At 41.1% G+C, this 144,179-nt stretch overlaps 5 protein-coding genes across 6 annotated transcripts; 3 read left to right on the forward strand and 2 right to left on the reverse strand.

The window, feature by feature from the left end:
• The first annotated feature begins 12,074 nt into the window (after positions 1–12,074).
• Positions 12,075–84,592, forward strand: cacna1ia (calcium voltage-gated channel subunit alpha1 Ia). The gene is made up of 36 exons (XM_046414841.1): positions 12,075–12,494; positions 13,003–13,148; positions 18,308–18,441; positions 23,139–23,236; positions 27,295–27,454; positions 32,119–32,467; positions 32,644–32,736; positions 35,774–36,098; positions 36,415–36,806; positions 41,659–41,810; positions 42,455–42,640; positions 44,386–44,503; positions 44,590–44,745; positions 45,702–45,792; positions 46,736–46,890; positions 46,981–47,721; positions 48,300–48,400; positions 49,471–49,594; positions 49,788–49,856; positions 51,183–51,361; positions 51,676–51,802; positions 52,183–52,308; positions 52,435–52,524; positions 52,703–52,895; positions 53,632–53,783; positions 55,162–55,271; positions 58,253–58,386; positions 58,814–58,884; positions 63,538–63,616; positions 64,909–65,030; positions 66,334–66,789; positions 70,557–70,706; positions 75,203–75,340; positions 78,070–78,286; positions 78,617–78,834; positions 79,174–84,592. Exons 2-36 carry the CDS (start codon positions 13,059–13,061, stop codon positions 79,894–79,896), a joined length of 6,819 nt encoding a protein of 2,272 aa, XP_046270797.1. The 5' UTR covers positions 12,075–12,494; positions 13,003–13,058; the 3' UTR covers positions 79,897–84,592.
• Positions 84,593–103,285: 18,693 nt separating this feature from the next.
• Positions 103,286–109,501, reverse strand: luc7l3 (LUC7-like 3 pre-mRNA splicing factor). 2 transcript variants are annotated; one of them, XM_046414839.1, is made up of 11 exons: positions 109,207–109,501; positions 108,553–108,619; positions 108,406–108,445; positions 108,178–108,322; positions 107,952–108,026; positions 107,618–107,722; positions 107,135–107,296; positions 106,511–106,902; positions 105,421–105,641; positions 105,034–105,257; positions 103,286–104,843 (listed from the first exon to the last, which is right to left on the reverse strand). In XM_046414839.1, the coding sequence occupies exons 1-10, from the start codon at positions 109,303–109,305 to the stop codon at positions 105,067–105,069; spliced, it is 1,497 nt and encodes a 498-aa protein (XP_046270795.1). In that variant the 5' UTR covers positions 109,306–109,501; the 3' UTR covers positions 103,286–104,843; positions 105,034–105,066. The 2 variants fall into 2 exon arrangements, with proteins under 2 accessions (XP_046270795.1, XP_046270793.1); XM_046414837.1 differs by having other exon boundaries at positions 103,286–103,363; positions 109,207–109,499.
• A 985-nt stretch (positions 109,502–110,486) lies between these two features.
• Positions 110,487–118,388, forward strand: ankrd40 (ankyrin repeat domain 40). The gene is made up of 5 exons (XM_046414840.1): positions 110,487–111,042; positions 111,848–111,996; positions 112,234–112,878; positions 114,037–114,218; positions 115,337–118,388. The coding sequence occupies exons 1-5, from the start codon at positions 110,909–110,911 to the stop codon at positions 115,478–115,480; spliced, it is 1,254 nt and encodes a 417-aa protein (XP_046270796.1). The 5' UTR covers positions 110,487–110,908; the 3' UTR covers positions 115,481–118,388.
• A 4,559-nt stretch (positions 118,389–122,947) lies between these two features.
• Positions 122,948–127,208, forward strand: wfikkn2a (info WAP, follistatin/kazal, immunoglobulin, kunitz and netrin domain containing 2a). The gene is made up of 3 exons (XM_046416473.1): positions 122,948–124,146; positions 124,563–124,879; positions 125,100–127,208. The coding sequence occupies exons 1-3, from the start codon at positions 123,934–123,936 to the stop codon at positions 126,298–126,300; spliced, it is 1,731 nt and encodes a 576-aa protein (XP_046272429.1). The 5' UTR covers positions 122,948–123,933; the 3' UTR covers positions 126,301–127,208.
• Positions 127,209–129,175: 1,967 nt separating this feature from the next.
• On the reverse strand, positions 129,176–133,537 carry LOC124073826. The gene is made up of 2 exons (XM_046416346.1): positions 130,394–133,537; positions 129,176–130,165 (listed from the first exon to the last, which is right to left on the reverse strand). The coding sequence occupies exons 1-2, from the start codon at positions 132,860–132,862 to the stop codon at positions 129,431–129,433; spliced, it is 3,204 nt and encodes a 1,067-aa protein (XP_046272302.1). The 5' UTR covers positions 132,863–133,537; the 3' UTR covers positions 129,176–129,430.
• Between the last annotated feature and the right edge of the window lie 10,642 nt (positions 133,538–144,179).

A 144,179-nucleotide genomic window follows, 5' to 3' on the forward strand; every position in this document is an offset into this window, starting at 1 on the left:
ACACCTGAAGGTAGCGACACAGAAAGGGTGCTATGCATTATTGAGTCCCATCTTCTACTTCATTTCGGTCTTGCAGCACATGTGGATTAATATTGTAGTAGTCTGATAAGGACAAAAATTGAAGGACTGAAGTAGAGACGGTGAGAGAATAAGGTGCTGTAGACTCAGAGTCACTTTGTTCACCCTCCGTGTCCTTCGCACAAAAAAGTTCTAAAGAAAGCTACCCTGCAGGGAAATAACAAAACCAGTTCAGGGCAAAACCACTTAGTGGAATGTGATCTTGATGTGAACTAACCACTGGACCAGCAGTGTTTGCCTCGCGCATGCTGCAACAGAAGCAATCAGAATTTTCTGAGTGAACCAAGTGAGAAAAATATAATACAAAATTCGGGTTCATGGTGATACAGGTGATGAGGAATTGTGCAGGTGTATTTGTGTGCAAGCACCTGCACATTGAAAGCAGCAATGTGCAGGTGCTCGCACTCAAATCCTCTGAAGTAATGAAATTTCAAATTAACAGGCTTTGTTGAAATTTACTATTCATAGTTTTATCTCTCTCTCTCTCTTGCTCTCTCTTTTTTTTTTTTTTTTTTTTGAAGAGTTAGGGGATAGTAAATCATTTTCTTTAAGGATTGTTTTCTTCTGATAAGACGAAACACAGGGTCAGTGCTGTTTTTGCTTTGCGTTTTAACTTTCCCAAGGTTTTCTCTCATTCTGAAATGAGATAAACAGCAGCAGTTTATAATATTTTTGTTCGTCATCAACTAGACAGAAAACAATTACAAACAGAATATAAGACAGAAGGCAGGATAACAAAGTCACCATTCCCATAACTTCAAAAAAGAAAGGAGGGAGGGATGGTGAGCAGAAAAGCAAGGTCAAGGAAAACAAGGACAGGGAGTGTGTGTGTGTGTGTCTGTGTGTGTGTGTGTGTGTGTGTGCAGGATTTTTTTTCCCCCTTCTGTCAGTCTCATTTTAGTTTTTGATGTTCAATTTGAATTCGGCAAGAACATTTTACAGTGGCTGTAGTCATTTTTAATAATAATGATGATGATGATGAAGGACAGTAAACTTCACACTGAGAAACTGATGTACAACACAGAATTTCAGCACAGCTTTATGGTTTGACTACTGCTGTTTCTCATAAGAACGTGTATAAGAACATGATAATAGTTCACTTCTGGAACTTGAAAGTAGAGAAATTTTATGTTCATTTTCCATGGATTTAGAAGGGGTTCAGTGTGTCATTCATGTTGCTGTCACTCACTGTGTATCCTTGAGCCAGTATGACTTGTGGCTTATACCAGAGGAGGTGGAACTGACTGCTTTGGTGTTTGGGGGCTGCTGGACAGACTATTGTGAGAGCAGGAGCTGAGTGGGAGCTGTCACAGCAGCTCTACTGAGCCTGGGGTAAAATTTAGGCCACAATAACACTTCTTTCCTTTGGCATGGGCTAAAGATCACAGTAGCCCCTGCTGATTTGGAAAAAAAAACATTAGTGGGACACAGAAAATACCACATAGAAGTTATGTGGTGTTATTACCATATTTAGTATTATACAGTACATATTTGGTAAAAAGGAAACAAAATTGTTGTTAAAATATCTAACTATGCTAGAGTCATGCCTTCAGTGATGGTAGTATCGATCTGTTGGTCAATCCCAACAACTATTAAATGGATTAAAATTCATACATTTATTCATTATGCCCAGAAGACGACTCCTAATTATTTTTGGCGATCCTCTGACTTTTCCTCTAGCACCACCAGCAGACTAAAATCTTCACTTAACCTTATGAAATATCTCAATTTCTACTGGACACATTGAGACAACATTTGGTGCAGACTAATGAATTTTAATGACTTTGGTGCTCCTCTCACTTTTTCACACTTATGCTGCAGCACCCAAATGTTTTTGTATGTATTTTCACTTGACTGACCAATTGACTGATTAATCAGATTAGTCATTAGTACAGACATGTCATGAAAAGGTCAAAATCAATCATGCTGTATTATGGACACAACTTGATTTCACACATAAAAATGCATCACTGCAGCTTAAATCAAGGCCAAATCTCACTCCTCACTTTGTACTGGGAAGCTATGTTATGAAATTTTTTCATGTGCCATTCCACTATCAGGGGATCAGAAGAGGATATTTAGGTCTGCTTCAGCACCATCAGCATACAATTGAGAATGAAGAACATTAAACAGGGAGAAAGACAGAGACACCTTCATCTTTCTGCTGGAAAATTAGCATCAGAAATGGCTGGATCACAGCCTATTAATAATTCTTTTTGTTCTTAGTGTCTCTCCCCCTCCGTCTCACTCACTCTCACCCTCACTCCCACTCTGTGACTTCCCATTCATCTAATGTGCTACTCTCGGCTTGTTTGTTCTGCTTTCATGAAACACCTGTGAAGCTCAGGGATCCGCTTGCCATGCCTGCAATTAGAAGTGTATATTCAGGGAGCTTAGCCGATAGCAAGGAAATCGATTGCCGGAAAGAAAAGATACACAAAATGTGTATTTTGTACACATTATTGTACATACATGGTTAGAAGAGCAGAAATTCCAACTTGTGTACCAATGAGAGCTCATTCACACTGGGTTGTGTATATACAATACAACACTCAATACACATAAATACAACAAGTTTATTTATGCTACCTGGTAAAAAGGGGTCCACATACGTTTTTGTGTTAATCCTCTGGGGAGTGACAAAGCTACTTTGAAAAGTTGTTGACATTAAAGGGATGGAAATGGTAAAGAAAAGAGCAAAGCTCAGATCGCAGTGGAATACTCCTTTAATCGCTGCCACAACCCAGCGCCTCTCTCTTGTTTCCTTCTCTTACGGAGCTCTCACTCATTTTTCTCCTTCTGTTTGTAACACAAGATCATGTCAGCCCATTAGACCCCTGTTGAAATATGGATGAAGAGATGAGAGAGATGAGGGCTTACAGTTCCCTTCTCAACCAGATCCTCTTCATCCCCATCTCCTCCCTCTGATCTCTGGTATCCTCTTTCTATCCATTCAGGGAGAAAGATGAGGGTGTTGTTTGTGCCCTGCTCAGAAAAAAACTTGATGTTAAATATAGTTCACATATCACATGCTTCCAAGGAATTTTCTGATCAGTCTGACAATGTGCCCAATCTGCATGCCTGTGTTGTCAGTTGTCTCCCATCAAACATTTCAACAACAAAATATAGTCCTGTCTTTCATCCCATGTTTAATCAAACTAAATTAAATTAAATAGTGCACACACTCTGATTGGGGTTTGTTTCATGCAAATTTTTGTTCTGGTTAGTCTCTCAACTTAAAACGCCTGCAGGCATTTACCGAAACAACAAAGATGGGTAAATTAATCAGAGTTTTGAAGACAGAACACAGATTATGAGACCATACGGACAGATTTCCACCTGACATTTGTCACATTACATAGCCCATCAAGAGCTCTGTAAGTTAAAAACCTTTAAATCAGATTCATCCAGAGTTGTAGACATTTTATGGTAGTTTATCATTTGACATGGTTGAATAATGTAGTGTAGGCTGTGAGGTATTTACCTCCAAATGTAGCTTTTTCATTGGTCTGGTTTATTGTGATTTACCAGTGACTGATGACCACCTGCACTGTAATATGTGATAAATGTGTTGCCATGTAATACTTCCCGTCACAAGAAGGCAGGTAACCCTGCTACTCCATGATGTATTTGGTGTGGAAATGCAGACTAAGGGAGATCCAGGCTCTTAACTGAGACACAGGCTTTGAGTTGATCTGTAAACTCCTTCTGTGTGCCAAGTGTTCCACACTCTGGGAACATACTAGTCTAGAACAGACCCACAGAGGAATGGGATGTGCATAATAGGTTCTGAAAGGATAGTTAAGTCATATTATAACAACAATTTGTACTTACCCACCGGAAAGACGCTTTCTGTTTGTCTTTGCTCTGATAGTGCGAAGGCAAACAGGTGCTTCTGATCTCTACAGATACCAGAGAGGAAGTGACAATGTCCCTCCTCTTCTGAGCATTTTTTGCTGTTGTAGTGGTTCTAAGGAAGTGAGAAGTTGGTGGAGAGATAGCAGAGCAGATGGTATCACCAAATGTGAATATTCAAGTTGCTACTAGACACTAAAGGGGTTCAAATAGTTCGGGTATTTTGAGGGATACAAGATCGTTGGAGGCATTTCTTGATAAGCAACCAGTATGTAATGACTGAGGTTTTCACATGCAAGGTTTTAAGTTGTGACAAGAGTAAGAATACATTACAGACAGAAAGATAGACAGATGGCTGGAGGGAGGTCGAGAGCTGGTGAGGATGGTCGCTTGTCACATCAGAGTCTGACTCGTCCCTGCAGATGTCAGCAGCAAAGTCGTCACCCCCCCCCCCACACACACACACACACACACACCCTCTCTCCCCGTACTCTGACCCCATGTCGAATTCAAACTAATAGCTTGTGAGTACACTCCATGAGCCACTATCCACTGACCCACCTAACTTTCCAGTCTTTATCCAGTTCCCCTTCTCTTCTTGACTTTATTTTGCATGCCTCTTTCAAATTCTTTTGCTTACTTTTTCACCCCAGCTTGCCTCTGTAGTCCCCCTTCATATCGGTCTCCTGTCTGTCTTTCAGTTTCCTCGTCTCCATCTCACTGCGTCATGTCGTTCTTCCTCTCTCTTTTTCTCTCTCTCTTTCTCTCCACCTCACACACACACACACACACACACACACACACACAGACAAGCACAGAAAGTATTGGCTTATATTTCCCATGGTGTCTGCAATACATTCAGCTTCACTAGCGGCAGCAATGTACTGGAGCAAGGCACCTGCTGTGCTGAGCTGATATGAGGAGAAAGACAGATACACAGTCTCACGCACACGCACACGCACACACACACACACACAGAGAGAGAGAGAGCAAGCTTTCAAATGCTTAAATATGGATAGAAAAGTAATCATCTGTCTGTAAATGCAGATGCTGCAGTAACTAAAAACTTGTACTTAATTACAGTAGGTTTTACATTTGCCCACAGACTAAGTGTGCATACAAACAGCATACAAAAAACGCATGCAGACACATGAATATTGACATGCACGCAGTTTGCAATCCGTCTGCTCCCGTTGCCTTGGTTACAGGCCATAGGCTTGTCTTGAGAGGTGCTCTGGGTCTCTGCTTGCCATGTCAGGCTGTGTGCTTGGCACTGTGTATCCGTCTGACTCTGTTTCTTTCTGTCCTCACCATATGTGTGTCTGTTTGTGCCTGTCTGTGACGGGGGGCTGCTGCATATGTGCGTGTCTGTGCATCTTGCAGCAGTCCTTGCAACAGCAGAGAGCACAAACAGTTTCACCAAACGACTCATGAGTGCAGCTATCAAATTATAATTCAGTTCCTTGGATTACGTAATGAGTCAATTCCTTCATGTTGCTGTTTTATAATTACCTACTTTCCTGCAAAAATGGCAGTCAAAGTGTTGTTGCTTATACACATTTGAATTAAGGCCTAAAGGTTTGCTAGTGTCCTATTTTGCTGCTTTTCCAACAGTCCAATCCCAATCTTCAATGAGACAGTCCATCACATTACAGTTGAGCAAAATTTAATGAAAAAAAGGCTTGACCTGATTAATCCCCTTCCTGTTCATCATTACTGTTTACTCTTTCATATCATTCATTGATATTTGCAAGATAATCGATGGATAATCACAGTTGACACATATCATTTTGTCTTCAACCTGGTTAACAAAGGACAGCATGGTCACTGACTGACTGGCAAGCCCTCCATTCGATTTTAACAGCATTATGGCAGAAACGAGTAACAAAACAAGCCTAATCAATTTTATCCAACCAAAATCCCAAGTTTGCAAAGAAATAACCGCTTGTTCTTTATCATGGGCTGTTTGCAAGAATCAAGTGAGTGATCATAGTCATGGGCTATTACTGATACATTGGCTAGAACATATGTGCCAGTGCAGAAAATAAATATACACTATGGCAAAAGGTGGGCTAAAAGCACAGAAGTGTGATGAACAATAAAGAGAACATGTGTGATTTTATCAAGTTATGTTTTAAGAGCAAGTCTTTGAATTCAGCCATTAATGTTATCTTTGTAAAAATAAAGAGTAATTTTGTTTGGCTATTATACATTAATAAATTATTTTATTTTATTTATTTATTTATGTATTTTTGTCCATATCTTCTTCTCATCCCTTCTCATGGCTTTTGGCGAAGAAATACTAAACATCAACCATGTTAGATCACCTACTTGACATGTTGTACCGAGTGTGTTTCATTGAATAAGGAAAGTCTGATGATATTAACTGCACTACAAGACACTCAAGGTATAAGCTTTTTTCAAAGTGCTGGAAGGCAAATCTGTGGTTCCAGGATCCAATTGTATTCACTGCGTGACACACACATTTCAAAAAGCTATTTTATTTTGAAGAAGGTCTTATCTTAAAGGCTGCTGACATTGTTATCGACCAAAGACAGTTTTGTGCAATATGCAAAAATATAATTCCTTAAATTTTGTGTAGTGTTTTGATTGGAAAGGGCAGAGAGTGTGCAAGGAACATTTTTCTGGGGCCAGGAAAGAGAAAGTTACATTTGCTGAGACAAGCACAGCAGTACCTAACACATATTGCAGTAAGCTTGAGGCTTTTAATATGGTGGTGGACTTGTTATTCTAGTCGCTCTGCTGTGTATATGCTTCTTTGGCTGGAGAGCTTTTGGCCCACTGGTATACAGAGGGTAGGGCTTTCTTGAGAACATAATGAATACTCTAGCTTAGTCTGTTGGCATCACTGAATGTTAAAGGTGGGTTTGTGCACAACTGGGAGCTGTACAGATTACAACTCTCTTGTCTCTGTATTTTAGGAAATGACTATTTCATGAAAAGGTGAATATCTGTGCATGCAAAGATAAAATTCAAGCAGAAATGAGAAGGAAATATTAAGGTACAAAAACAAAAGAGTTTGCAGATACTATAGAAGCGAATTGATGTAGACCAAAAGGCAAGAAGAAACGAGGCCAAGCAGCTGAAAGATGAGACCCAGAAAACCAGCTGGTGAGCCACCCTGACAGACACATAGATGGAATCATTGATCAATTTTCCCAAAAGATACTAAGAAATTAGGTGAAATAAAAAGAGGGATGAGAGCAGAGTGAGCTAGGTTTGGGACATACCTGGCAGTCTGCCTCACTACTTCATCACAGAGAGGCACACGGGCATAGAGAGGCAGAGATAACCAAGGGCACAATACAGCAATTACAGAGTCAACACAAACGTGCGACTGTCTGATGCCAAGGACAGTGGCCAGACACTTTTTATCAGCTTGAACACTGGTTGACCTGGACATCACTCTGCACTGGCCGATTCTTCCTCCAGCAGCTGAGACCTTCCTCGCTGTGTCACATACCGCAGCTGACACTGTGACACACCACAACTACGAACTGTTTTTAAGACAGGGAATTTTGAAAACATACCCAACTGAATGGGACAGTGGTTGTCACAAAAATCACAAAGGAGGAGGAAGTGTGTGTGTGTGTGTGTGTGTGTGTCAGCCAGTGACCTATCATGCTGTGTTCTCACTGGGAGAAGAGACAGGCTCAGGCTTCAGTGCCACAGTGAGAAGCAGAATGTCATTTTGATTCACTCTGAATGAGACTGATCCTAAGGGTTTTCACAGGAACACACACACACGCACATGCACGCACGCACACGTACATACGAGTACTCAGGGGGGAATCATGTCAGAAAACCTCATTGTAAATTACAGCGATCTCATTCAGACATGAGTCATCCTGTTCTTAACAAGTGTGCACACACACACAAACACAAACACACACACATCTGCAGCTGTTGATTTGCTGCATCCATTTAATAGAGTCATTCCAATATTTTTCATGGATTATAAATGCCCACACCAAAACATGCAGAGACACACAGTAGTTTTACTATTTTAAAGCAGGGAAAAGAATCCTACAGAAATAGACTTTGGTTCTTAAATTATTTACAACAATGGGAAGCCAAATTATTATCATGCTGCCAACTTGTGAAGGTCTTTTTCCTGCTAGTGGAACAGCAGGACTACTACACGTGACAGAAAAAAGAAATGTAACAAACTTGAGACTAAAAGGACACCAAAAGTCCACACTTGATAACTGGCAGACAGTCTGTGCTTAACTGGCACCTCAGTTCATGATCATTTCCAAAAGGATGTTGAGTTGCAACTAACAATGATGATATTTGCCATTTAACTATTGCTGCTTTATGCTGTCCCAATCTGCTTTTTATACCTATTCACCAGGGACAGCCGTAGCCAGAGGCATGATGTTTTTGGATTGTCCGTCCATCCATGCATTCATCTCATTCTTCTTGTGAGCACAGTATCTCAAGAACACCTGGAGGGAATTATATAACATCTGACACAAACCCTCATTTGGACTAAAGAATGAACTCATTAGTGGTCAAATGTCACTGTGATCTCAGGAATCATATTAAGGTAAAAAATAAAAAAAACACAAGAAAACAAAACTAAAAAAACTGTAACCTGTGAAAGGTAAGATTAAACATTCAGCATGTTATGGTTAATCTCAACATTAACACTGCTTCTATATAACGAAAGGTATAAAGAATTTGACAAAATTATAGTAATACAACAATAATTAGAAGAAATGTCATCCATTTTTACATTTTGACTATCAGAATAACAATTATTTTTTCTAAAGATGTTTTCCTGCTAAAAGTGTGAAAAACAAAGTCAAACTGGGGCTTCGTAGCTCTGCCTTTTTGATACTTGAATGCGTCACAAAGGCAGACGGAGAGACAAAAACAGAATTAGAGAGACAAAGTGAGGATCCTGAATTGTTTTGTCAAAAAGAGAGACAGAGACCTTGATAAAGTTAGAAAGCGCGAAACAGAAAATAAAAGGATGAGGTGGGGGTGGGAGGTGGAGGGGGGGTGCAAGTGGATGACGAAATCGGTATTGACACAGAGGGACAGGCATAAAAATAGGTAGAGACACAGAGAAGAAGAATCTGGAAAAGATGAGAGGAGAGTAAAGACAGAGAGGAGGCCCTGTCCGCATCCTAAGAAGATTAGACATACAGGAACAAATAAAGAAGGAGAGACGATGTGATGCTAAAGAGAGAGTGCAATTTGAACCTTCTTGCTCATACGTGGATGGTCTATTAGTGGATACTTGAACATTCTAAGGGCAAATATCCCACAAGTAATAGCTTTAAAAGAACAATCAAATTAAATGTTGAAGCTCAATAACAGCATGCCTCCTTTCTTTTCTCCTCAAAGCATCCTTGGTGTCAGACTCAGTTATTGCTTCCCAACATGATTAGGGAATGACATGACCAGCCATCAGCGAGTGCTCTGGAATTAGCTGGGTGTGAGTCAGCTGCCTGCTGCTTCATTTCCCTGGGGAGGGAAAAGTCTGGGGTTAGTATAACAGAAAAACTGAACTCAATCCAGAGCTGAGTCACTTCACAGGTCAGTGCAGAGGCTGTTGATACTGTCGGCTTTGATGGGTTGAAGGTGAGGAGCGCACTGGGGTTTCAGGGGTGGTGTTTTGTATGCAAGAAATGAGTGTTGACAAAGCCATGTGTCTGAGCGAGCAGGAGATGGGTAAGAAAATTCAAATCAGGCACTATGCATTACAGTTATAGCTTTTGTCCTTTGTCTCTTATCTTGTGTTTGTTCTTCTAGTCTTGGAAGTCTTCTCCCATGCATTTTGCATGTCTGTGTTTATTTATTTTCTCAGACAGTCTGCCTCACTGCTCCTTTCTCTGCAAGCTCATACCATGGCTCAGTTCTTGGCTCTTGCTTTGCTGGCGCAGAACCTCAGGGCAGGTTCTTTAGTTGTGCGCTGCACACATACATACATATACACACATTTATACACACGGAGGCCTGATTGATTTTTCATTGCCTGTCGAGGTATAATGTGTCCCAAAGTGTTTGTGTTTGTATTTGCTTGGAGGGCAAAATTGTCCATCATTTGCTCTGTCACACCTGGGAATTAATGAAAAGCTGAGAAAAAAGGAGAAGGACAAAAAATGGGGGAGAGGCGACAGCTGGGAAAATTGAAATGATATGAAGGCAGAGGAGTTATAGAAAGGAAAAGAAGAACTGCTGTAACCCAAAGGGGGTTAGGCCCTTATTGCCAAGAAGGGGTGGTGGTTGAGATGAGGAAACTAGGAAGAAAAGGCAGAGAGATTTTATAATAATTTTTCTTTCCACACATTGTTCGGATATTATTTCTCCCTATTTCACTGTGTTACCCCCGGAGAGCAGTGCTAAAGAGATAGCAGAGACAGCCGAGGAGAGCTAGCAGGATGGAGAGACATACAGATTAATAGACAGTGTGGCGTGTGTGTGTGTGAGTGTGAGTGTGAGTGAGCGCGCATGCGTGTATGTGTGCGTGCAGAAGAGAGACATATTACGAAAATGAATAACAAAGAAATTCTACACATAATCCCAGGATAAAAGGAAATAGTGTATCTACAGACTTTCTCAAAAGAGCACCTTAATTTCTTTAGAAAGTCCCTGAACTTCAAGTCGGTGGAGGGGTTGGGACATAAATATATTCAGATGTGTCTGTGTATATGAGAGATGCAGGGTGGAATTTTGCTATTAATCACACCTTTTATGTCACTCTATTATTACAAATGCATAAAGAGCAATATTTTTGCCTCATTTTTTTGTGGCAGAGGTCCTCAAAAAGATGTCTCCGTATCACAAATAACCCTTTAACTGTATGATGCCTTTTGCCTGCCTCTCTTACTTTGGTAGAAATCTTTAGTAAATACTCTTGTGTTGGAAATAAAGTAGAGTTTGCATTGGCTTGGATTAATGGGGCTAAATAATGTCATCAAAAGTTGTTTGTAAGATGTGTTAATAAGTTCTGTAAGTGCAAAGTTCATAGAACAAAAGACTTAAAGCACTTTGAATGAATACAATAAAAGCAAATACAAAAAAATAACGACTTAAGAGGATAGAGCATAGAACTAAAAGAACATAAGCCGACAGCTTAAGATATAATAACTTTTAAACTGCATGGCAGTGACTGAGACACACACACACACACAGCATATGGTGTATGGTGTAAATGAGGTGGTGGAGCTCTCTGCAGGTTGACTTTGTGAAATGAGGGGAGAAGAAAGTGAATAAGGGTATAGGTGATCAGCAATTTATATTGCTTTTTAATTTATATTGGTTCTGTTCTGAAATTCTTAATGACAAAAAAAAAATGCTGTATCTTTCATCATTTTAAATAAATATCACAAAAAGTGTCCTGTGCTTGGCGGGAAATAGTATTTACTCTGTCAGGTCTGATTTTGTGACTCATACTAGTCATGTAGTAAAAAAATTGGTTGGCTGGAATACTATTTCTCATTTTCATTTTCAGTGATGAATTGCTCACTGGCAGTGGAGGCTCTGTGACCTGTGTTGTGTACTGTGAATGAGTGAGTTATTCATATACTAAAATGTGTGATGGGAATATGTCTCTTTCTATACTTGTTCATTTGTTGACAAATAGAAGAAAAGGTACTGAGCCAAATATAATAATTATAAATTGTTGAAAATAGGGATGACATTGCAACGTTGTATTTTCTGGAGTCTCAGGTAGAGAATTTTGTTGATTGCAGGATTATGCAGCAATATTTCTCCAAAGACATTATTCAGAATAGTTGTATAACAAAACCCCACTAGAGCAAACTGTTCTGATGGTGAAAAATAAAATTTATTTATTTAATATTTAATTTAATAAAATTTATAATGTGACCATCTAAGAGAATTACATTGTATATTAAAATGGCCATCAGTTGTGCTGCTTATAAAATAATTTATAAAAAAAATTCAAACAAAGTACAAGGATGTTAATGCTAAAAGCTAATGATTGTACACGTTTATATACATTAGCATAATGATAATAGATAAATAAATTAAGTTGTCACCTGATGTCCGCTGTATCCTGTTAAGACTGAGATAACGCACCGCCCACTCGTTTTACACGGGATTTAAAACAAACGCACACCACACGCTAAAGCTAGCAGGTAGGAAGCTTTCATGAGGCAGAGAAGTGTGTCAAAGTTTGGATGATACAGACGCTTTGAAACTCTCTGTGTATGCTTAAATGTATTTTCTTACAATTTTAAACGGCTCTGTTTAACTGCTTCTTGACTGTAACTTTAGCTTGATATTACAGGTTAGCCTGAGCATAAGCTTCACAGCTTCTAACCTCATTAGACTTTGTGTATCAGGAACTTTGGTAAGAACCACTGCTTGGGTTTAAGGAAAGCTTAATATCAAGCCAGATTTTTAAAATAGGCTCTTCATTTGTACCGACAGTGAATGAAGGGACGAGGAGAGAGATGTAGATGTAGACAGATAAATAGATATTTTATTCATCCCAGTGGGGAAGTTGAGACGTGAAGGTGGACAACAGTGCTCAGCTGATTCAAGACTTAAAGATAAAACAGGTGATGGATACTTTTATACCAACTTAAAGTCAGATAATTTAACGCATAATATAAAGTAATTTATAAATGAAAAGTTGACGTATGCTATGAAATAACTGACTGGTTTTTCTAGAGGATGGACACTAAACAACAGTTAAAATATTTTAAAATATTTTTAAATAAATCTTGTTTGATTATACTGTTTAAGGGATATGGAAGGTAGCGCAATTGACAATTAGAATGAGTTATCACCAGGTGAGTGTGTTACACAAAATACAGATTTTTTTAAATCTAAAAATAAAGGCGCTTTCAAGATCTAATAGACATAATCCACCTTTCTTAGTTTCATAATTCAGTTATATCCCTCACATTGATTGTATAATGAAAAATATGCAGATTGTGTTTGATTTGAGACAGATTTGTCCATTTTTCCATCGCTCTTATGAGTCCATGACCCACCCTGTGCTTTACCACTACAGGCCACCTTGAAGCATATATATAACGTGTATGGATGTGTATTTCTCCTTAGCTGCTGTGCTCCTTAACCCCAGTCTTGTTAATACGTGGTTCGAGAGGATTAGCATCATGGTGATCCTGCTCAACTGTGTGACACTGGGCATGTACCAGCCCTGTGAGAACATCGACTGCACCTCGGACCGCTGCCAGATACTGCAGGTAAGGCAGACGTCTGTGTGTGTGTGTGTGTGTGTGTGTGTGGATCTGTGTGGGTGTGTGTGGGTGTGTGTGGGTGTATTTGGCCATGTTAGTAAGAATGTCAGCACGCTAATGAAGAGAGAGAACAAAACGATTAATTATTTGACATAAACTCAGAGCAGCTCCATCCTCCACTATTTCTTAAGCTGTGATGCAGACAACTCTGCAGTCAGAATATTTCCCTCTTGGAGGGTTTATATTTTCTCTTGTTCTCTGAGCAGGGAATTTGGGGCTTGGTTTGTTTTAATATAGTCTTGTGGAGCTGCATGTTATTTTGTCACTTTGTGATGGCAATACGCTTGTGGAGACAAGTACTACAGCAGTTCGAAATTGTGGTTGTGCATGACCACAAATGCCAGAGCCAACAAAACTTCACCCAGAGGCTTTAGTTCTATTTCTGTTGCAATTTATTGTTTAAATTACTGTCTGAATTTCAGCTGTTGATCTGCATAGAAATTTCTAACCCTTTCATTGTTCCTATACCACAGCTGTCCCCAGACATTTATGGCTGTGCTGTGTATACAGCCAACATCATGAGATCATTTTTCTCTTCATATAACTAGAAACAGTGCACCTTATTATCAAGATAACTTGTCATGAAGAAGTGTCATCATAGTGTGCAGATTATTTTATTATTTTTGCCAAATTGCCAATATTTTGCTTTTGTTGCTGTTTGTGAGCCGTGTAGGGCTGTTGTGGGTTATGTGCGACTACTGTAATTTGCCATTTGGCTGAAAACTCAGTGTGTGCCTCTGGGATTGTAATTGCTTTCTAGTGAGTGTTATTTGGCAGGCTCAATTTCAGGTGTGACAAGGATGGCCTAATTCTGCCTCAAATGCTTTTTGTTGGTTTTAATCTCCATTGACTCTACAGTAACCTGCACTGAGATGCTTGGTTTGTCCCATCTGCCGTTGCTATGTTGACCGATTGTACTCTTAGTTGCCTGCAGTACATTAGGGTGGATTATACATCAAATAAAGCCTCTCGGACCAAACTCTAATAGGTTTATTTATCTTCTTGGATTTTCTCTTGTTTGTGCAGAGATTTCAAGTAAACGCTCACTGCTGATTTTAACTGTGCGACACATCTTCCTCCTTCACTAACTCTCTTCCTCCTCCTACCTCTCCTTCTAGTACTATCTTTACTCCTCCCTTTCCCCATCCTACACCCTTGCTCTCTCTCCCTTCGTCGATCCTGTCTCTCTCTAACAGGCATATTGTCTCCCCAGGTGGTGTGATGGGTCATGTTGTGGTGGTTGATAATGGAAACAGGAGGGACTTTGCTGACAGAGCATAGGAGCATAGGTTGTTACAGTGGCCCTCACATGCTTTTCTGGCCCTCTGTCAAAACAAAAAAGAAGCAGTATCCACACCTCACTTCCTGGACGAAAGTGGCAAAATAACAGTCACAATGTTTACATCATTACAGGATTGGTTCAGATATCTGCATGCAACGAGGCAGACACCTGGACCTCAATGGTTCAAAGTCTCAGTGATGGGTGGAGTGGGTGGGAGACTTGGGATCTTTTTGGTACATCTTTAACAGCTTGCCTCCCTCTGTCCATTGGTAACAAATTCCGTTGATTATATTACCACCATGACGACAACAAGATTTTAAAAAGTCACTGCGTTGGGCCCAAAAAAAATATAGCCTTTAAAACCACAATGTTTTACCACTTTGGATTTGTAATGATCACACAGGCAAGATAGATTGTGTTAATTAGTTAGCTGTAAAGGTGCTGGCAGGTGAACAGAACCAGGTGAACTCTTTACTTAATTTTCCTGTCATTGCACTAGGATAAGCTAAATGGCTGCTGGCAATAGCATAATATTTGCCACACAGCCGTGAAAGTGGTATTAATTCATTCATTTAAATCTCAGCAAGAAAACATGTAACTGTATGTGAAACTATTTCCTTTAATTATCCATACTATACTTAGCCAGCAACTAGGCTCTGATTGATAACAAAGTTTAAATGAACCCAGTCAATACGTATGTCAGTCATCATACTGTAATTTCTGCACTGAAAAGCCCGGAAAACAATTAGGATTGCTGATTGTCACCAGAATGAGTGTAATTTGGGTGGTCTGACTGTTCACTACTAATTGTAGTGAAATATCAAAACCTGACAGCTTGTGAACAGCTAGTTGTATTCATCATAATCACAGTATTGCTTTAATTTCACACATTTTTTTAAATTTTTTTTTATGTGTATTTCCAATTTAATAAGGAGCCAAGAGGTTAGCAAACTCACAGCTAGAAGCTGCAGTTTAAGATTAAAACTTTCTATGAGTAGGTGAAGGTCCTCTCCAGCTGGCTCTGACCAAATTTAAGTAATTTCTGTATTTGCATAGTCATCTCCAGCAAATGGAAATTTGTTATGCTACCTAAAATGAATTTGGATGGGTCGGGACTCATTATACTGTCAAAGCAGCACCTGCTAAACCTTTTTAATGGATCTTCAAATGCTCAGAAAACATAGAGACATTTTGTGGAATGGTTGTGTCAGGTATTCCTTTTCCTGTCCTATTTGTCAGTGACAAATGAACTTTTGTCCTCACGGTGTCTTTGGATTTATTCACTGATTACTGTCATCATTCACTCATTCCACAAGTAATATAAGACACACATACATTTTTTAATTCAAATGGTCCCATATTACAATCCTGATGACCTATTTACCACGTCCGCTTCTCCTGCCAAATAAGCAGCACTATGACAGCATGTGAAGTAGCTTCTACACCGGCTCCTATTTCAAATCATGAAAGAGCCCATCACAAGACAGCCTTAACCTCTTAACAAATCATGTTAGCGATAAAACCTGATAGGCTGACTGAAGAGGAAGCTGGCGGTAGTGACAAATAACTATGATAAATTCATTCCCCTTTCACTCAGAGCGGAGCGCGACAGGGATCCTACTGGTGCAGCTGATGTCGGATTACATGTGAAGCGTGCAGGCTGCATTATTTATCAAAACATCATTTAAACAGCATGTGAGACTGATCTCATCTTTCCTGTTGCATGCTGCCAGCTCTGTATGCTGTGTGTGTGAGTGAATGAGTAGAGATGGAACACATGTTGACCATGATCACATAAAACCATGCTGGCATAAATGCAAAACAAAGCACCGATTTATGCACTTACGCTCTTGTGCACACGTGCATGCTTATGTTCACACACCCCAAGTGCTCAAAATTGCACAAACTCATTTCCTTCCTGACTTTGAGATATCTTGATCCCCATAAATAACAATTCATACAAACAATGTCCACACTTGCCGAAAAAGGTAATAGCTGTTTATCCCATCTCTTTGCTCGTGCTATATCTGACTCCGATAAAACAACATCCCCTTCTCCTGCCAGTGCTGCCACAAATAAATCCTCAAACCTTCACACACGATTTATCTCATTCATTGGGTTCTGCAGCTAGAAACACAGTCCTGCAATTGTTCATCACTGCTGAGTGAAAAATATTCTCTTTTGAATTGAATTGAAACATATTACTCCTGGTTGTACAAATGTACCACATATTGGGGTGTTCTTAACTGCCGTGGGTTATTGTTGAGGCTGTAGTTTGTCATTTCACTCCTCCCTGTATCCCAAAAAGGTAATAACCTTGTGGAAAACTCTGTTCCCAGTACAGCACTCTGTCCTCAGGGCAAGCTCCTGTATTTTAGCAGCTTAGAGCAACATTTATGTGGAAAATCTTTCAAAAATCTTTGAAAATTTGTGTGTTTCTAGCATTTCTTTTTTATATTTATTTATGGATAGCTATCAAGTTAAATTGGGTTGCTTCAGCCTGTCAGCTAAAGATTATATTTATAATTTGTCATTGCCCCATGGCTGCAGCCAGTTTAAGCTTCTGCTTTATCTGTAGATGTTTGAGGAGCATTTTATTTCATATATGGTAAGCAAAGCATGTATTTGCAGTGTCTTTAACTGTGAGGTTTAACAGTGGGGGCAAAAATGTTATCCAATTTGGAAAAGAGTATTGTGCTTTTGTGCAGAGTTTTGGGGTGGATTGTGGGCTGTGGCTTGTCATCATCTAAAATCCAAATTATGACCGATGACTTGCCAGCAAGCAGCCTGGCGTCCTCACTGCATATTTGGAATTGTCTATGTCAAAAGGTAGCATCTTGAGTTATATGTTGTAGGCTGACAAGGCTGAAGACACAGTCATCCAGCCTGGGGCAAAGCACTGGGAATGAATTTTGTTCTGAAAATACAATGGGGGGGGGTTTAGCTAGTGATCTGAACATAATAATGGAAGCAGGACATGGCAGAGATATGGCTCATCTGTCTCTCTCTCTCCATTTATCTCTCTTTATCCTTGTTTTCTCTGAGGTTTGACCTGGATCTCCCCCACTTTCCTTTTCTTGTTGTCTTCTTGCATCTCTCGAAATTCAGGTATTTCAGTTGGTGCCCATTGGGCACTGTTTGTTTTGTCTGGTATTGTATAAGTAGATCTAAATCACAGTGTTAATGGTAAACTTGCCTCATGCAATAGCAACCAGTGTTGTCACGGTCACTCCTAGAGAGCACACACGTCTTGAACATCACATTTACTGTCGGGCAGTGTGTGCAATTAGATCATAATTTCTAGCGTTTAAAAGGGCAGTTAGATGGAAAATATCTAAGCTGACAGGTCCTGTGAGCTTTGGGATGAGTCTGCTGTGTGAAGTGTGAGTGTGAACATGCCACACACAAGAAGTGTTAAAATTGCCTTTGAACGGTGGAAGATAGAAGGTCATGGAATGTTTTGAAGTACTGGAGTATATACAGGTCAAAACAAAAAATCGCTTCAGGCTTGGGATTTGTGCTATTTTGTTTTTATTTCGTATGGTGCCATCAAACTCAATCTCTTTACTCCTCCAGAAAGTCTGCTGTCTACAGCAAAACCCTTGTGATTTTCCTTCACCAGAGAATGACAAGTGCTCCTCGTTCACTTAAAAACTGAACTAGTAAAAAAATGAAAAGGTAGTTTTGGCAGCTGCTTGAGCCCACTGATTTCATGAATGCACCAGATGAAACAGATGCCAGGCTTATGTGATTAAAATAAAACGTATTGTATGTATCATTTTCCCACTTTTCTTCATCTTTTTCTCCCTCTGTGTTCCCGTAGGCATTCGATGCATTCATCTACATCTTCTTTGCATTGGAAATGGTGGTAAAGATGGTGGCTCTTGGGATCTTTGGCCGTCGCTGTTACCTTGGAGACACCTGGAACAGGCTTGACTTCTTCATCGTCATGGCTGGGTAGGCAAATATTTCATAATGTTAGCGTTGATTCCACTTCTGGCATGTCATGTGGGAAGATTGATATGATGAAAATGCTCCAGCAGCATTTGCTGTTGAAATCAAGGTGAAACAGAGTAAAAGAAGTCATCATCTTACTGTGTGCCATCATTTCAAGTTCATGACTGAATTAGTTCACTTGTACTTAAAGTCTGAGGTTTATAATGTCTTGACCATAGTGAGAGTTTAGCAAGTATGGATCTTTTCTGTGATGACTGTGGCTACTTACCCTCAAAACCCTTTGTGTTTTCGATGAAATGTAGTGAGGGTTAGGATTGGGGTTCCTTTTTTGTGTGGATTTGGCCTTCACTTGCTTCCGGTCGAATTCTGATGCATTTCATCTGCTGTGAGAAAGCAACGCAGACCACATTTGTATAAATTTAAAAGATTTCCCTGTGTCTTACAGTATAACTATTTGTTCATGCATTTTTAAGCTCGTTATTAAAGGCGTTATGTACAGCAAAAAAACCAACATATAACTTACATACAAAAGTAATTTCTATTGCTTAAGAGCCTGTAGAAGTGTGTGGTTGTTTCTGTATCTGCAGAGACTGTGACCCTCTATGTGTATTTTTTATTTTCTTAGCACTTTTCTGTGTTGGGATGTTTCTGGGTGTCAGCCTTTGCACAGAGCTGTGTAGACCCCAGCCAATAACAATGTGAGAACGGGATAACCAGGTTACAGCTGTCTCCGTTTCTCCACGGTCTCTGTCCCCTGCTGTCCCGATCCGACGTAAAGAGCTGCAGGTCCGTCTGTGTGAGCTGCACAGAGACAGGAAGGAGCAGAGAGGCAGGATGAACCCTGGGCTCTATTCACACAAAATACAGACAGTTGTGCAGAGGTTTGGTCGTGTTCATTTGTGTTTGAGAACACAGCTGCAGGAAAGCAACAACAATGATAATATATAATAATAATAATAATAATAATATATAATAATAATAATAATAATAAAAAAATTGTTGTATCTGATTCGCTGCTCTTTTCCCGCTATCCGCTGCTCCCGCTTTTCATTTACTGGGCAACTCCGTTGACCACCCCCACCAATTTATTCATCATCCATGAATTCATGTCAGTAAAGTTCATAAAGGACAAAGCCAGTATTTATTATTGAATAATATTCAAACAGTGAAGCTGGTCAAAACAATTTTGAATCTACCTTGCACAGTAAATCATTTAAACCAAGTGTCAAACCTATTTGGCCTTCATGCCAACATACAGATTTTAACATTACAGAAACAATCTAAAGAAGAATATTCTTTGTCAGAGACATTTCACCAGTGGACTCATTGCACATGCAATATTCTAACCTTAGACGTGTCACTTGTCCTTTGAGAATGAAACCGTAAGCCAACAGTCTTTGGTATGCTGCCACAGACACTACAGTTTAAGAGACGACTGGACATGCTGCAGTATGCTATAGTATGAGGTATTCAGTATGGGAAAGATGAAAACGTGGTGTAATTCTTAGGATCCTATCACATTGATAAAAAACAGAATACTTTGAAAATGGGGAGTATGTCACAAATGTTGTTTTGGTGTTTTGGACCAGCACAAATGTTTAGAATGGAAGTTAGGAGAGAGGAGAGAAATAAATTATTGGATGAAGGACAGAAACTGGGAATTCAAACACACACACTCTAGATGTGTGCATGTGCACAAAGGAAAAGCAAACACACCTGCTCAAACACCTGCTATGAAGAAAGTGAAACAAGAGGTTCAAGCATGGGGGATAAAGCAAGTGTGTGTGTGTGTGTGTGTGAGAGAGAGAGAGAGAGAGAGCTGGATAGGGAGAGCTGCTGGTATAACAGCAGACAAAAAAAGAGCAACAGACTTACCAGGGTAGGTGGAGGAACATCCATCTTCATTTGAAGATCCCCAGTGGATGCTCACAGTTTGTGTGTGTGTGTGTGTGTGTGTGTTTTTGGCACAGAAATACACGCAAAGATTACTGTCTGTCAGTTCATGCCTTTTGAGTTTGTTTAATCTCAGTGTGTCTGTATATGATTTCGCGTGAACGCCTCGGCTTCGTTTTCCTCTTGGCAGCATCCATTAGATTAGCGTGTAGGCTAATTGCAGAGGGCATTGCCAAACTTTCCAGGCCAAATCACAGCTGACAGTCTGCTATGAGCTCCGTGTCTGAAACCTACGGGCATCACCTCATCTCTCACACATCTCCCTCTATCTCTCTTTCTCTATCTTCTTTTTTCACATGCTTGGGTGAGCACCCTCCCTTGTCATACCCCCTTCAGACCCAATACAGACAGTACAGTCCACACAGGCTCTACAGTGTGTTGCATGTTTTTGCTCCATGACCCTGGCAAGTCCCTTCTTGAATTTCTTTTATTTTGTCTAGTATATATTTATTTATTTTTCTGGCATCAAAATGTATGTGTTGGTTCTGGAATGACAAGGAAATTCACTTTGACATTATTTTTGACCATAGAGGTTTGGACCTATGTATAAAAAACATTCAGGAGAGCGGGGTTTCAGTATAAAACAGGCTACAATTTAATAAAGCTGCAGTAAACAAAATCTTTACTTTTGTTATTTGGTGCATATTTTGGTTAAAAATTAAAATGTGATTATCGTTGCTTATATCAGGATGAACTTGATTATTGCTTGTCCCCACCTCTCATGATAAAGGTGCCTCTGAACTCTTTTCACTAGGTCTAGTCTAGGTTTCCTCTGAAACTCTGCCTCTCATATTGATATGAACACACACACACACATTTGTCACATAAAAGCATGAATGGGATGTAGGCATTATGAGCAAAAAAGGTATGTGAAAAATAGACAACAGTCATAAAAAAGACGCTTCCGGCAGTCCACTAATTATCCTCCCAAACACAGCGGCCTGATTGATGTGTACAGGAAGAGACACTTCTATGGAGCATACACACACACACCCACATATGCACGTATACACATTACATGTGCACACGCTTACAAAGACACACGTCTAAAGACCCACACACATGCAGGCACATCTGTGATCTTCTCTCTCTTTATTTGTTGCTCTGTTGTCCAGATACAATAGGATTACTCATAAAACAATAAATGTGCTTATGCATGCAGTTGTTTATGCTTTTGTGTGTGTCATCTATTTAATAGTTTATTACTCACCCTTTAACCTTCTCAAATAACTTGATAAAAAACTGTTTTTGTGCCTTTGAGCTGACTAAGGGTGGGACATTATGTTTTAATTGTTTCAGTACTCTCTTTTGACATTTTATCCTTCTGCTCAGTCTCTCAGCTGCCCACATCAGATCATTAGAGCTGCCACAGATACTATAATGTTTGAGGCAGGTTGTAATAACACCACTGTGCCCAGACTGAAAAGCCTGGCCCCAAAACAACTGTTACGCTCTTCTCTATGCTGTGACATTTTCATCAAGCTGCTGTGTGGCATTTCTGTACTTTCAAGCAAGAAAATTGGTCTGCGATGTGCCTCAACGTTCTTACAAAGATGCTTTCTTTCTAGTGTGAGGCTCATGAGCTTTACGATAAGAACAAAAGATTTAGACTGTTTCCACAAGCCTCAAAGGGTCCAGCATTTCACCTCAAAGTGTAGTCTAGCTTCCACACTTGTCTCTGCAAATTTGGTTTTAGATACTTCAGTACTGTATGAAAAAAAAAAAAAAGTTAGTTATTAGGGCAACTGCCAGTCAGCTGTTCTGCAGTTCAAATCTTTGCAAGTAATCCTCCTGAAGTGTGAGTTGGGGTTTTACTCTGTTAGTGACTCTGCACTGTGGCGAAGGGCAAATGGAAAGAGCTTGCCTGTGGGATTAATAAAGTATTGCATTATTCTAAATGACATGGTTGATAAGTCTATCTATGTGAGAGACAGTGAGCTTGGCTTGTTTTGTCAAAGCCAGTGGATGTGCTTTGGGTGTCATTAGCTTGTGGTGGTGGTGCTGCTGCTGGTGTCATGCTGTCCCACCAGAGTAGCCCCGGGCACATCAGTTCTGTGCACAGACAGGATCAACTGCTATTACAAAATATGCGCCATTTTCAAACGTCTACGTGCTCGCAGTGGCATTTCTCCTCTCGTTTAAAACACATACTGTATACCACAAAACTGATTCGCCCACTTGAACTATCACTGTGTTAATGAATCATGTAGTGTAAGTGTGGTACATTCAAACATACACACACTGCGTTCGCGTACATATACACACATGGCAAACCACAGCCATTCTCCTGTGAAAGTGGTTTGGGTTTGGGGGCACAAACAGCTTAACCATGCTGTGGAAATGACTTGCTAACAGATGCCAAGCTCTGACTGAGCCACAACATCCTGCAGGCAACACTTAGAATAGAATGAATCCCTCTTTTCCCGCTCTCTTATTCTCTTCCTCACCTCTCTTTCATGTTATTCTCCCCTTTTGATGCTTTGTCACTTTATCCCCCCACCACTTTCCCTGGAGTGCTGCGACGCTTTTCACATTACGTCCCCCGTACTCTTGAGGCTCACACAGCTCGGTGAGGTGACAGGTGAGACTAGATCAAAGAATGACCACTGAATAATGAGCAGGGATCTCTAGTCCAGCTGGAGCCATGGTAATCTTTTTCTGTCTTATTTTGAGCCAGTAGCTCACCCAGGTAATTACAGAAAGGTTAAATTCTCATTCTCTGTTTTCTCTGTTTATTTATCCAGGATGGTAGAGTACTCACTGGACCTGCAGAACATCAACCTGTCGGCTATTCGGACGGTGCGGGTTCTTCGGCCCCTGAAAGCCATCAACCGCGTGCCAAGTGAGAATACTTTAAGTTTGTGTGTGTATTGGTTTGTGCAAAAGCATGTGTAGCATAAAATGTGAAAGTGCTTTGAGGTATTTTTTGTGTGTTTGTGCTAGTAGTCTCTCTTTGTGCTTATGTTTGTCTGTCAGTCTACATAAAGCACAAATCCATCTCCATGAAAATTCATGTATATGTATTACATCTCTCTCTTTTCTCTGCACTCGTATGCCACCTGTTCCCCACGGGGATCATTAAACATTCATCTTATGCTTAATCACACAGCCCGCTCGAGCCCTGAGTCACAGCTTTATCAGATTTACAAACCATCCATTAATGCTGCTTCACTGATCAGTCCGTGACCATAACCCTGTTCCTCTCATCTAAAACTCAGTTCTTGGCCAAACTTTTAAACTCCTATTGATTTCTTTGTCCCGCTGCCCTAACAGGCAGCCTTTAATCATTGTGAACACCAATTAGCCTGCCTGAGCTAAGTTCAGACTGGTCTCATCACTTAGTTCCGGCACTTTAGCAGTTAGCCAAACATTAGTGGCTAATACTAATTGTGGTTAATGAAGTTTCTGATAAGTTGTCAGAAATCCTTTTTATTGTTTTTTTTTTTGTTAATAAATGTTCAATTTTTTCCATTGACACCATCAACAAGGAATGCCATATGTGATTATAAAAAATGTGAAGCATATGTTTTCTTAAAAGGAAGTTACTAATGTTTTGAGCAAGATGTCTTTTTCATTCTGAAACTCAAGACTGACCAAAACTCTGAGGTTTAGTACTTGCCAAGTGGCCCAGAACGCCCCCCCCCCCTTCCTGCAGAAAATTTTGGCTAAACAAGAAATATGAACTTATAAAATGAACTTTTCTTTATATCTTAAAGTCACTTGGAAAGACTTTCACATATTCTACATCCACTTTTAGATAATCATGAAATGAGTCCATAGCAGATGGAGCTGATTGCATTAAAGTCCTGTAGACTAATTCGGTTTGGACCTTGAGGACAGATATTGTACTGTGGAAAAAGAAACCTTTCTCATGACTGAACAGGAAATTTTGTGTGTGTGTGTGTGTGTGTTTAATCTTTTTTTTTACATTTTTTTTTATCTCTTTTTTCAACTTAATAACCTTTTCAGCTTATATCCCCTTGTTTTGCTTCCATGCTGTTTTCAACAGACCTCTGAGACAGATACTTACGTACAAATCCAAAATTATAGCCTTTCCTCTACCTAGAACAAATTTATACCGATTTTTGCTCAATACTTAAGTGTCCAATCATGGCAGATTCTTCTTACTTAGTGTAATTACTTGAAAAGCAGTTACCTTTCAGGTGGAGCCATCAGCAAGGAAGCTGCTCAGCCCAATATTTCAGACAGACACAGCATTCAGAAAGTATGGATGTAAACTGCTTTACGCTTCAAGTGGTTTGATTAGAAGATATTGTGTGCAGTAGAGTGTTGCAGGGACAAGCGTACAGAGTGGAAACAAATCTTTTCTGGAGATGAGTATGCATCATAACATGAATCTTCAGACACATGGGTTTGTTAGCATAAGCATAGCAGTTGCACGGATGCATGTTGTATATGTGAGTGTGTATTATAGATTTGCGTGCACAAAACCACACTTAATATGTCTTGTTTATATTCACGCTGCAGTTGTCTTTGTGTGTGATGTGTGCATACTGTTATTGTTTATGTTGTTATCAGTAAGCTGCAGGAGTATGTCTCAGCCTGATTTTGTCCCTATCTGTGACCCCATTAGGGGTGAGGAAGCATGGGGATAAAGCTATTTGTTCCTGGTTTTGTTGGATCATTACTTTGCCCACAGATACACGGGGAGCATGAACACAACCTGACCCCTCACACACCTCAATTTGTAACCCTCCAACAAAATGGCAGATAATAGTCCCGTGCCATGTGTGTGTGTACTGTTATGTTAAGCTTCTTGTTTGATTCAAATGGTGAGTGAGAGGAGAAGGCGAGACAGAACAGGAGAACAAACGCTGCAGAAACTGGTGTTAGAAGGAAGAGATGAGATGAGATGAGAAGAGAGCTCCCCTGGTCTTAAGAGAATAGTTCAGGCAGATAGTTGTAAATATGTTTCCATTGTGGTGCAAGGGGAGGCATCCATCTTTATCTGGAAACAGCAGGAGCTGGCAAACTAGTACAGTCACCAGGAGGGGAAAGAGAGAGAGAGAGAGAGAGGCAGACAGAGAAGGAGGGGCAAAAAAGCTGAGAAAAGAATGATTTATACTGTTTCTTTTCTGCCAGGTTTCTTTTATTTGCTTTCCTTTCTTACAATATTTGTGTTTTGTTTGTATGCCCCTTTTTCTCTTTCGTTCTTTCCTGCTTGCTTTCTTATTTTTGGCGCTCCCTATTTTTCGGCACACCCTCGGGCCGTTTCTCAGTCTCGTTCTCCCTCACCCTGACTCCATTCGTTTCTCCCTCTCTCCGCCCAATTAGACCTAATGGAACAGTGGCCTAATGACAAGGACCCTGGGGAACAAACACATTTAGACTCGCCTCCAGCCGCCATCAGAGACACGTACACACCAGCAATGCTACTGCTCTCCATTTAATACCAGTTGATGAGACAAATTAGCCACAGGAGAGACAAAAAAAATAGCCAGAGGAAAAGATGGCTGTATACTCACCTCAACAATTCCTTCTTCTGTGCTCTTAAGATAAAGTTTCCACAAATTCTCAAATTTTCGTGTCATTGATTTGTGTCACTCCAAATCCAGAAATGATAAATTAATCAAGTCATGTCAGTCTGTCATTCACAAATTGTTTCCCTACAGAGATCTTAACAAGCAGGAGCAGGACTGAGCTTCACCTCAACTGAATAATCAATAAACAGTTTTTTTCTGTTTACATGGTTTTGTGTTTGTCTGGAATGCATGAACTACTGGTGTAAATATTTTTGTACATGTATGTACATCATCGTCGTTGCTCTCTCTTCCTCTTTGTTAGTATCTTTCTGTCTCAGCTTCTCTCCTGTCATTCAGCCTGTTGGCAGTTTAGATGCACTGTTCTGTTTATGACACATTAACCTACTGTTGAGTTGTTATTCGCAAATCCCAGTATGCCACTGAAACACACACACTCACTCGCTCACATATCAGATTAGTGGAGACATACACACATATTGTCAAACTCATAGTCTGACACCAAAACAGACACCTCTCTCTCAGGTGTTAGTATGGTGTCGCTGTGATCTCATCAGTGGATCTCGCATCTCTCTGCCTTCTTAGTCCAATCAGCTGTCATTATCTTCCACAATTTACATCTCAATATGTCATCACTGCAGGCCGCGTGAGGTCATCATTGTTTGACAGGGGACACGCTTGTATTTTTTGCAGTTAGGTTTCATCTAATCATGAATGTGACCTCATGTCGCCTGATTGCACTTCTTTGTTCATGTGGTGGACTGTGTACTAACTAGTAGTATTTGTGTTTTCATATCATTTTGTTCACATCAACAGAATCTGTTACAAGCTGCTGCTGTGGATTTCTCACAAAAATTCCCAAAAATGCTTTCAAACAACTCCTCCATCCTCCTCCAGATCCATATTACTGTTAAATTGCTGGAGCAAATACATTTTAAAGGGGATGTTGAAAACATTTTTAATAAATGCATCTATAATAATAGATAATGTTTTATAATGTCCTCAAACTAATTTACAAAAAATTTACTATGTTTCAGCTAATCGAAGAACTTTGGCTGCATTCAGACAGAGTCGGGCACTGCAGTAATTATTGCAGGGAAACAATCAAGGAGGCTGGTTCCTTCAAAATGTATTTGGTGAAACAATTTAGTAGTACACAATCAGCAATGTGTTTCATGTCATATTATTATTAGTAAGTATTCATGAGACAAAATAAATTAGCGCATTAAATTACTACAACTGTCACTGTAGTGTGAATACAAATGCTACTTGTGGCACCATTTTGGTCCACATACCCAAGATAAGTTGTGCAACAAAGCAATCTATATGCAAATGTTTCATGAATGGAGTATGACTGTGATAATTGATTATGGATTGATTGACTTGCTGAAACACACAGGTATGCGCATCCTGGTAAACCTGCTGCTGGACACTCTACCCATGCTAGGCAACGTGCTGCTGCTGTGCTTCTTTGTCTTCTTCATCTTCGGCATCATTGGTGTGCAGCTGTGGGCAGGGCTGCTGAGGAATCGCTGCTACCTCGAAGAGAACTTCACCCTGTGAGTTAAACACTGTAGATCAGAGTGTACACTATGTTGTGTTTATGTGTGTCTGTAAATCTATCTATCTACCTATATAATACTCTGTGTACTGTATATGCTTATGCAGCTTTGACATAGGTTTCATACAATACTGCATGATTTGCATAACTGTCTTCCAGCACTTCTAGCTAATTCTCTTCCAAACCTAACAGCAAGCAGCAAAAGTAAAATTTTCCCACTGCAACTAAGACGGTGATTAGATTCCAGCTGCATGCCTCCATAATCATGAACCAACATGATAGCATCACCTACTGAGTGTGAGTGACATTCACCAGTATTCAGGAGTGTTTGATTTCTTGGCATCCTCTCTGTTTCCTTTTTTTGTGCTAGCATCAGCTCGCAAGATAGGCACACACCCCTAATGTGTGTGCTCTAATATGTATATAAGCCATGTATACCGCTCTGTACCTCTGTGCACTGTCTCTGCTGATGCTGACACAGCGTATGCTAATGACAGATCTTATAGCCAGATGAAAGGAGACCCGTGTCCGCTAGCTAGCGCGGTCCTGCCCGAAACAACCCCCTCGTAATCACTTCATTGGGTTACTGTAACTGATGGGCTCTAAATTTCTCTTGACTGAGGTAAAGGTCGATAGAGTGTTTAGCAGGACCAATTGAGGACACCACTTTTACTTTTTTACACTGGTTAAAGCAGCACAGACAAATTTTGATCTAGGGGATCAGTAGATAACTACAATGGCCAAGTCCTGCTTTAGTGAGCATATTTCTTCCAGTAGACTGTCAGCAGAGTTTTAGCAGTCATGTCACACTGAACTGTGCTGAGTGCTGCTTATTCCTTAATCAAAGTATCATTTTTGCCTTTTATTTTTAAAGCATTGTACTAACATATTATGCAGGTTTGTCAGGGTGCTTGCATGCTTAATTAGAAAGGTGGTTATGAGTTAACGCTCGAGGACTGTTATGCTAAATAAAGGGCTAACATTGGCTCTCTGAGTGGTTATAATGGAGTCGGCTAAGTGTTGGAGTCAAGTGTAGCATTTACTTTGCCATTTTACACCCTCCCTCTTTTGATCTCTACCTTTTCCTTCTCATGCCTTATTCTGCATTATTATTGCCTCCATGCCTTATTATTTTATTTCTTGCCAAGTACCCAATTAGCCTGCCCGTTTCCCTTCTCCGTGTATTTGATTATATGTGGCCACTTTTCATTGCATCTAATCCTTATTTATTTCTGCAAAATGAATAAAATACACACAGAGCTTGGATGATTTGTAGTGAAGATACCTTACTCTAACCTGACCTACCCTAAAACATCTTGCACTAATGGCCTCAGAGAGCACATCAACGGTACTCGAAAAAACAAAATTTTTGTTGTAAAGGGGAGCTTGTCCCTTGCACTTCCAAAACAAGATCAAACATGTTGGTCTCTGTTTCTTCTCCTTAACCTCCTTTACTATATCTGTTCTTATATGCTATGTCTTCTTTTCTGACATACTTTTTCTAAACAATCTTTCCTTCCCACCGTCCCAGGCTTTCACTTATTGTGAATGCTGGAAACTGTCTCATTTCTCTGCAACTCTGTAGCCTTGTCTCGCCTTCCATTGGCAGGTGTGTTCTCAGTGTGATGCCAGGTTTTGCTGTGCCATGCTGTGCGATGCCAAGTCTCAGGCAGGGGGGCAACAGGCTTCATTCATGCTCCACTACTCTGACAGCGGCCCTCTCTCTGACTTTATCTTTCTTTTTTCCTTTCGAAGTCTTTTATCCTTTCCACCACTTTAGCAGCATTAGTAAATTACCAATTTGAATGCTCATGTCAAGTTCCTCTGTGTTGTCAGTTCTCTTCGCTTGCATTGGACTGCATAATGAAACTCGACTGTGCTTTAAGTCAACCTAAGCTCACTGACTTGTGTCTCAGTGCATATTTGCAAACTTTATTGTGCCATCAAATCAATGCATGATTTCTGTCCTGATATGGTCACTACTATTAGTCCTGGAAGTAGTGTGCACGCATGTAAGTTATGTGTGCACGGTATGGCAGTTGAGGCAAAAGGATTAGCAGCAGTATTTGATATTCATCATAAACGAAATACAGGATGGCAAGGGGTGAAAAGCGCTGCAAAGGAGAGCAAAGGAGAGACACAAAGACAACATAAGCTGAAAAAGAAGAGATAAACATGAGAGAATAAAAAGGGAGTGAAAAGGAGTTCAGGTGTTAAATGTGATAAAAGGCATGGTTGTACATGAGTATATCAGGGCAAACAGCAGGGTAAAGCAACTGTGGTGTGCAGGTATGTGCATATGGTGTGCCTATTCCTGATAAGTCTCTGTCCATGCAGAAAAAAAAAAGATGATGAGAGATGATGCTGATGCAGAGAACGGGATTAGAGAGAAAAGGCGGCTGAGACACAGCAAAAGGGCAGCTGAAATGACAGACAGGGACAGTGCAATGTGTAAATACTGACGGTCAAGTGACCCTGAGTGTGTGTGTTCAGTAATGGGCCTACTGACGGAGAGGATCTATTTTTGTCTTTTCTAGACCCAGACCTTGGTATGAGCACCCACACCCTGCCCTAATTTACTCCACAGTCATGTCAGATCACAAACCCAGCAGTGTCTTTATTCCCTTCCCTAAGACACTTCCCATTGTTTTCCTTAAATTTGCATTGTCTAACTCATTTCAGCATTAGTTTTCTGTTTCCTTCCATTCTTTTCTTTGCACTTCCACCTGTGAAAAGGAACACATTTTGTTTTCAAGGAAGGCATAACTGTACTGTATTGACGTTTATATTTATACTCTAAAACTTCATCAGTGGATAAACATGTACCACTGGCAGATAACTTTTCCTTTAGATCAATACACAGATGAAAATAGGGCTCAGTTACCAGGTGCACATGAGGTGAAAGACAGACTCTTTGGCATGCTTCCATTAAAACTGAGATGTATGAGAGACATCTCAGGAAATGATGAGGTGTTTTAGATGGTAGCAGTTACACAGATCCAGAATTTAGAGAGGGGCGTGCTATTAATGGTGACTCACTGCCTCACAAGGGGCACTCACAGGGATTGAATGGGTTCATTTATGGTGTGTAATAGTTGTCAGCGCATGATATTGTAATCTGTTTTCCCACTGATTTCACACTAAGGCACACACGCATGGCGTCGCATACACTTTTCAGATGACTGTGTTTTTGACAGTAGTAGTCTGGTGATGAACATACTCTTCTCCAAAATGTGCTTATTATTTTTAAGCTCACCTAGTAAATACCATGATTAATTTGCTTTGCCTGTATATTAGACTACAAATTATACAGCTGCTTCAGTATCAGGACATCCCACAAATATCTAGATTCACTGAGGGAGAACGGCTTCATCCACCCAATGACCTTTTGGCACTTGTTAAAACCCTACACTTGTGATGATTATGCCCATGTATGACAGTCCCAGTCAAATTACATCCATGTACTGAGCAGGGTAATCGGGGCAGCAGTTCAGACCTGTCTTTCTTTTAAATGGCAGAACTAATTTGTTAATTGTGCTTTTTTCTATCATTTGCTTGCAAAATTACATTTATTCATTTTTCAGTTTTGATGAAGAATTGAGCATCCTGTTATAATGAACCGGTTATTTGCTAAAATGGCTACAAAGGAATGAGGTTCTTTATGCCTTGAGAGCACATTTTAAAGCAACAACGGTTTGAATATATGTTAAAAGATGCAAAATAAATCTCATGATGCATTGATTGTTGTTTGAAATGCTGTCACCAGAGCTCCTTTGGGTCTTCTCAGTGAATGCTTTGGTTCCAGTGTTTCCAGCCGGGAGAAAACAAAACAAAAATATGAGAAAGAAGACAGTGTGCTGCTGTAGGATTCAGTGACCCACCTCACAAAGTAGCTGCAAAAAAGCAGAACATACAAAATTGATTCTAATTTTTTGGTTTAACACAATAGTGTACAAACCCAGAGTAATTAGGTCTGCTGTAAAAAATGTTGGTGGTCTATTTAGAGTCCACCCGCTTCTCTTCAAACAAGTAAATAAAGGAGTATGTGTAACTGAATGTGACGTCTTAGGTGTTGCTTGATTTCTCCTCAAGCCACCCATTTTATAATGTCCTGACCATGGCATGACCCCACCCTTATTTACTTCACCCACCAGCATGCTCCTGGTTGCTGCAGTAGCTTTAGGCAGTGTTCAATCAATGCTGGAAAAGGTTTTTTCTCTTACACACACATCCTGTAGCACTTACAGTTCTGAACTGATCCATTTGTTAGTATAGGAAGGTCAGCAACTCTTGGCTCTCTGTTGGTCTAACTGTGTATGTGCATCTGCATTTACTGTATATATCCTGTATACTGTAAGGATATACTGTACTGTATGTCTATATGTGCAAGTGAGCAATGTAGAAAAAGAGAATACTTCCTATTCATGCTTGGTTGAGCACTTCTGGCTATTTACTTCAGTTATTATGCTATATAACATCTTTGGTTTCCTATTCTCCCCTATTGCTCTCTCTCAACTCTCTCCCTCTCTTTGAAATCCTTGTAAAACTCTCCAAATGAAGTACTGAAACAGTATTGAAAAAAATCCATAATGTGCTACACTGTCTGTACAGATTTTATTCCGTAACCAACTAACTTAGTTTCTTACCTTGTCCCTACCCCAGCTCTTCAGGTATGACCCTGCCTCCTCCGTACTACCAGCCAGAGGAGGATGATGAACGTCCCTTCATCTGCTCCCTGGCATCTGATAATGGCATAATGTCATGTTCCGATGTGCCGGCGAGGCGCGAAGGAGGACGCACATGCTGCCTGGACAAGGAGGATGCACTCCACAGACAGGCTTTAGGCCTGAGTCCTGAACCACTGAACAATGGTAGTGGTGCTGGTGAAGCAGTGGGTCTGTGCATCAACTGGAACCAATATTACACTCGATGCCACACAGGAAGTAGTAATCCCCATAAAGGCGCCATCAACTTTGACAATATTGTCTATGCCTGGATCGTAATTTTTCAGGTAAGTCCCACATTGGCTGGTAAGGTCAAGGTGAGGTTGAGCAACCCATTGCATTTAAGTGTGATGTGAACTATGCTGCACTCATGGCTAAATGTTTGGTCAAGTTTTTTTTTTTTTTTACAGTTATATCTGCTGAGCTTTACACTGTAAATGTGACGAAGACTTTTTCCTCCTAGGTGATCACTCTGGAGGGCTGGGTGGAGATCATGTATTATGTAATGGATGCCCATTCGTTCTACAACTTCATCTACTTCATTTTACTCATCATTGTAAGTAAAATTCAGTACTCCACTTGATAGTGTATTTTTACTCTACATCCCTACAGACTGACACATCTAGTGGACAGTGGGTTCGGATGATCAAAATATGAATAAATAAATAATGAAGTGCAACTGTAGTTAGACACTCTGGACATAAAAGATAAAAATCCTTCATGACATGTTCTCATAACATTTCCAATATATGTGGACATCACTGGTCTCCTGCTATCAATAAATTGAATGAGGATATATCCCGAATAATGGACTGAAGTGTTAATAGACTTGTGGAAGTCGATAGTAGCATAAAGGACTGTCTAATCAATATGAAAGGGAGGGAGGGAGGTTGATGTTGCCCACATTTATCTTTGGAAGTGAGCAGAATGAAAGGAGACAAAAGGACACAGGGCAGTTGAAACAGGCAAAAAAATGTTGATCTAAAAGTAAAAAGTACTATACTGGCACACAGTGCAAAAACTTGATCAGCTCTTTGCACACTGATGGTGGCATGAAATTCCCAGAACAGAACACATAAAATTGATAGAACCAGCTGTTGTGAAGTGAAATTTAATGTTCTACTAGAATAACACAATTAGGCTTTGAGAAGTGACCAACCAAAAGAAGCTCATTTGCTTTAAAGTTCAGTGTGGCTGAACAGTGTGGCTTACACAACACCTAACAGCCAGGCTACAGACTACACACACAAATGTGCTGCTCCTCTTGGGCTTGCTTGCAAGGCTTGAGCCTGTTTGGCAACTTGTAGTTTAAAGTCCTGAGGGATGCCCTAGAAGTGTTGTGATGAGAGGTTTTCAATTGGGCATTTCCATGGGCCACGGAGGTGTTGTTTGCACAGTGAGGGTCACCTTAACTCTCATTCTTTCACTTTGGATTCCTTTCCCTTGTGCTCTTTTACTTGTCCACTTCTTTTCTGTGTGTATTTGTTGTGTTATTATGAAGTTGCAGTACCTCATACTTTAAAGCTTGTTAGTTGATCCTGCAAGTCCCAGCCCTCAAATAGGAGTTTGACCGCCACAGTCAAACTGAGTCTCATCTCAATCTGCTCAATACTTGCTATACAATCAAGTATGCAGCCTAAATGTCTAAATTGGTGTCACATTGAAGAGTATGAATAAATGGATTAAAGTGACTTAGAACTAAGTGGCAATTACTAGTTGTAAGTTCTGTGTTACAGCTGCATAGAAGCACATAGACTAAATGCAATCAGTTGTAAGCTAAGCCTCCCATCCTAATTTATATGTGTGTGTGTGATAGCACGCTTTTGTTTATGTAAACAGTTTTTTGTGCATTCATGTGTGTGTGTGTTTGTATGCGTGTTCCTGTAGTTGTGAGGACAACAGTCTGTTTACAGTCCCATTGTGAGGACCTGCCTTACTTATGAGGACAAAAAGCAAGTGCCCAAAATGTAAATCATTAAATTTTAGCATGAAGACTTGCTTGAAGGTTAGGTTGAGGTTAGGTTTGGGTTAAGTTAAGGGTTAGGATTAGACAATGTTTATTTTTATAGTTGTGTGGTTAAACCTCCAGGAAATGAATGTAAGTCTATGTAATGTCCCCAGAAGTGATGGAAACACAATTCTGTGTGTGTGTGTTTGCATGTGTGCATAATGCAGTGATCATCTGAATGCATGATATTGGACTGCCCTCCCTGATTATGCGCAAAGCTGTCTACTGATCAGAATCACAGAATAGATGCACACACACAAACGCAGATGCAAGCCTGGAGGGAAATCAAAGCCCCACACACCTGCAAACCTGTTTTGACCCGCAGGCCACAGATGTGCATCTCTCCACCCTCTCTCCAGACATGCACACTCACTCACACACCCCCAGCACACACGGGCGTACACACACGCACACACACACCACCGTTCTATGTTTCTTTCTCTCTCTCTCTCTGAATATCTTTGGAGTTTCTTCTTTTCCAATCTTTCCATCACCTTCCTCTGCATCTTTGATCACTGGGGATGAAACTCTATAAGTGGAAGGTCATAAAGTTTGGATTTTCTGGATTTCATCTGTGCATGTTTTATCTAGCGTTCCTGCTTCAAATGTTTTGGCCTTGTAGCTGTGTGTGTCTGAGAAGGGGAAACAAGAAAACATGTTCAGCTTTGCAATGAACAAAATTGACACTGCTGCAAGCTGCCATGTCCATCCAGCAGTCTGGTTTTTGAGTTGTTCAACATCAGCTTATATTGATCTAATCATTGTTCCGTAACCAGCTTGGAGTAGTCCAATAAGAGCCATTTCAGCAGCCTTGTAGTGATTCCCATTACCGCCACTAAAAGGGTCAGCGAACATGTACTATTCACATCGCACCTCATCTTCTCTCTGCAGCTATTGCTCCAGCCCTTGCTTTGACTCGTGAGAAGAAAATGAAAGCTCTTTTGTGTAAAGAAACTGGGTAAAGAATTGTTCGTGAGAAGGGTTGTCTAGCATGAGAAAAGAAAGAAAGTTGGGGGTGGGAGGGAAAGTTATGTCAAATCAGAGTCAGAGAATAAGATGAGAGAGGGGGAAAGATAGCCAGACGCTGAACTGTGCTTTGGGCATGTGTTGGCTCTGTCTGTCTGCTCCAGCCTGCATCAGTTTGGAAGAAAGCCAACCCTCAGAGACCTTTAGCATGTGTGCTAACATTTCTAAAGGAGAACTGGCACACATTATTAGAATCAGAAAGTGTGTGAGAATGATTTAAAAACAAGTCTGCATTTACCATTGGAAGATTCCAATTCATAACATATTCTGTGTTTCTTAAATGAGCAACATCTGCTATACCCATGGGCTGCTTATTTAAATAACACACTGCACTGGTTCTTACTGTCTAAGCTGCTTCTTTGTTAGGTCTGCATTAACTGTTTACCCCCTTTCTTTTCTACAGACCATTTCATTATTTGGACTAGATATTAGCTCATATTTCCTACTGTTATTTTCCATTGTTTGCTTTAATTCACTGCATCTACTGTACATCTCAGTGCACCCAATTCCACATTCATACATGGCCTAACTTTCTATTTGTTGTTCCACATCCACCCAGATTGGATCATTCTTCATGATCAACCTGTGCCTGGTGGTTATCGCCACCCAGTTCTCAGAGACCAAACAGCGGGAACACCAGCTGATGCAGGAGCAAAGGGCGCAGTGCTTGTCCTCCTCCACACTGGCCAGCATGGCTGAGCCGGGAGATTGTTATGAGGAGATCTTCCAGCTGGTGTGCCATGTCCTTCGCAAGGCTAAGAGGAGATCGGCAGCTCTCTACTACACGCTGAGGGGCAAACCCCCACCAGCTGGTGGAGGCAGAGGTAACAGGCGTGGTGGAGGGAATGTGAACGGAGAGCGGCATCAGTCCAGGCACCCAAGATGTGAGTAGGAGGGTGTCAGCAATGACATCTGAGTATGTCTTATGTAACATTTTTACACTTGAATTGCAATATGGTCAGGCAACCAAGAATGTTTTCCCACAAATCTGACTGCATTTTATGATGTAATTTTGTGGGTCATGTACTGTTTACTTTGGACGGGGTCAAGCTTATTCTGTTCTGTTCAGAATAACTTTTTGAAACTTTGCAACAGTCCTGTATGTGGTAAACCTGCATATTTTGCATAGCAAAATTCTGAATCTGAAATTAAGGTCCATAGTCATATATTCTGTCTATTCCTGTCTCTGCATCTACCCAGCATTCCACTGTCCACACCAGAGCAAGCAAGACCACAGCTCTCAGCCACTAGCCAATTCCATCAGTCTGACTGTCCCTCAGAATCCTGAGGCCTGCCCTATATGTGCACTATCACTGAAAAGTGAGGGGGCGAGAGCTGTGGGAGACCCTGCCAACGAGGAGGAAGATGAGGAGGATGCAGTGAAAGAGACAGGCAAGGAGGAGAATCACCTAGAGGAGAGGGGAGATGGAGATAGGAAGAGGAAGAGAACATGCTTTGGACATTGTAAAGACACATGGAATGATATGAGGAGGAAACTCTGGGGCATTGTGGAGAGCAAATATTTCAGCAGGGGCATCATGATCGCGATTCTCATCAACACTATCAGTATGGGCATCGAGCATCATAACCAGGTATGACGATTTAGCCAATGTTGTCACATAAATCTTGATACTGTTTAAGTGGTGATAATTCAGGATGCAATAACTAACCAACCGGCTAATAATTTTCATTATCAGTTAATGTACAAATTATTTTCACAATTAATCAATTAATTTTTAGTTTATTAAATGTCAAAAAATTAAGATTAATTCTTTTCAGAATTTCCTAGAGCCAAAAGTGACATCTTCAAATCATTATCGTCTTTCTCTTTGTTCACTATATAAAAAGAAAAGCAGCAAATCCTTATATTTAAGCAAACGTTTGATGTTTTTGCTGAAATGATCAATCAGTTATCAACATAGATGGCAGTTAAATTTCTTTTGATCAACTTCTTTTTTATTTTATTATTTTCATTTTTTTATATAAGCCTCCCAGTTTTCCCTCTTTTAGTGTTCATTTGCTTTTGTTGCTGTGTGTTACAAAATCAGCTCGCCCTCCTTATGTTTCACATTGAAAGCCTTGTGATTCAGGCGTCACAATCTTTTTTCTTTCATTGTCAGAATTCTGGAGCGTTGTGCTGCATTTGTCAGCAGGCTAATATCAAGAAAGAAATGGAAATTAGAATTGATTGGTATCAGCTAATCAAGTAGTAAGAGCAGTGTTTTTGTTCAAAACAAGAACCCCTTGTTCTTCAGTACTTTAAAACTTTGTGTTTCAGAGGCCTGTGTTGTGAAGCCGGACTTGTAGCTATCAAGAATTCTCAGTTTTTACAGTGGATCACTTCTTACTTGAGTACATCAGCATGGTAACTGATGCTGCACACCTGACCTGCTCTGGAGCAGGTTATGTGCGAGTTAACAGATCTGCACACATAAAAGCGCTGCCTACTGACCAATGAATTCTCTTGAGAATGTCTTAATTATTCATGGAAGATCGTGGAGCTCGGTGCGTGGATTGTGATCGGTGTACTGAACGTCTTTTTCATTTAATTTTTTTACCTGCTGGCTGCAAACGATGTTAAAGTTCATTGTTGTTTGAACTTAAACATTGTTCATTTCACTGTGCTTCTGTATACCTTTACCTATGATATGATTGTGTCACTTTGAATTAAGTGTTTTTATGTTCTATTTTTTGTTTTTTTTTTGGGGGGGGGGGGGGGGGCGTTGCAGCTGAAAGAATGAGACCAAAACTGTAAAACACAGACCAGAAGAATACATCTAAGCAATGCATAAATTTAATGGAATATAGACATGTAATTATAGTGTGATCCACTCGTGCCCTGATGATGTGGCAGTGATATTATAAGCCTGTTCATTTACACATTCACACAGTTGGCGTTTTTTTTGCTAGCTGTCCTTCCTGCATTTGGCAGCTGCGACTATGTTGCTTATAGGCTGGGTTATGTGTTTGACTTTGTATTTGTGCATTATTATAGTTTTCTTGGAAAATATGCCACACTGCCTTTAATAGACTTGTCCATGTTTGAGATTGGTCATATGCAGCAAACATAGCCTGGGGAATCCTGGCCTGATTTACAAATTGATAACCACCAGAGTCTAGTTGTTGGGCTTAGTGAAGCTGGATAACGAAAAGATATCCTGGACATGTTGAACTTTCTCTGTATTACAAGCCTCAGGTCTTTATTGGGGACTCGCTTTTACTTTATATTTAGATTACCTTACTTATTTTAAATACCTGCAATTTAGCAACAAAGACAGTCAGTATTCTGGAAATTGGTAAATATGCTGGTCCTTGACTTTGTTGTAGGAACATGCATTGCCCTTTTATCCTTTACACTAACTGCCTATAGTGTCAATAATGTGTGTTAGCGTCATGAGTTCTTGCTCCATCTCACACCCACAAATCACCAAAGTCTCAGCAGATAAAGCTCTAATCACTGCTGATGAAGCATTGGTGCTAGAAATATCATAATAGCAGCTGACACTCAGAAGCATGAGTGTGGGAGTGGAGCATCACTGCCATGCAGCTTCCTGACAGAGGTGTAAACATTTAGCCTAGCAGCAGACAAAACTGAGCTGTCTTTTAACATTGGCCAGGCTCCTCAGAGGCAGACAAGTCAGGTGTTTGAGCGAGAGAGTGGGAGAAGCCTGCCAAGAGCACACACACACACAATTATACACATACACACATTTAAGGGCACACACATGCAATACACGTCCATTTGTGTGTGTGTACGTCCAGCGTGTGCATGCACATAAACAAATATCTTTCTCATCAGAGACACAAATACATAGACTCACTAGCAGTTACATAAAACAACTTTTTTCCCTCTATTTTTCTCTCAACTCGCGCCAACCTGTTTTATCTTTTCATTTTTTGGTTTTCTCTCCTACTCCCTCTTTTGTTAGTATACTTATATACTTCCACCTCTCTCTCTTCTTACTTCTCTTCCCTTATTTTCTCCATCAGTGCCTCTGTGCACCCTCACTTTGCACCTTCCTTCTTCCACTCGTCCTTTGTTCTTTGCAGTCTTCCTTCCTTCCGTCCTTATCCCAAGTGTCTCATCTACTCACTGACTCTTTTACCTCCCTCAGTTTCACTCTCCATCTCCCCACTGTCTCTCTAACTCTCTCTTTCTCTCTCTCACTCTCTCTCTCTCTCTCTATCATCCACCCACTCACTCTTTGACAGTGTACAGAGTAGTTGCTTTCTCTCATCTCTGAAGACTCTAAAAATAAACGAGGGTTGTGGGGGGAAGGAAGAGAAGGAGACGAGTGAGAGGGGAAGAAGGATGCAGACGCTGGTTACACAGCAGTTTTCAGCTCAGTTCCCTGTGTGATTCTGTGTGCGAGTGTTTGTGCGTGTCAGAGCAGGCATGTATGCAGAAAGACACGTACACATTTCGTGCATACACTCACAGATGCTTTGTCTGTCTGTCTCTAGAGTCTTTCCCCCACCACACTTTCCACAGGCTGGCAGAGAAGCAGTAATACAAGTGCATGTTTGTGCTCTGCAGTAGAAAAGTCTTATCTCATGCAGTTTTTTTCTAAAACAAGAAGTATGAAATTTTTGTGCTTCTCTCCAACAATGGCTTACCAACAGGCTGCCTTACCTGCACAACTCCTTGCTTCAGAGAAATGCTCACATCAAGTGAGTGGTTTCAAATAAAAAATGCACGTTGCTCCTTATAGTTGTGATCTTAGATCGTCAGAAATTATTTTCTATTTATGTTGAATTGTTTCTGATTCATCAAATGTTGCTGCACGTTAGCAAAAGATGAACTGCGTATTTGCAGTCGTGTTATCTGTTCTTGTGTGGACATATCTGTGTGAAAAGGAAACTGGCACACTGAAACTCAGGCTTGGAAGCTGTAGCTTTTTCATTCATATTCATGGCAGCATTCGTACGCTGACTGAGCGAACATTTCGAGAGAGAAACAGGGAGAAGATATTTGTATGGAAGGATTAAATTACGAAACATTATTCTGGAGATGGAAAATGGTCGAAAGTAACAGGAGAGTACATAGGTACAAGGATGTGAGAAGAAACATGGTTAGGGAATGGAAAGTGCTGTGACAAGAAGAGGAAAAGCAGAGGAGGGGAGGGAAGGAGAAGGAGGAATGATGGCATTTTGTCTGCTTTAAACTGTGGTGTCAAGGGCTGTGATGGTTCTGTCAATAGCAATAAATCTCATATCCTGTATTTGTACTTTGCTAGAGAGATAGTTCCGGACAAAGGTCAAGGTTAGAGCTAACTGCTTTTGAGTAAAACATGACTGTGCCTCTGCTTCCTCAAATATTTATAACTATAATCCCTATCTCTTACTGTGACTCTCTCATGACATCTCATGGCATTTTAATTTTTTAGAGATGTGTCCATACGTAAACAATCCCTCTGCTTGCTCCTCTTTTCCCCTCTCCTTCAGCCCACTTCCTCCTTTACTGTTCTCCTCTGCTCTGATCGACAGGAGGATATTGATTTGGAAGAGATGGGTCGGCCTGATAATGAGACTCGGAAAGAAAAAGGGGATGGAGAACTATGGGGATGGAGATAGATTGGGAGAAAAAGCGGATTAGAGGAGAGGGAGGGCTGAATGTGTTTTTCTCCGACATGGTGTGGTAACTTTGGCAGGGCGAGCTGGCTATTTCTCCACTGGCTTTGAAACAGAAAATTCACAGGGGGTATCAGAGAAAGCATCTGATCCATATCGTGCATAACCCACACTGATTCACACACACTCAGAATATGCTTGCATGAAGCAATTCTGCTTCTACACATGCCCGTTAAATGGAAATAAATCTGGGATTGACTGACGTGTGTGTTTGCTGTGTGTACATTTTGTGTATGTTATTTGTTCCTTTGCCAATTCCAGATAACCCGCTCTCCTATTTAGCCAGTGTTGAGACCATGTGCTACACAGACAAAACACACTCTCAGTTCCCTTCTTGTTTTTTCTGTGTGCTATTGCTGATGTTACCTGAGATTTCCTTTACAGTTTCCTATCCTTGACATTTTTTTCCCTCTGATTAAAAAACAGTTTGTTCTATAGCCTGTCTTAGGTGTATGTGTTAATTTTATTTGTCAGGTAAGGGAGGATTCTCTTTTCAAGTGACTGACATTTTGAGTGACAGCCTTTTCAGCATGGTAGGAGAAATGTGAAGCGTACACAGTTTTTTCTTCACAGCGGCTCCTGCATCTTTTGTTGCAGCAGTAGTGATTGCAAAGCAGTGGTTTAGTATCAGCATATGTTTTTATCTCTTTGTACCTGCCTCTCTATGCTCTATGTCACTGCTCTTGAAATGATTGTAATGCAAATCATTTTATCTTTTGCTTACCACTATATCTACTTACACATCTTACTTGCTGTTTTCATTATGTATTTCTGTTTTCGTCACCCTCCACCCCCTTGACGGTCTCCGTGCAGCCCGATGAGCTGACCAATGTCCTGGAAATCTGCAACATTGTCTTCACCAGCATGTTCACCCTGGAGATGATCCTAAAGCTCACTGCTTTTGGCTTCTTTGAGTACCTGAGAAACCCTTATAACATCTTTGACGGCATCATTGTCATCATCAGGTTGGCAGTCTACAAAATGATTAGCTGATTGTTAAGTTAACCTGGTTGGCACTTGCTCGATAAAACCTTACATTCCAGAGGCTGATTTGCAATTTCAAATCACTGCATTGGAAAATAATGAAAACTCGACACAATGTGTAGTGATGTCTATATACTGCACATTTAATTGTGTGTTTTAAAACATATCTTCAGCACCAGAAAACAGAACCCACTGTTCCAGTCAGGTTTTTCTTCATTTTTGGTGTATTCCCCATCAAGCTTTGCATTTAACTAGTTCAGCTGTCTGCTTGTTTCATATGAAAATGTTTTATATAGGAGCTGTCTAGCAGCATGAGGATAAAATATGTTAAATACAGCAGCATTTCTTATCACGTTAGTATGGATTATATATCTTCATAGACTCAGAACTTCTACAGTAGTGTTTTTAATTGGTATGAAAATCTGACTTATCCTCTTATCTGATCTATCTAACCTGGTGTTTCCCTCCTTTCTATTGCTTTCTATTTATTTTTTCTCTGCCCACATTACCAGATTATGAAAATTTTGTATTTTCATTTCTCCAAATATTCCAACTTCCCACTGTATCTCTGTCTCTCTCTGTTAAATACACACGCTCATCCATTGGATGCAACTTCATACCCCAGTGTGTGTGAGATTATTGGTCAGGCAGACGGCGGTCTGTCAGTGCTGAGGACCTTCAGGCTGCTGAGGGTCATTAAGCTGGTGAGGTTCATGCCTGCGCTCAGACGGCAGCTGGTGGTGCTGATGAAGACTATGGACAATGTGGCCACTTTCTGTATGCTGCTAATGCTCTTCATCTTCATCTTCAGGTAATAGATTGGCACAGGAGTATGTGGAATATGGCTCAGAGAAAAGGAATTAACAAGACACAGGGAGTGCAAGAAAGTGTGGATTAGGAAAGCAGAGATTCTGTATATGGCCTTGTGTATACCTGTAATATGTGTACACACACAGGCTATCCTCAGACAGTGGATCTAGATATGAACCCCTTAAGACATGCATGTTGTGAGTCAACAATATACATGTAATTTTAGGTTTTGATGAATGCACAGCACTCTGTCTAACAGTTGAACAGCCTAAGACAGGTTTTTTTGCCACTCAAAATCTTTGAATACAAAAAGCTGTGATAGAATATCAACAGATTAAGACAAGATATAATAGTTGAGTACAGTGAAGACTGCCATGGCCAAAGTCCAGCCCACAGTTCATGCACAGTAATAGGATTAAAGCTTCCAATTATTGAAGTTCCACTCCATTTTTACCCAAACTGTGTATTTGTTGTGTCAAGGCTTTATTTATTTGACCTGCTTTCTTCTCTGGCATTAAATCTGCCTGAAATGTATGAATATCTTAACTTGTCTGTCTGTCAACAGTGTGTTCGACATTCATCTTTTGAATTTTCACTCAATTAGACAGATAGGCCCCAGGCCAAAGAACCATAGCAATTAAATTGACAGCCAGAGACTTATCTCAGATTCCAAGAAAGGTGTGTTGTTAATATTTTACTAGTTTAAGTAACAAAAGGGTGAGTTTTCAAAATATTCTCTAAATTGCATGTAGCAATTAAAGACAGAATTTACTCTGTACCAAAATGAATATTGTAACTCAGATGCTGAAAACTGTAATTTACAGTAACATAAACATTCAGCTGAATCTCTCATCTTATCAGCCTCCCCCAGGAAACAAAGACACACTCACTCCCTACCCTTCTGTCCAATTCCACCTCCGAAAATGAAGATGGTATTTACAGAATTATTGTTTGAATAATTTATCATTACTATTGCGAGTGCAGTCATTTTTACATGATGGTTCCACAGAAGCGTAATTATATTAACCCAACCCTGCTTGTCTCTTTATGTGTGCATGTGTATTTGCAACTTCACATGTGTGTATGTGTATCTGTCAACGAGCTTCTTTACCCCCGCAGTACATCCATCAAATGTAGTATGCCAAGACAGATGGTATCAGAGCTTTTAGCCAGCTAATGCTAGCCTGAGCGAGTGGCATTTGGCCTATGCATATTGCCACTGTAGCTTTTAGTGAGCAGTAATGTACAGTACCACTCAGCTAAAACATCAACTTTTAAAACCTCTCCACAAATTGCTCTAAAGAAAGCAGCAGTGAATAAGAATATAAACGGCGTTGTGTGGGGCTTTTGACAACAGCAAACACATGGGTGCAGGTAGAAGGAAAAAGACAAAAAAGCGATTTGAATGAAGCAAATAGCAACTGTAATGCATGTGTATATATAGTATGCATATGTATTTTATGTCTAAAATTTAAAACATAGTTGTGTCCAAGAGCAAACATACTGAATAGCTTCTTTTGTTCTGTTCTTTTGTACTAATCACAATGATTCTCCTGTTTTATATATTGTGATTTTAAGTACATGTGCCTCACCATAACATATAATTCTTCACAGAGTCCATAAATGCTTAAATTCACAACATACTTCTTTAATGTACAATTCAACAAAAAAAAACCAAAAAAACTAGAGTATATTATTATTTTGTGACAGCCTGAATTATTTGAGACACCACTTCTTGCATTGCAGTATTCTGGGGATGCATATCTTTGGGTGTAAGTTCAGCCTGAAGACAGAGGCAGGAGACACAGTGCCCGACAGGAAGAACTTTGACTCCCTGCTCTGGGCTATCGTCACTGTCTTTCAGGTAGTTTCAACTTTGAACATTTGAACACTGGTTTCACAGCCTATGTAAATGTGCTGTTGAACGTGCATATTTTATTTTTTCTTTAGATTCTGACTCAAGAGGACTGGAACATGGTGTTGTACAATGGCATGGCATCCACCTCGCCCTGTGCTGCTCTCTACTTCGTAGCTCTTATGACGTTTGGAAACTATGTGCTCTTCAATTTACTGGTTGCTATCTTGGTTGAGGGTTTCCAAGCTGAGGTGAGACATCTTGGTTCAGGGCACTAATATGTAAGGATGAGTGACGCGTCTTTACTCCATGCCACTGCTCAAAAGTGAAGCCAAAATATCCTAGATGCTAACAATGTCATGGAAAGGGTCCGAGTTCTGTCAATCATAATCTCAAAAAATATAAAACAATAATGTTTCAGAAAAATGAAGACACCGATAAGTACTATTCAACTGACAGAAATCGTCTTTGAAGATAAATATGTTTGATGATTTATTTGAAGTTTTTAGTTTGGCTCATGTCTCCATCTGCCAACATGGACTTAGAGGGATTTATGACCTATAATGGAGCCAACCACCGGGGGGGCGAAGATGTTTTGACTCCACTTTTGCTCTTATGCTGTCCATCTTTATTTACAGTCAAGTAATCACTTGTCAAAAGACGCACCAACTGTGATAGTCAATCATGTTCTGTGTTTTTTTTTATTTTTTGTTGTTGTTTTATTTTTGTTTAATTCAGAATGTGACATAATCAGTCACATGTTGTTTTCGGTTGAAGCATAATTTTGCACAGTTTAAAGAAATACATGAGAAGTATCTTTGTCCTGGTTAAGAAAAAAAACTTTCTGAATATACTGTAAGGATTTGTTCAACCACAGCAATAACGAAGGCATAAAATGGATTGAATATTTCACCTCAGTACTTTGTGAGCACTGACCTGTGTCAGAGTTACTTCCAAACTTCAAGTATGTTTTTCAGATCTGGCTTTGAAGAGTGAAAGTAAACCATGTGGGCTTTGGAGCTGACTGCCTTTTAGATATTTGGTTAATACATATAGGGCAAAAGATTGGAAGTTCCTTTTTAAAAGAGCTTGTGATTAATCATTATTTCTACACGTTTCGTTATTCTCTCTTCCCTCATCTACTCACGTCTCCTTTTTCTCGACGTCCCATCCATGTGTTCTCACGCCACCACTTTCCTTGATACAGGGTGATGCAAACCGCTCTTACTCGGACGATGACAGGTCTTCCTGTAATTTTGAGGAGAATGATAAGCAGAAAGACTCTCTGCATCTCTCAGGTATTACGTGCCTCCAGGAGCTTTACAGAAGTTATTTGTTGAATAATGGTTGATCTTCTGTTTACCCTGAAATGTGTCATGTTGCGCAGAAATTATTAATATTGTTAATTGTGTTTTCAGAGATGAAAACATTAACCTCTTTAAATGATTATCCTGGATTTTTTTGTCTGAATTAGAACAAAACTGCAAACATGCAAAACTGCTCCCAGAATCATTATCTCACACTGTTGCCTGCTTCAATCTGATTGGCAAAAGGCTCACCATTGTAGATGTGTTCGAAGGTCACAGTGTGACTAAGACTATTAACACTTCAGAAAACTATTAGCTGTTTCACTGAACCTTAGGCATCAAAAACGTCTTCTGATTTCCACAACAAACAGTGTAAAGCATCTTTTTTTCCAGTCTGTGGTGTAATCTACGCACACTTTAAATAATGCATGTCTGATGCCACTTCTCCATCCGCTCCTCTCCCCTCTTCTCCCTGTGGGCATAACAAAACCAGGAACCAACCAAATGCAATATAGAGTAGCATTTAGCAGCGCATTAGGGAGGCCTTTGATGATGTCTGATCACACTTCTCCTGAGCCCAAATGTGCCTTTTAAATGTCAGCTTACCTGAAAAAAGAACACATTTTGGAATGTTAATAGTTCCTTGAGACCTATTCCACTAAATGTATCTATAGGAATGGACAAGCCACTGGCAGATATTCCTGTAATTTCTGGCTTCCCTGCCTGAGAGTGAGTCATAACATCATTTCAAGACATTTATGTTGAAAAGAGTTGGAGAGTAGCAAGTTCTGTTTGCATGGCATCAACAGAGAAGAAGCGAGGGAAGGAGGGAAGTGCTCGTTAAATGCCGTACTGTTTTTTGTGTTTCTCATTTCTTTTTGTCCCACTTGTTCCTTTCCTCCATCTTCTTCTCTCCACTCCTTCTTTTCTACAGACCCCAAGATCTGTACTCTAACCCCTAATGGGCACCTGGACCTGTCCCCACTCCCCCCTGGTCTGATTCCAGGAGAGAGATTGACTTTTGCGCTAGGCTCCAGGAAGAACAGTGTTATTTCTCTTGGCAGGGCCAACCTGGAACAGAGAGCTGTGGTAAGTAGAATAGTTTTTTTTTTTTTTTTTTTGTTAATGTGGTTCAGAAAGACAGAAGATGCTAGAAACCTCTCTCACTCTCTGTCTTAGTATCCAGGCCGAGGTTACCACAACTGGGGTCGCCCACTGCCTCCCCATGCCCAGGCCTTGTGGGCTCGTCGTTCCAGTTGGAACAGCCCGGGAAGATGCCGCCCTTGCGCCTCCTCATCTCCCTCCGCTAGTCCGATCTTCACCCCCACCTCTGCAAGACCTTTTTATGGCTACGGCCTGGGGGGTCTTGGCGGAGTGGTTGGAGGAAGCCTTCGTATCCGGGGTCCCCGTGCCTCTTCATCCCCACACCGCCATCTTCACCATGTCAACCCAGATGAGGAGGAGTCTCTCCTCTCTCCTCCTGCTGTTGCACCCCAGTCTCTTCACCTTCCTCATCCTATGCTCCCAGGCCACTTTGTACCCAGGAGGGACCGCAGAGCTCTATCACTAGAACTGCCCCACCTGCTGCAGGTTCCAGGAACCACACACCCTTCACTGCCACCATGCCACCTGTTGCCCCCTATGACATTCCATGCTCATCAGAGGAAGAGGAGCTTCTCTGGGGGAATGGTAATCAGTGGAGGTGGTGGCAGTGGACTCGATGCTCTGGGTGGCTTAGGAGGAGCGCACCAAGACTGTAACGGGAAGACTCCTCTGTCTCAGCTTCTCCAGCCCACTCCTAGACACTTGACTGAACAGGCGGCTGGTGCAAACCCTCAGAGCCAGCTGATGGCCGATGTCTTCCCACAGGTTAACACTCGCAGCAAAGACCGGGAGGACCTGGATGATGATATTGACTATGTAAGTTACAGTTAAGTGCGTGTGGGAGGGAGGGAATTAAATGGTAATAGCATTAGGAAAATCCTGGTGAGTAAGTGAAGTAAGCTTATGCAGTTCCAAGAAACACACACCCTTAATTGCCTTCACTAGGACTTTTCTATGATACAAAGTCCAATTCCACAAATGAAGATAAGCACACGCAAGGTGGTATGAAACAGAACAAAGAAACAATCTGGTCTTGTGATTATCAATGACCAAACCATTAGCTTTTTGTGTTAACAAATACAAGATGTTACACATGCAATAATCCCCTTGTCTTGTGTAGGATTTTCAAGTACTTTGTATAAAGCCTGCACTCCCTATCACCTGGGCCCCATGGGAGCCCCATTGTTTTCATTGTAAACAAGTCTGTGTACAACAGAAACAAGGTTAATTAGAAAGGACTATTTAGACAGCGGGGAGAGAGCTATACAGATGGTAATGTTGGAAGATTCTCCGAGCTGTTGCTATAGAAGTGTTTTCACTTTCAGAAATAATTGAAATAGGGCTCTGCGTCTGTGTGTGTGTGTATGTGTGTGTCTGTGTGTTCTTTGCTGCAGAGCTTGTGCTTCCGCATCCAGAAGATGTTAGAGGTATACAGACCAGACTGGTGTGAGACCAGAGAGGACTGGTCGGTCTTCCTGTTCTCCCCGCAGAACAAGTGAGTCACCTTTATACCTCACTCCTCTTTTTCTTCTTTTTCCATCATATCTGTTGTATGCAGTGCATTTAGTGATGGAGTGATTGCATCAATGTGGGCTGTTTTGTCATCTGAGCAGCCCCTCACGCAAGCATTATTGGCTGGCCGCAGGACGTATCTCATCAGAACAATACCAAGGATAGGTGGGCAGATTGTGTTTCCCCACCTCATCAATAGGAAGGACAGGTTGCTGAGCTTCTTCAGAGAAGGACTACATTAGAGTATTGATTGCCACCTTCCAAATAACAAAGGGATATTTTCTACCCACTCCCCTCCTGTTAGAGGGCCAGAAACAGGCCTTGGGGGGCAGGGGGGTAAATGTAATACCATAGGAAATTTATTAAATTCTGCATTAACTTGAAGAGGTGTTGTGTTACAGTCTGCAGAGGAAGGGTTTGAATAGACACAGTTGGGTTTTTTAATAAAAAGGCATTTAAATGTCTCCACACTTGTTCCAAAATACTTTAGAATAAATACAGCCTCTCCTGTTCAATCTGTTTCTTTTCATCTGTTCCAATAAACACTGCAGCAAAGATATTTAATTGCTTTTTGGCAGCACACAGTGTCACATGCTAAGTTTTGACATGCATATTCAGTATTTATATGTCCCATCCCTTTCTAACTCCCTCTCTCTCTTTCTTGCTCTCTCTCTTCTGTTTTGCTCGTATCTCTCTATTCTCTTCTCCCTGCAGAGCACTGTACTCAGGAGTCTGGTGCTTCTGAGAGTGTTGTTAATGTAATTTGTTTTGAATTAGGACTGATGTAAACAAGGGCTGAATGAGCCTATTTATTTACCCACCAAGATGTGAAGGAGCTCCCATGCACTGTCAGGGAACTTGGCTTTCATTCTGATTTGATGGAAGGGGTTTGTAAATTGTGCTTGGCCCAGTGTGTGACATTACCTCTATGTATTAATTCCCCAATTTTGGCAGCCTGTTTGTGCCTTATTAGCAATTGAAATACCTATTTGAACTCATCTTTTTGCTTTCTTCCTTTCTTCATCTTCTTTATCTCCTCTCTTCCTGTTCCAGGTTCAGACAAATGTGCCAGTCCATCATAGCCCATAAGCTGTTTGACTATGTGGTGTTGGCCTTCATCTTCTCCAACTGCATTACAGTTGCTCTGGAAAGGCCCAAGATACTGCAGGGCAGCTTGGTAAATCCATCTGAAATAAGTATATGTGCATGTGTGTATACACCACATCTCCTGTCTGTAGCCTTAGTGTGGGAGCTTTGATTATTCGAGGATAATTTCAGTTCTGTTATCTATAGGGAGCAGTAAGTAATGTGTTTTTACTGCCCCTAATTGCCTTTCCTCTTTCTCACCCTCTTCCTGTTTGTCTTTCCAGGAAAGAGTCTTCCTCACCATCTCCAACTACATCTTTACTGCCATCTTTGTGGGCGAGATGACTCTCAAGGTAACATTTTACAACCTGTCCCTCTATTACTGCCACTGAGTCCTGAATGCAGTGTACAAGCACTACACGCAGGCATCTTTTGTGTCTGTCTCCTCCCATGTGTCCCTGTTTGTCTCTTTCACTGAATTGACTTCGCCTCAATGCTCCACCAGCCCAACCGCTCCCCTGCCCTTCTTTCTTGGCAATTCCCATGTTCCTTTGGAGAATAGAGCAATTAAGCAATGTCATTAATTAGTGGCTAGTCTGCTCTTATGGATGTGGTCCATTTCCAGCACTCCCCCACATTCTCTCTTTCCTCTTGTCCTCTGTGATGTCGACTGTTTCTTTTTTTAAGTTGTTAAGTGTTTACACTTCCTAGCAAAGCCTCTGTTCTCATCAGACTGTTTTTTCGGACTTGGTCTTTCCCCGTACCTCCTTTGTTTTATTTTCTCTCCCTCCCCTTATTTGCCACTGTCTCTGTATTCTCTGCGAAAGGCTTTGGCTCAAGTGGGCCATCAATTATGCACTCCCGCAATCAATTATTAACCAATCACAGCCCATCAAGTAGTCACAGACTTGTCAGCCCCCTTGAGCCCCCCCGAGCCATACATGTCTCCCCTCATGTTTCTGTCTGTCTGAGCCTCATGTAGCTCTGTAATGTTTGTTGATGTATGTTTGTTTGTGTAGCATTAATCTCTCTGTAGGACCTCACCACATGTGTTTAGTGCTGTCTTCAAGCTGCAGCCACAGTAAAAGCACATGACAGCAGTTTTGAGCAATTGGTCAGCATTTTGCAGAACTTTTAGAGAATTGTGAAGCCTATACGTACATTTTATTTACTTTTGGCATTGCAAGCACTTTACATTTTGGCATTTAGACCCTAAGGTGTTTTCCAAGGTCTGATCTTTCAACCATCTTGATATGTTTGCATGCCAACCCTCACAGTCCCTCTGAAGCTTTACTGGATACTTTGCAAACACCTTCAAATGTCACTTGCAGATTTTCACTCAAGCAGACGTGATGCTCCCACTGCTGCTCAGCAAAGCATCAAATCTAGCTGTGTGCATAGGTATTAGAATTTCTGTACAACATCCAACCCTCAAACTTGAAGTCACAGAGGAATTGAGTACCATCATATGTCAAATGGCTTCACAATAAACAGGCAGCGATACAGGCACTGGGACACTGTTATTGCACCAATGGAGATTACACTTAACACAGTGTGGAGATTACACTTAACACAGTGTGGAGATTACACTTAACACAGTGTAACACAGGCATTATTTATTGAGTGTGTACATACATTTTTTGTGCTACAACTTTGTATTTTTTCTCTCTTATCTTCAGGTGGTTTCCATGGGTCTGTATGTTGGTGAACAGGCATATCTGCGGAGCAGTTGGAACATTTTGGATGGCTTCCTGGTTTTTGTGTCTTTAATTGACATTGTCGTGTCGATGGCGGGTGGGGCCAAGATCCTAGGTGTGCTTAGAGTACTCAGGCTGCTCAGAACATTGCGTCCCCTCAGGTATTGACAATGTTTTAAAAAATGTTTTTACTGTTAATGTTTTTCTTGGTTATTTGTGGCTTCTCTTTCGCATATTATGTAAAGCAGCTGTGCGCTTTGTCTGTATAGTTTTCTTTTCGTAAGTTCATAAAGTTGCTCTTAATAGATTAATAAGTTACATCCTGTACAATAAATATGTCTGAGATGAGATGTGTCATTGTAAAAAAAAAACTACATATTATACAAAATATACTTGTATAAACTTTGTGTCTTTCCACTCCCTCTATCTCCCTTTCACTTAATCTGTCGTTCTTATATCCCTCTGCCCTCTTCAGGGTGATTAGCAGAGCTCCAGGTCTGAAGCTGGTGGTGGAGACCCTCATCACATCTCTCAAACCCATCGGCAACATTGTTCTCATCTGTTGTGCATTCTTCATAATCTTTGGCATTCTTGGGGTCCAGGTAGGTGAAAGGGAACAGATATTTAAATGATGCATACTGCATGCGTTATATGCAAGACGGTTAACTAATCCCTTGTATTTGTGTGTGTGTGATAGTTTCCAGGCTGTGACTTTTTTTTTTTAAATGTTCTCTTCCTCACTTTCTCTTTTAATAGCTTTGAAGCACACTTACATTTCTTTCTTCAGTAAACTCTCATTGTCTTCATGCTTCTTTCATCTCTGCACACTGTTTTCATTTGGTGGGGTCTTTGACCCGCTCATTATTTCACTCACGAGCAGCCTTTGGTCTCATAGGAAGGCACTACAAAAGCTTATTTCTCTGCATTATATAAGCAGTCAGGTGTCATCAAAAACTAAATCTCATTGTTCTTCTGCTGACAGCTTTTTAAAGGCAAGTTCTTCTACTGCCTTGGCCCTGATGTCAAAAACATCACAAATAAGTCTGACTGTCTGCAAGCCAACTACAAGTGGGTCCACCATAAGTACAACTTTGACAACCTAGGACAGGTTAGTAACATGTGCACGTCTGGTGAGCCTTATGTTTATTGTAGGAATGTGTAAAAGAATCCTTTTTTCTACATATAAAGCATAATATGTAGTGCTCTTTTCTGTTCTATGCACACTGTTATGCAGGCCTTGATGTCCCTGTTTGTACTCGCCTCCAAAGATGGATGGGTCAACATTATGTATCATGGCCTGGATGCTGTGGGTGTGGACCAACAGGTACCCGCATGCAACAAAAATTCTCCATAGTAAAAATAAAAAAGGTACAATCTGGCTGAAGCTGGCTCATGTTTTTCTCCTTCCTCTTCGTCTCTGTTTTTTTTCTTTCTTTACCTTCTTCTTTCACATCATTTTATATCAAATCATATCTTGAACGAACGTGCCACTACAACCTCAGCCGGTGACCAACAACAACCCATGGATGCTGCTGTATTTCATTTCCTTCCTCCTCATCGTGAGCTTCTTTGTCCTGAACATGTTTGTTGGCGTGGTGGTGGAGAATTTTCACAAGTGTCGCCAGCACCAGGAGGTGGAGGAGGCCAAAAGGCGGGAGGAGAAACGTCAGCGGCGCATGGAAAAGAAGAGAAGAAGTAAGAGAGAAGGATGACAGAGAGCACAGGAGTATGGTATAGGTGAAATACCTGGAAGAGAAATGAAAAAACAAAAGCACAGTTGGGGGTAAAACGGATGAGTAGAGTAAGAAAGAAGATGCAGAAAGAGATTTATGGAATAACAATGGACACAATTAGGTGAAAAGTGATTACAAACACTTAGAAAACAAGCAGATATAATGATAAATAACACAGTGTCTGATAACATGGGCTTGAATAGCTCACTGATCTGCTATTGTTACAATGACACGTTATAAGAATCACTTTCTGTTAGCATGTAGAGCTCTGATCAACACTGATCAAAATGTGTGCTGTATGGAGAAACAGAGAAGGACATAGAGACAGGCATAACAACAACAGCAGAGACAGCTAGTGTCACAACTGCTAATGTGCTCTGCAACTTGAGATTTTCTTTTTTCTTTACGTTGATAGTTATTCCAGCTTGATCAAAACTTTTAAATTTTGTTATGCAGGTCTTCCCTTAAAGATGATCTCTTGTATGTTTTAAGTAGTGGCAAAAGCAGTTTGTTTGAATTTGGCTTCTGAATTTAGTTCTGTTTTAATGGCTTAAATGTTTGAATGATCACTGTTAAATATCTTGTTAAATATCACTTCAGAGAACACTTTTTTCTTTAACCAGGAACAATTCCTTTCATTGGATACAAATACAAATCTAATGTGTTAAAGCTTTATTGATATGTTTTTCTACCAACAGAGGCCCAAAAGCTGCCCTACTATGCCAGCTATGGCCAAATACGCCTGATGATCCACACACTGTGCACAAACCACTACCTGGACCTCATCATCACCTTCATCATCTGCATCAACGTCATCACCATGTCCTTAGAGCACTACAATCAGCCTCATGTAAGAAAGAACAAGTTTACCTGTCTGTGCATAGATGTACACTGGGTGGCTGTATAGGAGTGTATGAACAAATTGGTGCATTCTGTTAAGATTTTTTGGGGAGTGCAGCAGGAACAGGTCCAGTTGTGTATGCACATTAGATGATAAATGGGGGATGCACCTTGCATTCTTCCAATTATGTAAATAATCAGAAATGTTTGCAACTTAGCTTTGGCTTCCCAGAAATATGGACGCAAACAGACAGATTCCTCCATCTCAGTAGGAAGAACATATATGCTGAGACTTCATATTAATGTCTGATAAATCTTATTGCTGCTCTCCTACACGTGACTACAACTCTTCTACAGCACATAAAAAACTTTCCTTGTCACAGTGAAACCACTGACCGGTCAACCACCATGAAACTGTATTCAGGCTCTGTAGCATGTGTTGTGATTCGCGACAGCCCACACAAAGGGGCTGTGATTGCACTGCTGATTCGATGTGGGCTGCTGTCAAAGTGGGGTTAGCTGTATAGTACATATATCTGTTCATTCATGTGTGGTGAATGGAGGTTCAGAAACCTGAAGGCATTTTTGTGAAGGACAGAAAAGTGATTATCCTTGAGATAAGATGCTCGTTTGACCTTTAAAATGGAGCAAGCTTTCTCAAACTGACCAAGCATCAGATAAATATCACAGGTCTTGGCTGTATTTGTCAGCTGTTGGATCTGACATTTGGCAGCCTCCCACTTGTTAGAAGCTACAGCTCTATATTGATGAAAGGAGACAACAGCCAAGGAAAATAATCTCTAGTCTCTGCACTAACATGAAGATGGACTGGATGTTTAAGACAATGAAAATATGCTTGTCTCTGACACATTTGAATACTCCACAAGCACAATTTTGCTCAAAGAGTGTGTGTGTGTGTGTGTGTGTGTGTTTGTGGATGCGTGTTGCTGTACTTGGACAGAAATCTGTTGATACAGTCACGTTATGAGGACCTGCCTTACTTATGGGGACAAAATGCAAGTCCTCACAACATAAATCTTAAAATTATTAAGAGGTTGAGGTTAGGTTTAGGATGAGGAAAGTAATGTCTATTGTTATGGTTTGTTGGTGGTTAAGCCACCAGGAAATGAATGTAATTCTATGTAATGTCCCCAAAAGCGATGGGGTGTGTGTGCGCGCGCGTGCATGTGTTCGTGCGTGTGTGTATATTGTGCTGTGAATGGAAGATGCTCTGCTTGTGCCCCCGGCATGCTAGATTTTACTCTACAAACAATGGGAATAACTCCAGGTCTATATTTTCTCTCTGCTGATTCCACTGATTCTCCACACTTCTGCACCGTTGTGCACCTTGCACACATACACGCCACTTTTTTACTCTCTCCTTCCAGTCTCTGGATCTTGCCCTGAAGTACTGCAACTATTTCTTCACCTCCACTTTTGTGCTGGAGGCAGTACTCAAACTCATCGCCTTTGGCTTTCGCCGCTTCTTCAAAGACAGGTACAGTGTGTGTTCATAGCTTGTGTGTTGGCATGGCCATTGCGTATTAGGGTGTTTTCCTTTCTGCCTGCATGTGAATCTGTGTTCGTATTTGTGTCATCATGTGTACAACAGCTTTGTGTCTTTGATAAACCTCATCCATCCACTATGGGATTTGTTAATTCGCTGTCCAGAGTTAAACTGTGCAGTACCTGGTGCGAAGTGACGTGATGATCATCAGTCAGCTTTTCTTATGGTCTTTTTAGAGGCTAACCTGAAAACACAAGGGCCTTTGGATTGGAAAATCAGCTTTACATTTCAAAACAGCTGTAGATTTAATGTCACTGAGAATTACAGTTTTTGCTCAGCTCCTTCCCTTATCACACATTTAATGTCAAAAGTAAACATTAAAGCCACTATCGGAGGCGCTATGCACATGCCATAATCTCTTGAAATAACGTATATTATAAATAGTGCCACAATAAGCATAATTATTTAGTTCAGAGTGTAATGGCTGTACAAATCCCCTTTTTGCTTTGATCATTATAAATGGAATAGCTTACAGCTTTGACGATATGGAGGATTAAGAAATACACTGAAATATGTGTGCTGGCTCTGACGCGTTCAGTTATTGAGTTGACTAAACCATATTGTGTTATAAATGCGCATTTCCTGACAGTTATCACTCATGATCAGGTCTGTCGAAGACAACATGCTGAAATCACTCATTATAATAGTAAGAAGCAAGAATTTACAGTTTTCTTTATGGCATTTAAGTTCGGCTCCCTTATTTCATCCTTGTGTTTATTTAGTCCTAATCTTGTGTCAGATGACCTTGTGTGGGCAAACTTCAACTATTTTAATATAGTTTTAGTCAGTGAAAGCTCTTGATGTTTTTGTCATCAGATTATTTTGAACATTTCGGTCAATCCAGTCTAGTCATAGCCAATATTTTTTGTAATTGTAGTCACACGTATTTCACACAAGATTAACATTTTTTCATTCCCTGTGAAGTTATTCCTTAATGTAGAACTGTCATTCATTTTCAATTAATAAAGCTTTTATTTTTTTAATGAATATGACAGTTCTTTTATGAGGGGAGCTTTTCGTTGTAATCATCATTTGTTGAGTGAAATAACATGGTCTTAAATCGCAGCACCATTCTGCTTAACAAAACTCAACTGTCAATTAACTCTCTGCTCGCTGCTACACTGCTGCGCTTTCCAATTCCCCAACTCACTCTACTCACCTTTGGTTGACCTCTGTGGGAAACACACCTCAACACTGGTTCACCCCCACATTCATTCACTCAGAGCCCAGACTAATTGATTTGTCACTCACCCAAATGTGCACGGTGATGAGACTGATGTCTTATTCTTTTCAGGGATATGTGATAACTAATTAAAGGCAGAAACAGATTTGGGAGCTTATATTACACTGATGGTACTTTAATGTCATTGACCTATTTTAGTTAGTGAAGAGGGAGAGGAGAACGAGAGGGAGAGAGAGAGTACAAAGAGAAATGCTTAAGAGGTGACAGAGGAAGAGAGAGATGAGGAAGAGACCAATAATATATAGGAGGGGAAGTTGGACGGATCAAAGACAAAAAAGGAGGAGGATAAATGAGTGATGAAATGAGAAAGAGATAGGCGGATATAGAGAGAATTTATCACACAGTTACCAGCTGGCACTTTGTCTCTTTTTATGTAGTGTCAGCAACAACCGTGAGCAGTCATTGTGCATAGTGTGATTTATAGACTGTGGTGACTCTCAGGCCAGCTTAAGAACTGGGTCAGTGGAGTAGCAGGTAACGCACAAACAGACTGCCACATGCGCCACCGTGCACAACAGGTTTGCATGTATGTTTGTTTGTGTGAGTATGTATACTGTGGAGGAGATATGAAAGACCATCACACATTAAATTCAGCTTTTTGATAAGTAACAGGTACATTTTTACCTGGTGAGCTAGTTTATTTCCATGTTCTTTCATGTATTTAAATGATCAAAGAATACTATCTTTTAAATATGAACAAAAGCAGCTGCTGTCCTCAGTCTTAAGGACCTGAATGGCAATGACCATAGAGGTTGATGCACCTTCTTTTGGCAAGGCGGGTGAGACTAGAACAAAAATGTGAAGAAAGAAGTAGACTGACACTGACAGCAGAAAGAAACATGTGCATGATAATGCTGAGCCACAGCGGTGGATGATGCACTCCTGTCGTTAGCATTTTAAATGAGAGAGTTTGGAAAGCACTCTGACAAATGAATTGTCAGTGGCAAATGTTTTAGCACTCTGGATGCCTTGCTTTGTGATCTCAGATTAGATCTGCACCTGTTTTATCATTTTCCATAAAACTCACAAAGACGTAAGCCAGCGCTGATGTTTCCACAAAAGATGCGTAGGCCTGTTCATTTACTATCTTCCAAAAAGTCAGAGGATAAACGATGAGTACAATATCTCCTGAAGCGGTTGCATGAAGCAATAAAGAATTAACAAAAGCACGGTGTGGTGGTTTAATTACATCAGGTCAGCACAGTTGCCCTTAAGTCAGATTCCTCAGGGACTATGGTACCTTCAAGCTCTTTGATTCTCTTCCATATTCATCTGATTTGGCAACATCTGTTTCCCATCTGTCCCCAGGGCAGAAAAAAATGTCTGTAAACATTTTGTTGCACATGATGGATTTATTAAGGGATTTTGGGGACTGAGGCGCTGCAGCATCACTGGTAGAAATGTGTCGCTCTAAGAACAGTGTAATGTATTGAAAGTTGACTGATAACATGCTTACTTTTATAGGAGGGTTTAGTACAACACTGAGTATCGGACTTACAGTAGGAACCACTACAGGAACTGTGATTTCAGCTTTTACTAAACATGTTTGCCAACAAACTAATAATATCCCAAAAAAATATTTTTTTTTCTTAATATTTGTTGTTGGTGCATGTGTGGTGCAATGCATTTGTACATCTTTCTCCATCACATAAGTGTGTGTTTGTGCTAGGTGGAACCAGTTGGACCTGGCCATTGTGCTTCTGTCGGTGATGGGCATCACTCTGGAGGAGATTGAGATCAGTGCAGCCCTGCCCATCAACCCCACTATCATCAGGATCATGAGAGTACTGAGAATAGCTCGAGGTACCTATACTACACGTGTGTACATTGCACACACACACACACACAGTCTTACAAGTTCTATCCCAGCCAGACTTCCTGTAAATCCTCTCAGTGAAGAATATTGACTGGATCTTACTGCTGTATAAAATGTAACAGTTAAAACTGTAAACAACTTTTACAGGTCGCTTAGCTGTAGCATAGTAGCTAAAGTCTAAAGAGATGTTTTATGTGTACATGCATGTGTGTGTGTGCATGTGTGTATTACACAGAGTGTAAATTAAGAACCGACCTTTCCACAGTTTAACGTTTCCCATTTAGTCTGTAATTGAACCTGAGGGATTTCGTTCTAAATGCCCACACTTAAAATCCCTTTCTCTCTCTCTCTCTCTCTCTCTCTCTCTCTCTCTCTCTCTCTCTCTCTCTCACACACACACACACACACACGCAGTGCTGAAGCTACTGAAGATGGCGACAGGAATGAGAGCCCTGTTGGATACAGTGGTCCAAGCCCTGCCTCAGGTACACACATGTTCACACACTGTAGATCTCTCTCTTTTTTTTCTTCTCAGACACACTACAGGCTCTCAGAGAGAGAGAGAGAGAGAGAGTTGGCACGTTTCAGTCAATAGCCATGGTGGTACATTCCCCCCATTCTTTTTCTCTGTTGGCCTGTAGGCAACTCTAATAGATGACTCATTCATGTCACAGACTGGGGGACTGCTATTACACACATGCACACGTACACACATAAGCTTTGCCTTGTTTTCACTTTCACCACCATGGAGAGTACTGAGACTCCCACTGCGACCACAGTGAGCCAGAAACAGTGGGAACTTCTTAAACCAGTCTGTAGTTCACTTGGTGGTGAAATGTCCACAGAGTCAGACAGTTTCTAGGTCGTCTCAGTGCAGTGCACTGAAAGTTTAACTCCCTTGAATATTTCCAGAATGCATTTTTGCTCACTATTCTTACTGACTGGAAGTAGTGTATGTTTGTTTTGTAGCACTGTCTTAAGAACTGATAATAAAATAAGAGACAGTAGTGCCCCAGTGTTTCTTAATAAATAACCTAAAGTTGCATTCGTGGTATTCTCATTGCTGATGGTAATGAGATGGACCTGTAGCAGCCAGTAGCTGATTTGCTTTGCTTACCATCAAGACTCAAAGGGGGGGAATAGCTAGCCTGGCTCTGCCCCAAGGTAACAAAACCTGCCTACTGACACTTCTAAAGCTCACTTAACATGTTATATCTTGCCAATTTAATCTATAGAAGTAGGAGGCTACTGGAGGCTCCTGCTTCATATTTACCGTAAAAAAGCGAGAATAGTATCAATCTTGTCATGTAACTCTTGGCAAGAAAGCAAATGGGCATATTTCCCAAAATGTTGAACTATTCTTTAAAAAGAAAGGCTGCTGTCTAGACCGACGGTATGCTGCAAAGACTGGTGTACAGCCTCATTTATGGACACGCAGGCACAGAGTCACACACATACAGTAAGATGAAGCAAACAGAGGAAAACAGGTGGTGTGGTGAAAGGAGGGCAAGCAGAGGTGGGGGAGAACAGATTCCTTGTCTTTCTTTTCTATTGATCCCCCTCTCATTAACACTGAGCCCTTTGCTCTATCCCAAGGGTACCAGGGGAGGTAATTAAAACTAAGGCTAATTAAACTATTCCAGGAGGTCTCTGTCTATGTATGGGTGTGTGTGCATACTGAGGTACTGAAAGAGAGACTGGAAGTGTTACACCTGGTGAGAGATTAACCTGAAGTGCTATTACGCTATACTTGACAGTGAAAATGAAATGGCAAGCTGCCAACATTTCTTCATTACATCACATAGGATATTGAGGACAGTATTGACATTTCAACAAAGGCTTCATGATAAAGCTGAAAAAAGGATCAGGCAAATACACTGCTATTGGTATCGGAAGGCAAGGGATATGAATAATGTCATGAGGGCACACGGGGACAGATGTCTGCTAGAATAATAATTTGTGAGATTAAACATGATGAGAAGCACTATATATATTTAATAGGCCATGACAGGACATAGAGATGTAATGAGGGTTCCATGCACTTACACTAAATGGGTGAATAAACTTAATAGCTCATTGACATGTTAAGAGAAATGCATTTTTATGGCTTGCCTTTAACAAAGACACAGTAAGACAAAGTCATTGTAGCCACAATCATCATCCATTATCCTCTCCTCCCCAGCAGATGCGAAATGGCTGCAACACACTGTTCACTAACACTAATAGCCTGTATCATGTTGGCACTAAAGTCAAGCCAGTTGTTTTATCTGTTCTCTGGGAGTGTCTGAGAAACCTCCAGAATAGATATAGGCAGATGTGGGCGCCACATGGTATGCCATTTGTGCTTTGGGAAGCCTCTTCCCTGTGAAACAGTTTGTATTTAGCTTAAATAATTGATGCTGAGGATGTTGATTTCTGTCTTTGTTTCCAAATTAAATCATTAAAATATAAAGGAGAACAAAATCTTTGGACATTTGTGCAAAGCTAGTTTAAACAAATAGTAAAGCTCACGCTTATTTTCATCCAGTAAGGGTGTCCACACTCTAAACAGAATGCACCTCCTAAAATCTCTTAGTAAAGCTTTCTCAGAAGTGCATTCATCCTTATCCTGCATTCGACATAGGCACAGGCCATTATAAAGCACAGGCTGTGCAAGGCATACATAAAATTTCTGTCTGACCACATTAAAATCCTTCAATTTGCACATATTCCTTCTCCCTTATTAAAAATTGCAGAATGTATGAATAAGCAAATATGTTAAATTTCACAAGTTCAGCTGTTGCACGCAAGATGTCTCCTTCTTTACTGTGAAGTACAGTCTTCAAATTTCCACATCATACCTGTTGTATGTTGAAATTTAAAATCAGATTTTTACTTCAACATCGAGTGTGAAAACAGCCTTATATTGACTCTGCTCATCCATCATTCTGCACAGTGAAGTGCAAAAAATTCAGCTGTAGGAAAAGAGGAAGAAGAGTTGAGTACACCCGACAGGAAAGCACTGACTTCTGGCAAATCCCAGAAGAGTCACATGTACAGTTATTACAGCACTCCAAATGAAAGCTTGCACAGCAATTACCTTCAGTCCACAGGGACTCATCAGGCTCTTCTGCATGTAATGGGGTGTATTTGTCTACATCAAAAGTAAACTTAAACTACATATTTTTAGAATGTAAATGCTGTTAAACAATTCTATTGTGTTATATGGATGCGGATTTGATGTGGATTTTATTCTTTTTTCACCATCTTGTGCAGCTCTTTAACTAAATTTAGAATTGACCTGCTTGCACTAACCAGGTGAATCTTATCAGTTGTCATTGTGGTGAATTTCAAAGGACAGGACAATACACGGTAAGATATTTAAACCTTAAGTAAAAGAGAGAGATTCTAATGAATGCAGTTTTAATAAATGCAGTCTCCTGTTAGAAATGGCATTGATCTGAAATCTCATTGTAGTTCATTTTAATCTACTTATAGAGCAAGGAATCTGTCCGTCTGTTGGTCTACATTTCCTCTAAATAATGAGGGAACTAATGGAAGGAAGAGCAGTGTTGAGTGTAAAGAAGTTTGGGCAACTGCTAAATAATTGGAAATTAGTACATTTTGACTCTGCGACTGAGGTGCAGATTTTCTACCCTTAACAACAGGAAACCTACACTAGTTGCATGCGCTGTAAATCTTCCCACATGATGCTGCTCAGCCACTCAAATCTTTGTGCGTTCTGATAACAAAGATGGCTGTGCCTGGTCAGAGAACGAATAAGCTGCAACTTAAAAACGTGAGTATTTTCAACTGGGATCCAACAATGTGCTGCTTTGTAAGCTCCGCAAATTGGAAATGACTTATCACAGCATTTCAACTGCTCCGCTCAGAAACTTCAAGGCAAACGCATCCTTGAACATCCTGGATTATTAATATGTTAAACATGTTTCTTGCAGTAGTAGGCACGTAAAATTTTCCAAATTCATGCTCATCACCCCCATTGGTACCTTCACCTCGCACATGTCTTTTCGGCCAGTTTTTATTTCTGTTTAAGTGAGAAAATTGCTTATAGTTGTTGTCACGGTCTGTAAATTGTTTCAGTTATTTCCAGTGCCCCACACTGATACAAAAATACATTTGCCAGTGACTGTGTATTACTCTAATGATGAAATAAATCCATGTCATAACCAAGTACTTAAAATACTGATTTTCCAGTTCAAGGCAAGGGTTGCTATGACATACAGTGATTAAATTATCACAGCAATCCTCTAGAATTTTAGGTCCAATATTTTTATGATCAGGCATTGGACGTTGGAAATAGGGTCTATTATTAAAATCATAACACAGCAGTGATGTGGAAATTAGATTTGGCTCTTATTTACCGAGACCTTTCGCTCAAAACAAAGCATTATTATCAAAACACTCATTTTCAGCGTGATTTTTTTTTTCCCTACAGTTGAGCCTGTTATAGTCACTCCACACCCTGCTTTGAACAGAGAACAACCACAAAGCTTCTGCTACAATAACCTAATGATTGTAGCCTGTCATTAGAACATATGGCGTGTGATGGTAGTAACTGTCTGTAAGTGCATTTTCTCATTCATGATGGAGCAGTGTTGTTAGTAGAGTGTTAAAAACAGTGAATAGGTTTTGTATTCCTGTAATGGGATCAGATTTTGCCCTGAGTGTTTACTGTGCAACGTCCTCATCATCACCATTAAGTTGTTGTAGCAGAGGGATGATTTGAGGGGGAACCCAGCCAAATCCCAAACTCGAAAATTCACAAAAGCATCAGGGGTTCAGTTGTATCAGGGTCGCAAAGAAAGATGTGTGACAATGTACAGAAGTATCCACAGAAAGGAAACAGCGTGCCAGAGACAAGTCAAAGTCACATGTAACGTTTTTTAGCACACACCCATTTCCTGCTAATTTGTTGCAGTAGCAGTGAATGTGAATATGAACTCTGCTTTTATGCAAATTTTCATCCTGAAATGATAAAATGGTACTTGAATAGTTTTTTGAATTACATTTAAGCAAGTCTATAGCTGATTTTAGGATTTTTATTATTATTTTTTTTTGTACTGATTTGTTGTTGTAGATGTTGGAATGCTGTCACATGGTTTATAAGATGTTGTTGTGTGTGTGTTGTATTGCAGGTGGGTAACCTGGGTCTGCTCTTCATGCTGCTGTTTTTCATCTACGCCGCCTTAGGAGTAGAGCTTTTTGGAGAACTTGGTGAGCACACAAGTCATGATACCACAAAGTAGGTAGTGGTACACTTTAAATATCAACAATGCTAAGAATATTAGACATTTCAACTACAAATCTTGAAGGAGAATCTATATTAACAATCTTCAGCAATTTACAAATAAGAATCTTCCAAAGACTCATTAGAAACCAAGGCTGTGATATGTGATTGTATTAAGTGGCACTGGTACCATTGGTCAAGACAGGATGACATGCACTGACATGTGATAGTGTATCAATCATTTCATCATACGTAGATATTTTAGATTAAAGATTAAGATTAATTAAAATTAAAATTTTAGGCCAATACAATGAGATAAATGATAAAAAGGGGCCCTGTGAAGCCATACCTTCTGCTTCCTGTGGTCTTTCAAAAAGGAATTGCATGCAGGAGAATCTCAGAGTTAATTCAAGGATTCAAGGAGTTTTAGACAGATTTTCTTTATACAGTGGATGGATTACCCTTTGATCTCAACTCATTACTTCAAACTTTTTGGTATGTAACACTGTCTGCATCATCATTTATCTGGTAATGTACATAAACGATTCTACTGGTCGCATTTATCCTTTGTGGTAATGTTGAGATTAAAGGATTGTTCCAAATCTTTGAAGAACGCACCACATATTATTAATATCGGTGTGAGGCGATTAAAAAAATATGGAAATGTGTGTCCTGTGTACGTAAAAGGCTTCAAGCTTTCATGCGCTAATTAGTGTAGATTGTGTAGTTTACATTATAGTAAATTATAGTAAACTATAGTAAGATAGCCATTAGGGAATCAACCCTCTCTCCTGTACACTGACACATAAGTACCGTCCTAGAATATCCACACTGAAGTTGGAGGATATATCTTCCAAACGCTCATATTTCCTTTGTGTATTGCAGCTGTAACCAGTGGCAGTATTGCCTCCTCTTGAAGCTTGGCAGGAGAAAGGATTAGTGGCAAATGCAAGTGTCTTTTCTTAAGGCCATCCAGAGATTATCTTGGGATGTAAACTCAAAGACAAATAGAGTGTTTGGTCACATTGCTACTGATTTGATAACAGACTGTGTCTACACTTAGCTGGCTTCTTTGGACAGTCATCCAGGCAGCTTAGCAACAGAAATGATGCATGTTATTGTTGATTTTCTCAAACCTTAATCTCTTCTTCTTTTGTTATCCCTGCTCTTCTTCTGTTTCATTTTCTCTTTCCTTTTATCCCCTCACCTCTTTGTTATCTATGACCCGATAACTTTTATTCTTCCTTCATCCACCCACCCACCTTACTCTCAACCTCAGTTTGCAATGCAGACTACCCATGTGAGGGTATGAGTCGTCACGCTACCTTTGAGAACTTTGGCATGGCCTTCCTTACTTTGTTTCAAGTCTCCACGGGCGACAACTGGAATGGCATCATGAAGGTACAAGGTTGAATTCAAAAGACAGAGTACAATACCTTACCCTGCAGTACACAGGACATAGGAAAGACGTCATACAATTTATTTTGCATATGTGTTTCAAAAGAAGAAAAACAGAGGAGAGATGAGAGACAGACAAACTCCTCCCCTAGTGCTCTCATCTGTCCTATCTTCCACTGTAGTGACTTTAGCCATGCTTACTGATTGAAAGGAAATGTGCTTGCTCAGCACCAGGGGCACAGATTTCCTTACTGAGGGGCAGGGGAGTGACTTTGCCTCATAGCACACACACGCACACAAAATGCCAGTTTTCCCAGAACACACATCTACTACCATCAGTGGCTATGAATGCTCCTCTGCACACCTAGGCTTCAAGGGAAATAGAGATTATACCAGAGCATGTCGGGCGTGGACCATTAAACACACAGTGGATACAGGCAGTGTGGATCATAGCAGGCCATGAAGCAAAGCAACAGGCCACAGATGTTACAATTTCTGTCATTTTAGCTGTCAAATTATTACCTGGGCTATGAGAGCGCTAGAACTGCGTTGGTTTAGTAAGAAGGAGGCGAGGCAGATTGGTAATTAGTCATGCAGTGATGACTGGGAAAAGAGAAGAGGGAGAGGAAGGCAGGTTGGAGAGCAGTAGGGAGAGGGGGAGGCACCAGCAAACGTAATAAGAAGGAGAATGGGACTTAAAAGAACTGACCAGTTATTAGGCTTTCTCCCCTCTAGAGGCATCAAAAACCAAAAAGGGGGAGGTAGAGTGCCACACAAGAGTGAGCGCAAATGGGGATTTGGAAGAAGAAAGAACAACAAAAATGCAAAGAAATGAGATGGAAAGCGAGTGAAGACAGAAAAAGGAGATGTTGTGTGAAGGAGCACAGTGTGTAAATGTCATGCCAAATTAGACAGAAAAGACCAGCTTCAGCTCAGAGGGTAAAATTGTTATGTGTGGTCACAGCCTGGGTGAGATATGTGTACCTCCTCCAGAAAACACTTGTCACTTTGGTTCTGCTCTGACTGAATTTCACTGTGCACATGTTAACCAGAGTAGAAAACCACTAGCCTAATGCAGAAGAAGAAAGAACCCTGCTGTTTTGCATAGAAGCAAAACAGTTAAGTGTATAATGATTATACAAGTTGTCATGAATACTAAGAGCCTTGTTAACATGAGCTAGATGCATTCTATTATTACCTAAAATGTACTTAATGTGGATTTTTTTTTTCTCACTGCCCTTCTTCCTCTACTTCTAACCAACCCTTTCCTGACCTTCTTCCTCATCTTCTGCCCTTATGACACCAGGACACATTGCGGGAGTGCCCACCAGACCACAACACTGATGTGGACTATGCCTGCAATCCTAGCCTTCAGTTTATCTCGCCCATGTACTTTGTCTCCTTTGTGCTCACCGCCCAGTTCGTGCTCATCAATGTGGTGGTGGCCGTGCTGATGAAGCACCTGGACGACTCCAACAAGGAGGCCCAAGAGGAGGCGGAGATGGATGCAGAAATTGAGCTGGAGTTGGCCCAGGGCACCCTCTGTTGCATGGGCGCCCCCAGCTGTGGGGGTGCAAGGATGGACAAGGGAACTATTGCTGCTGGATCAGGGCCTGGAGCCACAGCAGGTGGAAAGGAGAGAGGAGGTGCCAGAGGAGAGAAGGGAGAAGGAGTTAGGAAGATGCGACTTGCAGCTGCCACTGCACACCCTGGGGCATCTGACTCCTGTGACTCCAGCAGGACGCTGTACTCACCAGCACAAGTGAGTGTGTGTATTTCTGTGTGTGTTTGTGTGTGTTTGTGTGTGTGTGTGAGAGAGAGAGAGAGAGAGACACTGCAAGTATCCTTATGGTCCTGATAGTGTGAAAGGCCTATTCTGTATGTGAGGTGTTTGCGTGGGTGTGGGTGCGTGTTTGTGTCTGCAAGCAGGGACGTCTCAAGCAATTCTGCATGATCAGGATAAGACAAAACACATTTTTTTTTTTTTTTAAATCACAGGTCTGTTTCACCTTTACAAAAATCTGATCCTTAATAATCTTTTCATTCCTTATCCTTGTAATGCTTCACTGCAATCTTTGGAAAGAGTGAAACGACTGCAAAATGCAGCGCATCATAGAGAAAGTGCAGACCAAATTCAGCTGTGGTCAGCAATCTCTGCTCAAACAAAAGTTTGTACCAGTAAGGTACTGAAGATGCTTTTTGACCAAATTAAAAATAAATAAATAAATGTTTGCCTTCCTTGTTACCTTCAAGTTGCCTGAATACTATCAGAACATTTTTGACACTCTTTTCTCCAAGGACATTATACAAAACACTATTGGAGAACAGACACTATATTGTAAGAACTTATGGAACTTTTTTTTAATGATTCAGTTTTCAAATATATATATAAACATATTTAAATCTCTGTAACAACTGCTCTGCCGACTTTAATGTAGGCGTAGTGTGCACTATGCAGCTGTGTTATGTCAGGAAAATACACTTGCAGTCTGTGATCTGAAAAATGAATTTGAGATCACAGACATTCTCAGCAGATATTGTATCTTAAACAATTTGGATCAGTATCTGGGGCAAATAACGTAAAAAATGAGACATCCCTACTTTTAAAAATCCTTTATTTTTCCTCTGGCTGCCTATCAATTCACACTATGAGTGCATTAGTCTGTGCAGAGAAAATTACAAATTCAGTTCACAAGCTGGAAGAATACAAAAGAGGCAAACAGTCTGGCTCTAATTTCTGTATAGTGGTGGTATGGTACTGACACGCTAAAGAGTAATTGCTCCGTTTCTTTTTTTGGAATTGACTGACAGCCACATTGCCTGATTATACTTGGTCATTTTTACCAATCACAATGTACAATTCCTTTGTACTTTTGTTCTATGTTTTTTACGGATTTTGTTGGAAGGAAGGGAGTACAAGAAAGGTTAAACTTTTACACAAAGAGAGGGAATAAAAAGAAGAGGCAGGTGTAAGGAAAGGAAGAAAGAGACTTTAGGCTTTGCCTGAGTGGTGACACATGATTAATGTAGGGCATTTTTCAAAATTAAACCAAGCTACTATATTGAAAAAAAATAATAAATTCGGTAAGTCAAAGTCAAGACTAGACCTTATATTTTCAGTTTACCTTTCAAAAATGTGTACATCCTTCACTGAAGTCATAACAGCCCACATTGTCAGGAAGGAGAGATGAGCTATTTTAATTGTTTTCTAATTTTTTTAAGCTTTATTAACCTTTCACTACTCACATGAGCCAGCATGCAGATGTGCACTCACGTGTTATCTTTCTGTTACGTGATAATATTGCTGCCTGCGTCTGTGTGTGAGAGTAGATGGTCTCTCATTTGTACCCAGAGTCTGACAGCAGAGACACATACTTCCATTATAAAATCGCTAATGATAGTCAGAGATATCCGCACAGAAATACACATAAAAATGACTCATCGGCTGCCATGAATTGTCTCACCTTTGTAGAGCTAAAGTTGGCTGCTTGGAGCCATTTTTAGCTTAGTGTTGGCTGACAAAGGAACTTAATGCAGACCATGGAGAACGAGCTGGCAGCATCCTCTCGCTTTCTGTCCCTCCTTCTCTCTCTCTGCCTTGATCTCCTCATCTCTCATTCTCTGTCTCTCAGGTGATGCAATAAGGGACCTGGCAGTGCGATTCAATTTGTTCAATGTACAGATACAGGGTGAAATGTGTGTGTTTGTGAGTGTGTCCAGTTGACAAAAAGCTCATGCGAGGAAGGGTGTAAGCCTAAATGATGTAAGTCTGTAAATTTAATGCTGGGTTGCTTCGAAATTTTGTGAATCTCTACATGTTGTGACATTATCGGTAGCTTCTCCAGCAAAACAAGTCATTTTATAAACAGTAATATGAGCTTCATGATGTCAGATTACTTTAGTGATCCATAAAATTGAGTAGCAGATAAGTGCAGAGCAGATAAGATTTGATCATAAACATAGATATCAAGAGCCCGAGAAAGATTGTAGCTACATGTAGTGTTTTCCATAATGTGCTGTAACGTACCGTGAAAAGTTTATTTTTGGTGAAACACTAATAATATATTGCATGGGGATTGGAGGGGACTTGGTAGGAAGTCGACACACACACAGGGAGAGAAAGTAAGGGAATAAGAGAGGAGTGATAATAGCTAAGCCAGTGACAGTCAGATAGACGCAGTAATTAATTTCAGCTCTCTCCTGTCTCTCTCTCAACCTCCGTTCCCTGTAGACGGGCCCTATTGTTGCCCACTAATACAGTTATTAATGGAGGCCAGCACATAGGCCACCACAGTCAATCAAACATTATTTTTATATCAAGCTCTGCACCTACACAAAAATGGACTATCTTGGGACTTTCTGTGAGAGAGAGAGAGGAGCTGGGTATGGCAGAGTCAGGTTTGCAGCCAAAAATGTGTCACTGCAACACTGTTTCATAAACCAGCATGATTTAGGTATATTTATATTGCTGGGAGTACAGTTAACATGTCTCTTGAATTCTTAACCCCCTCATTTTCAAAACATAAGCCATGAGTGATGGTAATATAACAGTATGAGTCAGAAATGTGTGTTTGCATAACGGATCTAAGTATAGTCCTTTAAGTGGTGTTGTAGAAATGTGTTATGAAAATAGGCTTGTGTGGGGATTGAAGAGGAGTGACCTTGTTTCGCAGCATCTTTTGGGATGTATCTGCTGATGTAATACAGTTATTTTGGCTGTTATGAATGTGCTACAGGCACAATGCATACAGTTCATTGTGAAAATACAGTGTCCTGCCAAGAGACACAGAAATTATTTTTAAAGTAGTTTCCTTTTTCTGTCAGTAGTTTTCCTTTTTCTGCCAGATTGGTCTTTGGGAAAACCAATCTGGCAGATGAGATTCAAGCAAGGAGGGATCATTTAAGTCAGAGAAAAAAACCTGACTGATTCAGTCTAAATTGCTTTAAACCTAATAATACCCAGAGCACAAAGCAAATGCTTAAATCTCAATTTTTTTCAACAAGGTATTGAACAACCTAATTGAGGTGATATATCAAATGTAATTGCACCGCTCTCAGTGCTCAAGGCTTTGATAGTAAAATTATGTGTTAGTTGGCTAATTAGGCTTTGGAGTCATATTATTGGGGAGCTTTTTTTCCAAAAGACTGTTTAGCCCTAAAGGCTGACAAAGTATGAGAGGGGGGTTTGTTCTGGTTTATTTGTACATGATATGTGACAGAGAGAAAGTGTTGGAGTTGCTTTTTGTTTTTTTTTTAGTTTTATGGAGGAATTGAACTTGTGTGTGAGTGAATTATCCACATATGTGACTGTGTGTATTTGTGTGTGACACTACATAAGAATTATAAAAGCATACCTGCGTGTGCGCTCCAGCATTTTTATAACGCTTACGATGGTGTATGCATTTCCCTGCGTGTTCTTTGTCCTCGCATGTCCGCATGTGCACATGTTTGCGCCTGCGTGCAATACTGGTCTGCCGGCCTGCGTCCCGTGTGTATGTGTCCGTGTGCGTATGTGTGTATGTGTTCCAGGAGAGCCAGTGGCTGGACAGCGTGTCTCTCCTGATCAAGGATACATTGGAGGGGGAGATGCTGATGATCGACAACCTCTCCGGTTCTGTCTTCCACCACTACTCCTCTCCTCCGCCCATCTGCAAAGACTGCAAGGGCCACCTGCAAGAGGTACCACCCTGAACAGACATGAATACATGCATAACATGCAATACACGCAGGGCAACAACCCCGGATGTTAAATTCATTGTTTAACTGTACAAGAAAAACAGAATCACGGGCATCAGTTTTTTAAAACATCTGGGTGCTATTGACTATTGACAGCACCGCACAGTCTCATGAGTACATTTCTTCAACATGAGATTTGTTAGTGACGTCCTCTACCCACTGAGGATAAATATTAAAGCCCATATATACGTCAGAATATTCCCAGCTCACACTAGTAAATCTGGTTATAAAGAAGTACTTCTGTGTTGTCAGTTTAGCAAACGTCTTGCTTTGGCGTGTAACAAAATGCAGTGATCTGTATATACCCCCCCTCCAGGGCGAAATACAGTTTTGCAGCCACTGCCACCTTTGAAAGTGCTGACTACCTAATCTCTATACAGACCTGCAGTGACAAGATGGCGAAGGCAAATGTGCACTGTTTTACTCGGAAGTGCAATGTGTGACTTATTCAAAAACCTTCGCTTTCGCCTCCATTGTGTGAAATTCCGCCATCACCACCTATGACTTTCAGGCATTTGCAGTGGTGTAACTGAGAAACTGGGCATGCTTGTCATCATTGGGTTCATTGCAACTTCAGAAATATCTGCTCTCACAGAGCAGTTCTAGTCTCTCTTTGCCTGACAAGCACAGTAGCCTTCAGTGTTGATAGGCTGTTATCAACCAGCCAATCAGATGTACTGTGGGCGGTTCCACCGGGTGAGACTACAGAGTGGTGACCGTGGATGTATCATAACGTTGCAGTTTAACATTATAGCAGGATTATAGCAGATTATAGCATTCAACTTTAAATTTTTCCCTTTTGTGATCTGATAAATAATCCAATCTGTGAATCAAAACCGTCATCTGACATGCAAATTTTGTGGTCCATTGCACCCCTAATGACCCTCTGAGTTGCTTGCTAAAAATGGTCCTGGTTTGAAATAAATTGACACTATATGCAAGCCCCAAAGAGTTGTGCAGGTAGAAATAAAAGGCCGGAAAACATTCTTAGCAAACGTATGTATACACATGTACAGAAACATACAGGTAACAAACAATATGGCAATGTATACACACAGATACGCACAATGAGGGTTTAGTAATTCTATGTCTCATCTATGTTACAAAAGACTTTCACATATACAAGACACACACATCTTCATGCAGACACACACACACAACTTTTTCATTTGGGATGAGATTGCATGAATGCAGATTTGCAGCAGGGTCACACAGGAACACACATTTGCATGTACTTTCTCAGGGCTTCATTCATCAGACAAAGCACTTTGAAGTGGGAAGTGCTGTTAAATCCTGTCACAGACTGTGTATGTCATTTTGTTATGTTAGTGTTATGTAGTATGTCAGGGAATTTCTGCCTTTCGTTTAACACAGGATTAACGCAAGATAATATCAACTTTCCAAATGTGCACAAATGTGGATTAATGGAGCCCAGTGCGTGCATGCAGTATATACAAGCAACCATTCATGATATGCACGCATGCATGCCCACAACATCACTCTCCTTGTGACTTGTGCTTGCATTTTGGAGTATTTTGTACACAGGAGATCTTGTATAAGACCCACACTCACAAACATATTGTCCTGTGTTGTCCATCACAACGGCAAAGTGCAGCGGGTCATCTCACAAGAAGCAATAACTGGGCTCTACAACTTTCCACCTGTCAGTACTGCTTTCTGCCTGTCTGCAGATGCTGTCAAACCATCAATCTTTCCTCTCTCTTTTATATGCTTCTTTTTTCTCTCTGACCCCCACTCCACTGTATCAATCTCTTATTTACTGTAGCTGATCCTGTACTGTTTTTTTTTCTCTGTATCCCGTGTTCTTTAACTATCAAACTTGCATATTTTTTGTTTGTGTGTTAAAATGTGTGTGGGTGTGTGTGGCATTTTCAGACAGATGAGTCTTTCACTGCTGAGAGTTATGCATGATGTTATTGTGTTTTAGCGGACAGGAAGGCACAGCGGGACTCCTGAGGGCAGTGTGTGTGACAGTGGAAATATTCATCAAGTAACTGCCTAATAAGTCTCAATCCGTAGCTTGAGACTGACTAGCGTTGAGTCTGCAGAGAACAGTTCAGTGGAGCAGTGAAGGCCTTTGCCATTTATTCAGCTGTCAGCATTAAGAGGCCTTTCTCAAGTGTATATGGCCATTCCACATTCCACGTTTTTGGAAGGGCGCCATCTTGAAAGGCAGCAGAGTTTCTGGAGCTATTTTACATAGAGTTCAGTTTAGTATGTATAGTTCTGAATGCTACCTTATAAGACAGAGAATAAACCATGCCAAATTTATGCTCAGCGGTTTTTTATCAACAGTATAGCTCAGTGTTTGTGTTAGTTAGTTAGTTAGTTAGTTAGTTTGTGTCCTATGGTTAAAAATGTCATTATTTGGGCCATAAACAACCCATGATGATACTGCATGATGTGAATGGATTCTACTTTGGCAAATTTCAACAAATAAGTAGTTCTAAAAACCCCAAGAGAAGCAATAAGTAGTAGCATTAGATTGCTGTGCTGTGCAGATGTTGTATGCTGTGCTTGCACTTTTGACAGAAATGCAACAATTATTGCTACGACACTGTGACACAAAAAGTGGTTGTGAAAAACAAAAGACTTGTGGACAGCAGGTTGTTGTTGTGAAAATTATCATCTGAGTCCTCTTGTTTCATATGTTTAGCGTAAATGATGTGCACATGCTTACCAGGTCCTGATCAACATGAGTCATGCGATGTGGCCATGAGATATATTTTGCTCAGTCACACAAGAATGTAAGCATGGCTAATATCTCCTCTCATTGCCTTGCAGCGGCACTGAATAAAACAATGCCTTGCCTCACTGCTTATAGGCTGTGGTGTATACTTTCAGTTGGCTCTTACCTGAGTTCCTGATCTTTCTGGTTCTTTTGCCTAAGCCTTTGACATATCTGCACTTACCTTGGAATCAACTGTGTATCCATTACTGTGGATTTTTTCATTGTCCCTGGAAACCAAGACTACAGGAAGAAAAAGGCTGACGTTTCCATTACCTGCCAATAACTGTACCAACTGATGACTCACAGGGACCTTTTTTGAAGCTATTTACATCCCATAGAGCAAGTCAGCAGATATGGTATTCTCACATGGTAGTGCTACTGAGGGCTGATATGAAGATAGTACAAAAAGAAAACAGTGGTCCTTTGAATTAATGAGTAACATTGCTCTGCCCCCCTCCCATCTCTCACTCTCCTTGGGGGCTTGAGCTGTGGTAATTTACTGATGCATATCACCCATGATGAATCTTTCTCTATGAATCTTTTTGCCTTCCTTACAGGCATGTGTTAAAATATCGCTAACAGGCCTCACTCCATTGGATTTCACTCGGCCATTTCTAAGAATCTTTTTTTCAGTGCTTCTCTCTCTCTCTCTCTCCCACTATTTATTGCTTTGTCTCTTTAAAGAAACACTGCTTGAGCACATCACAGCACTCCCAGAACCCTGAAATTCCACTCCAGCTCACTGCTTGCAGTATGTTTTGAAACTGTGCACATAAAGTTCTGCGAGGGTAGGAGTGTCAGCAGAGAAGCTTCAGCTCACGGGAGGCTCGTGCAGCGACAATTTAAAACCAATTCAGTATCCAAATGGGCTGAGTTACCTGCAGTCCTAATGAAACAAACTTAGCTGGAGTCATTGTTGGATCAAATGAGCACAAGAGGCTGTAAGACTTGGAATAATTGTTGTCACTTGCCTGTTACTGTCTCTTCAGTATTGCCATACGTATGTGAGACTATGACAAGCACTATGAGACAGTCATTACCACACGCACAGTAACAAAGTTTTAATGTACACTCGTGTTTGAAAACATACTCGGTTAGCTGTAGGGGCAGAATTATGAGGTTCTGGTGCCGCTACATGCAGATACTGGAGGTGCACATGCATACGAAAAGTATTGTACACGCACTGCTTGGATATCAGCTTCTCGCCTCTCATTCAGCCTCTTACAATTTCGTGGCACTGGGAGAACTTTGTTTAAATGTTGATGACAAAGCAATGTTATTACTTCTTGAAATCTCTCACCCTGCTCTCTTTACAGACAGGTGCCATGGCATTTTGGACTTTGCACTTTGAATTGTCAACATCTGGTGAAGCATATCGAAATGGAGGTTTTACCGATCGTGTCTGTGCAACAGCTCATAATGGCCTATGAGAGATACTGTATAAATAAAGGAATCACGAGAGACATTTTAAAACATTGTTGCTGATCGTTTAGAAATTTAATATCTGTGTACGCAAAGATGTAAGATACTGAAGTCATGGTTTTTTGTGAACCCTAGATTAAATCACAGAGTATTTTGAACTCTGATGAGATCATGCTCTGTTAATTCAATGAGGATGACTGAAACTGTTCCTGTTTTCTATCTCTTCCCATTTTGAGCCATGAATAACAGAGGAAAATTTTTGCAGCAGATCAGGATGGCAGAGATTGAGCAAGCATCGCTGAAGTCAGAGCAACTGTCGGACAAGTCCTCATCACCTGCCCTGCCAGATGACCTCAGCCTGGACGAGCATACTGCATACCAGCTGCTGGCACGAGAGCGCAAGGTGTGTATGAGCAGATTGAGGTTGGAAGAGGGGATCAAAGACATAAGCAGAATATTTCAGTTGATGCTTGTAAACACACAATTCAAAGTTTTCTCTTCTGCAGCTTAACAGTTAAAAGAGAGAGAGCAGCAGTGGTTGAGTGAGCTATGCAATGACTCTAGAAAGACAGCAGGGATGAATGTGAACAGGGCAGTATGTTTTGATTGTTTCACAGAGGCCGTGTCCTAAAAGACAAATAAACACACCCAAACCTCGCCACAAGCTTCTGGATTTTGCATGAACACAAGTGCAGGCTTCATCCTGTCTGTCTGCTCCTGCCCGTCTCTGTGCAGCCCACACAGACAGACCTGCAACTCTTAATAACAGACTGAGAGAGAGGGAGAGACCATGCAGAAACAGAAACATAACCTTGTTGTTATGTTTTTATGGAGTTCTGCGACCTCTCGCTGTTATTGGCTGGGTGCTGCACAGTGCTACACAAAGGCTGATGCCCAGAAACCTTCCAACAAGCGCAGAAAATAAGGAACGAGCAGGGTATCTGCAGCTACAGATCGCACATTTCTAAATGATGGATGGAAGAAATTACTTTTGTATGAGTTTTACTTTGGGGGTGGTTACTTTTAAGATCTAAGCTTAAAAAAACATCTCTTCAACACCTTGAAATATAAAACACAAATGTGCAGTAATAATATGAATATGACCTGTCCCTAAGAAGACAATGTGTAATTAAAAATTTGCCGTCATTTTATTTGTAATTTGCGGAGTAAATCTGGTAATCATTTCTTTCAAGGATACTGCAGATTTGCATGATAATATTTCAGTTTTTTTACAATATGAATACAGATTATACTGATAAAGGTATTTGAATCTGAGCTTTGTGGTAAGTGGCAATAATGTGCAGTTTACGCAAATGTTCTTCTGCATAACTTTTACCCAGATTTTGCTCAGGTGATCATCCCAGTAATAACTAGAATATAGTAAAAAGGTAAGTAACTGCAAAAAAAATGTGACAGATAGGGAATGAGCACCTGCTTTAATGTCAGTACCAGGATCACTAATTGGCTGTACACTTTAAAGCCAATCAGCATCCAGCTTCATGCCAGTATGACCTCATCTGTGCTTTAGATATGCAGTGACCACTAGAATACCAACTGCACAACAAATTCACTGCAGTTAACTTATGTAGTATGCTCATTACTTTGTACCTGGCATGCTTAGTGTACCAGCACTTTGTCATTCATCCCCCAGAGGCCAAGCACAAACAATGGGAGAGGCTCATAATGTTTTTGTTTTTTTTATATATTAATTCCAGAAAGCACAAAGGAATGACCACCATAAAATTTTATTCATGGTGATGCTGTAGGCTCTCTTGTGAATATCAGATATAAACCCTAGACTCCAAAGGCCTCTTTATCTCTTTCTCTCTGTATATCTCTGTAACTATCTTGTCTTTAAAGAATCCATAGTCTTCATTCACCACAGACCTTCTCATGAATAAAACTACATTCTCCCTAGTTGGCCCTCATACCTCCCTCTTTTGCACCCACTCTCCCCCCTTTCAATTTCATCCTTCTTACTGTACTTCTCCTTTCTCAGTGTTACCCCACTGGTAATTGAGCACCTTCCCTGCAACTCCCTCAAGCTCCTTTATCACCATCCTTTATCATCCGTCCTTCCTAGATATCCTCCTCTATAATGGGGTAATGCTCCTTGGTTCTGGATAGCCTGATAAGCCTGCAACCACCACGCATGACTGTGAACCACTGCTCATTAGAGGAGGGAGAAAAGAGAGTGAAAAAGAAAAAGAAAGAGGGGAAGACAGAAGGCGAGAAAGGATCTAAGGTTAGGGATTTTATTTGTCAAGCATTGTTTGGTAAAAAAAAATGCTTAGAAAAAGCTAATGTGTGTGTGTGTGAGTGATATTACAAATATATGCCAAGGCTGTTGCAGGTTTGTATGGGTGTGGGTGGCTGCCAGTTTGAAAGGGGGTTGTTCAGGGGCTAGGACTGAATGATGCAGAGGTACAATACACTAATGGAAACAGAAAAGCACCCCCCCACACCCCCCCACACACACACACACACACACACACACACACACGAACGAAGAACACATCCAAATGATTCCCCACATGATGGTAATTAAAACACACACGCTCAAAAAGCTGAACTACTGCTTTAATATGCTTCCAACTGTCAGAGCCATTGCACACTTTCACAAATTTAAAACCAAACATTTGTTGTTACAGTTTACAACCTTAACATGACAATGACGAGCTTTCGGCTCATAATCAGTTCTCACTTCAAGCATATAAATGAAAAGCCTGAGGAATGGTGTGAATTAAAGGCTGTGTTTGATATCTACAGAGTGCCAGAGGAGCTGCCTTTTTCTGTGCCCATTTTCTATCCGGCTGGGTCAAGGGATTGTCCCTTAAATATAATGTCCCTTTACAAAATATAATGCCAGTCCTAAACTCACATTGTCTGTTTGCAGAAGAAATAAGAGGTTAAGGCTGAGTTTAATCTATGTTAATACATAGATTAAGCTTTTCAGCACACAAGTTCCAGCAAATTTCAGCACATTATTTATCTTTGTCATATATTTAACCTCTACCCTACATGTCAAATTTATCTTCTTTTATAGATGAAGTTTACACATAATCGATTCTGTCCTGCAGATTTATTGGCAAAGACTTGCTCTTCAATGTCAGATTATCTGTTCTCTTCCAGGGAAGGTGCAGCAGTGACTCCCACAGCTCTGAAGAGACTGGAGTTGGAGGGAGTCGTGCGGGAGGCCACAAGACTCTGACTGTGGTGCAGAGCCAGGTTCAGGGGTTGGGCCAACCTTGCAGAGTCCTCAGCACTGGCATTGAGATAGAGTCTGCACTACAGGAGATGGAGATACAAACACACCAGCCACATATGTGCTCACCACACTGTAGCCCTGGTGAGTAAAAACAGATAAATAGCGTATTTGCTATAATATCAGGCTGATTTTCAAAGGAATTTATCAATAATTACTAAATTTACGTTTGACACATTTGGTGCTTCTACACTCTGCCCTGCACACCAACAACAGAAGGAAATATTTTAGAGCATCTGTGTAGATAAAATATCCAATGCACACATGCATTTAAATTAAATATCCATCATCTTTAGCTTGATTACATTGTTGAGATTAAAAAATCCTTCTGCTACAAGGGATATTCACTAGGAAACTGGAAATACATAAATTGAAACTATGATAAAAATGTAAAGAGTGTATTCCCTCCTCAAGGTGGTGTTCCCAGCAGCAGCAACAATGGAAGAAACAAAGGAGTAGAGGGAGGAGCCACTGGCATTTCTCCTCTCTTCCAAACACCTGCAGGAGCAACCATTACAGCGCCTCCCCGTAGTAGGAGCCTACGATTGTCAAGGGACCTTAGATTGACCTCTCCAACTTCCTGGGCTTCTCTACGCTCACCAGGAGCCCATAGCAAGATGCTCTGTACACAGGTAGAGGAGGAGCAAAGCAACACACAGAAAAATACGTCAGATAACTAACACACTAAAATTCGACATATATAGCTGTGAGGCTTGAGTAAGATTTATTTTTGTGCTTAAGTGAGAAATGGCATCACATTTGGACACCTACGACAGGTGATGACCTGAAATTATTTTTATTTTGAAAACCGGTTTGTAATCAGCATTTAAGATGTACGAAAGGTGTGCGTGCAATTAAAATAACAGCAATTACAAAACATTACATGTTACTTTCTGGAAGAACCAAAGAATTGGATTCATGTGCTCCACATTGTTTCTCCACTCCACTTTCTCCCTTGTTTGTATCTTCAGTACCCATCGCACAGCGACTCATCCCTCGCTACAGGTAGCTCTGAGGGCAGTCTCCAGACCACCCTGGAAGAAGGACTGAGCTTCAGCATCTCTCCACCACAGAACTTGGAGTTGCCAACAGCCCCCTTACCACTCGCGTGCCCTCTTCAGCTGCCTGAAGACAGCACGGCCATTTCCTCCCCAGTCCGGACCCTGAGACCAAGACCGAGCCCTTCATCAGCCCTCACTCTCCAGGCCACCAGGGGCCACCAGCGGAGCCAGAGCAGTGGCCGAGGTAGCACCAGCCCAGGTTACACCCGTGATGACTCAATTGACCCTTCAGATGAGGACCTGGGCATAGGCATTGGATCATCAATTGGTGGTTGTGGCTCCAGCCAAGCAGGCAACAGTGAACACTTGTCAGAGACACTGAGCAGCTTGTCGCTGACATCACTGCTGTTGCCCAGCTCGCTGGTATACCCAGGAGGAGCAGTGAAGAAGTGCAACAGCACGGGCAGCCTTGAACAAGGGGGGATGCTGCTGTCATCTCGGGGCAGGGAGGGCCGCAGGGAGATTCTGGGTCTGGAACTTAGAGACCCCCAAGGCTTCTTGGCCAACCCCTGGACAGGGGTACTAGTTGATACAAGAAGAGGTGAAGGAACAAGGGAAATAGGAGATGGCGAGCAAGGGTGGGGCAAGAGCTCAAGCCAGACAACAGTAGGGCCTTGTCGGAAAAACAGATGAAACCTGTTCGCTCTTTCTGTATCTCTCCATTCCTTGGATCTAAACCCATTGTTGTCCCGCTCAGTCTCTCTACTCACATCAGTGAGAGAGAGGCTTGATGACACATGATGCCCTGTATTCCAAAACCAAGCCCTCATCTTGCCCCACCAACCCCTTTCTATACGTTTGCGACAAGCCCATGTCCTATTTTGTACTGTCTGGGGGAGTGGTCTTAGTCGTGGAAGTGGCCTGCAGAGCTAAGGATCAAGGGCTGTACAAGTAGGGCCTCTTGGGGGCTGTACAAGTAGAGGAGGCCAATCTATGATTCTGCTCGTATTAGAAGACCAGGAGATCCATCCATATCAGGGAGTTAATTGGAGCAGAGACAAAGGAGCTTAAACTCAAATAAAGAGTCTTGCTGTTGCTCATCTGTAGTTTCCTTTTCTCCCTGTCAGTTCATTGCGGTTGAAAATGCAAAAATCGATGTACCCAAACTGAATTAGCTATACATGCAAACAGAGACAGTTTTGAGTCCTCTATGTCTCAGTGGCAGTAAGTAAGAGGAAGGATACTCAGACACGGTGGAATGTATTAAGGTGGAAGGAAGGCTGGATAGATGAGAAGGCAGGCCTTTTTTTGTTTATTTGTTGTTTTTTGGCTGGGCAAGCAGAAAAGAGGATCTTATGTCCATCTGTTCTGGCAGACGGAAACTACAGGTCCTACTCACGCTGGCACAGGACCTTCTGCTGGGTTCAGAGTAAAAGGCAAGCTGGAGAAGAGTTTGAAAGGGTGCTCACTGTATGTGAGGGCACTGCCTCCAGCATCCAAGGCATGAATTAAATTATTCTCATCACTTCACCATACCTCTGTATTTTTGAAACAGATGATAGGTATCGACTGTTCAAAGCTTTGTGCCTCTGTCACCTTATTCTTGAGTGGCAGCGGAAAATGAAAAGAAATTGACAGATTGCAGAGGCATAACCGTGCATGGAATGATTCGCCGAATTGGTTATTTTTCTTTCTATCTCCAGCATCTCGCACTCACTCCAAAGTGAAGAAATGAGTATGAAAGAGAATAGGTTGGAGGGTGCTTTACAAAGCCCATCAGAAGAAACAATAATGCCTGCTTGGGTCAGCCTTGTGTGCACCAAAAATCGGTTCACAGCTACTTAATAAAGTGAGACTTCAAGCACACACTTTTGACATCACCTCCTCTCACCATGCTGAAGGATTTGAGATGAATGGAAAAACTCACCAGAGTTGCGAGGGACCTTGACTGCATGATGGAATTGCATCTAATCAAGATTTTTATGTGTATACAGAAGTGTATCAAGATGTCAATGTCGAGTGATAACGATGTGATTTCTATTCCACTATTTTTGTAGAAAAGAGAATAGGCACGTGTAAGTGTTGCCGTTACTTTGTCCCCATCTAATTTAATCCATATGATTTCATTGACGTGTCTAGGACCTTTTTTGTCGGCCAGTGGCTTCCAGTTTTATAACATTTTTTAAGGTGTGGACAGTGTATAAAACAACAAAGCAAAAAATTTCAAAACTTTGTTCGCTGAAGTGATTGTTCCCTCCAGCACATTTCTCTTTGGGAGCACTGGTTCCTCATGGATTATTTTTTTTTTCTTTTGTTTTTTTTTTTCTCCCTCAACTGTTGGAGTCCCAGGGGACGACCACACATGGGAACAGCCATATTCACTCAGCACATGAGGATCGTTCTAGCTCACAGACATTCCGGTCTGCACACGGGGAACTTTGTTTGCTTTTTCGCCTCCTATGCTAAAACCCATGAATAGCGCAAACCATCTCTGTGAAAGCTTTAATTTGAAAGTTACGCCACAACATATCGATTATGATTGCATTCCTTAAGCATGGTTCTGGGATTGCAATACAGTATGCTTATTCTTGAAATGGCACCCTGATGCACTCATCTTCTCTTCATCATCTCTTCACACATACAGTATGTTGTAGCAACCCTTTCACTCACCATAGTTTGATATAAAAAAGCTGACACTGTAACAATGAACATAACTTTGCATCTTTCAATGCAAGCTTATTTTAGCTTCTCCACTTGATTAATTACTCCATCCAAAAAGGAGACGCTTGCTCATCTTTAAGCCTGATTTCTAGAGGTAGACTGTTGTATCCCCTAGTGTTTTGATCATTACCTTGCTTTTTTTAGTTTTTCAAAAAGAATGAGGTGATGTGAGAAAATCTGAGGGTTTGACCTTTTTTAATCATGCAAAATCATTTGATGACTATGTTTAATCACATGTTGTTGGGTCTTAATGTATGATAGTAAAGACAGTTGTGTGTTTGTGTGTGTGTGCATGAGAGAGAGAGTGTGTGTTTGTGACTTCAGGTGAAGTGATTGCCTTTTCCTGAAGTGTCCTGTCTGTGTGTGAGGATACCTGAGATTAAAGGTTGAGGAGGGAAAACATGAAGCAACCAAGGGCTGTTTTAGCTTCAAAGATATATCCTGCTATCTTTCTGAGACAAATCCTTGTGTCAGTGAACATGGCATCAAAGGTTAAAGCCTGACTACGCAGCAATAAATGTTCTATGTGTATGCCCTGAGTAAATGATGTCAATGTGATTTTTATCTCCTCGAATACAACAGTATTCATTACTGTCTGTTTTTGCTTCTACTTACAACTGAACTTACAACCGATCAGTTAGCACCTCTGCCCTCTCGGAGACCAATCAGTAGAGAGACGGGCTGCAATTGGACGACATGAACAAATGAGGCTATTGAACTCAGGTCAGGGGGTAAAAACCACTAGTACAAATTTAAAGATAGCTGTAAAGGTGTGCTCAGACTGAACTCAGAGTGTATTTTCACCTTGCTTCATTCGCACAAAATGGACTGCTGGAGTTTTTATACATTACAAACACTACAAATGCTCCCACAGTCCCAATGTTACCTGTAGCTACCTAAAAATGCATCAGCTGTGTGTGTTAGCACAGTGTGCCTTTGTACAGTATGTGTGTGCTACAGCTCTGACTCAGACTGGTTTCAAAACTTATCTCAGTTTCTTTGTTGTTTTCCTCCAGGCTCTTTTTTTATTCTTTCTTCCTGTATCTGTATGTTCTTGAGGTGGAGGACAATACCTCGGGAGAAGCACTTTTTTTTTTTTTTTGTTCAGCATTTTCAACTTGTGCGGACACGTTTTTGCTTAAATTCATGCTGCCTTGAGCAAACCTGTGCCAGCCTCTACATTGAATTTGTATGCAATCACACCGCCTATAATATTTGCTTGGCATTCAGTCTGAACACACCTTAAGAGTGTACAATTCATATTTGTACATATCTTTGTATTTTGATCTGCATGTGTGCATTACTGCCAATGACCATTATTATATCATTTAGTATGCATTTCATAAAATTGTACCAAGGGAATGCCCCACTGTTTTTTGACTGCTGCTATGACTACTAAAGAATAATCAGTGCGAGCCTCAAAAAAAACTTTTCTTTCAGCACATCATTCATATGATGATATGATACAAAACATTTTTGGCTAAGTAAACACTCCTGCTCGATCTTCATCTTTATGTCTGCTTGCCTTTGGATGACTATCTAATGTGAGAGGATAGGAAAAGAGGTCAGGACAGTTTAAAGCAGAGAAGACAAAGACACTGACAGGACAGGGACACAAAAGCAGGAAGTGTCGTGGACAGCTGGACAGAGTAAAGCTTAAGAAACAGTGCAAGAGACTGAGGTAGTGAGATGCTCCTAGAACAGTAGACTTCTCCAGACAGCTTGTCATCGACAGCCTTGCCCAGTGGAGCCACCAGTGCGAGAGAGCACATTAGGCATGCACGCTGAACTCCGAGGTGTTGTTTACCTCACACCCCCAACCAGCCAGCCATCCACCTCATCTAACCTCTCAAAACCAGCTCTCCCTGCAGGCCCCTGCCCTTCAAATGTCAGTGCAGGAGGGTGGAGGTGTGTGTGTGTGTGCGTGTGTTTGGTGAGCAGTAAGTGTGCATCTGTCTCTGCCTGTGTGCACCTGTGTGTGATGGTGATGTTAGCACAAATGTGTGTGTGCGTGGTTACGTCATTGCTTCGGTTATCTGCAAAGTCTTTAAAAGATGTGTCCTGTCATCTAAGATTTTGGAGCATTGACTCTGAAGAGAACAAGTGACCTCTCGTAACATAAATTCCAAAGGTCAGTATCCAATAAGCCTGTTGGGGCTTGTGTGCTGATTTGATTGATTTCTTTATGTGTCAACACACAAAGTACCCTGAGACATCAAGGCCCCCTGGGCACAAGATAATCTTTTCACCTTACCTGGTAACACACTGGTTTTGTTTCAGCTTTAACCATTTTAGTGCTTCTTCTATAGTGTGTGACAAAGGCTGATGTTGTACAGCTGCAAGGGGAGATTTCAGGCTGTTAAATCTCACATTTTATACATGTGAAATTGGAAACAAATGCTCCAAAATTGAATTAAATTAAAAGTAGGTTAAGGCAGGTTCCTTTTCAAAGAAGGGAAAAAAAAGTCTTCATTTCTAGGACAAAAGGTTGTTAGAATATCAAGAGAATTACTGTGCTGTCAAAGTTTTGTCAAACATAAGTGTGATAAACAAGGTGCAAACACATTGTGTCTCATTAATGTGTTGTGCACAAGAGGGAGGAGCTGGAAACTTCTGACAACATCCAACTTGTTTTCATAGATGTGTTCCTGTTTTTGCTTTTTTTCCTGGGGGAAGCGTGAAGCTTTTTTATTCAAAAAGCGAGTAAATTAGGAGTTTGTTTTTAGTGCTCTGTCACCTAATGAGTCACTTAAGCCTGCGTCTTTGATGTGTAGTGATGTGACCCGATTGCTGCTTCAAGCGGGGAACATGGACCGTGAAAGAGTGGTATCAAGCTGGCATCATCTCGAATATAACACACTCAGAGAGGACACACTGAAGGGCTAGTGGCCATGCTACTTAGAAATGTGGCTGTGAGATGTTTACTTCACCTTGAAAGGTAGGAAAATGGAAATAAATGAGTGGTGTGTTTTCTCGTGCAGTTTTATGGGCATATTATTGAAAGAATTAATCTTTTAATGTCTCTGCCTCAGAACAGTTGTCCCGCACGCTCTCTCTTCCTTTCCTTTATTTAATTACATCAGCCTGCAAACCCACAGCTGAGAGTTTGCTGACACACACACACACACATACATCAAGGCCGTGTATGGGAACCGGCTCCCGTCAACCATCAAGGCTAACTGCCCAGGGAGCAGACCAGACCCATCGATTGTATCACGGGCTCCGGGGAGAGAGCCGGATAAAGCCAGGTTGTGAAGGTGGCACAACAAAAGGATGAATGAGGTCCTGCTGAAATGAGCTGACTGTTTAAAATCAAGGAAAATGGCTGTCAATCTCCAGATGATATTTAAGCTCTGAAATCTAAACTACATCTAAAGATTTTTCACATTTGAGTGTCTCTTTGTTGTTAGTGACCCCATCTGTCTGTCTCTCTTTTCTTTCCCTTTATCATCCATTTTCACCCTCCCCTTTAAACATGCAGACTGCTGGTCTCAGTTCTCCTGTCACCACCTGAACTCCACTTTCTTTGACTTCAGAGGATGATTCTCCCTAGCTGCACTAATTCCACTGAGAAGCTCACAAAATTTACATATCATTGCTGTTGGGCAGACATAAATAAATGTGTAGACATGTACATACACCCACCCAGGCACTCCATCTTCTTCTTCAAACATACTCAAACTGGAGAGATCAATTGGCTTGTAGCACCCAACAGGAGACTTCCTGGGAGTGTGCTTGTCTGAGGATCTGCTAATGGCTGAAGCTTATCCCTTCACAAACTGCCAGACACACATGCACACACACTTCTTTTCTCCCTGTTTCTTCTTTACCTCTGCAACGTAAAGCCATTAGTAGAAAAAAGAGAAGCTGTGACAGCTGAATCCATGAGATTGGGAACACTGCTGACACTGCCAGTTTGAGCCTCACTGTGCTTTCATCCCAGTGGATGATTGACTGGTTTTCTTAACACCTGGCTTGCTGTTTTGTAAGATAATAGTGAAAAAATAATACAGTAACAATGTTGAGTGACTGGTTTATGATTTGAAAGATTTATTCAAAGAGAGCGCCAATGTTGCAGTCACACTGGGCCATGTTTTTTAGACACATCCCACTTTAAGTTGCCAGATCCCTGCCTTTCCTGACTTTAGAATGCTGCAGTTTCCTTCAGCATGAAGGCAATTTTGATGGTTGGCCAGACTTTCAAAGAAAGTCAAAAGAATCCACATATCACATATTCTGCTAAGTTGTGACTGAGAGCATCATCAGCAAACAAATTTTGCAGAATTATTGCACTTGCAAAACCTCCAAAATAATAATGATAAATAATGCTGTCATCAGTATTTTATAATGTAGATTCTTATAGCAAGTTTCAGCTCATTGTTCAGCTGAATTTACTGTTTGGATTCACTCTCAACCTGCTCAAAATGTCATTTTAGCTACATTTCTTTTGAGCTCTAAAAATCCCCTGCACACTGTATCCATTTTGCACCAAAAGCAGACAGTTTTAGCTATGACTTAGTGAGCATAGTGGACTTTTGAGGGGCTGAAGAGTCACATATTTCCTTCAGGAGTTGGTAGAGTATGAATGAATGAATGAAATTTCTCCTCTGGCCAGTTGACTGTAACATTATTCTTTTCTTTCTTAAATATGTTAACTGCAGGTTGCAACAACAGAAGATTGAATTATCCAGCCACAGCATGCAAGCAAAGGAACATGGTACCTCCAAATCTTCACTAGAGTTGTTTACAAACCAGAGAAGCAAGTATTACCAGCAACAAATAAATCATGCCCTCAGGAGAAAAGGTACATGAGGTTACCAGATATGCAACTTTGCTTAATTTGTAATAAAGTTTGCTCTGCTGTAAAATTACAGCATACAAGACAAAGTTTATCTTTTGTTCTCCGAATCAGGGTGCATCCAGAGCAACAAAGACAGTTTTGTTTTTTTTTTTATTCATGCTATTTATTTATTTGATATTTAGTTGGACTTTTAATGATTGTAACCTTGTAAAATCTCCATGCACTTCAAAGCAACAGTACATGAAAGTTAATTCATAGTCATGTGGTGCACAAACAGGGAGCTCGTGATTTTCGCTTTGATGAATTTCTACTTATCTCAGCAATTCATGGTTTTGTAATACAAGACTTAAGAGTATTTATACTGAATTTGGTTCCATCAGTATGCACTCAGTGTCTGTCACTGGTTGAAGAGATGCATCTGAGTTGAAATATTCGAAAACTGTCAAAGGTCCTGTGTAGATTTAATGGTGAAGTGTTTAGGTTTGGTGCCTGATGCATCTTTAAAAGCTCTGTTTCTTGGAACTGAGTCTCGGCGTTAAGAGCTTTTGGCTGTAGCCTCTCATGCATGCTGTGCTATGAACCCGGTGAGAGTTGGAATTAGAGACAGAACATCAGCTTGAACTCAGAAACACACTATTTCGCATTATGCATGACACGAGCCAAGGTTGTACAGAAGGGCGAACTATAAGGACACTCATGAATTTCAAAGACCTTAAATTTGGCTGAATATATTTTCATATGTCTGAAATTTAATCAGAATCAGAACTGCATTTCAAAAACATGAACTTAGTCCTGCCCTCAGATCCTTTTAAGACAGCAGAGAGTGTCCATGAAGATATTAATGAAGCATGAAACAAAATATTGGCATTTTGAACTATCACCATCATTCACTGCAATTCAACACTCTCTACCTGGCCATAAATGAATGTATTTTATTACAGTACCGGTTCCAGGAAGCTGGTGTCACACATCAAATGCATAATATTAAATGCATAGCATCAGCTTGCCACCACCCTCCATCCACTTGCCTAATTATACACATGCTGCCATGAGGATGAGGTCAAAAAACAGTGCCATTCACAGCTCTTGTCCTCTTCTCTGGGCACCAAAATCCAGTTAGAACCAGTTTCCAAGAAGGATATCTCCAAAAACTGAGACACCTGAAGATCTAATCTTCTAATCTTTGTAGCTTCTCTCAGGTCAAATGTTGACCGTTTTGATTTATTTGACAGATGGACAGTGATTCTGCAAATTTCACACATTTGCCTACATTTCTACCACAGCAAAAGATAAAAATAATGAAAGAGAAGAAAGCAGAGGGACAAAAACACATAAAAACAACAACTTACAATGCAGCATGTTATTCTGACTGCTGAAATCATGTTAGTGCGACCTTATTTCGAGTTAAGCTTATTAGTTCTGCCAAGTAAATGATGATTATAAGGATCCATAACGTTATCTTCCATGAGAATAAATATAAGGCTATTAATGATAACAGTCAAGTTCCAGCCTTAGTTTCGAGACAGTCCTGGTTTCTTGCTGCATCTCGTGTCTTCACCTCTGGCTATTTAAAGATTCATTAGATTCATAAGATTTGGATGAAAAAAAAATTAAGACCGAGAGGTGAAGCTCTGGTCCTTGCAACATGGTGCCATGTAATATTTTAGATGTGCTATTCAAGGATATTTTTCTGTGTATGTTTTTGTATTTTGCATGCTGTATGTGTGCATTAGTGCCTCTGTGGATAACTACTTGCCTCTTTATTCTCTCTCTGTGTGTGTGTGTGTGTGTGTGCATATATACAGTCAATTTATGTGTTTCTCAGTTAAGCCCATTAAACAGCTACCTCCCTCCCAAAGGTTCATGTGAGGAGAGTTCCTACCAGCCTTTGTCTCCCATCTCCACCATCTCGTATTTATCATTGCAATTAGGTGCTCTGCTGAGCGTGTAGGCCCACACTGGGCAAGCATTTCTCCTCCATTGGGGAGCCTGTCTGCCCTGTTTACCTAAGAGCCTGCTGTGCACATGTGTGCAAGAGAGAGAGAGAGAGACTCTGCCATCTTTGCTGCAAATGGAGTTTGGAGCGCCCGTTGAGTGTCAAGTGCTGCTGCCTGTTGTTGCAGCCTGGATCGAGAAGCCACCAGGGCTTCCTTTGCAGCAAATGTTGTCTCTTGTCCTCGCTGTGTCTGTGACTACTCATATAGAGTGACGATATCACTGACAGACAGACCTAGCTTAGAGAACAAGAGAAAGACAGGGAAAGACAGAGACACAGCACTACGGCCAAAAGAGTGCACAAAAAACCGGTGGGAAGATGAATGAGGTCAAAACAAACTGGAGAAAGTGCAGAAGAAAGGTGCCAAAAACATTTGAGAAAGCATCAGTGGGACGAGTAAAGTGAATCAGAGTGTGTCGCATTGCTAAACATTCCAATGGTGGAGGAAATAATGTCCAGATTTAGCTTTTGAACATATGTTGTATATCCACAGGAGCCCAGGAAATGAAACTGAAGCCAATACGTCATGCACGGGATGTTTCTGTGTTGAAATTACACACTGCCCTGTTTGCATTGTCAAAGACAGCTAGGGCTGGGCGAGAGCTAGGGCTATAGAGCGTAAAGACAGGAAATAAGGGAAGAGTACAAAGAGGAGAAAGGTGGAGAGCGGAAGGGAGTCAGAAAATGTGCAATGGCTGACGAAGCAAAAAGCAGAGAGAAGACAAGAGGTGAGGCAAGAATAGTGAGAGATTTTGATGCGGGAGAGAGATATAGAGGATACTATTAAGAAAAAAGGAGAAAGGAGGAAAGGAGGAAAGGAGAAATGAAAGATATGTAGAAGGTGCAGAGGTCTTAAAATCACATGGGGACAGAACACACACTCACATAGTGATGTCCACTTTAAACAGCCACGATGGATCACTTTTTACAGTTCTTGTACTCTGCAGAAATGTGATCAAATCTTTGAGGCTCCAGCAGTCTGAGTTCGTCAAATCAAATCGGAAGTACTGTCTTTTTAAGTACAAGATCACCTCTTTGTGTCACTACCCCACCACAGCATCTCAGCACAGAAACACGAAGAGAGAATTTTATACTAACAAGACTGAAACTCTGAAGTCTCATTGGCTTCATGTGAACTTTCAAATGCGTTCTTATGCAGAATGACAACTGTGACAACTTTGTCACTTACACTGGATGTGAATTGAAATGCATCTCTTAATGGCCAGATGAAACACTAAGAATCTTCTTGTTCATAAGGGCACCAGAATATTGTTTTAAAGACATATTTGGGGAAAAAAATAAGCATCAGTCCTTTAATATTTAATTGGTTTTAGAAATACAAATTTCCAGGAGCATGCAAATCAAGTCTCGTTAGCAATAATAAATGATTCTCTCTTCAGCGCATACTCAGACATTACCCACCCATCCTTTCTGACACTGTTTTCAATATTGTAGAATACACATCATTTAATGGCGTAAGGTTGGCTGATAGCAGTTTGCATGCTTCTGTGTGTGGCAGGAGGATTTCCACTGATAAGATGTGGCATTTGTGACAGTTTACAGGAGTTCATCAAAGGAAGATTGATGGCATATTCAAACCATATATCTTCAGTGTAAGCACATGCAAGCTTGTGTGTTATTGAGTCTTACTAGCATGAACGGAGAGGTAACTGCATACAAATGAGTGAGTGCATAACACTTTTGATGTCTACGGCTTTGATGCTCATAATGGAGACAATGTGAGGGCACATACTAATACAGGCAGAGAGAAAAAGGGGAAGAATACTGAAGAAGTTGATTTGTTTATTAAAATATTGGTATAGAAGATGGAAGATCAGATCAGTGATGGATATTTTTTCATCTTTTTCTGTTAATGGTATTGGACCTGCTTTCTTGTTCCATTAAGTATTGTGCCTATTTTAGGACGTTACGGTGGATATACATAAGCAGCTCACAGTAAAAGAGGATAGCTGGCAAGTGTATTACAGACATTGAAGAAACCAAAGGTTGAAGGCCATACAGATTGATAGATGTAGGTTAAAACAACAACAACAAAAAGAAAAAAAAACTCTTGGCTCTGCACTACACGGATCACCAAACAGACCACAGTGAGATCGCAGCCACGTCAAAGGACAGGAGACTATATTTGATGAGACGTCAATAAGGAGCTGCCATGCAACACAAACAAGACACAAGTGAAGGGACCAGGGTCTACTGAGTGTTCACTTGAACTGAATACACCTGAATTTTTTTTACACTTGTACTGTTGATTTTTCTCCCCTACAGAGTTTACTCGTTCAGTTTCACTTCTGAATGTAAAAGAGGACAACTGAAGTGAATTTTTATCCTATTTTTACTCAAGAACCGTAATGTGACATGTTCACCCAATCATCTCATCCAGATTTCAGTGTGACTCGTCACATCTGGTGTACATTGCAGCAGAGCTGGCCTAAAGTGAACTCCAGAGCAGCTGTTTGAGGCGAGCCTTCTTGATCCCAAGGTCAAGCCCAAGTTCAAAAGAGGCTTTTATGCTTTGCTAAATGTGCCAGATTTTGAGCGAACTGGTCTTGGTTCCAAAAAATGAATCCCTACAATCATTCAAAGTGTGAAAGAATCCCAGTGCAGAAGTTGATGAAATTCTTATAACAGATGAGTATGAAAGATAATTCCTGAGCCTGGAAATAATATTGTTACAGACTCATCTCCATAAAAACTGAAAGTTGACGAAAAAAAAAGCTATTAAGTGAACCTTGAGTTAATATTTTTTGTCAAACGTGGAACAGATATTTTAAGTTATTGAAGCAGCCTCATTAGGAGATAATGGAAAACAGATAATAATGGAAAGTCCATTTAAGTGATGTGGGTCTTTTCAGTCCCTAAACTATTTTTTTTTTCCTGTTCCCAATGGATTTGTTTGTCTTTTTGGAGCAATGAGTGCTGACTGTTAAGTTACAGCCACAGCCCTGAACTCTTCTAAAAGATTCAATAGCCATTGTGCAGTGTGGTCAATGTAAAGTCTCTGTAAGTCACTCAATGTGATTTTCTTTAATTAAAAAGTCACAAAATTATAGGAACTTGAAAGGAAAATGTAAGCTTATCACCATGATTTGATGAAAAATTAGAAGAGTGAAGAATCTATAATTTTTTGATAAATAATAATAATATTTGGACAAAATAATGAGTTACAGTTAGGATCTCTGATTGTTCAGCATAATGACACTAAGCAATTCCAAAAAACCTTAAACAGAAGAATCAAAGGATGAGCTTTAGTTAGTCCAATTATTTGAAACAGATTGTGACTGCGGATAATTGCTTCTGTCAAACTGTTATTGTTGATGTTGGCAGATTAAACATATAATAAAGCACCTATGACTTCTAGCAGGACTAATTAATATGACCGTCACAAATTTGCTGCTGCTATGATTGGAAAACAAAGCTTGCTTTACTTTAATTTAAATTCATTAATGTTAGAAAAAAAAATCACAATCCACTTCCAAGTAGTATTATTCATATTTAGGCCTGGCACTCTGGGTGTTTTGGGACGGGTGTTAAGGTTGTATGGTCTCAAATGACACCGCAGGCCAATTCTCTTGGTTTATTAGTTTTACAAGAGTTGGAAATGTGTTGTATGACCCTGTTCTGGGTATCTTTTGCAGATTATTTGTGTGGATGCACCCTCCTGGTTCTGAGGCAAATGTTCCCTCTGGGGCACATATAGTATGCAGTCAACTAAAAAAGACTAAAGTAGATGTCCTCTAACTGTTTGCTCAGGAGCTAATGTTGGAAATGACAAGAGATCTTGGTGTGTATGTGGCCCAAGCTAAGGCTATAACACCACAGTCATCCCTCAGCAAGACTTTGCATCCATATGTTGTTTGAAGTTTTAAATGTCATGTAGGCACGTGTGTTTTGCACATGCACAGTTTTATTTTACTACTTCGGTTGTCATGCATGGAGGCGCTGAATGCTACAATAGACATTTTGAAGATGATTTTTCAGTATACCTGCATGTGTTAATATCATTATAATGGTGGTCTGACCCCGAATTGTGTTTGGAATTGAGCATGACCCTCTCCCTCACTTCCCAGCAGTCCACCACCCACCTGAGGCTTTTGAACACTTTATTTTCAAAAGGTCCTGTGCTGTAATGAGGTTATATTGCTGTGCTGCTCAAACATATTCTCTCCTGCAGTTTTTACAGTTTGCATTGTGGCCCTGTGTCAGTCATCTGAAGTGTTACATTTGTACCCAACTTAAACATGAGTCACTTAACGGACATGAAGCTGTGTTGCACTGATGAAATGTTAAGCGGGAACAGAACTACTGAGCTGTGCAATCAAGGAGGAACTGGAAAAAATGAGATGGAACTCTGACCCTGTTTGTGTACATTGAGCACAGGAACGTATTGAATTAGTCATGTCAGTGGATTTAAGCCTTGAAAAAGTCTATGTTTTACATGCTCAGTTTTTGCCATTGGCTTCAATTCTGAGATGCAGTGAGAATCAACTGAAACTGAAAGAAAAGTGTCAGACCAATCAACAGGGAATATTTAAATCAAAGCATGACTCCCTATTTTTAAAAACCAGCCCAAAGCCTTGTTAATGGTGTTGTCTTCCCATCAGATGAATAGTGGGTTTATGTTGATGTCAAAGTGGTATAAAAGATATTGACATTAAAGATTTTGTTCTATTGCCGACAAAAGTCAAAATGTCTTCCTAGTTTAACTTGGATCATGTTTGAGTACTACAAGACTTAAAGCCAACATAAGCAAAATGTTATCAAGATGTGTAATCTAAGTGTACATGTGTATTTTTGTCTGCTTGTGTCTGGAACTATAATATAGACCTGCTCCTTGTTTTGGGATGACAATCAGGTGTTGTCAGTCTGCACCGTATTTTCCATTTCAGTGCACATCATTGCAAATGTCAGTACTCATTGACTTCATCCTCAGAAACACACACAACCACACACACAACTCCCATGTATGCACACATTCGGTGCAATTCAATTGATTTATATAGCGCCAAATCGCAACAAAAGTTGCCCCATGACACTTTCCAATTAGAGCAGGTCTAGACCACCATTTGATTTTTGGTACAGAGAGACCCATCAAAACCCCTTTGAGCAAGCACTTGGAGACAGTGGCGAGGAAAAACTTCCTTTTAGAAGGCAGAAACCTCAAAGCAGACCATAATAGCAATAAGTAATGATGATAGTAGCAGTAGTAGTAATAATAATAATAATAATAATAATAACAATAATAAGGATAATGTAGAAATATAACAGGTGGTAATAACAGTCGTCAGTGTCAAGCAGGACTACAGCAGGGGGTCAAGAGGCGATCCATGGGAATCATACATACATACATACATGAACACAAACACTCCAATGCACATACCTTCATATTACCTGATAAACTTAATTTATATGTTTACATGTACAAATTCACTTTTGCTTACCACTTACATTACAGTTTCCCTCCTATGTCTGTCCTTGTTCATGCCACGTGTCAACAATTGAGTGGACTAAATAGGTGGGAAACACTTTTGCCACGTGGCTGATGCAGATGAGTGTCGTATGCTAGACTGAGAAAAACTGCCATGTAATTTAAACTTAATCCACAAAGGAGCAGACTGTGCGTTGAGTGGACATGCAAAGTTGTACATCTACTACTTTTCTGTTATTTTCTCACCATGATGCTGATTATCCTTTTGAGATTTATTGTGTTTAATTTCGTCAGACTCTCCTACTCGTTGTCCTTCTCTGTGTTTTTCTCCTTCCCTGTCATCGTTCACAAAAGTGTCGTGATGTCATTCACAGGGACAGTGGGAACCAGGCAGGGTAAATCAGCCAGGAGGAGGAGGAGGTCGGCCTTGCTCGGTGTCCGGCATCGCCTGTAATATCCTTGCTGGGTGCTGATTTGCATGATTACATAGCATCCGCCAGACAGCCAGCGCTTCATTTCTCACCTCAAACGCACACGGGGTGATTAAGAGAAAGTGAGCAAAGCCGCACACACACACAAACGCAGGCGTAAACACCTACGCTGAGACACACAAATACTGTACATCACAGTAATGCCATCTGACACTGTTTGCAGCTGAGCGGTGGCAAGGATGATGACACACCCAGTGACACACACACTCACACACATGTGCGTCGTCTGGGTGGTTTGAAGGCTTGTGCTCAAGGACACTTAAATCTTCAAGCTATAGTGCTCCGAGCCACACGGTCAATTAGCATAAGAGCCTAGCATGTTAAGCCTTACCTATCACCGATTTGTGTGTGTAATCTCACTGCTGGGCAAGCAGGGAAGACAGCGCTACTGGCCACAGAGCTTCAGTGGACAGGTACATGACTGATCTCTGTACAGGGAAAGAGGGGCGATCAATAGGGAGCTATTGAAGCCCCGGATCGATGAAAGGCCAAAGGATTCACAATGCAGAGGCCACCTCCCAACACCCTCCCATTGCTTCATGGTGTGAGAGCAGTGCTTTAAAGCTTGTAAAATGTGAGCGTGAATCTGTGTGTGTGTGTTTGTGTGTATTTGACAGAGAGAGAAAAAGTGAGCTTTGCTTGTGGCATCTGCAGAGTTGTCCACCTGAATGTCCCTTGCCTCCTTTCATAACACATGTGTTTTACTGTCTCTGAGGTGCCAGGACAGCCCACTTCTGTGAGTGCAGCGCAGATCAATAACTGCTAAGCTAATTTATTGCTCGGACGGCACCTCGGGCTGGGAAAATTGTGGTCTGCCAGGAATTACAGGTTTGTGAGAGATTTACACCTTTAGGTTACATGGTGCTAAACATGCCTGTGACATTGTGTAGCGTAAAGGAAAAGCTAATATAGGAAATGCAGTGCAGTCATGGTCTTGGATTAATATGGTTTATGTTGATCGTTCCTGCGAGGATAAGCTGTGATTGCCATATTAATGAAAGGTGCAGTGAGGAGTGGGTTGCTGCTATTCGAGTATTCTGTGAGATTATGTAGCCTACACTCACACCATCACATCACATCTGTGTGTTTATATGGAACGTGTCTGCATATCCGGTTTGAGCCCCCGCCTTCCACGAGCGCAAACACGTTCGTTGAAATCACCAAGGCTTAAACAGTGCTTCATTCTGCTTCTATTCAAGCAGGCGTTCCCACTTTGAAGTCCACCACGAGGCTTTTATCTTGTTATCTTGTTATTTCATTGTATTCCCATGCGCAATGCCGTAGAACACCCCGAAGGGCTCGCCAAACACCCAGGGCCCTCCCTCTCATCCAGAACACACAGCTGACAGTGATGGCAGGAGAGAAGGGAAGAGGAGCAAAGAAAAAGGTCAGTTTTATGTTTGAACTAGAACAGAGGGGAATTTACAGTTGACCATATACTGTAATGATGAGCCTAATTAATCAAATGCATAATTCATGGGGTTGGAAAAGTGTGCTGTGAAAGAGGATGGGGTGGGTGAGGGAGAAGACAGGACTGCAACATCAGCATTTTCCCTGCAAGGATAGGATAGAGGAAAACACTGGAGTGTGTATTTGTGTTTGACAAACACGCTGTGTATGTGTGTGTGCTCGACCAACTCTCCCAACAAAAATGCCATCATGGACAAAGCATCAGTTTGAATAATGAAATGAGATTTGTCAAGAGCTTAACTTTGACCGAAGCTGATAAATGTCAAAGTGTACAACTTCTCACTGAAGAGAAGTGCAAACACAGCGAAGTGCTGACCAGCGTGAGCTTCAGTTCACGGCCATTAAAATTAAAACGTACAACCTTTCTGCGGTACAGTGGTGTCTACGGTTTCCTGAAATACAAGTTAGTTACAGTCTCATTATCCTTTTCTTGAAAAATGCTATTTATAAACTTTTGTTGATCCAAAAACGACAAGAGAAATTATGAACGACCATTAATACTGAATATAAAACATTACAATCATCTTCTATCATCATTTTCTAGCAAATACAATCTTACATCTAAACCTAGAAATAGGTTAAATATCCATTTTTCAGTGCAAGGTAACAAATTCTTTTCAACCTCAAATTCAATCCTTTTCTTGACACCTATGAGTAGCCTTAACCAACTTTGAATTCAGTCAGTGACTCTAAAATGGCTTCAAGTGTAATTCCTCATTTTAACCCTCTCAAGCTGAGACACCAATCTGATGAGGGGATTGGGAAATAAAGCACAGGGTCCCGGTAAATCAAGGATGACTGACGTATAATTAAAGTCTCCCATAACTACCTCTTAGACACAAATAATGAAATAATCAATAATAGCATTTTTCTGTAACACACAAGAGTGAGATTGATGCTGCTTTCATACCGATGGAAAATGAATGAGTCGATCCGATGGTAATCAACAGACAAAGAGTGGGTCAATACCAGTGAACCCAGAAAACAATGATCACTCATGACTAACAGAGATCAAAAGGAGCATCATGGATTCAAGTTGTAATGGGATTTCTTTGGGCACTACTGTCTGAAATCAGTAACTAAATATAGGGGATGTTAAGGCTCTACCGGAGCTCATCAGAAAGTCAACCTTGTGTCGGTGCAGCTCAAGTGAAGCACATATTTATTTGGTAACCTTGTGCTGTTATCTTCTTACTTTACATAAAAACAACAATCTATTCCAAAGATGCTCCTTTCATTGCTTTACATTAGTCAGCCAGACTTTGGTGGGGATTGTCATTTGTTCTGCTCCAGCTCTCCTGCAGGTTTCTCTCCCCTGCTGACTGTGTGGGGAGACACAAAGGCAGGTCTGTTAGCTCTGTGTGTGGAATTATTTTCATTTCACCTGGCGCATATATCTGTGCACCGAGAGACCGTCGGTTGTTATGGTACAAATTAGGCAAGGTCAGCTTGAGCCGTTGCCACGGAGACAGGGTTATACCAGGGGATGATTTGTCGTGTAGCTCAAATGTGTGTGTGTTCTTTATGGACGTCGAGTGAAATAGATTTCACCCACGTTCCAGACCCAGCAATTTACCCACAAACAAAATCTCGGTCTGCTTTCCACATCACTTATCCACCCCCCTGCAAGTCTCTCTTTCTGACTCCTACTATGTTAATGGGTTTACCGAATATCTAAATATCAGAATTTAAGTGATCCCGTGCGATTTGTCTTTTACCAAACTCCAGTCTTCATGTAATTCACCTCCTAAAACAGAATGCAAGTCAGAAAACTGCAGAAAACAGTTCTCCCTCCTGTTGTTCTGTGTTTTATCCTTGTCACTCTCTCTGTCCAACTATTCCCTCTCGAGCCTTCGGAGGGAAGACATCACAGGGGACAGGCTTGTCCTCAATCCAGTGCCCACAAAAGGGGCTTTGATGCTCAGGTGGGAGGGTTGAAAACTCTCATTGGCTGCCACCCTGGCTCCTGGCTCCAGGTGGTTCATCCAGGGCCAGAACTGCAGAAGCAGCAGGGGAAAAAAGAAAAAGAGAGAACCTAAAGGAAGAGACAGTCGGAGAGAAAGAAAGATAGAAAGAAAAGAAGGAAGGAAAGAAAAGCTGGACTGTTATTTGTTGATAAGGAGCCCATTCCTGTGGTGGAGCCATCTGCTGAGGGAAGGAGAGAGACGAAGTCCAGTGCAAACACTACAGCACAATCCACTCTGGTCCCATGGTTATTATGGGGGATTTTGATTTTACAGTGTGCAGGTGAAACCACTGAATGCCCATCTAAACCTGCACAGTCTAAACTTTCACAAGATGAGAAAAATAGAAGCTCCTGCACAATGAAATGCAACCCAACAGAACAGCACTGCAATCGATCTCACTTTTGTGAAACTGATAACGTTCAACTTTTTGCTGAGCCTGTGAGAGGAGACGACTCAACTGTATGGTACTTTTATAGGCTTAGTTAGGTGTTTGACTGGACAGCATTAAGGTGGCAGATGGACTTTGTTCCCACATGGCGAAGCATGGATCATACCTAAATGCTGCACGTGCTCCTTTAGCTGCCAGCGTGCTGCTTCTCGGATGGCCGAATAGCTTCAGGCATATCTCTGTGTTGTGCTTAACTAACTTACACAGAGCCGAGACCTTAAAGACAGATTATCCAGTTTGAAAATTTGGTCTGTCTGGCCAATCAAATAAATGGACAAAGATAGACATAGAGCACAATTAGAAGCATGTAAATAATTTCATCAAATACAACTTGAAATGGAGAATCAAGGTCAAAGCTCCATATATGGCAGGTAGTGAAGGTATAGAAAGTTTTTAATATGTCAATCGGTGATGAATATGTCATATGGATATATATTATATAGACAAAAGTATTGGGACAGGACTGGTTTTCAGGAGTTGGGCTCAGCCTCTTACTTCCAGTGAAGGGAAATCTTAATGCTTCGGCATACCGAGGCATTTTGGACAAAGCTGTGCTTCCAACTTTGTGGCAACAGTTTGGATAAGGCCCTTCCAGCATGACTGGTCCCCAGTGCACAAAGCAAAGTCCATAATTGATCCCTCGGGATCAATAAAGCATCTATCTATCCATCCATCTAAAGACATGACTGGATGAGTTTGTTGTGGAAGAACTTGATTGGCCCACACAGAACCCTGACCTCAACCCCATCCAACACATTTGGGATGAACTGAAATGCAGATTGTGAGCCAGGTCTTTTTGATCAACATCAGTGCCTGACCTCACAAATGCTCTACTGCATAAATGGGCAAAAATTCACACTGAAACGCTCCAAATTTTGTGGAAAGCCTTCACAGAAGAGTGAAAGCAGTTATAGCTGCAAAGCTCTCTATTTATTTGGAATATGATGTCATTAAAGCCCCTGTTGGTGTAAAGGTCAGGTGTCCTAATACTTTTGTCCATATTGCATATATTTTTTATTCCTTGCTTTTGAATTATACATTTGGTTCCTCAGAGAGGCATCATCTGTCTGTGAAATAATCCTTTACATCCACCATCCTCTCACAAGCACTATTGCTACCAAAGTGGTAATTCATTGTTTTGAAAGTATGGTGTGTTGTAAAATTGTCAATATGTGAAAAAAAAAATATCAACTTGAATTTGCAGCTGTATAGGACATACAATGCTGCAGTGTTTCTGCAATGCCAGCAGTCTGCACTTTAAGTGCCTGTGGGGATCGTATCACTACATCACCTGTAATAACATAAGAAAAAACACTGAGAGACAGAATATTAGTGCTACAGCTGTGAGTAATGCAATTGGCACTAGCTCAGCACAAATGACAGACGCCTTTAGGGGAAATTATATTCCCGCATCAGAACTGACTGACAGCTGACATAAGCTGTTGTGTGTGTGTGTGTGTGTGTGTGTGTGCTGGAGTTTAGATCATTAATCAGACAGCACACTGGCAGTACTGATGAATTGCCTTCTCTGCTGCATAATCTACATGCTGCTTTTCCTCTCGACCTTCACTTGAGATTGACTGTGCGTCTATGTGAAGAAGCAGTAGAAGTAGAGAAAGGAGGAGACAATCTATCTCCATTATCCTCTCTCACCCTGGTTGTTTAGCTTCACATCAGACTCACTCCCTCCATCTCTCCCCTTGTTTCCTGCTCTATCACTTTTTCCTTTTTTCCTGTCTTTTCAGCTCCTTATCTTAATGTTGTTTGTTCCCTCTGTTTTTTCCACAGGCTGCAACTTTTACCCTGGGGAAATACTGCTTTTCCTAATGACATGTTCAGATTGTGTACTGCTGGAGAGAATGGGATGTTAATGCCGCCTGAGCGTGACACTGTTCCCAGGGCACCTCCCTGCTCGTGTGTGTGAAAGAACATGCGGTAAAGAAATACTCTATCTGCACTGCTGTGGGGCTTTCCTTGAAAAATGGGTACATGCTGCCTCCTGCTGTTCTGTAACGCAAAAGTTTGTGCAGTATATTAAAAACTAAATGCTAGATTCAACGTTATAAAGTGCAATCTTCACATGATGATAAATAGCAGAAAATCAGTTTCAGCTCATCATCGCCACCTGTCCCATGAATCCAACTCGCAACCATGCATGTCTGCTGCTGCCTGGAGCTAATCTATCTCCCCTCAAACCAGGGCCTCACTTCCATGGGTCATTGTTCCATATTTCAGCTTCTGTCCCAGAAGTTAACAGACCGTCTGAAGCCCACCTGCTACCATGGTGTTCAGGGACAGGAAGCGAATCCAGGGGCCAAGAGGTTCAGGTAACGACTCAGCTCGAGACCGAGCAGCCACAAGAGAGACAGTGAGAGAGAGAGAGAGAGAGAGGATCAGAGGTCACAGCTGGGCAAGTCCACTTGCACAATCAAGCATGGTTATGTGTCATTATTGGATAATTTGCTTGTGAGGTACACAAACACCCAAAGCCATTTATTTCTCAAACACTAATTGAACTCTATTGAGACTGCGTAAAACTGGTATTTCCCCACTGACAATGGGGATAATGGGGACAATGGGGCAAAGCAAAACCGTGCTACAGGACATTTTCAGCAGTGGAACATGAAGCCAGATTATGCACCATGACAATGTTTAACTGCATCCTTATCCAAGGAAGCAGATTTGGACATAGCTGAGTCAGTAATGAGGATGATCGTTCAGATTATTAATCTCAAGTAGTCACAAATGTTACCAGTGTACACAGGCTTTCTAATAAGAACATACAAACTTTGCCTGAATTATACCTCTTTCCATAACGCTGCACCAGAATCACCTCCATCCATGTCTGTTCAGATTCACATAATGTAGTGAAAACTTTGAAAGAGTAAACAGTGATAATTGTAGTTCTTGGCAAAATAATATTTATATTATACATCAGTATATTGACTTAGCACTGTTGCCTCATAGCAAGAGGGTTCCAGGTTCGAATCCCGGTCTGGGCCCTTCTATGTGGAGTTTGCATGTTCTCCCTGTGCCTGTGTGGGTTTTCTCCAGGTACTCCGGCTTCCTCCCACAATACCAAAAACATGCACATTAGGTTAATTGGCTACTCTAAATTGCCCCTAGGTGTGAGTGCGAGAGTGTGTGGTTGTCTGTCTTTGTGTGTTGGCCCTGCGATTGACTGGCGACCAGTCCAGGGTGTACCCTGCCTCTCGCCCGTAGTCAGCTGGGATAGGCTCCAGCTCCCCCGCGACCCTGACGGATAAGCAGGATAGAAAATGGATGGATGGATCAGTATATTGACATGTATGATTCAAGTGAATAATCCCCAGTAAGAAACAAAGTGATGCTATACGAAGATACTGGAACACTGGTTAAATTTTGAATATGATGTATGTGTGGACATCTACAGACATGCAAGTTCAGCCAGGTGAAGAAATTGTAACAGGGTTTGCTTCTTGCAGTCCACAGCCTGGTCACAATTTTTAAGTTTGTAACAGCACCTGTGTGAAAGAAAATGCTGAGACTGGCTTACGTCTTTGTCTTCCTGATACCAAAGAAGTGTTCTCATTAGATTCACAACTAAAAACTAGTTAAACACAATAAAGCTAGGCTGATTGTTATACTCATTTGCCCCAAAAATATAAATTCATTAAGCAAAACACTTGTTTCTAACTTTAACACTAATTGTGAAAATTAGTCAAACTCTGGATGGCGCATACAGCTGAAGAGGGACATTCGTGTAGCTGAGTTAAAATTACCCACTAAAGTCTTTCTGCATTTTACTTAAAAACACCCAGCCTTGATTCAAGGTTTTCCAGGCAACCCAGCAAACCTGCTTCTAGGGAAATATCAATTGTGTGACTGTAGCCTGTTGCTTTTAAGGAAAGCCCAAAATGCAGGATCAACTTCACATCAGCAAACCTCATATTATAACTCCATATTATAGCCTAGCTGCAACTCAACTCATTCCAAGGACATTTTACCAAACTTCCTCAGAGGAGGACTCAAAGTCTCACTTCCTTGCTGATTCCCAGTCTGTTATTCATTGCATCATCCTGCTTTTAATAAGATAAAACAGACACTCTTGGTTGACAGTCCTAGTGGTGAGGGAAAGAAAAAAAAGAAAAAACACACACTCAAAGCATTAACAAGTTTTTACTTTTTATTCATTGGGACAACATAGACATTAAAAGCAGAGCAAAATGAAACAAATCTTCAGCCTTCAAAAATCATTGATCAAAATGAAATCAGTATTATTATTTTTTTTTAATTTTACAATGTGAGCTCTAAGCGGAGGAGAAAAGAGACACACCCTGTCACTGGACTAACATTGTACATACGCGTTCAACTGACTTTTAAATAAAGAAGGTCAGAAAGTGAAGTGGATCCTGACAAACCAAAACAAACCACAAGCACTGTTTTTATTTCACTTTCACTAAATGTCAAGAAACAAGGAGGATGTGTAAAGATTTTTGAAAATAAGAACACAAAAAAAAAAAAAAAACAAACCATAATGAAGTTCTCTAAGTTTGGTATTTAAAGTGATGCCCGGCTGACATCTAGATCAAGAGAAGTACATCAGATGAACCACAACTACCCTCATCCATCCAAAATATAGACAGGTAATGGAACATGAAAATCAATGTTTCTTTTTGTTTTGTTTTCCTCTCTCCTCATGTACACGTGTATGTTCCTGTTTTTAAATAAGCCACTACACATTTGTGGTTCACCTTGTTTTCAAGCAGCGAAGTGTCAGGTTCAGGTTAAGGATGGGTGCGCTCTTCCTCGTCTTCCTCCACCAGATATCCCAGCCTCCCCTGTTGAGCAGAAATGTTCACAAAATGCAGTGTTAGCAAAGGTCCCACCATAAGTGCTTGTAGCAACAACTGCTGCTACTGGAGCAACAATACTGTCTACAGAATGACCACTGGTCGAATACATCCCTCACCTTAACCACAGAGGAAAGTGAAGATCATAGTCAAGAGACACTGTTAATATTGCACAAATATTATCTGTATACTAATGCATAATTGGATCGGAATATTCTGATGTTTAGTACATTTTTGTCAGTTTGTTTTAACTGTATTGCTCAGATCAGAAGTTTTTACTTTTATTTTTTAAAAGTTACCACAAAGTTTGGTCACTTAGACCTTAAAAATAAACCAAAAAACAGTGACCTGTTTGACATTCCTTAGATCAAGGGCAAAATGTGCACTTGACATATTTCAAACCGTTTATTTGAACAAGTGACATTAAAATGATCTTGTAACATTAATCCTGAATAGCACACTGTTGCCTTTGGCAGAGGTATATCAAACAGGCTGTTTGTGAATCTGAGCATGGAAAGAAAAAGGTGTGTCTCTGACATTTCTATAGAATGACCTTTTCCCAAAATATATCTGAAAGTTAACCAAGAATATCAAAATAAATAAAGAAACAAACACAATAAAAAATATATATATACACAGTCAAGCTTTCAAGTTCATGTTCTGGAGAAGTACAGAATTGTTTTTCTGACAGGCAACAGCATTCAGAAATGGATGTGGGTAGAGAAAGGAGTACCTGGGGTGAGTACCTGCACAGTTTGACAGTCAGAGAGTATCCATGATTTTTAATTTGCCCTTTTCTCATGTGGTCTCGCTCACAACACCAACGCTGTGTGAGGTATGGGAAGTCAGCTGCAATTCATTCGATAAACCCTACCCTCCAGTTAGTTAGTTACGTAAGGCCCCCGGTGCTATAACACCCCCCAAACACACACTGCATGGCATTATCAGGCACAGTAAGCTGGACAACAAATCCATGGCATTTGAGTTATGATTCAAATAAATGGATTGTTTTTCTTTCCTTCACATACACCTTTGACTCTAGCTTAAAGTATGTCTGTATATTTACATGTGAGCAGGAGAAATCCTTACTGATGGTTATACAAACATGTAGACACACAGTGCCGGAATTTTCTCTTTAAATGGAATGTAATAACTCAGCAAATCAAATTATTACATTTTCCTAATTCAGAATAAAATAAATAATAATAATAATAAAAAACAATAAATAAAAACAGGTAAATACAGGCAGGAAAAAAATTGATTGGACTGGTTAATATTTCTTCTGCCATTGTGTCCACAAAGACAAATATACTATTATATCATGAACCGATACAAAACAAGGGGTACCTCCGGGAATGTTTGCTCAGGGCTACACTGGCCTTTCCCTCTTGGCTTTGTGTGAATGTTTTCTACTTTCTTCTCATTCATCGGGCCTAGGCCTTCATCTTCAGTGCATACTTACGATGCACTATTCGAAAACAGGATAAAGATATATGCATATAGTACATAAGACAAAATCATAGGCATTGAACTGAACGTAAACAGGGTGGGAGAGGCAGGGTGAGAGGGTGGGTAGGGGAGATGGGAGAGGAGGGGAGGGGTGGGGTGGAGAGTTTGGTTTGAGAGCCAGGGGAAAGCGAGGAGGAGGACACACTTACCTGAGCCTGATCTGAGGTCCTATCAGATCAGTTTTAATTGGACTGAGTGTCACCTTCAGAATGGAGGAGCTCTTGCTGGCCGTTAAGCAGAGGGGAGGAGGCAGAGGCAGGAGGAGCCTCTGTCTCCATCGGTTCCGCTTCTGACGAAGCCTTGATGGAAGCTGCATCGCCGTCAGAGTGCTTGTCTTTTTTAGAGCTGCTCCTCTCTTCTGTCGTCTTACGGTCTGGGAAAACATCAGATGTGATGTGTACAGTCAGGTATTTGGAATAATAGCTTCTGCTGTCTATTCGAAATCAGCACACACTTGGACAAAAACACAACACCTAATGGTCAAGAGAGCAGAACTTTACATGTAGCACACACAAAAACTGCTTTTAAGTCCTCACCTTTGTCTTTCGATGACCGCTCTCTGTCCCTGTCCTTGTCCCGGTCCTTGTCTCTGTGCGTGTCCCTGTCCCTGCTGCGACTGCGGTGGCGGTGAGATTTGCGCTCGGAGCTGCGCGACCTCCTCCTGTCACGACTGCGGGAGCGACGCTTCCTGTCCGAGCGTTCACGGCTGCGCCTCCTGTCCCTGTCTCTGTCTCTGTCCCTTTCCCTGTCCCGGCTCCTACAAAAAGAGGGAGTATTAAGTCATTCAGACAACAAGTGAAAGATGTACTCAAAAATAAAAACACGGTGCTGTTTTATCACATCTCTTCATGCACAGTAATTTATGGTAAAGTGGTGCACATATTTGGTTTTGTATGTTTTATGCTTTTAACGACCAGCGAGGGAGCATCATGTATGAAACTTGTGACTACATTTTGACCATCTGCTTCCCACTCACTTCTTACTACCAAAAACCTTGTATTTAAAATGTCAAAATTTTCTATTAGGGCAAAAGTGATATAATTTTGTCTCTTTAATTGGTGCTGTCAGCACCAAACTTGACGCAGGCAGTAATTTTAGTGTTTGCGACACCAACAACCACATTCCAAAATGAACACAAACCAACAACAAAAGCGGTCATAAAGTCATTAAGTGGACAGTAGCAGAGGTTTGTAATCACAACATTAGGACTGAACCAATACCACTATTTTTCCTGACTGACTACAGGTACTTGCCATCACCAATATGAGTACTCTCGCTATAACTAAACAAAAGTAAACTGATCATGTAAAAGTTCAGTTGCCAGTCCCCTGGTGAGTGGTGAGACGTGAGAGAGCTCATATTCAGACCAGAGCCGACCTCTGCTCGGTGAGAGAGTGCGCTGAACCAGCGGGTCTGCAAGACTTGCTTGACTCAACAGAAACTCGATAGTGGCATCACTACATAATGTAATAACAAGCCTTACCTGCTGTAGGATGCTGACGCTTTGGACAGCATAAATAAATAAACATTTCTACCCATTAGAGAGGGAAGCAACAGAGCAGTAGGGACCAAGAATGCAATACTTTTAATATAGTGGTTAGTACAGTTCAAGATAATCAGCCATACCTGCTGCGTTTGCGTTCCCTCTCTCTGTCCTTGTCTCTGCTCCTGGACCTCCGGCGATCACGGGACCTGCTCCGTTTCCTGTCTGATGTCCGACTGGAGTGGCGGCTGTTGGAGTGGCTTCGGCGTGCCCTCCTGTCCCTGTCCCTATCCCTCTCCCTGTCGCGGTCTCTGTCTCGGTCTCGATCCCGTTCTCTGTCTCTCTCCCTCTCACGTTCTCTCTCCCGCTCTCGTTCCCTCTCCTTCTCTCGTTCTTTCTCCCGTTCCTTCTCCTTCTCTTCCTCTTCTTTACGCTTTTTCTCCCGTTCCTCTCTCTCCCGTTCACGGTCTTCTCTGTCCCTCCTGAGTGCCGGGTTTTCACCTTGGGGGTCTTCTGAACGCCGACGTAATTTCTCCTATGGAGAAATGAGCAAACGCCCGCGTGTTAATTAAGACAAGTTGATCAATAAATTTGAAACCACAGTCGAAACCAAACACAGTCCAGGTGAAGTAATCTGTTACATCCAAAAATAGGAGGCAAAGGTGATGTAACTTCTCTTGCAAAAAATACATAAATCATTTACAAACTCATGTGTACTGCATCTCATTATCTATGTATGTATGCATTGTGTCTGGTGATCCTGTTACCTTCAGTTCCTCTACAGTGGATTTGATCTTGGCATAGCCCATGTGCTGCTTGCCCATCAAGTGGTCATCCACTCGAGACTGTGCATCACCAACGATGAGGAAGGCCCCGCACACCTCACACACCTCCATCTGTTTCTCCTGGGCGGCAAAGCTTTCGATGGTCTAAATAGAAAGGACAAGTCAGTTACATCATAAAGAAACATATTAAGCAATATATTTCTGCTTTAGACAATAGCTGCTCAGCCAATTTACACTCTGCTTTGAGGGCAATGTATGAAATCACTTAAATCAGGATGTATGTTATTAGCTTTAGTGAGAAATAACTTTAAGCTACCCATGATGAACAAAAGTCAGACTGGGGAAATCATCTTCATTCCATGTTTAGTTTGGCTTTTTGTTTAAAAGAATGGAACGTGTTTTATAACAGATAGCATTACATGAGCAGCACCTGTAGGTCGATTAGCCTGGAGTTAGCTGACTCACCGAGGGGGTGGAGCTGAGCAGCTCCCTCTCCTCCTTCAACTGCTCCACCAGCTTCATCATTCCCTGGGCCTCCTCCACACGGCCCTCTGACCCCAGCTCCTCAATCTAAGCAAAAACAAAACTGAGTCCAGTCAAACCAAACACACTGCAATGTCATATCACTGACAACTAAATTCCTGAAGCAACAATGAGGATGTACTTTTATGTAGTCTTATTTTATGTAATATATTTATTACAAATGAACTCTTCTAGTATCTAGCACCACATTAGTGATGCTATGGTGCCTTTCCGGTTAAAAACATCTACTAACTGATTTCAACATGTTCATACAAACCTGAACAACCAGGTCTTCAATCTTCTCCGTTAGAACCTGAACTTTCTCCTCATTCTTTCCTGATGGACCAGGACCCTGCGGAAATAAAACACACCATATGGCTTGGTCAACCACACAAACAGGCCATGCAATATTCTTCTAAGTTTATGATGTACACTGAAAGCTAAAATGCAATGCACTGAGAAGCACAGTCTACAGAACAATGTCTCAAAACCAAAGCACGAACCCCTGCATTCTGCTGAGCCTGGGAAAGCGCGAGGCGAGCATGCCCCCTACGAATCCGCCGTTCAACCTCTGCCAGGAGAGACTGCAGGTAGCGCAGGAAGTCTCGCTCGTAGCCCTCCTTCATGAATCGAGAGCTTTTCTCATACCTGGTAACAAAGAGATTGGAATAGTTTTAGAGGTTGATCTGTCAAGGCTCAAATAAATTATAGTAAAAACAAACAAAACTTACAGTGTCCGAAGATTTTCATCATGGATTTTCTCACAAGGGCCTGTTAACGAATTGTGACATTTAATTATATTCATATATAACAGATGCAACTATGAGACACTGCTTTATTAAAATGCAGTTAAATATATGTGCAAAATTTTGACTTACCCAAGTCAGAGCGGGTGTTTGTGAACAGCTCAGCTGGGCAGAAACCACACAGATAGTATCGACATACCTTGAAAGTAGAAAGGACAGATTTTTAATATTTCAAACAGAATTCTTTTTTAAAAAATATCGCTCCCAGCATTAGTTACATCGCAAAAACAGTTCAAACATAACAGTGACTTAGCTACTCATATGTTAACTGGGGACTAATTAACCTAGCGAGTCAGTACTACAGTCAGATTAGCATAATATAGTAACAACCACGCATGTCAAATTACTCGTTAACATTACATCCACTAAACAAATAAGGATATAGAGCTAGTAAGTGCTGATAATTACTTCAGTATTAACCTACTCAAAGCTAACGCTAGCAGCAGAACAAGCACATAATGTTAAAACTAACCAGCAATATTTGAAGCCTAACTTAATGAATTAGCTTTGGAACATTATGGTGCTAATTTAACACGCGTGCCTACGCAACACTCGTTACCAATTCCCTGTATTATCGTTGAAATTTGTCGTAACGGTCTAATATGGACGTCTTGATTGTGTTAACTCTCACATTCGGGATACAATGATTCCAAGTATTTTCGCTAGCTAACGTTATGTTAGCTTCTCAAACTAGCTAGGCTAACGTTAGCTGGAATGCTCACTTACGCTCTCGTCGTCCCATCGCACGTTAGATCGTTTCTCGTCAGGGGCCAAGTTTCTGTCTCGGCCCATTAACTCATCGAGTAGCTGGGCTGCTGAAAGCATTTTTCCTGCAGTAATGTAGCCTCGACTTAAAATACCACGATGTCCCCCTGAACAGTCAGTTCACACCATCTATTGCGCGCAAAATACTTCTAATCAAAATGGCAGACGCAGATACAACAACGCCCGTTCATGGTTCAACTACAGCCACTTAGCAGCAGCACATTCAGCCTCTGAACCGGAAGTGCTAGTTTGAAGTTTCACGTTGACCATACGGACGGTGACCATTGCTGTACTGGGTGCGCCTATCGGTAATAAGAAAAAAGCGTCACAATACAATCCGCAGCATACTAACACTTCCAGAGATAGTTTCATAATTCTCGTGGTCAACTGTCTTCCACACCTAACTTACAAGACTATTGTAGGATCACAACACTGTGAAGGATTACTCCGCAAGTCGTAGCAGCGGACCGAAATGTTTTTTAATAATTAATATTTTTCTTATTTTCTAATCCCCTCATTTAGATACTGTGGTTTGAAAATATTCATCAGAAGTTGTTGTATGCCATTATGCCTGTTAATGGTAATATCATACATTTAATATGTTGTGGTTCCACACTGTGAACACAAGAGAGCGATAAAAACCCATAATAAGCCTGCCTTACTAAGGATAGTTAAAATCATGAGTTTTAATGCCCACTAGTGGTCACAAGGGGTGCTACACTAGCTTAAGATCAAGTTTGTGCCTCTAAATTTGACCACGACAGAAACAGTTAAAATTCATTTCTTATATTTTTTAGCAGTTTCTTTCATTTACATAATTTTACATTTTACGTTTCCCTTACGCTTTTTTCTCTTGTGTATTAGGCATTAGGTTAGTCGTACGTATATAATATATTATTGAACAATTATTTTACTTTACCTTGAATTTCCCTCGGGATCAATAAAGTATCTCTCTATCTATATCTCTATCTCTATCTACTTAATGTGGTGCTGAAGCATGTTTCCATAATTTTGTATGAGTCAATATGCTATTTTTACATTATTGTTATTATTTTTATCCACTGGTTGCCTGGGTATTGATGGCAACGTGTGTGTACGAATCCCTACATGAAAAAAAATATTTTAACTTATTAATTTATTATTTATAGTTACTTAATGACTAGAACTGGTATTTTAATTTCACATAAGACTATTAAGATTATTTAGAGTATTCAGGTGGGAACCAATATTCGTGCTCATTGTTGTTACATCTAAAGATGCCCCCCGAGGAGGCGGTGGTGTTTCTGGTAGCCCTCCGACGGAGCTCTGGCACCACTGACAGATTGAATGAGTGTTGGCAGTAGTACTGTGACCTGAACCAACAACAGAAATACATGTCGATGACGGGACCTTCAGTATAAACGCCAAAGACACCGACTATCAACCCAAATTTGCATTAGCCGAAGCGATACGCTACTATAACCTCGCACCAAAGACTGCTAGCCCCTCGTTAAGCTAACCAGAAGGTACGCCTAGCCGGGTAGCTAATGCTAGCAGCCAAGTCTATTTATAGTGGACCTCTGTGTCATCAGTAGGGGAATCGTTAGGCGATTAGTATTGACAACTTAATCCGAGAGGTTTCTGTGTATCCTATGGTCTCGCAGCGCTAGTTGTCTGTACCAAAATGTCCACCACTTCGTTGGATAAAGAATTACAGGAGCGACTGAGAGAGGCGTCTGCCATCGGGGATATCGACGAAGTGCGGACATTGGTGGAGAGTGGAGTTAATGTTAATTCACAGAACGAAATAAATGGATGGTGAGTGTTTTGACGAATACATGCGGTTTAAACTTTGTCAAACGCAAGCTGACAAGTGTTGGTTTGCTTCACAGATTTGCAAACATTTAGTATTTGACGATGAAGTTGAAGAGTTCAGTGCAGCTAAATGCGTTGTTTCAGGGATTAGAAATGGTTGGTGTTATCTGATTATGCAGAGCCGGGTAGGTTAGTCAGCCATACGTGCCACGTTTTATTTTGCTTACTTAGTAAATTAATGCCCTGTTAGTGCTTATTTGTGAATGTTGGAAGCCTCAAAACAACAGAATGGAACAGTGACTGTGGCGTGGAGTGAAATAAAGTGTGGGTTGACACAGGCAGTACCACAGGTAGTAAGTATGGTGACTTGTACAAGAGCAACACAGCTACAAAAATATCCTATAAACACTACAATCTTGTCAGCTCATAAGTAAAATTAGTAAACAATATAGTCGTGTCGAAACATTTTTTCGACAAGTATGAGCATAATTAAGACTATGTGTCTGTGCCTATAAATAGTGAAGTAATATTATTTGAATTATCTTCTAATTTCACTCTGGTCCTTTGAGTCTGAGGCAATAATACCATATATATTATATTCTGTATGCCGGTGCCTCCCTAGTGCAGGTGAACTTTGACTCCACTAGGAAGTTGATTAGATAACTTTCATTATGATATGTAACTAACTACATGAATGTCACTCTCACGTGATCTTCAGTACAAACAATCTTATAAAGTTATTTATTTGTCTACATGTGTTTGTGTTTTTGTTTATTGAACTGTGTTCACTGTCCAATAATCCCACCAGGACATGCCTTCACTGGGCTTGCAAGAGGAACCATAAGCACATAGTGTCCTACTTACTCGGTTGTGGCGCAGACAAAGAAATCCTCACAGCTAAGGATGAGTTGGCCTCACAACTCACATCCAAGCCAGAGATCAAACGACTTTTAGGAGGTAAAGTACACCTTTCTTGCCCTCTCATTCCCTGTTCCTGTCACATTATTATATCAGTCTTTTGTTGCTTGTGGTATGTGATATATCAGTTGCATACACAGCCCATCTGGTACTCTAACATGTAATGAACAGATTATAACTTCCTCCCTAAGCTCTGAACTGTCTGTATTGTCATTTTGAGCTTTTTTTTTTTTTAAAGGAAGTTCTATCTTTTTTTATGCTCATTAATTACCACAGTTGAAGTGGAGGAAGTGCCTGAGGTCAAGGAGCCTGAGTTGCCAATCATCCCCAACTACCTGTCTAACCCGCCCTTCATGTATTCCAAGATGGATAACAAGTCAGAAATCATCCTGGCCCAGCACCTTACACAGAATGGTTCTGGAGAACACAACGAGGACACACACAGTGATTCGGCCTCCCTTTCTCCAACTCATGAGCCTCAGAAATCTCAGAGCCTTCTCTCTGATGGCCCCACCCCTCCTTCAAACCCCACCACTAACCGCCAAGCCCAGGCTGGGGAATTCTTTCCTGTGACTGAGCAAAATGGTGTGACACCCAGCTCGGCCTTGTCCCATAACCATGCTGTTGTCAACTGCACTGTGCCCATGGACCTGTCAGTTGAGCCGCACCTCGTCAACCATGCTGAATACCCACATGTGGTGGCACACAATGGCACCATGTGCTCCCCTCCATTGCCCTCACCCAGCCCCAGTTTGGCCAGCAGCAGTGGAAGCCAGGTCCAGGCTCCGGTGGCCGGTGCTAACCCGACAATGAACAGGCAACAGTCTATCCCACAGCAGCTGAGCTACAGCCAGGCTGGTGGGCCCATGCCAGCCTTCCAACCTTTTTTCTTCACGAGCACCTTCCCTGTCAATGTGCAAGGTGAGACAGTTATCATGTGTCATCAGGTGTGTGTGTGTGAGAGAGAGAGATGAACTTTATTGATCCTACAGCGGGGAAGTTGACTTGTCATGGCAGCTCACAAGAACAGAATAGAATGCAAAAAGAGAGTGTGCAAAACAGTTTCGAAAATAAAAAGATTTTTAAAAGTAGTTAAAATAACCAAATAAAATGAATTTTGTGTGTGTGTGTAAAACCCCTTCCACACAAATGAACATCAGACATCCACAGGTAGAACTGAACATTGTCCTGTTCGTTATAATTCTGTACACCTATTCACCTTCTTGGTGATCGCAGAAAGCTCAAACCAGGAAGTTATCATTTTAGCTTAGCATAAATTCTTGGAGCAGGTAGTTGACAAATGAGAGCACAGACATGACAACATTCTCGTTTGCCATCATGTTGGTAGGACGACTGATCAGTGACAGGCTCAATAGCAACGACACGACCACCTTCTGCGGTTCTTCGTGTCACACAAAGGAATATTATTTACCACAAGATGATCGAAGTTTTAGAGAAGTTATGACACAGACTAAGTGTTTATTTTTCATGAGCAGGAGGTTGTTGAAACAGATTTCATTTCAGTCATAGTAGACCACTGCTATGAATAACAGACTGTTGCCATGGACACAGTTCTGATCATAGACTCTGCAGGACCACCGTGACTTTAACAGTGGTGGCTCACTTGGCAGCACTTTGTGACAAAAACCTTTAACACTCTCTTACTCCATCAGAAAACACAAAGGAAGATTGTTCTAAGGTTAAACGGCACAGAGAGCTACGAAAATGTTCACTTTAATGTGAATTATAGCAAACTGCCAATCAAGGCTACTGAGTTTAAATTGCTGTGGATGGAGTTCTAGAGTTGGACAGACTAGTTTTATTAGAAGAAGCAGTGAACTCGTTTTTTAAATCAATAAAATTATGTTAAAATATCACATGTCAGAATGTTTCTTGCTTCAGTAAGTTGCCGTTTAATAATTTGGAGAATGTACAGTGAGCAGGGTGCATGTGTGTGGGACAAGACTGTCTTAAGCATGAAATGAGCATAATTAAATGCCATCTTGGGCTATGACAGTTATTGTATTGAAAAGCACAATGTTTTTGTTAAAATAGAGGTATTGCTTTGGTCCTCTCTAGAGTTGGTGCTGAAGGTACGTATCCAGAACCCCAACGCACGGGAGAACGACTTCATTGAGGTGGAGCTGGACCGCCAGGAGCTCACCTATCGATCCCTCCTGAGGGTTTGTTGCCGTGAGTTAGATATCAGCGCCGAGCATGTGGAGAAGATCCGCAAACTGCCAAACACCATGTTGAGAAAGGTACGAGAAAGTAGGCCTGCGTATTGTACACAAGTAAAATCTGAAAGTTGCTAGTAGATATCAGACACAGAATGACGATTTATGATTGAGCAGCTGGTGAATTTGAAAATTTTTCTGAGAAGTGGCTGGTAGATGTTCACATTTTAAGAAATAAACCAGTCTGAAAGAATATGGGCTGACAATAACAAGACTCAATGTGTAACCCACAGATGACTGTCATCTCCTAAAGCATTAGATAGATAGGTAGATAGATAGATATACTTTATTGATCCCAGGCTGGGAAATTGCAGAATGCAATTGAATGGGGATTGTAGTTCCACAACACTTAGTAAGACATAGAACAATAATAATTATGATAATAATAAGAAGAAGAACAAGAAGAAGAAGAATGACAAAGTCCATTATTTTCATGTTGCACTGTCAATGTTTCTTATTACACTAGAGTAAATTTATAGTGGCTCACTGCCACTCAGGGATTTGTCTGAGGCAGAGGGTGTCAAAGTTTACTATCAAACAAGATAATGACACTTGAAATAATGCATTATGTGAAACTGTGATTTGAACACTGTTGCATGGCTGGTTTGATACTGAGTGCACAGAAGGTATTCTGAGCTAACCATCTGTTGTCACAATGCTGCCTGACCTGTTTTGTGATAAATGTATAATAGGAGTGACGTATGTATGTAGTGAGGTGCTGATCATTGGATGTAGACTTGGAAATATTGTCATACTGAATGTGCAACACACTGTTTCCATAACTGTATTTGAAACAGTTTGGTCTTTGTCAGCCTCCCACTTTGTGCCTCACAACTGTACTGTCCCAAACTCACTAATTAGGTTGTATGTGACTCAGTTTACCTTCCCACTGAAACCTACCTCCTGTGTACACTACATACCTTTACGTCAGATGCAAGAAAACGGCCAAAATGTCCATCACAATTTGATTAATTGCCGCAGAGACTTTGATAATTTCCCTTGTATTCTGTATGTAGTATGGAGGTAATCATTAGTTGCAGCCCTTGTGTTCCACCATGTGTAGTTTCTGTGCATTTAAAAATTTCAAGGGTAATGAATCTGTTGTTGATTTAAATATATATTTTTTTTTCTTGGCTCTCCAGGACAAGGACGTGGCTCGGCTGCAGGACTTTCAGGAGCTGGAGGTTGTGTTGGAGAAAGCAGAGGGCCTGTCCCTTTTCTCTGGGACCGGTGGGCTATCAGACAGACCCTGCTACAATATGAAGGCCTCCCGCCTCACATACTAGCAAAGCCCGAGGTCTCCCAGCTTATGATGGGCTCCTGTAGCTATCCTCAAGCAACCATAACTAGTTGCCCACCCAGGTCCCTTGTAACAGCTTTGTTCAGCTTTGTTGTTTCACCAATTTCCTGACTGGGATTTGTTTTCTGAAGTTCTGTAGCTGTTGTCCTCCTCCTGTACTCCTCTGGCTCGCCTGCAGCTTTCATGTACTCAACCAGTTCTAAGCGATTACTGATGCATGGTGTCCTCGATTATGTGCGAAAGTATTTGGGCCCCGCTCTCCTCTCTTGATCTCTTTCCTCCCACTGCACTTCATGCCAAGGCTCCGGGGGGACAACAGAGGGAGACATCAGCTTGTCTTCCTCACAGACTGGACTTGAATGGGTTTCTGCAATAGCCTTATATGGACACATCCCTGTACTGGCTGCAGACTTTGGTCACAGAGGAAAATGGTCTGTTAAGGCCAAGAGCAGAGGACGACAGGGAAGGATTTACATAACTCTACTGATAAGCTCTTCATCAGTCCACAGTATAGGACAAGGTGCAGCACAGTGGACATGGCTGAATACAGTTGCAGCACAGTGGACATGCACACAGCAATGTAAATTGCTAGGAAATTGACCTATAGAGGGTTATCGGATATTCTAGCTGGCATACACACTTTCATATATGCTGTAGGCATAAACCTTAGTGTCTTTTCCAGCAGGGGGCATTCATTAATGGCCTAATTCTTAGGTGTCTTGGACTAATAGTACATTAATTTGCTGACCACATATATAGTATGCTTTAATTACATCCATACTAGGATGTACATATTTGGGTAGGAGTGCTTGTTTCCCTGCGTGTTGAAATCATCCAGTCATACACTGTGGAAAGGAAAAAACTGTTTAGTTTGAAATGTTTTGTGTCGTTTCATGTCTGACAAAAAGTTAATTTCTGTGGTAGACATTAATGTGAAGCAACTTGAAGCTCTTTTTTTATTTTTAATTTAATTTTCTATGATACATTACCACTTCTGCTTTTGCAGGGTGTGCTATGTGGTTCAGCCTAACACTTAAAGAGACAGTTCACCCTAAAATCCCAAAGTACTTTTTTCCCCCCCTTTTTAATGTGATTTACTGAGTTTAGGGGGTTTCACCTGATGCCTGCCTGCTCAATTATAATGAAACTAGGTGCCGCCAGCAGTTTCATTTAGGAACTGTTTTCTCTCACTACACAGTAGGAAGCTTGCATGTACTTATGAATGAGAGGCTAGCTAACTAAGCTACTAAACCCGGCTAACATCACACCTAAGCTGAGAAGGACATCATTAACACAATGTGCCCTGATGTTACCTTTCTGTTGTCCTTTTTATTCTTGCAGCCAATATCTCCAAAACTCAACAACTCACACCAAAATAACCGAGATGGATAAATAGCACTAGAGGTAAGAGAAAAAAAAATGTGCTTTTGATTTTGGGGGTGAACTGTCCCTTTTAACAGTCAACTGAAGTATTCCTGTTGAATTTTTTGAGTTCTTTTGACTCTCATTAATAGACCACGCTTGGCGCTTTAGAGTAACCAGACTCCAGTCCCAGCAGTGTTGATGTATGAGGCTCCCACTTGATTTGTCATATAAGTTAAGGCTTCTGTCAAATATTTTGAGTTGCTCTCCTTCTGCTTAACTATGATTAGACTCAAAACCAAAAACTAATCTAGCCAGCAAAGATACTAACTGCAAAATAAACTGTCACTGCTTCAGAAAAGAATGCACCTCTGTTAGACCCAACATGAAGAGGAAATGATGACCTGACTTTATGACACTTGGTTTTATGATTGAGTGCTTCCTAGTTCCTCCAACACGCATCCAAATTCTTTTTTATTTCTTTACATCTCTGTGTCAGTTCACTTTAAACCTAGACTGTCTACTGTATACAATGACTAGATTTCTTTAAGACCTACTAAAAGCAAAAGCATCAGAATAGATCTGGCTTCAGTTTGACTGTCAAAGCCAGAAAAGTGCTAATATTCATTTTTTTAATTTAAATTTTAATTTTTTCTACTTGTAAGTTTAATTGTTTAAGTGTTAAGTCAAGAAGTACAGCCAATGTTGTGCTTTCATCAACACTATATTTTTTTTTTTAACACTTAATGCTGGGGCTCATCTATGTTAAGCAGTGCAGTAAGAGGCCACGACACACACATACACACACCCTACGATCAAAAGATTTCTTACCCAGTGGTAACTGTTTACTGTTCAAATGTACACCTGAAGCTCTTACTGTATTTGTATGTTTTATGATATATTTTTTATTAATTTGTATACTTTTTTTTTTTTTAAAACCAGCTGGGCCTGTTGTGTTTGTGTCAAAAAGTCTGCTATCGTGCAAGAAACAGTTCAACAATGCGATGAGAAGTGCTGAGATGTTATTGTTGAAGCCAAGTGCAATGTGTGTGTGTGGGGGGGTGAAAAAAGAATGTGTTTCCAGAAAGCTTGCAGAGAGAAGAGAAGACTACCAAGAGTGCTTATTTCATGTTCCCAACTATGTTAAATGCTTTATTAAATGAAGTTGTGCCACATGGTCAAGGCAGGAGCTTGGTGGAGAAAGTGGGACAGTGTATGGAAGAAACCCCCCCCCACTCCTCCCTGGCCGTTTTGTGCCCTGGGTTGAGTGCGAGCAGCATGTTCGAAATTCGTTTTTATAGGATCTTCTTTGATTCTGTGGAAGGGAAAATAACTAACTTTGTGTTTGTGGGGTTGCTTATTATTCTAGAACAAGCAGAGTTCAGTTTGACTTAACCTATGCATTCAGAGTCTGATATTTTTATATACAGTACGTCCTGTGTACTTGTTGAAATAATCTTAGCACCGTTAAAGCTGTTTGTTTTTTTGTTCTTGAGACCTGTATCTGTTCTTTGATAAAGCATGGTGAAATATTTGATCTCTTCTTTTTTTCTCTCAAACTGACCATGTGTGGCTCTAAAAGCACAGGTCCATCTGACTAATGATTGATTCATCCAGTTTGAGCGTCTGTGCTAATTCTTACCCTGAATGAAGGAACAGGTTAGATGTTTTGTGTTTTGCGTGTCTGTGGGATGTTAATTAATTAAAAATGTATGTTTCTGCTGAGAGCCACTAGAGGGAGCAGAAGAGCAAACATTGTGGTCAGATAAGCTACAAACTGCAGTATCGGAGGGATTGCTATTCGAACTGATTTAACTGAATTGATGAAATATATTAAAGTAGTTCCGGTCCGTACCTCCATTCACCTTTAGTGCTCTTTAAGAGGAACTCTTTTAGAGTAAGTAAACATGAGGCCATAAATGTCACTTCACCGTCTCATTTTTGACCTCATTTCATAGACATTGAAAGCTGACTAACTGACAGTGATAAACCCTAAATAATAATTAAATTAAATCCTCATTCAGGTCTGTAAATAGTAAATGAAACTGTTATTGTCACAAAAATGATTTGTGACAAGTGATCTCATTTGGGTAATTATGTTGCACTAAAAAAAATAACATGAATAAGTATTCAAAGACAAATTACATACACTTTTAATAAGGTCTTGCATGCACAGTGCTTTTTGTAAACCTGAGTAATAATTTTTGGTTTGACTAAGGAATGGGCTGTGTGGATAACACTTCTAATTGCAGATCTCAGTGCAGGTATATATTGAGATCTAGTACTTTTTTCTGGAAAAATCAGCTTAGGAACTGTAAAATTGTGAAGTGAGGTGTTTTTGGCTAATCAAACCAGTTTGATACATGAAAATTAAAAGTACATCTTACCTTTACTAATAAAGTAGTGCTATCTACAATTGATTAATTAAAACCAAAGTTGTAAAAAGCTTAAACAATATAGAAAAAATGTATATAATCTGACTGTTCATTAGCCAAATGTGTGTAATGAGTCATTGGGAGTCTGCTTTTTGTGTTTTCACCAAGAGGTAGCTGTGTGGGTGTCACATGTTGTACTGCAGAATATGTTTCCTAAGTGAAATAAAGCAGATAACCAATGAAAAATCTGATATCAAGCTACAGTATATGCTGCTCAGATCCCCATTTTCACTAATGGGTTTAGACTTCCTTTACCTTCCTGTTCATTTATTACCACTTCTGTGCACTACTAACGCTAATAAAAAAAACATTTCTGTAAGTGTTCCATATTTGAGAGCTCAGCATTGTTGTACTGTCCAGCTGTGGTTTTGTCTTTGGCCTGTTCATTCACTTTTGACCTCCATTTGCACAACAAGCCGGTATTGTACATTGTGTTATGAACTTCACTAACGAGACATTTTGTTATGTTCCCTTTCTGATTTAAAGAACATAAACAACACTTAAGTTATGGTTGTACTGACCCACTCGTGTATCTGTGAAATCCTTAACCTCTTCAGTGAAATGAATACAATAGTGTTCATGGGGAGAGCAGATGTTCAGATGCTGCAATCTGGGGAGCACAATTGTTGCATAATCTGAGCTGAACAGTGTTGAGAAAGTTAAATGTGTGTGTGTGAGTGTGTGCGCGCATGTGCAACCCATACATGGGGACATAGGAATATAAAGCAATCAGGATATATACATTTAACTGGGCGCCCATGAAGCTGTGCATGTATGCCTGCATGTCTGTCTGTCCATCAGCATGTTGTGCTGTGCGTCTAGACTGGGGCTGAGGAATCAGCTTAGGGCCCTGCTGTGGCTGGACGTGTCTCTCTCCTTTGTTCTGGAGTGAGACACTCATAATAAGCTTAGTATGAACAGTCATAACACAGGCATTGCTTTGAACCAGCTCCGCCAGCTTCCCAGGCCTCAGCCACGGGCGAGAGAAGTTGTGGACCCGCGTCGTCAAGAACCCCTAAGAGCATTTTAGAAATGGAGGCAGAAGGCGACGTTACTTACAAGTACGTGCCTTGGTCGATGTACTTGGACTATGGCCCTTGGTACAATTTGTGCCCCTCTCTAACAGTCATAATGCACAAATCCAATATGCAGAGCTACTTATTTACAACATAGAGGCATGCATGGCACTGTAAAGCCACTGACAGATTAAAGGTGAGGTAAGATGTACAGTATTTTATATGTATCTAAACTGTGGGACTTTGTGGGAGATTTATGCCTCTTTTAGCTGAGGTGTTGTTAAATATGAATATGAATAAACCCACAGTGGAGTGATTTGTCCTTAAATAAGGTAGGAACTAAGCTTATTGATCATCTCATTTTATTTGAGACCACACACAGCATGTTGAATGATTAAAGAAGAAGTTGATGAGAGAAGGTTGATACCACTCTCATATTCAACATCAGGTAGCAGCCAGCAGCCAGTTAGCTTAGCATAAGGATGGTAAACAAAACCCAAAGTGCAAAAACAATAATTTGTGATTTTTTTGAATTGTGGGAGTCTCCACTGGCTGTCTGGCAACTGCTCCCACAGAATATAAGTGTTGTGACACTTGAAGTATGATTCAATCCTACAGGGAAAGAATCAATGGCAGAATTTGTGAAGATGCCGTTGACATGTAGCAGAGTGGTTTTCCATGCTCTACCACCCTTAACATTTCCACATGGCATGGCATGCATAAGAGCGACAACCAGAGAAAGACCCGACTCGGCCCAACATTCCCACTAAGCCTAAAGCCCACTGAGGAAGAATTTTTCACAGTATCTTTGGATGAAGTCTGGTTGAACAATTATTGTACCAGACAAGTTTACGGACATCCAATTTACCTTCATGTCTGCAAGATGCAAGCATTACAACACTTACAGGTTTGGATTTCTTCTTCTCTCACTTGGTTGCTTGCCAAGGATAACATGATTATGATATATGAAAATGCTGCTTTGTCTGTAGAAGAAGCAAGCATCAGGAATTTCAAGCTTTATGTTGGCCTTAACCACAAATCTTCATATTGTGGGAGAATAAACATTAATGGAGGCATCCCCTGAGCTGAGTTGAGTTGTTTTGAACTGGGCTCAGAAAGATGGCGAGGGTGCACAGAGAAGGTCAAAGTCAAGGTCTGTTTGCAGACAATACATGTGCTGAGGGCAGATAGAGTGTTGGAGCACCCTGCATGGGGTCCACTGTGTGGCTTTATTCAATATGTGACATGCCCTGTAGCCCCAGTGTCGGCTATGCTGGGAATGCAGGCTTGAGGGGTGAAGGTTAGGGGGCGAGTGGGTGAGCAGACACTGAAAACACAGCTTGTGTTTGTGAATTTGCAGGCAATTCAGGGCGTGCACGTGTGTGTGTGTGGATGTGTGTGTGTAAAATGAGTAAGATGATGTGTATAATCTGTGCTTCCATTTCATTTAACCTAATCAATGTAAGTCATTAGCATCACCAACTAAATAATCAGTGTTTGTTTACCATTTTAACTATATACTTATGCTCAGATAATTTTTTGTGTGTGTACGTGTGTTTGAGTCTCACCTGTGTGTATGTGTGTGCCTGTGTGTTTTTGCAGAGGGCTCACAGACACAGACCAGACTAACACGACAGGGTTTGGCCTGGAGAACGCTGGGCCTCTTTGGGCTCAGCAGGGACTCAGCTTGGGAAGCAAAGGCTCCACACACACACACACACACACACACATACACACACACTCACACATACACAGCAAGGCTAATAAGATGTTAAACTTTTCTGTTCTTCTAAAGATAAAGGTATATTGTCTTTATAACATCAACAAAACTGTTTTTACTTGACCTAAATGGTGCAAAATGACTTGGGATGGCTGAGGGAATGTGTGCTCGGATCTTCAGCATGATCCTTTTCTTTATTATTCTTTTTTTTTTGTTCTTTTCCTGTTCATGTTCAGGGCTGGTCAGACCACCAACCTTTGTTTTGTTTTTGAAGTCCCATTTTCTGTAAAGCTTCCTGGAATTGGCTTTTGGGGAGCAAACAAGTTTTTCACAGCATGATATCAAACTGTCTGCACTACTTGTGACTTCTTACATGTCAATATTGTGATAGCGTGAGCCTGAAGAGCCTTGAACCTAACAGCGTTCTCATTTATACCCCACTGTACAATATTCCAATATGGACAATGCTTTAAGTATGAAATGGCAAACTGGGTTTTCTCAATAACTTAAACAATTGGTGGACATAGCTGGGGAGTAATGTTCAAAGTTTTGTTTAGAATTTAATGTTCATTTGGCATATTCAGCTGCTGAGACGTGTTAGTCAAGCCAAGATATGGGATGACTAAAAAAGACTTGAAAACTGAGCAAATACACTGCATTCCACAACAGTATTGTGTGCCATCAAGCATGGAAACAATTTAAACACTTAAATCAGTTAAAGTGTCTGTTGGACCTTGTGATCTTGTCGCATATCTGGAAGGCTTGACTCTTGTTGGTCTTCTGAGGTGCAGAAACCTTTAGAGAAAAAGAAGACAAGAAGGTTAAAATGAATGAAGTTTAAGGCCATGGTACAATTAAGTAACGATCCATCATGAATACCTAATGTAACCACCTGTATACTTACATCCACTCCGTCAGTTTAAACGAACCTTGCGCTTGTTTGGTCACTTTCAGTGCAGACATCAAACCAGAACAGGGCGTAAAAATGAATAGCAGAGGAACTGCGCTGAGTTTGGTTCCATCTTCTGGAGACATTTTTCTCAGACGAACGAGAGAGACTTTTACAGTAAACAGCTAAATGTTTATGATGCAGTATTATATATTATGCGCGCAGTATTACCACAGGGTCAGTCCTATGTTTCAACTGCATTGCATATGGCAAGACAGGAGATATAAACTACACCAAAGCACGCTCTAATACGAAATCCCCCACGATAATAACCACTCACTAAAACGTGACTACAAGATCTATTAATCAAGTCTATTAACGCTGATACTGAAAAACGTTGTGTGTCTATATTATACAAAATACGGTCATTTCTATTAGCTCCATTCAAAAACTTGCATTTTTGCACCTTTTTTTAGAATTTATTTACCATCCAAAATGTTTAAGATCCCGCCTGAAGTCTCTAATAAACGTTGTGTACTATACTTTTGAGAGTATTGCTGAATATCTCCTCCTTTCCTCCTCGACTTTGCGAGTTAAGGGTTAAGGCAGCCAGCGCCTTACGCACAGGTGTCTCGCCAGTCCTCTATGAAACAGCGCCTGCAAACTGTTGGCGAACTTTTTTTTTTTTCTTTAATTAAGTTGATAATAACTGTAACTCAGCAGGGATTTGCTGTCCGACTAGACAGGCCACTGTAATTCATGTAGTTAGATCTTAAGTGGGTTTGCTCACCGCAGCCCTAATCTCTTGCTGCTATTAAACGTGGAGCGACTAACCTGGAGAGCTCTACACATCGAGACGGGTCCCGCACGCTCCTCTTGTCGCTCTCCATACGCCGCGTCTGATTCCAGTGCTTAGTCAAATAAATACGCGCCAGCTTGAAAAGATTTTTTTTTTTTCAGACCTTAAAGTCGTGCTAAAGTTTGTTGGATTTTCAAGATTTTATTTTCGCGGTGGATATGTGGTGGATGCTGTTCCCCCGATGGATTTGGTTTCTTCTGGGACACTGTTACACTACACTTCTTTATATGGACAGCTGTCGTGTGAGAGCTATGCCCATGTCTGTGGCAAAGGTGGTGTACTCTCACGCAGGTCTGTGCCCCAACGACCTGAACCCCAACCTGTGGGTGGATGCTATGAGCACCTGCATGCGCGAGTGTGAATCTGACCAGGTGAGCCTGCTGCTCCTAAATGTGGTGACAATGGGGCATAGATGTAGTTTATCTACAAGCGAAGTTGCTGCATTTTTTTTTTTACTGGAAAAGGCTGTGGAACCATATCTTTAAACGAGCCAGAATGATTTAATTTAAGAAAGTCGTCGATCTATCTTTCTTTCTATCTATCTATGACAGTGTAGCAGTTCATCCAGATTATTTCAGCTCTCACTGTTCATGAGCTGCTGCCTGGCAGGCAGAATCCCAATTCAGCAAAACTATTCCTAGTAGTTATGCAATGTTAAGTGTCACATTATTTAAAGTTAGAAGTAAGTAGTAAGAATGAAAACATTCTCTATGCTCTATGCTCAAACTATATCTCAACTGTAAAAAAGAATAAAAAAAAGTTTTGCTTCTTTTGTTTCCAACTTTAGGACTGTGAGTCTTTTGAGAAATGCTGCCCTAATGTCTGTGGTAACAAGAGCTGTGTGGCTGCACGCTACATAGACATCAAGGGCAACAAGGGCCCCATTGGAATGCCAAAGGGAGCCACCTGCGACAAGTTCATGTGCTCTCAACAAGGGTCCGAGTGCGACATCTGGGATGGCCAGCCTGTTTGTAAGTGCCGGGACCGCTGTGAGAGAGAACCCCATTTCACCTGTGCATCTGACGGCATGACCTATTATAACAAGTGCTACATGGATGCAGAAGCCTGTTCCAAGGGTATCTCTATCTCTGAGGTCACCTGCAGGTAACATGTTAAGTATTTTAGATTGCTACTATTTGGTTTTGGTGTTATGAGGTAAAGTTGTCTTGTTTTAGTCCTCAAAATTAAGAAATGTAGGTTTTCTTTTTTGTGGCCAGAGCATATAATAAATGTATTCTGAGTGTCAGATGCCAATAAAGCCAATAAATAGCTTTTGACGTATCCTGGCTCTGATTAATTCATGTTTTATTCAACCTACGTACAGGTACCACCTGACCTGGCCAAACACCAGTCCAATCCCAGCAGAGACCACCTTACATCCCACCACTGCGTTGCAGACCACCCTCCCGGCTGACATCCAGCTCCCCATCATACACAGTGGCCCCACCCAACAGGCCGTTTTTGTGGGTGAGACAGCCAGCTTCCTGTGTGAGGTGTCTGGGAAGCCACGTCCTGAAATCACCTGGGAGAAACAACTGAAGGGCAAAGAGAATACCATAATGAGACCTAATCATGTCAGAGGGAACATTGTAGTCACAAACATTGGCCAGCTGGTCATATACAATGCGCAACTTCAAGATGCCGGCATCTATACATGCACAGCCAAAAATGTTGGCGGAAGTGTATCGTCACATTTCCCCTTGGTAGTCATCAAAAGAGAAGCGAAAGGTAAGAACGCAGAGGGGAACAGTAGCAGCCTGCCATTTCCAGCTGAAGAGTGCCTTAAGAGTCCAGACACAGATGACTGTGGAGAAGAGAGCATGAGCTGGTACTATGAACCAAAGAGGAACAATTGCTTCACCTTCACCTACAGTCAGTGCAATAAAAACCGTAACCATTTTGACACCTATGAAGCCTGCATGCTGTCATGTGGAGGAGAGCTGGCAGCTCCCTGCAGCCTCCCGAGCCTCCAGGGGCCTTGCAAGGCCTATGAGCCTCGTTGGGCTTATAGCAGCAGTCTCAAAAAGTGCCAGTCCTTTGTGTATGGAGGATGTGGTGGCAATGAGAACAACTTTGAGTCTAAAGAGTCCTGTGAAGAGATGTGTCCCTTTCCGAAGAACCACAACTGCAAGATGTGTAAACCTCGAGGCAAGATGGTCACCAGCTTCTGCAGGAGTGACTTTGTGATCCTGGGTCGTGTGACTGAGCTGACGGAGGAGCAAGAGTCAGGCCATGCTTTGGTGACAGTGGAGGAGATCTTGAAGGATGAGAAGATGGGTCTGAGGTTCTTTGGCAAAGAGCCCTTGGAGGTGACTCTTATGAACATGGACTGGAACTGCCCCTGCCCCAATATCACTACAGCCAATGGGCAGCTCATCATCATGGGGGATGTTCACAACGGGATGGCCGTCCTGCAGCCCGACAGCTTTGTAGGCTCCTCCAGTGCTCGTAAAATCAGGAAGCTTCGTGAAATCGTCCACAAGAAAACCTGCGATTTCCTTAAAGATTTCTCTACCATCCAGTAGAGTCTTTTGAAGTGTCACGCTCACTAAAAGTCAGCTATGTTGTTTTCTGATTATTCCAAGCTCCAGTGACCTCACCAGTCTGAACGACTGCCAGTAAACACAAAACTAGTAACTCATCTGTAGCGTTTGAGCTTTTGCTCCTGTTTCAGATGTTTTTATTTTCTTTACTTTGTTCCTTATTGCTCAGTAGGTTTTAGAAAATCACTCATCACAGTTTTTATTGTTGTCGCAGACGATGTTTTGTCAGTTTCTTCACATATGCTGTCCATGTAGCCCTGTTGTTGTTGTTTTTTTGTTTTGTTGTTTTGATGGCCACACCTTGGGTATGTTGTGGGTAAAAAAGGTGGGTAGAATAGTATTAGTAACAAGCACTTACCCAGTACAAAGTATTTAATCTTTGTAACTGTTTTCTAAAATTATAGATTTCCTCTCAAAATGTTATCTTGAATACACTAATATGGTTCATTTAGCAGTACGTTTTGATATGATTGGTATGTTTGATTCATGTTTTGTGAGTTATCACAAAATAGACATTGTGTAACATCGGTCCTCAGCACTTGAGCTCACAATAATGCAATTTGAAAGCCTCAGTTTATGTACCAGAATCAAATAAGCTCTTTGGTTCCATATTTTGTGGAATCTGTTTTGATAAGTTTTAATTTACAATACAGAATATATATATATGGACTTATGTACTTTGTATTTATTTTTCTCGATCTATTTCTTATAGGGCTATGGCCAGTGGATATATATATATATATATATAATACAAGCAGAATGTCTCTCCCTCTTTGTGAATTTAATTACATGGAGAACAGACATTTTTTATGTTATCTATGACATATTAGTGTTCATTAAAACTTCTATGGAACAAGGTGGCAAAATGAATAAAGTCGCTTTAGAAAACACAGATGCCCTTGCTTCGTGATGTTGCTGTGCTTCTCTTTGTGTTGAAGACAAAACACCCAACATGCTCACGGCTTTTCAAAAGGCTCTTGCGGCCGTGCATGTGCTGTTCTGCAGTTGACATCCTTCCATCCATGTCCTCCTCCTTCCACTTGTATTTCACACACACACAAGGCCTAGTCTGAAGCAGGTCACATTCCAGCCCAGCTGTGGTGGCCTGCAGAGCTGTGTGTTGTGTCTGGGTCTGGGGCCCTCACATAGCACACACCCCACCGGCCGTCCATTGGCCTTGGGCGGCCCCTTTCATGTGCAAGAGGCCGGGGTGAAGGGGAAGAGGAGGAGGAGGAGGAGGAGAGGGATGTCGGCTGATTCTCTTTCACTCACTCAGTTGGCCACATCTGTGTTAAAGGGGCATAATGGAGAACAGAGAGAGGAATTGTAGGACTGTTAAAAATCCAGCAGAAACAGAGAAATCTCACCGCTGAATTGAGCTTGAATTAGTGAAGAGATTGATGTTTTCATTATCTCTATTAACCTCCAATCATCCTGTAGAACTTCACAATTTTCAAGCTGCAGTTTGCGACTAAACTCTGACGTGAAAAGATAAAGACACTGGATATTTGAAAGGATGAGAGAGTGTGCAATTGCAAAAAATAATTAAAATGGCAGGTGCCTACGAATGTTGGAGCCGTGGGACACCTTAAGAACAAAATTAGTCACCAGGACCAGCAGGGCATACAGGAAGCACAACATAAGGAGCCAACTAGCCACTGAATGTTTTCCCCCTTCCCCCCTCTGCCCTTATATCCCCTTCTTCCTCAACTATCTACCCTCTCAGACCTGACAGACAGCCAGCCTTGGGCGGCGACCTCCGACCCTGCTAATGAAAAAGAGGCCACCAAGGAAAAGGCCACTTTCATTAGAACTGCTGACAAGTGTTAAGTGACTGGCTGAGCTCCAGACTAGCTCCACGCAGCCCTGCTGATGCCCTACACATCACAGTCGGCAGCTGATTTCAGTATCAAGTTCACTTAGAGACCACCAGCCAGGCAGCCTTCCAGACAGACCATAATAATAAGCCAGACAGCCGCAGGCACAAAGAGGTGGGGGGGCACAATGGCCTCAGTGACACAATCTCAGGGAAGAACTTGCTAGTGTTCAAAAGGATGGAGGACTTTCTCTGAAGATAACAATACTAAAAAGGCACTGATTGCACATTAATTGTCTTGTTCGGGAAGTGGACATGGACATGATGTACGAAGAAACATCTTTACATAACGCAAGTCAGGTTAAAAGCCTTTTTATTTAAAAGCGGTAATCGAGGTATTTAACATTGCACTCTAAAAACACTTAGGCTAACAACGCACTTTTAAAAAAGGATCAAAATGCAGCACAACAAGAGATGTTTTTTATTCCACAAACTTTTCTTAAGGACAAAAGTACATGCATGCCCATGTGATATACCATGTCCTTACCATGGTGACAGCTTATATTCACCCTTTCAGTTTACAGTGCAAGGAATAAGTGGACTTTTGCAACAGTGTGTCCCATGTTATGTTTAAGTGTATTTGAGTTAAGATTTTTGACACTTTCTATCCATAATTCTACTTAACTAATTTCCACTTTGCCATAACCGTTGACATTAAGAAAAACTGCATTACTGCTTTTGGTGAAATTAATAAAGTTGTCCACTGGGTGGCAGCACAATACTTGCTGGTGACTACAGTGAGATTACCTTAAACTGGCCTTAACTGTTGTGTATCTCTCTTGATTTTTTTTTCTTTTTACCATACATCAAAAATAAATGAAATATGTATAAAATAATCATCATAACAAGTCACCTTAACCCTATTTAGCCATCAAGAATTTTTTTTTTTTCCGGAAAAAAATTCTGTCTAAGTGTTATGACCGGCTCAAAGTCACAACACATTAAGGTAAAATGATACTAGATCTGAAGCAAGAAAAGCATATTTATTTACAACAAAAGATGGTTAACACAAACAAAGGCTGGGATCCTGTGCCAGGGAGATGAGAGAGAGAGAGGGCGGAGAAAAGAGCCACTTATATAGGCCACACCCACAGCTTGATGCAGGTGCCCTGCATCTTCTCTCAGGAAACTGCACCTAGAACACAGACAGACACACATACAAGGGACAGCAAAATATACAATGGCACGTAACACCCCCTCCCTTAAGATGACAGCCCTGCTGTCAGCATCAACCTCCTAGGTTACACGAGAGAGGGCATCAGCAACAACATTATCGCACCCCTTCTTGTGCCGAATCTCTATATTAAAGTTCTGGGCCATAAGAGCCCACCGCATGAGCCGTTGGTTGTGGTTGTACATACGGCTTAGAAAGACTAGAGGGTTGTGATCAGTAAAGACCAACACCGGCTGTGGTGTTGAGCCAACGTAAGCCTCAAAATGTTGGAGGGCCCAAAGCATGGCTAAAGCCTCTTTTTCAATAGTGCTATACCTACGTTGGGCTGCAGAGAACTTCTTAGAAAAATAACAAACAGGGTGATCGATACCCGAGGAATCCTCCTGCAGCAGTACAGCACCAGCACCAGTTCCGCTTGCATCAACCTCCAACTTAAATGGAACTGCAAAATTAGGAGCCGACAACACTGGAGAAGAGCTGAGAAAAGCTTTCACGGACTGAAAAGCCAGCTCACAATTGGTGTCCCACAATAGATCCTTGGTGGGGCTAAGGAGATCAGTCAAAGGAGACACAATGGCAGCAAAATTACGGCAGAACCCTCTATAATAACCAGCTAGCCCAAGGAAGCGACGCAGTTCCCGCTTAGTGGTGGGAACAGGGAACTCAGCAATAGCTGTTATTTTGGCATCTACTGGCCGCACTTGTCCCTGACCAACCTTCTTGCCAAGATAAGTGATGGTGGCCTTGGCAAACTCACATTTTGCTAGATTCAGGGTGAGGGATGCATCCTGCAGGCACTGAAACACAACAGACAAGGTTTCCACGTGGGATTGCCAGTCAGCAGAATAGACCACCACATCATCAAGATAGGCTTCACAGTTTGCCACACCAGACAGCACTATTTGCATAAGGCGCTGAAAGGTGGCAGGGGCATTGCGCATACCAAATGCCATGACCGTGTACTGCATGAAACTATCTGGTGTCACAAATGCAGAAATCTCAGATGCACGTGGCGTTAAAGGTACCTGCCAGTAGCCCTTTAACAGGTCCAGCTTGGTGACGTAGCGAGCAGCTCCAACTCTATCGATGCAATCTTCTATGCGAGGAAGAGGAAAAGAGTCTGGTTTAGTTACAGCATTAGGTTTCCGGAAATCAGTACAAAAGCGTGATGTTCCATCAGACTTTGGCACTAATAAACATGGAGAGCTCCAGGCACTGGAGCTGGGAACAGCCAGGTCATGCTGTTGCAAGTACTCAACCTCTTTTTGCATTTGAGCTCTTTTGGTGGGATTCACACGGTAGGCATGCTGCTTAATAGGAGGGCAGTCACCAACGTCAATGTCATGCTGTAACACTGTGGTTTGGGTCGGTACATCTGAGAACAGCATGTGATTACTTTCAATTAACTTGAGAATGTCACTCTTATCTGTCCCAGAAAGATGACACAAGTAATTCTCCAAATCACTCAACACTTGAGAGTTTGACAGCCGAGCACACAGAACAGGATCATCTTGCATCACTAGATCATCATCCTGAGGAGAATAACATGGCAGTACTGCTGTTAAAGCTACAGGCAACACCTTAGCTGGAGGGGAATGGGTAGGTTCACTGAGCCGGGCACAGTAGGGCTTGAGCATGTTCACATGACATACACGAGTTTTTCGTCTCCTATCAGGAGTACGGATAACATAATCTGTTTCACTCAGTTTCTTTTCAATTACATAAGGGCCAGTAAACTTGGCCTGAAGCACTGAAGCAGGAATAGGAAGAAAAACCAGCACAGGATCTTCAGGTTTAAAACTGCGTCTAACAGCACTCTTATCAAAGTGAGCCTTCATTTTAGATTGTGAGCCAGACAGTGATTCTTTCGCTACCTCACAGGCATGATGAAGACGTTCTCTGAAAGAACTGACATAGTCCAGCACGTTTTGGACAGGAGAAGTAACCCCCATCAGCTGCTCACGCAACAACTTCAACGGTCCACGAACTGTGTGGCCAAATACCAATTCTGCAGGACTGAAACCCAGTGACTCCTGAACTGTCTCTCGAACAGCAAAAAGCAGGAATGGTATACCTTCATCCCATTCCTTACCAGTTTCAAGACAGTAAGCACGCAACATTGTCTTCAGGGTCTGGTGGAAGCGCTCTAGTGCCCCCTGGCTCTCTGGGTGGTAGGCACTGGAGACCTGATGTTTCACAGCCAACTCTTCCAACACCTGAGAAAACACTTTCGACATAAAGTTAGTACCCTGGTCTGTTTGAATTACCTTTGGCAACCCAAAAGTGGTACAGAATTTCATCAGTTCTTTTACTACCACCTTAGCTTTAAGAGAACGCAGTGGGATTGCCTCAGGGTATCGAGTTGCAGCACACATTAAGGTCAAGAGAAACTGGTGACCAGATTTTGACTTGGGTAACGGGCCAACACAATCTATGAGGAGTCTCTCAAAGGGCTCCCCCATCACAGGTATAGGATGAAGTGGAGCCTGTGGGATCACTTGGTTTGGTTTCCCAACCAACTGACATGTATGACATGAGTGGCAATATTGGGAAACATCACGTTTCAAACCAGGCCAGAAGAAATGCTTTAATATGCGATAGTAAGTTTTAGCTATCCCTAGATGACCAGACAAAACATTATCATGAGCTAAGCTCAATATCTGTGCCCGGTAACCAGCAGGGACAACAATCTGATGTACATCATTACACTCACTGTCATCAGCTGAAGGAGCCCACTTGCGCATGAGGATACCATCCTCCCAGTAGTAAGCCACTTGAGAGGCACCCATCTCATCTTTAGGCAATGCTGCTGCTACACACTTAGCCAAGGAAGGATCGGCCTTCTGAGCCTCTACCAACTGCTCCCTGCCAACCTTTAACTGAGCCTCAGACTCATCAGACAAGGTGACAGGACTGGACAATGTAACCTCAATAGTCTCAGATACAGTGGAATCATTAGACTGCTTAGCTACCGTAAACTCAGAAGCAGCAGAGGGACCAGCAGGCACATTCTCGACAGTTTCTTTGCATGGAGCAATAAACATTTCTGAAAGATCTACCACATCTTCAACCTTACGTGACTGAGCGCGAGTTACCACACAAGCAGGAAAGACTTTTGTCATCTGAGATGCCTGATCACCTTGGTTAACAGACCTAGAGCCAACTGGGTTGTTCACAACAATGGGTGTAGGGAACACCTCCCCACCAGCCAAATCATTCCCCAGAATCATGTCCACTCCTTCCACAGGAAGTTCAGGGCGAATAGCCACTGCCACAGAGCCTGTAACCAACCCAGACTGTAAATACACAACATGCAATGGGGCTTCAATCCAAGTCAGACCACACCCCCGCACCAAAGCATTTTCACCAGTAGAAGTTTCTTCAGAGAGGGGCAAAACTCCCTCCACCAACAAAGACTGAGCGGCTGCTGTGTCCCTTAGAATACGAACGGGGACAAACTTATCTGACTCAGAGATGGCCACCAACCCCTCCATACGGAAAGGTGCAAAAAGATCAGACTCAGTGCTGTTCTCACTGGACTTACTCAGACCTTTTCCCACCCCAGGCCTGTCTTCAGCGAAGTGACTGAGACAATTAGCTCCACCAGGCAGACGTGACACTGAAGCCAACAATGCCACTGGCTTAGCAGCTTTCTGCTTTTTACTGAGAGCATGACAATCAGCTATGACATGACCAGGCTTTTTACAAAAAAAACAAATCCTCTCAGAGTTTCCAGAGCCAGAACTAGCAGGCCTTGAAGCAAAAACAGAAGAACCAGGACCATTGCTGCTAGCCTTAAAGCGAAGAGGACGAGTAAAAGCATGGTTCTTAGCCTCAAGATGTTTATCATTAAAGACCCCTTTGTGAGCCAGAACATATTCGTCAGCAAGTACAGCGGCGTCCCCAACTTTGGACACACGCTGCTCACTCAAATAGGTTGCAACTGCCTCAGGAACACAGTTTTTAAATTCTTCCAGGAGTACCAACTCGCGAAGTTGCTCTCTAGTTTCAGCTTTTTGAGATGTGCACCACCTATCGAACAGAATTTCCTTCTCTCTGGCAAATTCTACAAAAGTCTGCTTGTCAATCTTACGAAAACCTCTAAATCGCTGCCTATAGGCCTCTGGGACCAGCTCGTAAGCCCGCAAAATGGCTGCTTTAACAATTTCATAATCAGCACTTTGGGTGAGTGTTAACGAAGAATAGACCTCCTGTGCTTTACCTGATAAAACACACTGCAGCAACAGCGTCCATACATCTTTAGGCCATTCAAATGTGGTGGCTACACGTTCAAAATGGGAAAAGTATTTTTCCACTTCTTTTTCAGAAAAATGAGGAACTAAACTAATGTTCCTCCCAACATCAAACCGAGGAGAAGCAGTAGACGCATGAGAACTGGCACTCCGAGACTGCGTCTCACTTGACCTCAGCTCCAGTTCCTTCATTTTCTCCTCATGTACCAGCCGCAACCTCTCCATTTCCATTTTCCTCCCCTCTTCTCTATCTTTTGCCTCAATTTCTAGTTGTTTAATTTTGAACTGTAACTCCAACTCATGTAAACGTACAGACTGCGTTTGCAACTGCACAGCCTCTGTCTTACTAGTAGAAACCTCAAAAGGGTGACTTAAGTCTGAATCTTCAGACTCACTCGAAAGCACTCCCTGTTTAGCAAGAGCAGTGACAACTCTAGCTCTGAGCTCATCCTTCTTAAGAGAAGCTGATGCAGTTTCAATGCAGTAATGCTCCGCAATGGACATGAGCTGTGCCTTACTGCAATAAGAAAGCTGCTCTGCTGTAGGAGCTTCTTTAAACTTCTCTAGATCGAACTCCATAATGAAATGCCACACTAACTTTACGCAAAGACAAATTACCACTGAGAGGCCCAACTTAGTGCACCCCAACTAACACTACCACACAGAGCAAGTGCTACAAACACCAAGCACACTAAACAACTACAAACATCCCAGCATAACACAATTTTACATTTCCCTAAAGAATCAAAGTATTAAATAACAGAAAGCACAGTTAATGTCACCGTCGGACTACACCAGGCCACAAATAAGCAAAAAAACTGACAAAAAACACACTAGGCTGAATTGTAGCAGTTACTCAACAACTATTTCTTGCCACACAGTATAGAAATAGTATTACTGCCACCCTTACATGAGCCAGCACCACTCAAGCACTAAAGTCTACTGTTCTTCTCCACTGAGAAGAAAATGGAGTCATCCCTGCAAAAACCATGTGACTAAACAAAGCCCACACATGCATGTATGAGTATCAGGGTCACAAATTCTCCAAAAGACCACAACTACAGCCTAGCAGTTGACAAAATCTACTGCGCAAATCAAAAAAAATTGCTCTAACTCCCCACACTACACCCAGCACACGGTGTGTGTGAAAACAAAGGCCAGCACATGCCACCACATGCTATCACTATTTGGAAGTTGGTGTTCCTAACTAACCTACTCTAGAGCTTACCTGGTTCCCTCTCTAACTAAGACTGTTAATCTGACTTACTAAGACTCAACTAGTCTTCGTCGGCTTTCCTGGGCACGCCGGGGGCCACCCCAGGGTTACCGCTCCAAAACAATAAAGTGGTGATGGTCACTCCAACACCCGCCGGCTGACTTAACCAGGCAAGCTCTCCAAAAAAAAACCTACCTCATGTGGCAACACAAGCATGGACCTCCTAACTAACCAACAAAATGGAAAACGTGAGTCTGGAGGAACAAAAACAAACTCACCTACTTCAAACTAAACTTTAGACGAGCCCCCATTATGTTATGACCGGCTCAAAGTCACAACACATTAAGGTAAAATGATACTAGATCTGAAGCAAGAAAAGCATATTTATTTACAACAAAAGATGGTTAACACAAACAAAGGCTGGGATCCTGTGCCAGGGAGATGAGAGAGAGAGAGGGCGGAGAAAAGAGCCACTTATATAGGCCACACCCACAGCTTGATGCAGGTGCCCTGCATCTTCTCTCAGGAAACTGCACCTAGAACACAGACAGACACACATACAAGGGACAGCAAAATATACAATGGCACGTAACACTAAGAAATGATAAAACTTTACTCATTGTCTCTGTGACAAATTATATTTGGGTTCTAAAAATACACAAAATAGGAAGTTATGGTGAAACTAAAATTGATCTCTCTATATATTACACACACACACACACACACACACAGTGTCACTTTCCCAGTGAATGCCTCCACAAGCAAGTCAGCCAGATGGTCTGGTGGATTGTGCCCAGTACACTGGATTTGTGCAAGTACTTCATGTGTGAAAAAATACACACATGAACACACACACACAGTGTCAAAAGCAGCTCTCAGGGCACAGCTGGTCTGTGTGTTGGGTTACGACTAAAAACTTGCCAGATGGGAAGAGATGGAAAAGAGGGACAGAAATACAGAAAGTCATAAATTACCAAGATAAAAGATGGAATACCAGCACGCTACATTCACATACTCGATAAATCCATGCTTGTATGGGCACACACAAGCACAGTAAATGCATGAGTGCAGTGGATTCATGTTGCTGGCACTAGGCGAGGTGTATGAGTAGGAGTAGGATTTTTTAACAGTCACACAAGGAACATTTCCTGTTGTAGCAGACAACTGGCACATAACAGCTTTTGGTGTTACATGGCCAATGAAAAGAGCAGTGGGGAAAGACAGGCACGAGGAACAAAAAAAGAAAGCTAAACATAGGAAAAGAGAGAACAGATGAAAATGCAGGAGGCGAGGGGGGATCAGCTAAGGTAAGGAGTCAGGAAAAAGGAGAAGAGGACAGAGAGGAGCAGAGGGTTGGAGGGTATGAGTGAACGATGAAGGCAGAAAGGTCGTCGTAGCATAAGGAGGCTGTAAATTGTTCGGAACATAAAATTGCTGTTGTCGACTCCAGGGGATTTTTTTCCCCCTTAGCTTTCTGCTTTCTAAAAATAGTACTTGCTCATGTTGGGGGAAACTAGGACACTGTTACCTCTCACATTTCTCTGTTGTATCCATACCCATTACCATACCTACTTATATTTAGATTGATAGCATTAAAAATAACCGTGTTATTGCAGAGGAATAGCAATTTTCTCCATTAGATTACTGCTTCATCAGATGATGCTCTGAACAAACCTGAGCCCTCTAATTATCAAATATAAGGAGGGCACGTACACTAAGTGCCGCTTTAGATTTAAACATGCAATTTTACATGCCGTGACACGCAACTGAACACAAATACAGCATGGCATAGAAACGACGTAGAAATTCATGGATTCAAACACAGCCCTTCAAATAAGCACACAGGGACCCATATGCATTGAATACAACAGCATGTTGAAAGTACGTCTTTTTACCCAAACTATGCCCATGGCTTTCAGTATGGAAATTTTAGATGTGCTGTCAATGTACACAGGCAAACTGTATCTTTAATGGGATGCCACATCACCAGGTTTTGATTCATATCATATAAACACTTGCTGATAACGTGCACACAAGCGTATTCTGCACAAACCTTCTACATATGTGTTTCATTTGGACAGAAATTCAGTGTCGGTACAAAAATGTCTGTCTGTGTGCATTTGACCAGCATGTACCAGGTAAGGTCAAAATTAAATAAATAAATCATAAAAATAAAAAACTGGAAAATCTAATAAATGAGAGTGATAGAGAGATGCAGTAAATCCAAGAAGAAGTGACACAGCGGGGAGAGACGGGGTGGGGAGTGGCCAAAAAAGAGACAGAGAAAGGGAGGGGGTGGAGATAAAGGGATGCTTGGGACAAAATGTTCTAATCCTAAATCAGCATCACAGGGAGTTACACAGGGATTTCACATTGTTTCCATTTTGGGACGAGGACCATTGTCCTAGTGTGACCCAGGACAGATCAGCTGCCATCAGGGGTGGGACAAGAAATATCAGTCTGCTGTAGGTGTGACTGCTCTGAATTATCTGCAACTAAATGTGAAAAAGATAAAAAGAGAGTCCTCTGAGAGATGAAGGGAAGGGCACGGGAACTTTTAATGATGGTGCACAGCATTTCTATGAGTGGGATGGTGTTATCAGACAAAGGAAAGTATGAGAGAGAGATGACCTTCTCACATCAAATGTTTCACTGTTCATGTTGCTTGCAAATGAGCTCATAATGGCCCTCTAATTCATTAACAGGCTGGTGATGTACACACACACACACACACACTATCCCATTAATGCTGAGCACTGACACTGATACTTTTCAACATCTTACAGTAATTGTTAGGGCTTACAGTCTGACATTTATATTATAGTTACTAATCCTAGCAACACTCTTGTTTCTTTGACAATTTGGGGGCCAGATTGTTTACTGTCTGACTGAGAGTTTGATAGAGGATTCATGTTGGTCTGGTCTGTTCAGTGGACAAATTAGTTTGGACATGCTAGCTTGATGTGGGGGCTGGAGGTGTGGGGAGGTGCTAAACTGCCACCAGAAGGGAAGAAATGTCCGTCCGAGGTGTCTAATTTATATGCTGTGTCTTCTTAGCTGAATTCCTAACGCACCAACATTGCTACGTACTGTCTGGTTTAGTTCAGAGCATTGAGTTTATATCAAAAGTGAAGCCAAAATGTCTCAGTTGCCCCCTAGTGGCTGGCTCAAGTACAAGTCCTAAAATCCTGCCCTCCATGTTGGCAAATGAGCTAAACTGAAACTGGTTTCTGTTATGTTAGATAGTTGTTCTTATGCCAAGTTGGTTTTAATTCGCTTTTTGATGAAATAAAGAAAAGGGGATGAACTGTAATGACTGACAGCTGTTGTATGTGTCTGTGTGTGTGTGTGTGTGTGTGTGTGTGTGTGTGTGTGTGTGTGTGTGTGTGTGTGGATGCCAAGCGTGACGTTGCATCTTGTCCTGCTTTCTGTTGACAGCGAGACAGAAAGAGCAATTAGAGCAATTACACACACCTGACACACATACATTCTTAACACACAGCAGGGGAGCCCAAAATCTCGCTGTAATAAGGCACTTTGGGACTATTCTTCATTGACCCAGAAGTCGACCTTATATCTGAACACTGTTTTAAGTATTGGTTCTACAGATTTAGGCTGAATGCTTTACTCAGTGATCCATGTCAGGACTGATCACATCTACTAAAGTAAATTGTTTTTTTTTTCTTTTTCATCCTGTATTGTGCAGATGAAACTTTTTTAAAAAAAAATATATATATATATGTATAACTCCTATATTTATTGCCAATCATTTTTTTATTTCATTTGCTGTTCTTTTACCTTTTCATCTTAAATCTTCAACCTTGTTCAGCAATGATCTATTCATATTTTGTTTATTGCCTTCAATTTACATACAATTTGTTGGTTTTGTTTTTAAATGATTAAGTACTTTGGAAATCTAGTTTTTGAAAGGTGCTATATAAATAAAGTTATTATTATTAGTCCCAAGTGCTTCCAACAGCCCAGTGTGTGCCCCATATCCATTTGTTTATTATTTTATTTAGTTCCTTAACTCTGGTGTTACAGTGAAAGATCAAATCGCATAGTTAGTACACTTATTATTCAGAAATTTTAGTACTTTGATAACAAAGGTTGTGTGCATGGTTTGGAAGTATCTCATCATAAAAAGATTGAAAATATTTCAAAAACTTATAATTAGATGTAACATTTATTTATATTTATATTTTGTCATTAAATAAAATTACTGGGACTCTGAAATTACTCTCAAATTATATACAAGTTATACAGTTATAAATAGAAAAATAGAAACTTTGCTTTAAAATGATAACTGACAATTGCCAAAATATTTATGGAAATAAAAATATCATCCATTATATTTCTGAGCTCATGTACACTAGAGAAATTCAGACCAGAAGCCAGCCTGCTTTTGTTCATGTAGAAAACATACCAGGCCTTTCCTCACTGACACAGACCACATGGCTACACTCTTACTGTAAACAGCACCCTGTCCCTGCTTACAGCCACAGCAGAACCAGGTGGGGGGGGGGGGGGTCAATGGATGTAAGTTTCTGCTGAAATGCTATAAAGCTCTGCAGACACTGGAGGGAGTACTAGACTGCTGTCTATCATAATGAGCTGAATACAGAGAAAGTTGGTTTGGACAGCATGTTTGACATCTAAGACACAAGCATGAACCATTTACACTCAGAAACAAAGATACTGAATCTGTCAAACTTAACTAAAAGATGAGAGAAAAGCAGGTAAAATATTTCTTAATCATTAACTCTATTAAATCCACCAACTAGTGCCAACTGTATCTGCTGTTAGGTGCTGAGCAGGTAGCATACAGTGAGTTTTTAGAGCTGCAGCAGCCAAAAAAACAATGCTGAGAGAGCAGTGAGTGAACCGAAGCAGTGAGGTCAGGGACTGGACGGCTAAACAATGATCTGAAACTTACTGTAAAGCTCCATAACGCAGAGGGGAGCTGCAGATTCAGAGGATTCTCTGTAGGTTCATCGCTGTCCTGACCTGTTAGACGTTGTCATTACATAGTTATTACAAAAATACACACACACATATATCCAACCTTCTCTTTTTGTATTTCTGTTTGTGACGTGTTCAAAAATAAACTTAAATTTCATTCTGTGAAGTGGGAGGTAGGGGGGTAGTTTTGCACCTTTTCCTGTTTGTTACCGTCTTAGCATTTGTAGAATTTAAGTGACGTTGGTTCTTACATAATAAGTCACTCATCGAGATCCTAATTTAGCAGTGAGGGGTTCACGGTGCGGTTGAGAAGTATGTACGCCAAATAGTTTCCTTGTTAAGTCATCATCTCCTGACCACTGTTCCAAGAATAGATACAATCTATGGAAATGTAAACAGTTTACAATCCATTCAGAGTCACTTACAGATTTTATCGTGACTTAAGTACTGCTGTTCACTGCACGATCTCTGGTTCCAGCATCCCTGCAACTTGAGTCCTCCAGAGTGCTCCTGAGCAATACCGAGCCAGGTGGAAAGCAGAGCTGCTTCTTTTCAGTTCAGCGATTCCTCCTCTGCGACTCTTCCTGAGGCTTCTTCCATTTTAAGTGCAGATTATCTCATATATTGATTGTCTCATATTCTATATGAGATTTGTGATTTTGAGCAACGTAAATAAAACTGACTTGACATGACATGACTTTCACGCACATTAATGCATATTATAAGGCATGGTTGTCTGGCCTTATTTCAGGAGAAGCATTACATAAGTGTTACTACTTGAAATGGAGGGAAATGCCTGGGCCTGTCAGAGAACGACGGATAAGTTGCTAGTGTGACTATTTTGGGATTGCAGTCAGGTTCCTTTCTGCACAGTTTCTGCCTCTCCACCATGAGACAGTATGAATATTAATCAGTGCTTTTATCATTTGTTATGGAAAGGCTCCCTCTGTGTTTGAATGGCAGGAAAGCCACAAACCTGTTTTTCCCTCTGCAGTATTACCATATGAGTCGAAAACATTTCTGATGGAAAGAGAGCAGAGGACTTGTTTGAACATAAAAGCTGCAGTGTGGAAGGGAAGCTGGGCTGCACGAGTGAATAATTTGTCCTTTCAGATTTGTTTAGAGAGGCGATGATTAGTAATCAACAGGTAAAAAAGCAAGATAAATGACGTTTCCTCACAGACAGGATCTTTGTGAGGCACAAGTGCCTGCGGGTTTGTGTGTATGTGTGTGTTGACTTAACATATAATGTGTTTTGGCTGCAAGGCAAATGCCTCTAAGCTGGTACAGCCGAAATCCTCACGTGCAGCTCACGTCTAATCAAAGCTGCGTGTGTGTGTGTGCATTTATGTGTGGCAGATCCCACGACCCGTGCAGCTTAGGCAGCATGTCAGTGTGTATTAAACATCCAAATCACATGACACTTGACCTCTGACCTTCTTGAATCCTACCGCAGTGAGAAAATACACAAGCTCAGAGTGAGCCACTGCATGATTGTGTGTGTGTGTGTGTGTGCTGGATCGGAGAAACTAAGACTCTGAGCAAATCCTGATCAAAGTACAAAGAAGTGGCATGTAAAAATGCATGGATTAGAGGAGAGAAGCAAAAGAGACAGACTGGAATAAAATAGTAAAATAAGAAAAGCAGAAAGTGTACTTCTGGCAGCTCTTAAAGGTCTCACCAAGTGGACGGCAGCTGCCAAGTGACCATTACCTGACTGCTCGAAGAGACCCCATCGGGCCAGAAGGGGATCAAAACTTTGTCTAGTTATGTCACTACTCCACCTGTTGCCATGACAACAGGAGCCCCAGTCTGAGGGCTGGGGGGAAAGTTTGTGAGCTTATTTATGAGGAGAGCAGAGATTTTTCAGCAGTTGTGCATGATGACGGTCGGCAAAATTGGGTGCCCTTTCATTTCTCTTCTTTTAACCTGTCAAGCTGTCCATTCTACTTAATCTAATACGACTCTGACATGCACGAACACTGTGTATTGGTGCTGATGTAGTGCCTTTCAGCCAGTGCTTAGGTGTTGCTCTTAAAGAAACACAGGTGTATTGCTTGTACACTGGTCACTCATTCACAATATTTCGAGGAAACAGTTTTGCCTGATTGTTATTCCTTTAGAATCTAAAGGAATAACTTGCCGCCATGAGTATATTTGATAAATATAATACGAATTCCAAAACTGTGAAACATCTCTTAAAATCCCATCACTACATGTGTTTTACAGTCCCACTAAAAATGAATTCATTGAGATACTGTGACTCATTACCTCATATAAAAACACACTGCACATTTGACTTCTATGAGCTCTGTGTGTTTGTATCCTATCATGTGTGTCGTTGCCAGGTAATATGATTTTGTCCTCGGTGCCTGAGCCCTTCTCCCAGATGGCATTCGGCGGTTCTAATTTCTTTTCTAACGTCTGTTCAGAGCCTAAATCATCTTCCAATGCAGCCATTAGTTTCAACCTCCAGCTACAGTCAACTTTGATGTACAGAAACGATGGCATTCAGTCACGTGGGTATTCATTTGAGACATGGGGGGGGGTGGACGACGACAAAGTAACAATGTCTTGTTACATGTGTTTAGATTTACCTATATGTTTCTTCCTAGGCGTGTTTGTGATTTGTTTATAACACTTATGAGGTACGCAGCAGCAGATGGCATGTGGTGTCGTCTGCCAGAGCTTCCACTTCTCACTGTGTCAAGACACACACACACAAACATGCACAAACACATGCATATTATGCGTGCACACGTGGAGTCTACGATTATCCCCCTTGAAGGCTCATCTGCTCAGGATATTGCATTGGGAGAGAAAAGGAGCTGAAAGTGTTGCAGCAGCTTTACGGTTTACCATCGGCTTTGTAGCTGGAATATTACAAAAAGCAGAGGTGTAGAGAATTACCCTAAATATATATATATACAAATATATATATAAATGTAACAATTGGTGACCGGTTTGCTTTGAAAAGATGATTTGTATTATCCACCTAGACAAGCATGACCTGACAAGCCATGTCTACAAGACTGCCTACGTTTCTTAATAGCTGACAACTGCCTGTGTTTCTGAGCGCAGAAATGTTTACGCACGTCATCATAGTAGGAATACTCTAGTACTTTTTTCCAGCCATTAGTGTGTGAGGCCCATAGTGACAGGTGCTGAGTGTATTACTGGGTTGGTGAGTCATTCCATCTATTAGACTGTTAAAATTATGCTAAAGGGGTGGCTAACCCTGAACATTAGACTGCATTCATAGGATGCTTGTTATGTAACATGGAAACACATATATATATGTATAGATACTTGAGGATATAGAAACACACACACACACAACACTATTATTCACACATGTACACAACCTTGCCCCTCACATGCTACACATTAATCTCTGAAACACATTACACATGCACTCATATACATACACTCTCACACACACACACTATGTCCTTCAACCCAGGGGCAGTATTCTTGTGCTCCTGTGAGATGCTCATCCATGTACTTCACCCGGGCATCAAAATGACCCTGATGCACCATCTGCATTCACAAGGTTGCCATGAGTCCAGTGTATGGGCTGTTGGATAGATATAAAATGATGAGAGCCAAATCATTCAAACATCACAACACATGTAGCCTCAGCAGTAAACAAACATGGGAACACACAGTGTAAACAAGGGGGAAATTATGTAACCCTCGGGCAACACAACTGTGGAAGACACATTATCATGTCACATTATATATAGACAGAGAAGGTGGATGCCTTTTAGGTGCTTTTGTTTTCATGATGGCAGCAGTAAAAGCAAACAGGGCGTTATCTGGAACTCTTTCCTGCTAATCAATACAACTTGTTATAGCCTCTCTCCCGCTCCTTTCCTTGCTCTCTCTCTCTCTCATATCCATTGTAATGCAGCACAGAGCACTCTACACATGGCCTTTACAAAGGCTGTTTGTACTCTAGCAGACCTTGGGCTGGAAGCCTTTGAAACAAAAGTCTGTGACCTCACTCTCTCCTTTCATTACACTGACCCATACGCACAAACATAGACACACTCCTGAGGGAAGACATGTAGAGGTTGACGTTTTGAAACAACAAAAAAAGAGATGTAATATTGTTCTATTTACAAATACACATATAGGCACGCATACTGCTGCACCCACACCAAGATACACACACGCAAGCTCGCTGCGCCCCAATCCAGCTTTTCACAATGCTAATGGCCTTGGTGCTCTGAAAGCACGGAGCAATAAACACAATGCCGGCCCACACGGCATATGAGTGAGTAGGCTGTGAGCTGTGTGCTGAGCGGATGTGTGTGTGTCAATTTGTGTGTTTGAGAAGGAGCCTGGCTTTGTCACAGCACTCCACACATGAAGCTT

This window comes from Scatophagus argus, chromosome 16 (assembly GCF_020382885.2).
Source record: "Scatophagus argus isolate fScaArg1 chromosome 16, fScaArg1.pri, whole genome shotgun sequence".
In the NCBI taxonomy this organism is placed as follows: domain Eukaryota; kingdom Metazoa; phylum Chordata; class Actinopteri; family Scatophagidae; genus Scatophagus; species Scatophagus argus.

Bases quoted from the DNA above. Each gene is read 5' to 3' on its own strand.
- cacna1ia (XM_046414841.1), top strand. From the start codon at position 13,059: ATGGTGATCCTGCTCAACTGTGTGACACTGGGCATGTACCAGCCCTGT. The intron at 42,641-44,385 runs GTAATAGATTGG...CTTGCATTGCAG, and splicing joins CTCTTCATCTTCATCTTCAG to TATTCTGGGGATGCATATCT. The intron at 52,309-52,434 runs GTTAGTAACATG...ACTGTTATGCAG, and splicing joins ACTTTGACAACCTAGGACAG to GCCTTGATGTCCCTGTTTGT.
- LOC124073826 (XM_046416346.1), bottom strand. From the start codon at position 132,862: ATGGAGGGGTTGGTGGCCATCTCTGAGTCAGATAAGTTTGTCCCCGTT. The intron at 130,166-130,393 runs GTACCTTTAACG...GTTGTGTTTCAG, and splicing joins TGTTAAAGGGCTACTGGCAG to TGCCTGCAGGATGCATCCCT.
- wfikkn2a (XM_046416473.1), top strand. From the start codon at position 123,934: ATGTGGTGGATGCTGTTCCCCCGATGGATTTGGTTTCTTCTGGGACAC. The intron at 124,147-124,562 runs GTGAGCCTGCTG...TTCCAACTTTAG, and splicing joins GCGAGTGTGAATCTGACCAG to GACTGTGAGTCTTTTGAGAA. The intron at 124,880-125,099 runs GTAACATGTTAA...ACCTACGTACAG, and splicing joins ATCTCTGAGGTCACCTGCAG to GTACCACCTGACCTGGCCAA.
- luc7l3 (XM_046414839.1), bottom strand. From the start codon at position 109,305: ATGCTTTCAGCAGCCCAGCTACTCGATGAGTTAATGGGCCGAGACAGA. The intron at 108,620-109,206 runs GTAAGTGAGCAT...TCTACTTTCAAG, and splicing joins TGCGATGGGACGACGAGAGC to GTATGTCGATACTATCTGTG. The intron at 108,446-108,552 runs GTAAGTCAAAAT...ATTCGTTAACAG, and splicing joins AAACACCCGCTCTGACTTGG to GCCCTTGTGAGAAAATCCAT.
- ankrd40 (XM_046414840.1), top strand. From the start codon at position 110,909: ATGTCCACCACTTCGTTGGATAAAGAATTACAGGAGCGACTGAGAGAG. The intron at 111,997-112,233 runs GTAAAGTACACC...TAATTACCACAG, and splicing joins GATCAAACGACTTTTAGGAG to TTGAAGTGGAGGAAGTGCCT. The intron at 114,219-115,336 runs GTACGAGAAAGT...TTGGCTCTCCAG, and splicing joins CAAACACCATGTTGAGAAAG to GACAAGGACGTGGCTCGGCT.